The sequence below is a fragment of the Papaver somniferum genome, chromosome 5, assembly GCF_003573695.1.
Source record: "Papaver somniferum cultivar HN1 chromosome 5, ASM357369v1, whole genome shotgun sequence".
Lineage (NCBI taxonomy): Eukaryota > Viridiplantae > Streptophyta > Magnoliopsida > Ranunculales > Papaveraceae > Papaver > Papaver somniferum.
In genome coordinates, this window is record NC_039362.1 from 83,637,191 (window position 1) to 83,781,369 (window position 144,179).

Below are 144,179 nucleotides of genomic sequence, written 5' to 3' on the forward strand. Positions count from 1 at the left end.
CAGCAGGCACCAGCAGCAGCACAACAGCACGAGGCCAAGAAGAAGGAAAAACAGTGCAGCAGTGCAGTACTGCAGGTGAAGCAACAGCAGCAGTGCTGGAGAAAGAGATGGCAGCAGCACAAGAAGTGGCAGCAGCAACAGAAGAAGTGGCTTGGATGCAGGAGGCAGCAGCAGGGGAAAGCAAAGCAGCACAAGTGCTGCAGCAGAAGAGAAAGGCAGCAATGCAGCAAGGGGAAGCAAATAACAAGGCAAAAACAATGCAAAACAAGAAAACAAAGCTAATGAAAACTAAACAGTGAACACAACACAAAGGAGCAAAGTAAAAATGACACAAAGGCAGGGGAAATGGTTAAGCTAACATGGAGCTAAACTAAGGCACTCTTTTAGAGTGGGAAGAGAGCTAGCTTGCTCATTGTCACTAGTGAGCACTAGTTTCTCCCCACTACTCAAATAACACAATGCAATAGAGTTAAGCAATTACATGGAGTGGGAAGAAAATTAGCTTGCTATGAGCACTAATTTCTCCCCACTGCTCAATCAAAACAGTGCTTTAAAGGCTTCTAGCCTAGCATTCCATCAAACTAATCATCACAAGACAGTGAATTGGAACAACAAATGAACATTTAACTAACAGTGACAACAACAGTGAGCTAACATGACAAATTAACAGTGCAAGAATTGACAGTGAGCATAACAGTGAGTAACAGTGAGTAACATTGAGTAACATGGCAAACTAACATAACATGGCAAACTAACATGACAACAAATGCAATTAAGAGTGAAAATGCAACTAACAGGAGCAATGAAAGTTAACAGGAGCATCACATTAAAAACTAACAGTGCAATTTAACATTGGAATTAACCTAACCCAAATTGGGTGGAAACTTGGCTAGTCCAAGAACAAGTTTTTCATTCTCTACAGATTCCCTTTTATAGCTTACACAAAAAATCCTAATTTCACAAAACCCTAAATTTGCAGACCCTAACTTTTGGGGAAAATCGAATTCGACATACCCATGTGTAAATTGGCTTCGACCCATGCTTTGGGTATGTCCCCTCTGCTCTTCTGAAGCTTTTCCAGCCCTCAATTGTGTCTTCTCCTCGCTGTTGGTGAAACCCTAGCTTCTCACTGTTCTAGCTTGTAGCACCTAGTTAGATGCTAGAAACGAGACAAGGGAGAGACTTGGGATGGAGTGGTGATGTACGGTGTGGTGTGGTGGTGGTGTAAGCGACAGCGGCAGAGAGTGGAGGTGGTGGAGTTGCAGGCTCTGCAACTGTCGGGTGTTTGTGGTGAACTGGTTTTGGGAAGATGAGAAGGAAGAGCTCGATGGGATTAGGATTAGGGGTTGTTTGGTTGGGAATAGGGTATGTGTTGCTATGGTGTGAGGCAGAGACTTCAAGTTCGATATTTGCGAAGCTTAGATGTTGGATCATTGGATCTGAGTGGAATCGAACGGATAGATGGAAGGATGTGTGAAGCGACCGTCGGATTCTGAGGTGCAACGAAGTTAACGGCACCAGATGGAGTTAGGTGCTGTAGTGTAAGTCGGAGATATCAAACTTTGATGCACAGCAAGGGAGCGACCGTTGGATTCAACTACCATCTAATCTGAAGGCTTGGAATTTCAGCGCTGTGGTGCTTGGCAGAGACTTCCGATTTTGATGCTCTATGAAGAAGCGACCGTCGGATGCTCCCGAGAACTGATCTGATGGCTGAGAACGGAGGCGCTTTTGTGTGTAGAAAATGAGGTTGTGCGCACCATTCTTCGCGGCTTCCTTGCGTAATTTCTCCCAGCTTTTCACTACTTTTCTGCTCTTTTCGCTCCACGACTCATCCGAACTTTATTTATTACCTAAAAATGCAAAATTAATTAATAAAAATATTTATTCTTGAAAACAATGAAAATACAGAATATGGGATAAAATGTAGAATTAATGCGCAAAAGATGAGTTAAAATGCCAACAAAAAAGGATAAATATATACAATATTTGGCACTCATCACGTACCTAAACGCGTGTATAAAAAGTTGGCTCAATAACAGTTAACCGAAGTTATCCATATGAACACTTTTAGCTTAGCTATATTTATCTAACACTTCTAGACTCAATATGATAATCAACCAATCATGATAGATAATCAAATGTATTTTAAGAGAGTTGTTCAAATGTTCACTATCTCATAGAAATATCCATGAAGCATTTGAAACATATTCGTCTTGGTTTGTAAGTGTAAAAAGTACTTATACAAGAACCAACTCATGAACATAATGCCACGGTTTGCAAACCGAGTTCGCATACCTTAAATAATTAAGAATCCAGGGTCTTTAGTTCGCAAACAAACCTGAGTTCATGAGTATAGACAATAGTTAGCATACAGAGTATGTGAAAAAGTTGCCATACTTACCGGTTTTAGAACCTAACCACCGAGTTAGAGAACTACCGTCCCAGACCTGTCTAGTTTTTTCGTTCGAAAACATTGTTCACAAACCACAATTTCGGACCCATCATAGATAAAATCGTTCGCAAACAAGAGCTCTGTACCTGAACTAACACTACATAGTTCACATACTGGGTACGCATACTTTGTTGTATCCAGACATTGGTAGTAGTTCTAAAACTCTCGTCAATCGATTTGAAACATCCTTAGAATACGACAATGGTAATCTTCAAGTAATTTTCAAATGATTATTTGATCAATACGAAACATCCCGAGTTAATATCAAATGATTGTCTCACACAAACCATGTAAGATGTTCAAGGTAATTTTCACATGATCAACCTGACTTAATATTTAGTTTCCATGAAATCAATTGTTTACAACTAAAGTTGTCAAGTAGATGATGAAGCATTCTAATCTTTATAATCGTATTTCGAGAATTATAAAACGAGATAAACTCGATTCGAAATTTCGAATATGTATAATACAAAGTCTATATAGCTATACGACTTAGTCTCATTAGAAGATAGACTTCTGAGTGATAGATAATTAGTCTCCACATACCTTTTGTCATCGAAATTCCTTCAAGATCTTTAGTAGATCTTCTTATTCAATTGGTGAACGTCGTGAAGTCTAATGCTCAACTACACACTTCTATCCAAATCCGGATATAATTTTTTATTTTTTTTGACAAATCAAAGGGAAAATTTTATAAAATAAGTTGCAGTCACCAAAAGAGTGACAGAACTATCAAAAATACAAAGAAATTCACAACATTAGCAACTGCCAACAACAGCAGTCCAATTGCTAATAAGTGTACTAAAAAAAACTTCAAAGATCCTATGAGGCATACCCCAGTTAAACAAAGTACACTTAATAGATATGATCAACTGTTTCTAATTTCTGCTTCTCTTGCCGCCATACAATCAATCGTTTCTTTCTTTCCGTATTGTCCACCAAATTGAAAAATGGACTTCTTTTCATGTTAGTGCTCTTTTTGTATGGCCATTCCCATAGAGTAAGCTTAACATTCTCAATGAAATCCCATTGCAGTTCAAAACTATTGAAAAAGTAATTCTACAGCCTTGCAGTTTCTTTACAGTGCAGGAACAGGTGCTCATTAGTCTCCAATTTTTCATTACAAAGAATGTAATTACATGTATTGGACCTACCGGTTTTCCAAAAAATCATTAGTCGGAGCGCCCTTAAAACAAAGAGTCCAAACCAAGAATGAAACTTCTAGAAGAAATTTTGGATTCCAAAGTTGCTTATGCGGGAAGGATAAGAACCCATATACATATAGTGAATCATAACAATTAGCAACACTGAAATCATCCCCTAGCTCCCAACTCCTCGGATCATCTTCATCAGCTGTACCCAGAACCATAGAAGGGTCTCCCAATAATTGTAATAGGAAAATAAATCACCAAGCTCAGTTTCCTTTAAGTTTCTTGAGAAATCAAAGTCCCAAGCCAAACTAAAGGATATGCAGTCTTTCACAGTGGCATTTTTATTTCTTGAAATCTTGTATATATCCTTGAAAGAACATTTTAAAGGAAGACTACCAATCCACTTATCTTCCCAAAACAAAATCATATTACCACTGTTAACTTGGAGGAAAATATTTTGCATTATATGATCTTTGGGCTTAAGAATACCAGACCACGGGCTATGTCCAACATATTTTGTACTTGAGTTTGGTAAGAAAGACTTAACATTACCTCCAATCTTTTGTTGAATGATTCTTCTCCATAGAGCTTTCTTTTCTGCACCATAACGCCAGATCCACTTGCAATGAACAACTTTATTAACCAGCTTTAGTTTCTTTATGCCGATACCTCCTCTGTGTTTAGATAAAATTCTTCTTGTCCAAGACATCCAACTTCTCTTTTTATCATTTGAAGTAGAACCCCGGAGAAAACCTCTCATAATCTTCTTAATGGTCTTCATTACTGAATAGGGCATCTGAAATATGGCTAAATAGTATATTGGAAGACTAGACAATAAACTATTTATCATTATCAATCTTTGGCCTTTTGATAGATATTTTTTCTTCCAAGTAGCTAACTTTTGTTGAATTTTCTGAACTATGGCATCCCAAATGGGCTTGTACTTTGGTTTGCTCCCTGATGGAATACCAAGATAATTAATTGGCAATTGAACCAGATCACAACCAAAAATTTTAGCACAAATATAACTATTATTATTATAGCCAATTCCAGCAACTGCACTTTCCTGAAGTCAACTTCACCAGCTTTCTTGAGCATTAAAGAAAGAATTTCTTCCACCATAATGAAGTGAAAAGGTGATATTGGATCTCGCTGCCTAATTCCTTTTTGAGATTTGAACATAGAAGAGGCTTTAGCATATATTAAGATAGAAAATCTTGCATATGAGGTACACCATCTAATTACTTTTCGAGACATAGCTATAAGTAGACTAGAAATCAAGATATAGTTTTGATCAACTAAATTTGACAAAAAAGCTTGAGATAACAACGTTGCGAGTTCGACCGAGCAGTGCTCTAACAGTGTGAGAGTGGTTGTCTAATCCTAATAGTTAAGAAAATCAAATGTGTTTTAATGTAGAGAGTAATTGCTATAATTAAATTAAGAATTATATGTGTTAGTGGGTTAATTAGTAGTTAGTGGTTTAAACGTATATAAAGCCTATTTAAAGCCATTTTATGTTAATGAAAAAATTACACAAAAGTTTGGAAATGTATTTTTGATTTTATTTTTATTTATTTTTGTTCAATTTCTCTTTCACTCCTTTCTGTGCTATGTTGGGAAATCCCACTTGGTATCAGATCTGGGCCAGAGAGTTGAGTTGAGGTAGAGATACAAAATATTTGTTTTAAAAAAAAGTGATTTGATTTGTTTAGTGCTAAAAAATATGATGATGAGAGAAAAATTGTTATGATGACGAAATATTTTGGTGATTAAAAAAAAGACGATATTGATGATGAAAAAATTATTTTGAAAAAATTGATGGCAGATTTTTTTTTCAAAGGGATTCTCAGAATTTTGTTCAAAAAATGGGCTCAATTTTCTGTCTTGCATGTGTTTGATTTTGAAAGGAAAAAATATGAAGATGCAAATATTTAATCTGCATAATATGTTAGGTTAGTCGAAATTATATGGGATGTTGATCGGGTAACAATGTTGATAATGATGATCGTGATGAAGATTGATGATCCTTATGATGATGATGATGATTAATAGCGACAAATAATTGTTGCTGTAATTTATGATGATGATGAAGATCGTGAAGACAGTGAGTTTATGATGATGTATGATGATAACGATGGTGCAAATTAAGTATGTTGTTGATATACATGGTGATGGCGTTTTGCAAATTATGAAGCTAATGGACGATGCAATGGTGAAAACAATGATGAGTTGAGCATGTTTGAATTAGGGGAAGATGTTGGAAATATAATCTAAACACGTTTGGTATGTTAAGAATTTAAATTAGTCAAGTTTATTAAATCTGTTTAATTGATTTGGTTGGTCTTAGAAAAATTAGGAATTATTGGGGACGTGTGAGGGTAGTTGTCTAATCCTAATATTTAGGAAAATCAAATTTGTTTTAATGGAGAGAGTAATTGCTATAAATTTGGAATTATATGGTGTTAGTGGGGTTAATTAATAGTTAGTGGTTTAAACGTATGTAAAGCCTATTTAAGGCTATTTTATGTTAATGAAAAAATTACACAGAAATTTAGCAATGTAGTTCTAATTATTTTTGTGTGTTTAATCTCTCTCACTCCTGTCTGTGATATGTTAAGAAATCCCACAGTTTTGTAATATGTATTCCTTTTTTGTTTTGGGTCCCTTTTTAACCCCAGCTGTCGGAAAAAAAAACTTTAACTAGTTTTTTAAATTATTTTGTAGCTATAACCTGAGGTCGATTTCTAATTCTACCAAGGCAATAATAGAGGTAATTTTTTGTTTTTCCTTATCGTTTCATGTTATCAATCCTTAACACTATTTCGGTACCATTGGATTTGTTTCGTGAGTTTGGGTGCAGATTTACTGCTTAAGTCGGCTCAAGCTATGACCATTTAGATTTTAACCGAGCTTAGAAATTACGTTTGACTAGTTTTTCCTATAATTTATACACATTAATTTAGTTATATTCCCTTTTCAGATGCTGCTTGGTGGTGATCCTACTGGAGACTGTAACCTGGAACCATCTGTCGCGGGCTTGGAAACAATCAAAGAAGTCCAAGACATCCAAAAAGAGATATTGGAAGTTGGATTGTAGTGTCTTTGCAGAGAAGGCAAAGGTAGGCAGAAAGTCTACAGGGGGGTAAAAAGAAATGAAATCCAGCTATCACCTCCCAGAGTAAGACCGCGGTAAGAAATAGTAAGTAACTTCGCAATTGTAAATAAAGGAAAATGGTTGGAAGAGAAGGAGGAGTTTATAGATAGCCGGAGAAAAAGGAGAGATAATTTAGAAAGAAAAAGTAGAGAATTCAACTTCGCAGGAGGTCTCTAACATTTGCCCATTTTTCCTTTATTTTGGTTGGAGAATTCACAAAAAAAAAAAAAAAAAAAAAAAAAAAGAAGAAGAAGAAGAAGAAGAAGAAGAAGAAAGAAATAGTGTGTTTCGAAGGAAAATGAGTTTTTGTGAAAGAAAACAATGTGTGAGCATCATTTTTTTTCTATAAGGGCTTTTGAGAAAGAATGAAGTGTATCAGTATCACTTTCCTCATCGTGCAAGAGTGATTGTGTAAAAGATTGAACTCGGTTTTTTGGTCCTGGGGACAATGGGACAACGTTCAATCTTTGGAAGAGCCATGAAACGTGTCAAAGAGAACGACCTAGTCCACGACTCACCCATAACATTATTTTGTTTTATTTATAATTTGTTGTGAAGACATAATTCGGCAATTGTTCGAACAATTTTAAGACGTTTTATTATGCCATAGAAATCAAAAGAAAAATGATTGTTGAAGCGCGATAAGCACAACTGTTTACGATTAAATATGATGTTTGAAATAATTGAAGGATTATCCTCCCCAATATGTATGAGGAATTTAAAAATTGAACCAACTTGGATCTGTCAGAAATTAAATGGCTTGACAAACATCTGAAACTCCACCTCAACTTCAATCTTCCACAGAGGGTTATTTCTTGTCAGACCAAAGAAAACATTTGAAAGATTAGTTGTCATGTGTTGTAAAGAACGTAGTATGAAAACCTGCAAAGGTTAGATGAGCCATCTCTGCAATTAAATGACTTGTATACGTAAATGAACTTAAATGTAGCAATACATGTGTTCTTGTATTCATAATGGTATATATTTCCTTTCTTTTCGATATATTAGCATTTCTTGTACGTATTTCCAATTTTGTTTACTCCATAACCTTCAATTTTACAAATTTTTGAATAGAGTAAGACTAAAATTTGATTAAATTGCAGCCAGTCAATTCTCACCAGATTGATTATTGTATCGGCAGACTTCAATGCTGCAAGGCGAGATCCTATGGTCCCGTGTGACGTCACTCCTGTTTGTTATGGCCAGATGGCACATATGCTAGCCTCCATATCCAGTGGAAAGTTGCTAGTAATTCTTGAAGGCTAGGGGGTGAGTACACTTTCTTTTGTTTCTTGGTAGTTAGTTTGTAGATACAACCTGAGGCCAATATCTACTTCTGCCAAAGCAGTAATAGAAATAATCTCTTTTTCTTATCACAACATTCCAAGTAGAAGAGGCTTTAGTATGTTTTTTGCATAATGATCAACAAATACATCTTAACAAGCACAACCCTCATCCATTTTCCCCCAGACTATTCCTAATCCATAGTTGTGTAATTTCTGAGTTATGTATGATTTCATTTTATCAATCCTTAGTACTTATGAATCATGGTAACAATCCTGTATTCAGCACTGATCTGGTTTTTTCTAGCCTAACCCGTAGTTATGTTATTCCGGGTTATGTATGGTTTCATGTTGTCAATCCTTAACACTATTTCGATGCCATTGGGTTTTAAAGTTTCATGAATTTGGGTGTGGATTTACTTCTTAAGCCAGCTCAAACTAGTATCATTTAAGTTTGAACTGATAAGTTTTAGAAATTATGTTTGACTACTTATTCCAATAATTAATACACATTGATTTAGTTATTTTCCCTCTTTAGGTGTTTCTCGGTAGTGATCCTGGTAGGTTTTACCATGTTTTGATGGGAGATTATAAGTTATTTCTTCGTTGTCATTGTAATCGTTCGTTTTAATTATTACATTCACTAGTTTTCCTTCTTTTTTCCAACTCTTATTCTTCTTTTCCTTCTAACCTAACACATTTTTCTCTCTTTAAAAATCTATAACTCTCATTCTCTAACTAAACTAGCTATAATTTATAATTTGATCCAACTCCATTAATCTAAACTAGTTAATTCAATTATTTTACTATAACTCTAGTTCTTTAACCATTAATTAATCAAGAGTGGTTTAGCCATTAATTAAAAATGATGTTTGAAATTTTAGGTTACTTGATACATGATATATTTTGTGTGATCTTGATGGACTAGGATCGTCACATGGTTAATATTTTTCTTCATGAACAATTAGCATTAAAAATGTTATAATGAAAAACAAATATTTTTAACATGCTATAGAGTTTTCAGTAAATCTCTTACGAAATTGGATTTGGTTTGAAATTATTACTGGAGATATTAGACATTATAAAGTTAATACATATTGAATTTTATAATTTTTGGACACGGAAAAGTATTTTTGAGGTAATTTACAAAACTGCATAATGTTGCTGGAAATTTCTGACGAGCAGAAATTTAGTCCTAATTGAATTTGTTTGTCCTAATGTTTGTCTGGATATTTTTGAATTTGTGTAACATGAAACTTGTAGATCAGGAACTTATCTTCAAAGCCCATTTTGAAATTTTCCATTTGTATTTTTGGTTTGACAGATGTGGTGATTTCAAAATTGTTGTTTATGTATGCCCAAAATATGAGACATGATACTTGAGATTAGAGATTAGAGGTGTAAGAAATTATATTAAAAATAATGTTTTGATTCTACAACTTAATATTCTTGTTATGCTAATGAAAAAGAATATCATTCATAGCAACCAAACTAGTGCACCACATATAGCTGACAAAATGCTTAGTAAAAAGATATAAATATACGATTTTATAACTATAGAACTTTGAATCTCTATTTGGAACTTAAGAGTAACTTGGAGTACTAATTTTTAATTGATTTTTAAGTAATTATATAAGTGCATACCTTACTTATTTTTGGTTTCAAATGCTCATATGTAAATGATTGTGACAGGTGAGAATTCACTTACTTGAGCGAGTTTTTAATTTCCAATGAAATAAAATTATGGGAGATAAATCGATTTGTAGAGAAATGATTTTGCTAATTTCTTTGCTGGTGTGGAAAGAGTGGAAAATGTTTTATGACCAACTAATATTTCAAAACAAATAACGCATGTTTGGTGAACTATTTGTAGTTGTTGTAATGATCAAATAATTGGATTGTAGATTGAAAATATATTGATTGTTCAATCTTAGAATGAATTGTAGGGAAACAAGATAATGAGAATAGATACTTGTTGTTTATGATAATTGGCACATATAAGTTTGAAACTTATGAGATACAATTTGATACAAACCAAAACCGAAAGAATTAGAGACCTAGTCAAATCAAATGAGAATACCAACTCTCACCAACAAAGGACCATAATCTTGATTATGAAGTTATTTTATATGCTTGCACGAAACCAAGTGTTATGACTCGGCATTGCAAGGATATCAAATGCTATTAACAATGCTTTTCAAGCTAAGTCAATGTGATTTGTGAATACGGTGACATATAGGTATATATTGGTGTTTTACACCATGCTTGTTTTAATAGGTTAATGTTCAAAAATTTGAATCGAATCGTCTAAAAGAAAATGGTGTCGAGATATGCTCACATTTATGTGATTCTTTGTTATGGTCTCAATAGTTTACTTCTGGTAAAACTATCTTGTTAAAGATATTCTCCAACCAAAATAAAGGCAGAATGAGTGTCAAGGAAAAATATACAAGTTGTTTACATCTTACGAAGTATAATGCTTATCTTTTGAACTTCGTGATACATGAGTTTAAGGAAGTATACTTACGAACTTGTTTCGTAGTTGAAAGAAATCAATAGGATTGGTGGTCCGGTTTCATTTAAGATCTAAGGAATGACCGATCTTTACTTATATTGGGAACCATGGTAGAACTGATCCTTAACTATGGTAGGAGTCAAGGTGGTACCGATCCTTACCTATGTTGGGAGTCAAGGTAGTACCAATTCTAACCTATATGGGAATCAAGGTGGAACCGATCCCTACCTACATTGGGAGTCATGGTAGAACCGATCCCCATATGCAAAACCGATCACGTACACTTTAGGGTTTGTGTGATTTTGGAAATTGGGTTTGAAAATAGAAAAGTTCAAGATGTCGACATAATGAGTAATTTGAACATGTGCATGAATATTATATTTTATTGTTTAAATATATTCCTCGATACTCAAGGTGAGATCCCAAACCAAAATGTTTAAGAATCTTTTTGTTAAGATTTTCGAATGTATATTTTTTTTTCCAGCAAGCAAAACATATCTTTGGAAGATATATTAGTTAAGTATCGTGTATGCTAGCTAATATTGAGTTGGTCAAGAAGGATTTCGGTTATACAGTTGGATATTGGTTGGAACTATACAAAACTGAATCTATGTGCTTTTTTGCATATCTTGAGAATATTTTCGGTTATGAAAATTCCTTGGTGTCCAAACTACCTTGGTATACAAATAGTGAAGTTTTTTCTTCTTACAAAGTTACTGAGACATGCACTTCATTTTGTAGTCACTGTTGTAGCCGACTAATAGTATTACTTGTAATACTATCTTGGAGAGGGAAATAACCAAATTAGGCGAAATATGTATCTTGGAGAGGAGAATAACCTAATTAGGCGAAATCCCTTACGTACGCTAGTTTAAAGACTTCTTTGGGATCAAGAAGCATTTACTAGTATAATTGGTGGGAAATTAGAATTGCATTTTTATCTTAGTTTTTTATTATTGATTTGATTGACTAACGGTTCTTAACTCTTGATTGCACCTAGTTTGATTATTCTTGAGAGCCTTCTCTTCTGACATAACGTCACTCAAACTAGATCAAGATATTAACGGTAGTTTAGATGTGTCTTTTAGATCTAACATTGACTAGTGATCATCCATTATTAATAGACTCTGTTCTGTGCATGATCGATCATAAGTTGGAATCAAGTTTGGTTGCGCAGGTACAGAAGAAGACACTGAAGATTTGAAGACAAGAAGATTTCTTATTAGTTTCGTATATTTGTGATTTGCTTCGTACATAAACCTGATAGGCCGGTATCCGATTAAATCTCCTTTATCTTTGATAGACGATTAATTAAATAGTCGTAGTAGATCCACAAGCTATCATTTGAATCTGATAGCTTGTAAATCTTGATCCAATTATTTCGGTAATCTAGATATCGATTGATATAAACCGGATAATGGAGTTTATTAGTTTAAACAGAAGATCCTTTGTCGTACTCAACAAAATGTCTGATTTACTTTTTAACATTGAAGAGCGGTTACCAAACAGATCAGTCCTTTCATGTTCGGAAGACGATCCAAAGGATTTGATGCTTGAAGTCCACACAACGGCTGAAGTAACTTAAGATAGTGGACTTTATCTTAGGATTCATGTGCACTGGACAAATTGGTTGTAAGAGCAGGGATACTAAGAAAACTAGGTATATAGGGGTAGTTTACTAGATCTCAACTATATGAAGTTGGTAGCGTTCTTTGTATAGAGGCTCAATTCCGAGAGTATTTAAAACTGGACTAGGTCCCATGGTTTTTCTGCATAAGCGGTTTCCTCGTTAACAAAATCTTGTTGTGTGCTTTTACCTTACTTTCTGTATTATAATTTTTTAAGTTATAATTAAAGTAATTTCACTTGTACGTAATCCAAACACTTAGGTTGATCCATATAGTTTAAGGTTCGGTTTCGGACTTGTATTATATACCAAGCGTGTACCTTGTGGTTTGGTATCTTATTGAGAGTCTTTATCTATATTAGATCACGTAAAGTATCTAACTTAATATCGAAAAGATTGTGGTGTGTACTTGGTTCCCTCTATATTTCAGTTTGAATTTAGATCATTGGTTCATTAGTTTTTCATAAATTTTTGGATCTTTGGATACCGTTTTGAAATTCTTGATATTGAGTCAAAGAATAGTGGGGGTTCCATATCCTATGTTTTACCAACTTTGATTTAAATTAGAGGAACTAGAAAAATGAAGGTGACAAATAATTCACTTAGAATAAACCTAGAAAAGCATATATAGTGATACTAAAATTTAGTCATGATTATTACATTGCCTAAAATTTGGAAGATAAATTCTCATTGAGAGTAACCTAGATCCATAGGTTGGGGTTCATTTTCAGGAAGAACTCCATCTGAACTGTTTGTTGAAGGAAACAATCGAGCTTCTTCATGAATCAACTTTTGCAGCCTATTCTCTGAACCACTGACATCCATTTCTTCAAAAATATTCTGAACATTCAACATTGGGAAATTGATCTCAAGCCCACAAGCACCTTCATTATAATTGAGATTCATAGCTTCTTCATCATTACTAGGTACAATAATATCTTCTTCCAACTCTAATCCACCATTATCACCTTGATTTTCAGCATTCACTTGATTTTGAGATTCAATTCCATCATTGACACCTTCAACATTCACTTCAGCATTTAGTTGATCTCTAATTTTATGAGCTAACAACTCACATTGGTACTCACTTTGGAAAGAGTGTTGTAAGAATTCCATTGTCAAATTTGTCATGTACACACACTTGTGAGTCCTTTTTTTTTTGCACAATAGCATCAACTTCAGCTGTCTTTGATCTCAAGTGTTCAGCAAGAATGTCAATCTTTCTTTGAAAAGACATCTTTTCAGTTGTCATTTCTGCTATTCGTTCTTCTAGGTCTTGTTGTTTAACTTCCAGATCGGCTATCTCTCATTTATAGTTTAGACTAATTTTTTTAATCTCTGTAGCATATTTAGATTTCGATTCTTCCAACTCTTCAGCATGTTTAGCTTTCATAGTTTCTATCTGAATAGTCATATTATCATATTCTTCTTCGATCAACTCAACTTTTGTCTTCGACCTTACTTGGTTCAGTATTCCTTGTTCAATTAAAGTGCGAGTCTTCCAGAAATTTTGTGAGAGCTACACATAAGAAAATGGAATCTTAATAAGCATGAAATCCTAAAAGAAAACAAGGAAGCCAAGAGTTCACCAAACAAGAACTGGTATAACAAAAAAAACACATGAAAGTCAAGATTTCACCAAACAAGATGAACTCTATCTACATATGAATGACAAACACCTGAGAGTTCATCAGACAAGATGATCTCATATAAGAAAAACAACTACAAAATTTACAGTTCATTAAATATCTTGGAGTTCTGCAAGAATGAACTTTACCTTTCCAAATTGAGAAACATTTATTTCCAATGATTTACAGATGTCTCTAATTTTCCACCTTGCGAACCTGAGACGGTAAGCGTTCTCGTCATCCTTTTCTTGCACTTTCCACTTGAATATCAACACTTTTGAATGCTCAGCAAGCCAACTCTGTAAACAAAAGAATTCTTATTAATTAGTTGACATCACCAACACTAGTTACACAAGTTAGTTATATATAATATGCAGTTCATTATATATTTTCATGCAGCATCCTTCAGTAGACTCTCTTGTTATATTTTCCATGATATGCTTGTGAATTAGATGAGGCCAGAACACTCTACCAGACTCGAAACCTATGTACTTACAAAGGATGGAACCTCCATCACCAGTAGTAAGAAAAAGTGTTGACAACAAGAAACAAGAGCTTCGTTATGTGTTTTAGATTTAACCTACTCAAGAGTTTTCAATTCTGCATTTCTTATGTCATACTCTCTTTTGTCAGGTGGAATGAATCCATATGTTTTACACAACCTTTTGTGTCTGTAATCACTTATAGTTTTGGACTCTAGCAATGTATTTTTTATTCCTCATACTTCATGGATACACATAATGCCATACATTATTGAGGACTTTTCAGGAGAAGATCTTAGGATGTATGTTGATTCCCCAATTGTGGATTCAAATACACACTCTTGACCAGGAATTCTTTTGTATGCTTTTCATAGGAGTTGACAAGATTTCATTGTCTTATTCCACTCAGAGCTAACAATATTGTCTACTAGATATACATGCATGACATTCCAAAATGGACTCTTTTTCAACAGTGTTATCTTTTGTCTCTAATACTCTTAGCAACCGCAATGAAAGCATCAAAGCTACCCTTGAACTTTATACTTGACTTACTAGCTTTATTCCCATCTTCATTTACATAGAGAAAAGAAAAAAAATAATTATAAATGAACTCCGGACAAGAACCGTCTATGATAATAGTATACATAATGAACTCATATTTTGTAAGAACATGGAAGGGGCAATACCGTGTTGGGAGACAAATATATTGCGATTGACAAAATAAGGGGTGGAAATATTAAAATTCCGAACTAAGGGACTTCGGTCATTACGCTCCCGGACAAATTTTTAAATACCACGCGTGTCCTAAATTTCCTTCGCTTTTCGTCGTTGGACTCGTTGTCCCGAATTTTGAAGGACAACGTGACAGTACGCTGTATGACAATGTTTACGATAGGTATTGTCCTGGACAATAAGCTGTATGACAACGTTTACAATACTTACTAGTATTGGGCAATGCGGTTTACACCATGTATAGGACGGATGAACAACCAGGGCAACATTGTCACAACCAAGTATACAACTATTTAGTCTATATTCTGGAATTGTATGTTCCGGTTGGCACGACCCGTCCTCATGTTCTTAGGTCCACGTGATCTCTCTTACACTTGCACAACAAAGTTTACAACAGTCTGTACACCAAACATATATTATTATTTTAATGGTTTTACATTAGGATAACTCGTATTGCGATTCACTTTACACCACAGACCTTAAGTATAAGAAAATAGAAAATGACACTACACCAACGTTTCTTATCTAGATGTTTTCCGGAGCTGAGCCATTACCGTTCGAAATCTTCTGTACCACTAACCCCCCTCCTTCAATCCACTCCTGCATTTCGAGGATCCTTACACAATAACATTTTTAGATTATGTCAAGATCCTTTACCGGATTTACATAGGTTATACCTCTCAATTAAGAACAGGAGTGGATAACGCAAGGAATTCCAATCTCTTGATGCTTGCTCCAGCTGTTTACAAGATAACTAGTGTTGTTATTCTTCTACTTCCAAACAGACTTTTTGATCAATGACAATAGACATCTCTTGTTCTTATAGAGGTTAGGGGTACATGAATTCTTTCACAGCTTGATGTAGGAGGGGGTTCCATCAAGCTTTGGAACAAGGTTTTCCCTTGTTGACACTTATGGACGTTGGTTGTATGAAGAAGCTGAGGATTTTTAGGATTAGGATAGGGAGGATGGAGAAGAAGTTTTGTGAGAATGATAATTAAGACGAGATAGTTTATGATGGTGATTCGGATGACCCCCTCAGAACAATGGACACGGGCATATCCTTCAGAACCCCCAGCGATCTCTATATGAACTCTCTGCGCAAATTTATCATCGGTCATACGATCGATAATAACCGATATGAGCGATAATTCATGGCGGTAGTATGAGCGACAAGTCATACGGGAGGAGCAATTGATTTCCGATGATCCAATCATATTGCCTGTATGACTTATCGTTGATATTCCCGCCATGAGTCTATGACTAACGGTTGATATTCTCGTTGTTGTCTTGTACACCAAAAGGACTTACGAGTCATTACGAAGTTTCTTTTAACCCCTAATGGTACAGAGTTCCTTAGTTCGGCAATATGAAATGGCACGTCCATACGGAAGCAATATTAAAAAAGCCCGTCCCCGTCTGAACCATTTCAACATGGAAACACTTGACATTTTTTTGATAATGACCAACAACTGATAATTCATAAAACATGATGAACTCCTACAAGAAAACAACTATAAAGTACAGAGTTCACTAAAAGGAAAGAACTAGAGATCCCCATAAGCAAGACTAGCACCTGATTACTTCACTAAACATGATGAACTTCTACTAGAAAACAAACAGAAAGCACAAATAGAGTTCACCAAAGAGGATAAACTCCATCTCCATAGGCACGATTAGCACATGATAGATCACTTAACAGACGAACTCTTACTAGGAAATAAACAGAAATTACATAGTTCATCAAAGAGGATGAACTCAATCCCATAGGCCCGATTAACACATGATAGTTCACGAAACAGGATGAACTATTACTAGGAAACAAACAGAAAGCACACAGTTCACCAAGAGGATGAACTACATCCCCATAGGCACAACTAGTACATGATAGTTCACGAAACAAGATGAACTCCTACTATGAAGCAAACAGAAAGTACAGAGTTCACCAAATAGGATGAACTCCATCCCCATAGGCACGATTAGCACATGATAGTTCACGAAACAGGATGAACTCCTACTATGAAACAAACAGAAAGCACAGAGTTGAACAAAGAGGATGAACAACATCCCCATAGACACCATTAGCACATGATAGTTCACGAAATAGGATGAACTCCTACTAGGAAAAAAACAGAAAGTACGGAGTTCAACAAAGAGGATGAACTCCATCTCCATATGCACGATTAGCACACGATAGTTCACAAAACAGGATGAACTCCTACTCGGAAACAAACAAAAAGCACAGATTTCACCAAAGAGGATGACTCCATCTCCATAGTCAATCGGCTAGCACATGATAGTTTACGAAACAGGATGAACTCCGACTAGGAAACAAACAGAAAAACACCGAGTTCACCAAAGAGGATGAACTCCATCTCCATAGAATGAACAACATAGATGAAAAACACAGACGAAAAGAAGATGAACATGCATTTGAAGATCAAAAATCAACTTTCCAATACTAGATCTGAAATTAGGTTATAGTTATTTTTGCATCGTACCTTCAATTGCTTCAATATCTTACTCCGATTCTTCTTGAACAGTCGATTGTCGTTGAACTACAACCATTTGCTTGTTTTTCTCTACTTTTGATTGTGATTTATTCTTTGATTTATTTATTTAGGGTTTTTTATGGTGTTTTTCTGGTTAATTTTTTTGATGAAATTGATTATATTAGTCAATTAGGTCTGTTTTCTGAAAAAATATTAAAGGTTTCGATTAGTTGATTTGAATATGTTAAGGTTTCCCTCTGAATCTGAAAACGGAAATTAAAATGTTTCTGGAAAAGAAGATAGGAAATAGAGAGGATAAGATTAAATGAGGGAAGTTATATGGTTTCTCATATTTCAGGCGATAACAGATATGGAAGGATATTTTGGTCATTTGCGATATTTTTAAACAATTATGGACCAAATAGCAGACGTGTTTTGCCATAGGACCAAATGGATATGGGCGCGCACATATAAATGGACCAAACAATTAGGTCCTGTTTGGTATAGTTTTCAAAAACAGTTTTCTGTTTTTAAAAAAAGAGAAAACAGAAAACAGGAGAAAACGCGTTTGGTAAGGACATTTTCAGAAAATGTTTTTTATCTGTTTTCTGTTTTTAAAAACAAAAAAATGAAAACAACAAATTATTGTTTTATGTGTTTTCTCTTTTTTTCTTTTCTTTATTCTTTTCTTCTTTTCAGAACAAAGTAAGAGATGGGGAATGACTGCAAGTGAGTCATGGCTAATATCACTATCTCTTAGACGAATCTTTACATTTGATCCGATGTAGTTGGTTTTCCTTGTTTTCAAAAACAGTTTACCAAACAATTTTTAGAAAATGAAAACAAGGAAAAAAGGGTATGTTTTTAAAACAGTGGAAAACTATTTTTGAAAACTATTTTTCAAAACTGTACCAAACAGGCTATTTTCCCAATAATCCAATGCTCCCCATTTTATATTATAAGCTAAAAGGATTTTGTGAACTGTGAATCATCTCTTCGCAGAAATGTCCCAGGAATTAGTCGTCACTAATGGTTATCATCAACATTTTACAACACGATGAGCTCGTCTGGTCAACTAAAAAAAGTACATCGGACACAAAAGATGAACGTGTATTTCCATAAATAAGACTAATAGAAATACTCTCTCCATTTCGGGTAAAGTGATACTTTCACCTTTAAAGTTTGGCCTATTTTAAGGCAAAAATGGAAAATGGAAAGTATCAATTTTCCTCGTATGGAGGCAATATTATATAAAAAGCAAGGAAAATTACCTCTTCCTCATGTTCTCGTAAGGATTCATAAACCCGTCAACCTTTTCTTTGCAGCATCTCTAACCCTGGCCTACTTTGATGGTATTCAGTAGTCCTGTTCAAGCCATTTCTCAAATTAAGTCCTTTCTTGTCTCTTTTCTTCATGTGTTTCTTTTGTCCATCCACATCAAGCAACCAAAGGTATGGAAGAACATCAAATGCCACTGGAGCCCATGATAGTTTGAAGAACTCTATGATGGTCTTGTGAAGCTTTCGATTATCCAATTCCTTTTTATGATGGTCATACATTGGTGTAGTCTTCATTGTTGTCTTTCTCGATAAAAACAGGGTTGATAGCACTGCTTTTGTACTCTTTAACAATAACCAGATCACAGCAGATGTCCAGAAAGATAAACTTTCCCTGCAATAATAAAGTTTAAACACTAAAGATTAGGGATCCTAGTCCAGTAAATATTACAAAACACTAAAGATTTGGTTTTCTACTATCAGTTTTTGAGCTCATCTTTTTACGCTCCGCTTCTACTTGCATTTCCACAGCGGCTTTCACTCCCTTACAGAGAGCTATATCTCTTATTACCAATACAAATCAAGTAACATATCATGCAAACACTAACTTACTAAAAAACTTGAGGTATCATAAAATAACTTAAGAGTCACTGGTGATTAGTATGATAGAGTGGACTATACACCAATCTTGTTGTTCTTATTTGTGATTTGAATGTACGTGGAATACTGAAAATACTGCACATACTCAGGGATTGGACTATTGCCTCTTGAACTGGAGGACTACTACAGGACCAAAGAATGAATGTCAGACGAAATCAATAATCAAAGCTTCTCCTCTTCAACATCGCCCACTGCATACTGAAAACGCCGGGAAAGATATATTTCAAAACTACTTTTTCCTGTTAATTACCAAAAGATACATCTACTTTGATTATTTATATGATAAAGCAAAACAGGATCGTTCAAGTTAGGATAATAGTTCAACTGATTTACCTTTCTGTATATAGCTCTTCGTGAAGGAATAAGAGCCAGCCAGGATTTTAACGATAACAATATATAGAGGACTGTACATTGCACAGAGAAAAGAGACCCCTAAATGAAATGCACCATGTTTGAACCTATAACACCATGCACATGTAAACATACATATGGTGAGCCATATGTAAATGCAGCTTTGGAGACTCGTAACCAACAATAAATCAATAAAAGAGTGATACAGGTTTGTTCGTTATATTATATGTCTCCAACTCACCTGTTCTCAAATGGATAGGATAGATACTTGGACTTGAGCATTTCTATGACTTCTGAGAAGTTAGCCACATAAATCAAACATATTGGTCGGCCACATAACTCGAATATGATGGAAAAGCACAGCAAATACCATGAATCTATCAAAGTTATTGCCTTGAATTTATCACATTCATGGTGACTCTAATGGATCAATTTTAAGAAGTTATTATACAGACCAAAACATTGTTACCCTTCCTCTGCAAGATGTTTCTTCCTTTGAGATTGGTCCTTCCACGCTACTCCCACCCTGCACCATAAAAAAACATGTTATCAGGGTAAAGAAAGTGAGTACAACTGGTCCAAATAGAAGAAACATAGAATGTTCCAAAGTAAATATGCTGACATCACAAAGCTGATATTTAAGAACCTACAAAGGTGATATTTAAGAAGACAAAATCTGGAGCTTCAAACAGACAAAGTTCCTATATCTACCACCATTGGGGGAATAAACCAAAATGGATAAGACAGATAAGTCTACACAGCAATGGAAGGGCAGGAACATACTCATATTCCCAATGCATGTTTTTATTTATCTCTTTGTATGTCATTCCTTCACAAACTCCAACATTAATGTCATTAAGCGCACGCCATTGTATCTGCAATGGATATAAAAGTAGCAATAGATTATTACTAATCCACTAAACTGGTAGCAAATGAGAAAAACAGATGGACGATGCTAATGATGTTACTCGCTATCCTTTGAAATCTACATTGGAAAATCGAGATTTCTGAATACTTCTTCTTACTAAATTTCGGCATGCTCTCTTTTCCCCATTAATGCAACTTCTTACCAATCAGCAGTAGCTAAAGCCTAATATAGGTTTAAGAGTTCTGCAATCTAAGCTGGCAACAAAGACGGTGAAGACGGAAGAAGATTAGTCTTTCCTTTCCTTAATCTACTTTTTTGCTTTTTAACTCAAAAATAGGATTAGTGAATATTTGGCTTAATCAACTGCATAACATAAAATATTGGTGGTCGCAAACTTGCAACTTGTTGCTAAAAAAATATCTACTTAGAAATTACTGTCCTAACAACAATTTAGAGACATCACAAGATATTCTTGTAGAGACATTCACCTTACTCAACTAGATTAGATAAAATATTGGTAGTTGCTAAAAAAAATCCACCCAAAATTTCTTCCCCTTGACAACAATTTAGAGAAATCACGTAGACATCACTATATTGACCTCAAAATGCCAAGAACTTTATAGTAATGAAGAACAATGAGTTAATAACAACCTGAAAATCTCAATGATAATGCCGTACAGTCAGCCATCAAGTTTGGTAGCACCTAGTATAAAGAAACCTTTTAGCAACCTTCAAAGGGGCCTAAAAAGAAGAAAAATTACTATGCAAATTTTTTTTCCATAGCTTAGCAACTTCCAATTTCCGAATGACTGCTTAAAGTTAAACATTTTTGCGACAGCCGAAAATTCAACAAAGCAACGCAAATTATTACAAAACGTTAAAGACTATGGACATTTGTGCTCATGAGGGCATTAAATGTAATTTTCTAATAGCTAGACAACAGGCTATCTATAATGCGAAGCTAGAAAACAGAGAAACGCGATACAAACAAAAGCTTGGTTAAGTATCCATTTAATGATTTCCGTCCAAGTACAACATTGTGGATATACTCATAGTAATTATAAATCATGGTTCGGGAGCAGGACACATAATATGTGAAATTAAGAACCTGTGTTACCCTAACCATGTCCTATTCAATTTTAGGAATCACATTTATCAAGGAAGCCATGCACGTCGTTTATAATAATGAAGTTTCAAGTAAATGACATATAGCTATCATACATTTGCTAAAAAGAAATCTAATGATACATACCTGATTATGCCAGTGGTAAGTATGGTCGAGCCCAAACTGCAATGGAAAAATGACAAGTTCTTGTTTACTGATTAGCACAGATTACTCTGAAATTAACTCTTATGAATAATCTCAAACAGACCAATACAATGCCTGATAACAATGATGAAGTCTGAAAAACAAAACTTCAAGTGTATGGTCGAACCCAAACTGCAATAGCAAAACGGAAAGTTCTTGCCATTAGTATAGAATACCTTGATCGTGTTTGGGCGGAAGCTATTGTTTCCATAATGAAGATAATACTGAAAAGGACCCACTTTCTCTGTGGTGTACCTGCTATTTTAATACTTAATTTTTTTTATTAAATTTAAGTGGACACCGATATGAACGACTACCACATAAAAAAACATAACTATTTACCTTTACTTGATGCTGAAGCTATCCGAGCAGAATTATCAACTGGAATATTTTTAGTTTTCCTAGCTTGAAGTGGGTTAGCATTATTGCATCTAACAGGATATGCTTTTCAATGCAACGAACCTTAGATGTACAAATGCTAACCAAGTTCAGCAAGCAGCAGTAGTTTCTCCCTCTATAGCACTGAGAGTTGAGCACATACGAATGCAAAAATGTCAACATCAGTCAGCAAAATCAAATATCCAATAAAATGGTTTTTCACTTTTGGTCCAATAAATGGATTTTGACTTTTAGTACTACATACTGTTTTTGCTAAATTTGAAGACACCCACTAGCACAATGCTAAGTTCATAGTTCATGCATGAATGAACCACAGTTCCCAATTAAGAACACTCACCCACCTCGTACACGCCAATCACTAGTGCAGCATTCTGCCTCAGCTTCAGATGAAGCCTGTATAAGAAAATAGAAACTGAGTGAAGCATATGCTGTTGCAAGATTAGCACTTAACATTTTGTCATCCATATGGATGACACTCTTAATCTTGACATCATCATAGAAACATAACTAATACCAACCAACACAAAGTGTGTCCCTTTTGCTGCCATGTGCATGCATCTGTAACACAGATTGAATCCTAGAGAATAAAAGGACGGCAAAATATAGTGGACTATATTCTTTTAAGCAAAAGAAACAAATTTAATACACCAAGCTTCTTAGTGATAGCTTCTAATCTGCGTAAACACAAACATTCTAAAGATGCAAATACCTCATTAATAGTGTTAGCATCATATCCCTTCTCCATTCAAACATTTATGCCCACGTGTACATTATATCATCAAGAAGAGCACTTTACAGTGCTATTCTCTTTAAGTATTTATGATGTTCGAACTAAAATTAGCACAAGCAAGTTGAGTTTAACAAATGCCTCAATCTTTTCGGGGAATTGATCCTAGATAGTGATCTGCAATTCAAAATATCTAAAATCAGAACAAACATCATCAATCAGTAAATTGTCCATAATTTTCAATTACACACACACACAAAAATAAGGGGTTTAGGGTTTAATACTTGCAAATATCAAACAGCTCTCGTGCAAAACTGGGACCAGCAGTCTTCAATAGATTCAAGTCAGCTCGAGGTTAACATTAACAGTGACAACATCTCCCTCCCCTAGTAAAGATTGATTAAAGTAACCTTTACTTTTCAACTTATCAAGAAAAAGAACCCATTCTGGCCATGGATGAGAATCTGAATCAACTGTTTCACTTCCATTCAGTAAATTCATCAATGGAATAAGCAGTTGAAGCAGCAGTACTATAACAAAGTTTGAAATTTTGGAGAGGATAAGGTTTTTGGTAGCAGTTGAGAGAGGTAATTTTTGTTGGAGTATAAGAAGAAAGAGTGTTGGAAATGGAAAGAGAAGATTTTCAGAGATTGTTTTGTGAATGTATTATGAAATATAGTAGCAGCAGAAAGTAAAGTGTCTTGAAGGAGCCATGTTCATGGTTTGATTACAACTGATTATGAAGTACAGACTCAGAGGAGGTGTGCCGTGTGTGTCCATGGATGAAAGTAAAAGTGTGTCGCGTTGTGCTAATACGGCACATGAAGAAGCGTCCCTAGCCGGTTCTGTGCCATGCCGTGATGTGCCAGAAACTTAAGATTATTGGAGCTGCAAATGAAAATTTTTGAGGGCTTCGTAGAAATCAAATGTCCAAAATCTAGTAGTCCGACACGGGCTATCAGCAACAAAAGTTATTTTTCAAACCAAAAAAAAACGTCCAAAATAAAGATATCCGATATGGGAATCTAGCGGATATCAAATGTCCATAACCTCCTTCTTTCATAAAACTGTTATGCGTAAGGTTGTGAAAATGTGAAGCCCAATGTGATTTGTTTTCATTTTTTAAGAATCGAATCGTATGGTGAATCGAGTTGATTCATGGCCACCTCTATTTGTACCTTGAAAATTAATAAATATTGACATATTTTGCTAATTCAATAAATATTGACATATTTTGCTAATAACATTGATGTCTAGGGGAGATTTCCTGAACTCCCACAAAACAAGACTAAAATGGGATGTACATGCATTAAAATGGGATATACATGCATTTAAAAACAAAAAATGTGGTATAGCTTGGTGGTCTAGTACTCAAGTCAATGGTGCACAGATCTATTTAGGGGTGCCAACGGATTATCGGGTTCGGAACCATACCCGGTTCTCAGTTATATAGACCCGCGAGTGTACTCAATAAAAAACGACGAGTAATTATCGGGTCAGGTAGTTATGGGTTATTTTATCAAGTGTTTTATATAATATAAAGGGACCGGATCCCCTAACTTAAGAAATTAACTTAATTTTTAACTTAATTTTCTGGACATCGATTAACTCATATCCCATTATTGGATATTCAAGTCATATTATGCTTAGGATATAATTTAGCTTGGCTTAAGCCAAGCCGGCTGTTGATTGTTACCTTGTATATCTCTTCTTTTTAGTGATTTTAGTACAAAATGTTTTCGTCTTCGTAATACACATTGATTTCATCGAACCCTAGTTTAAAAAAATCCAGTAGCATGGAAGACAGCATAAAAGAAGATGATCATGTTGTTCCAACAAATATGGATGCTAATAAGCAGTCCCATATTAGAAACGCAGAGGTGATTTGATATTTGAGTTTGAATAACAAGAAAGGAAAACACATATTTCACGTACGGTTGCCAATTCAATTGGAGATTTTCCACCTTTGCAAGTCATCTCTGTAGGCAATTGATTTAAGAACGTAATATTTCTGATAGGATTTATGATAAATATTTCTAGTCTTATCTTAATTTGGTGATTCTATATAAAACTGAACAAATCTAACTATTTCTAAGAATTTTGTTTTCATTTGTTAGTTCATGTTTCGTTTTACAGTAGAATTACTTGTTGATAGGAGTGTTAGGTTGCTTTGGTAGATTGCTATCTCATGTAGTTTAATTGGTAAGTTCTTTTGCATATAGAGTTTTTAGCCTTTTTGAGTCAAATTTTCAGTTTTTTTTGTATATATTTGAATAAAACCTCCAACTTGTAGATATTTTAGAGTCACTAGCATACTTCTACGTATGTTTACATAGAGAATTCTGAACGACATAACTGAACTTGGAAGTGTTAGGGAACTACGTTCGGATTTCTTGCTTGTTGGAGTGTTAAATAATGGATTTAATCATGTCAGTAATATAAATTAGGAGCAGGGAGAAATGCATTACTAGAGTTGATGATCAATTATTAGTGAAGAATACCTATTTTCAAATCAACAGAGGCACCAGACTAAATTTCTTTGTAGTTGACTAAAGAGCTTTCTTTTGAGTGTGTGTCACCGTACGTTAATTCCGGGTAGAATGGTGAGCTGCCCAACCTCCCACCAATAGAAGCACTATTTTTGATCTCTTGAGTGTTAATTTTGTCAATCATGAGGTGACGTCTATAGATGAAAACCACCTTCTTGTAGTTTGATTTGCAGTTAGCACAATTCTCTCTCTCGCCAACAACAGATCCATAGAAACACACATCATCATTAACAAGTGGAGCGACATCAAAATCTACAAGGAAAGTTGAAGACGTTTGAGGTTTACAAGCAACAGTACGAGGAAGAGCAAATTTTATATCGAAGTAAAGCAACATATAATGAGCATATTTTTACATATATGTTGAAGACTTACAATATAATGAGGAATTCGATATCCAAGTATGAAGACTTATTTACAAGAGCGAGGAAAATCAAAAGATGAGATTATTGAAGTTTATGATACGAAGACAGTACAAGTTGTGAAGATCAAAGTGATAAAGTACTTCTTTCATGGTCATGTTAATTTTGGTTTCATTTTTTGTAGTTGCAATCTTTTTATGAAAAAGAAAAACTGAAAAAGAGCAAAAAAAAAAAAAAATACAAAAAAAAAATACAAAAAAAAAAAATACAGAAAGATTTGCATTTAGGTTGTTATTTGTTCAATAAGGCCATAGAGAAGAAAAATATATAAAGAAGTTTCTAGCGACAAGGAAATAAAGGAAAATAGTTACAAATTGTCGAAGTTCAAGAGTTTATTATCAACAGTTGAAGACCAAAGACGAAGACCGAGAAGATGAAGAAGACGAGTTGAAGACTACGTTTCTATTGGACGCTGTGAGAGTTGTGCTTTCGTCACTGCCGATCGGATGTGAAGATGGTAAGTACTCCCATCCTTGCATATGGTTGATTTCCTTTCTTAGAGATCATCAGAAAAAGTCTTTTATTTCCCACGATATTGTGGGGTCTCCAGAAATATTTCGGAAGGTTTCCTTCCCACCATCCAATGTGTGTAGGATTTCTCTTTTCATTCCTACCTGCACACATGTGAGACCCATAAAAAAAGCCGTCTTATTGAGTGCTATTATCATAAAATCCTTTTAAGTGAGGCAAAAGTCGAGGTGAAATGCTTATTGATCGCTCTCAAACACGCGTTCTCTCATTATGGTGTGGTTATTTCTCACTCAACATTTAAGAATGAGAATATGTTCTTTGGTATTTCTAACTTCTTATTACTAGCCTGCAGAAACTCTATGTCCTCATAACTCTTTGGATGCTTGGGAAGCTGGAATGCTTTGAAGTTGGAGCAGGTTTTGTGGGTATATCTCTGGTAAACCCTCACGAGACTATAACTCGTCCACGAGGGACACCTAGGGGTTTAAAGGCATGTTGCACATGCTAAGTGCAACCGTATCCTCAACGAAATGGAGTTGTTGTATTTTAGATAGTTTGCTCGAGGATTGGCAAAAGCCAAGTGTGGGGGAATTATTGAAAACCATATTGATTACCACTATAATATGATGATTGGTCTTGTGCCAAATTCCCCCACACTTGGCTTTTGTTAGTCCTCGAGCAAACTATCTAAATACAAAAACTCCATGTCGTCGAGGATACGGTTGCACTTAGCATGTGAAACAGGCATTTAAACCCCTAGGTATCCCTAGTGGACGAGTTATAGTCTCGTGATGGTTAACCAGAGATATACCCACAAAACCTGCTCCAACTTCAAAGTGTTCCAGCTTCCCAAGCATCCAAAGAGCTATGAGGACATAGAGTTTCTGCATGCTAGTAATAAGAAGTTAGAAATACCAAAGAACATATTCTCATTCTTAAATGTTAAGTGAGGAATAACCACACCATAATGAGAGAACGCTTGTTTGAGAGCGATCAATAAGCGTTTCGCCTCGACTTCTGCCTCACTTAAAAGGATTTTATGATAATTGCACTCAATAAGACGACTTTTTTATGGGTCTCACATGTGTGCAGGTAGGAATAAAGTGAGAAATCCTACACACGTTGAATGGTGGGAAGGAAATCTTCCGAATTATTTATGGAGACTCCACAAAATCGTGGAAAACAAAAATATTTTTCTGATGATCTCTAAGAAAGAAAATCAACCACTATTATCGAGGATGAGAGTACTTACCACCTTCACATCCGATAGCAATGATGATAACACCACTCTCACAGCATCCAATAGAAACGTAGTCTTCAGCTCGTTTTCTTCGTCTTCTTGGTCTTTGTCTTCGGTCTTCAACTGTTAATGATAAACTCTTGAACTTTGTAAAACTCTGATAATTTGTAACTCTTTTCCTCAAGTTCCTTGTTGCTTGAAACTTCTTTATATATTTTTCTTCCCCATGGCCTTATTGATTAAGTAACAACCTAAATGCAAATCTTTTTGTATTTTCTCTTTTCTTTTTCTTTTCTTTTCTTTTTTTTTCTTTCTATTTTTCTATTTTTTATTTATTTGTTTTTTTTGTGTGTTTTTTTTTAACAAAAATTGCAACTACAAAAATAATAACGAAGTTAAAATTAACATGACCATGAAAGAAGTACTTTACCACTTTGTTCTTCACAACTTGTATTGTCTTCGTATCATAAACTTCAATAACTCTCATCTTTTGATTTTCTTCGCCCTTGTAAATAAGTCTTCATACTTTGATATAGAATTCCGCTCCTTATGTGTAAGTCTCCAACATGTATATAAAAATATGCTCATTGTATGTTGCTTACTTGGATATGAAATTTTCTCTTCCTTGTATTGTTGCTTGTAAACCTCAAACGTCTTCAACTTTCCTTGTAGATTTTGATGTCGCTCCACTTGTTGATGATGATTGTGTTTATATGGACCTGTTGTTGGCGAGAGAGAGAATGGTGCTAAATGCAAATCAAACTACAATAAGGTGGTTTTCATCTATAAACGTCACCCTCATGATTGACAAAATTAGCACTCAAGAGATCAAAAATAGTGCTTCTATTGGTGGGAGGTTGGTAGCTCACCATTCTACCCGGAATTAATGTACGGTGTCGTACACTCAAAAGAAAGTTCTTTAGTCAGCTACAAAGAAATTTAGTTTGTGCCTCTATTGATTTGAAAATAGGTAGTTTCCACTAATGATTGATCAGCAACTCTAATAATGCATTTCTCCCTGCTCCTAATTTGCATCACTGGCATGATTAAATCCATTATTTAACACTCTAACAAGCAAGAAATCCGAACGTAGTTCCCTAACACTTCCAAGTTCAGTTATGTCGGTCATAATTCTTTATGTAAACATACTTAGAAGTATGATAGTGACTCTAAAATCTATACAAGTTGGAGGTTTTATTCAAATATATACAAAAAAAAATTGAAAATTTGACTCAAAAAGGCTAAAAACTCTATATGCAAAAGACTCCCCCACACTTAAACTTTACATTGTCCTCAATGTAATTGACTCGTCCTAAGTAAAGTCAATATGGGAAATCCTAATATGATATGCAAATCTAAAAACAAAAGGGACGGAAAATACAAAACCTATGGGTTGCCTCCCATTCAGCGCTTAGTTTAACGTCCTCAGCCTGACCCTCTGGTTATCGTCCATACACCAACAATCTGAAAATCTGGTAGTCCTCCCAGACGACAATTTGCAATACTAGTAACAGCTTCATGAAAACATTATCACAAGATATAAATATTAAATATATCACTTTATTGAAGTTTCCCCCACACTTAGTCCTTTCTACACTCGGAAGTGGATGGAGAACATAAAATTCGGGAACTTCAAAAGGTTCCTCAGCTTGGTGAACCTACAAAATTCTAGAATCAAACACATCAAGTGGTGGATACTTAGAAGAAAAATAATCCGTTAAAACTTTAGAAGCACATAACTCCAATCCTAAGTGAGGCATTTTTCCTAAAAGCTGGGTTAACAACTCTTTGAGAAGCTACTTCAATTGGATGGAAAGGATCAATATATATATAATTATGTATAGGATTAGACAAACCTTGTTCGAGATCCTCATCTTTTGTCTCTAGTGAATTATTTACCTCAAGTATATCGTGGTCCTCTATCGAACTCTTTATTTCTGCTTCAACCGAAATCTTAGCATCAATATATTCCAAGACAAGCTCAATTGGGTCTTCCACAACTTTAATAAATTTGGTTTCATTCTCAATCTCAGTCTTTCCAGCAACCTCGTTATCGGAATCAGAATCCTTTCCCAAAAAGTCTAGTTCATTGGTGCAAATCCTAAAATCTTCAAGTGTGTACGTTACACCATTGATAACAACATTTATGTCATATCCATTCTCCTCCTTTTCAATAGGAGAGTGATCGTTATTATGATCTGGAGTAGGAATAATCGTATCATTGTTGCAAGGACTTTCGAGAGGTGGTTCATCTGCATCAGAATCACTGTCAACCTCAGAATCATCAACACCAAAACGACGTTCGAATTCCATGTCTATTGCCTTGTTAATTCTGTCAAGAATCTCTTGTGATGCACCGGATTTTTCTAGCTGCTCGTGTTGCTTAAAAAGTTTTCTGACATTAACACACTTTCCACCGTTGCGCACAATCTCCTCTTTTGGAAAGAGTGAAGGAAAAACACGATGAAGAGGAGTAGGTCTTGATTCAGTATGATCACTCTTTAGCTCCAAACTCTCTGTTATATGTACACTACTAGAAAACAATTGATCAAAAGCATAACTATCCTTCCATCCTCGTGATTGTTCACTTACATGCCCGTCATAAGGTTGTTGACATGTATGAGAATATCCGTAAGGTTCCTGGGATATTGATCATAACCAAAAGATTGGTTTTGATTATACCCATATGATGGTTGGTAGTTGTCATAAGAATGAGATTGAAAACCATAATTATTACCACTGTTGTATGTGTAATCTTGTGCTCCGCACATGTTATTTCTGTAAGGAAACATGACAACTCACAAGAGCAAAATAAATAAAAAATCTAAAAACAAAATTAAAAACAAGCTAAACAAATAACAAATCAATTAGCAACCACTCCCCGGCAGCGGCGCCAAAATTTGATGTGTGTCGTAACCACAACAAATTAATCAAGATATTTCCCACCAATTAAATAATAATATATCGGTAGTAAGGATCGTTCCCACAGAGAGCTGTGTAATTGATATGTTATTTGATTCAGCAAAATAATAAAAGGCAAGGGGGATTGATTTAAAGTGAAATAAAAAGAATAACAAATAAAAGAAAGATGATCAAGGAATCTTTCGCCGTTACCAAGCAATAACTGGATTAGTATACTTATCTATCTTCGTTATAAACTTTCATCACCAACCGTAGAATAGCAGCTAGCTCAATGCTATCCCCAAAACTCCTTCTATCACGGATACGGAAGCTCTCCAATATCAGATTCTATCCAACTGAACTACCAAGTAGTAGCTCACTCAAGGTGTAATCCAATAGAACGTTTTAGGCTTTGTGAATTAGGTTGATCCCAGTAGTTAAACTCTTAGCTCAAGGTTCACTTGCTGGTGTTATCTTCACTCGCAATTGCTCCACGGAATCCCTTTGCAAGGTCTCGCGTTTTCTACTTGTGTATGAATTATTCGACGATTACTTATCTCCTAACTCAATACTAGCAATAAAACAATCAATAGACTAATCTAGTATGCATCCCAAATCAATCTAAGAATCACTCATAATATTAGATGTAGTGAAAACAAACGATAAGATGATTAAAACTCATAACAAACTTGTATAATAATAGAGTTTCACTCTAGAACATTGAATTCATCCTTAACCAATAAAGTTTAGCCTCTCATGTTTACACTGTTTCCCGGTTCCCCCTAAAGGGGTAAACCCTAAAATATTGATGAAGAACAAAGTATAATATGAGATGTAGAGATTTGATATATCTGTAACTTAGGTTAAGAAGCTCTTTTATAGCTTTCCAAGTAGTAGAAGTACCCGTGCTCGATCTCCGTGCAAAGTAGTTGCCAAAACTCGGCAAAATATACCAAAAGCATGTCACGGCCAAAGTGTGGTCGTGAGAAAGAATTCTGTAATCAGATGATGGCATATAAGGCTAAGAAGCCCAGCCCATTTACCTATTTCATCTAGCATTGGCTTGTCAGTTCCAAGGAACTGACAGCTTCTATTATTCACGGACAGGTAATTCCCGCCGCAACTTCTCCTGTAAAATTCTTCTTTTCAATTACGTCTGGGACTTTCAAGACGCAACTTCTCCTGGATTCCATTCACTTACTCCGTAACTCACGACCACATTTCCATCACCTTTTATCGCAGGCAGAAACCCAATGACTTGAGCTCGATCCCCTTTATGTTCATCGACACCATCTTTCCTTCCCTTTCATTAATCTCCGTTCTCTGTTGTACTGAGCAGCAACTTTTGCATCTCCATCAGCTCTATTCCATGACCAAAAGACAATCACCAGCAGCAATATTGACCAACGTATATCTTCTTATCCTAATGGCGACGATAATTTCCCGTACAGTAACACCACCATTGCTTTCGATAATCCTCACTTCCAAGTCGAGTTGTACCTTCCTTCATCAGCATAAAAAATGGCAGCAGGGAGATTTTCTTTCGACTTCCATCAAAACCAATCTCTCCGTTTAACTAATCTCGCAGTACATATATTCTCCATCTCCATTACGACTTGTTGTCATCGTCTGCAGCTCCATCAACTTCCCTGTATTGATCGAACTGCCAGAAAACACCTTCTATTCCTCGACTTATTTTGTGAATATCTTGTTGGAGTCTTGCAACAATAGAAGGAACATTAGATGTATCAAATAATAAATATAAAGAACCGTATCAAACAACTCTACCACGAACAAATTGATGAGGGCAGAATCACAGGTTCAACAAGCTGTCCTTAACACATTAGTTCGCGGGTATACTCTAAAGTAATGCTAAACCCCAATGTGCGAAGATGTGTCCAGGATAAGACTGCGCGATATAACTTCTATTAGCACAATACAAGTTACCCACTCTTAAACTCAGCAACGGGGATGGAAGTAAAACGCCGCACGAAAATAAAAGCAAGAAGATGAAGAAAAGAAGACCTAGAGATGGTCGCTGCTTGTGTGTTTTGAAAAAATATTTTCGAGTTGTATTTATAGGAAAATTAACTTGCAAATCAAGTTAGGTTTAGGTTTTTTCTTATAAAACGAGTTTTGTTTCTTGTAAAACAATTAAACACACACAAAAAAATCCATAAATAAAACTCTTAAATAAATTATTTATCAAGTTAAAAAACTTGCAAAAAATAATTTCAAGTAGACACGGACTTGGTGCTTGGTACACGCGCATGGGCATGGGTCGAAACATGTATTTTTCGCCCCACCCGCTCCACCCACATTGTTTTACAACATATCCATGAGAACATGGTAATATAGTGGAGCACCTCTTTAGTTTTCCACAATGTGGGACTAAAGGTTCCATTTCATTCACTCAAAAATGAGTGAGTATCCTTAGACCCTTAGGTCATGAGATCAAACCACACCAACACCAAAAAATCATTTATTAAATAACTCATTTTCTCCAACATATCTCAGTCGAGCTCTCTCTCCAACCTTCAGTCCATAAACCTAATGATCTTCCCGAGCTCCATTATCATTCGTTGCATTCTTCGACAATCCATCATCACCATTCCCTGTTGTCTAACTCGAGCTCCATCAGTTCATCAACATCAACTTCATTCTCGAGCTCCAGCAGACTTCAATTCTTATCCATCTTTCATTTGCGTCTCGATCTGAGTTGAACCCGTTCTCTCTTCTCTATCGTCTCTGTCATGCTCCATGATCAACAACATCTCCCTGTATTCATTGTAACACCATCAACCACTCCATCAAAGCCATCTCGAACAACACTTCTGTTTCCTCTCGTCACTGCCAAAACTAGATCTCTTCATTTTACGTCACAACTACCTTACTCCATCTTCCTGGAAACTTGAACGAGCCACTTTCATCACTTCCAGCAAACATCGTCATCACTTCCGTTGCCCTCTCAATCACTGATCAACACTGCCAATAATGACTATCGACCATGGCAGCAAATCTCCATCCAGACTCGATCTTCTTAGACTCCTCCTTATCATCTTTGATCAACAAACAGCCACCACCAATGGCAATGGTAGCAGCAACTGCCTCGAACTGTTTCTTCTTTGCATCCTTCTCATAATGGCAGTAACATTATCCAGTTTAGCAACAGTCCATCATCTCCAGAGATAACCTTCATCAAAACAGCCAACAGTAATGGTGTTTAAATTGCAGGTTTCCCCTTAGTAAATTACCTGACTGCCTTTAGCAGTTGCTTTGAAACATTCCACCCCTTTAGCTTTCGAAGTTCTTCTTTTGCTCGTAACTTCTTCATACGAACTCACAATGACTCCGTTCTTTCGTCGTTGACTTCTTTTTTTTGTCCTCTTCAAGGTGATATCAAGAACTCCTAAGTTCGAACGAGTTCCATTTGGTCTTTGGCCCTTCTCCACTTGTAGCTCACTTCTATTATTGCACAATTACGTGCAAATTCGTTTCTTTTGGACGATTCACCTAACAAAACATAAATAAGAGAAAACAAGAGTAATATACAATAATTCAGAAGAATATATAGCAATTACTAGCATGGATTCGACACTAAATATATGCAAAATATGCACTTAACATAAGTGGATGCTCAAGGATATCATACACCTTAACCCCATAGAAGATCAGTGATAGTGTCACTCTTAAATTTGCTTGAATGCCTTTGAAATAGATGATGTTGGACTGTGCTGAAAGACCAACTAATAGCCACCCACATTTTGTAGTAGAATAAGAGACCAAACTCTACAAGCCAAGAGGCATAGTAATATAATATGCTCTATTGTTTCACCGGGACATAGTGAAAAATACAGTAACAAGCTAAATGTTTACTTCCTTTAGATGAAGAAGACTAAGATATTTTGTACTAACACGGTGTTCAAAATATAATAAGAGACATTTAAGGTAACAAGCAACATATGGCTAGGCTTAAGCCAAGCTAAATTATACCATAAGCATAATATGAAATGAATATCCAATGGTGGGATATGAATTAATCGATGGCCATGAAGTTAAGTTAATTTCTTAAGTTAGGGGATCCAGTCCATAATTTAAAATAAATTTGGAGTCTAGAAATCAAGACTCGAGACCCACACCCGTAATGTTATACATCACATTCACCGAAATAATGAAGATCAGTTGTTGGGATTTCTTAAAGACAAATACTTCAAGAACGAAGACTTTTTGCACATCAGCACTGGGAAATCAGTTGTTGTAATTCTTCTTAGGTATGGAAGGGTATTTAACAAGGTCTTATAATACTTCAACAACATCACTGCATTAAAGTTAATAATGTGAAGAAAACTAAAATTTGGAAGGATAAGTAGATCCTAAGTCTAAATGACAGAGTTGATCCAAGAGATCCAACTCATTTATAATATACTTTTGTTAGTGAACTCATTATCACTGACACTAATAGTTGGAACATCCAATTGCTGAACACTCTCTTCATTCCAGATATTGTTGAGAAATTCAAACTTATGCAGATTTCTCAGGCAGAAGAGGGATATTATTAGATGGACTCTTTCTAGAGATGGTAACTTAACTGTTAATAGTACCTATAATAAGCTTACTGAGAGTAAAGTTCAAAATCATATTGCAATTAGTAATGTGCCCAAAGCAGTTTGGAAAGCCTTGTGGAAGATGAAGTTATTTCACAGGGTCAAGCTTTTCACTTGGAAATGTCTCAAGGATGTTGTTCTCACCAGAGAAAGACTATCTCAATTCAATAACTCAATAGAGCATCACTACAATATATGTCAGTATGAAAATGAGTCCTTGTTTCATTTGTTGCTAACCTGCAATCATACAAAAACTATTTGGAGGTTTTGAATATAAATATTGATCAAGTTATCAACAACTGTCAAAATATCTGAGACTGGATAATCTCATGGTTCTTACACGTCAGTAACACAGGCAAAGAGGACTTAGAGATATGGAGGAGAACCCTCATGGTGGCACGCTGGATAATCTGGAAAGAAAGAAGCAAATGCATCTTTCAAGATAAATCCCTAACCCTATCAATACTGTTACAAGAATTAATTATCAGCTGCTAAGTTTTAGTTGTACCTTGCATCCTAACTAAGATTTAAATAGGAATGTTAGATTACATTTTAGAGCTCCATACAATAATAAGCATGTTGATAATAATATGATTTCAGTTTATGTGGATGCTTCTTTTGATCACTTTACTAATGACTGCGGCACCGCATGGTGCTGTTTTCATGTGCAGGTACGTGAACCCTCAAGAATCAAAGGAACCTATGCAGCTAGAGTGATGGACCCAGAAGATGGGGAATGCATGGCTATATTGGAAGCTTTGAGTTGGATCAGAGCTTTGGGAATTACCAATATCAACATAATAGCTGATGCGTAGTAAACTCCTATTGCATCTGAAAGTTTATTTGTTCGTTGGGGAATGTAGGATCAGAATCTCGCAGCAATAATGTCTCAGCGAAATTATCAACAACACAACACAACAACGTCGCAGAAAAATTTCAGAAATGATATAATAAACGACGTCATCTCAAATCATGAGAAAGATGTGATGGTCTTGCGAAAATTAGAGAGTTTGCGAGATTAACATTTGTAAGGTTGCGATAATGTCGCAAGCCATATCCGAAAATAAAGGACAGATTAACTGTCATCCACTATGTATTTCCCTATAAATAGTCGTCCAGTTGTAAAGGGGAGGAGAGATCTTTTTTGAGTAAGAAACAAGTAAATAGGAGAGAGAAAGTCTAGAGCAGAGGTGATTCTTGATTCCTTTATCTTTTCTTGTAAGATTATTCAAAGATTCATCAATAAAATTAAGATTGTAAATATAAAAATGAGTTGAGTATTAATGAAATCATATGAGGGGTGTAGTGTAGGATTTCCTGCAACTACATAATGGCGCTAGAAACAGGGAACATTGAAGATTATTCTAGAAAGAATTGAACATTAATATCGAGATTTGTGAAGATTTGGAGTAATTAATTAAGAATTTTACATAATTTCTTGCAATTCGTTAACATTGAAGAAATGGCTAGAAGAAGAAATACATCAGAACAACCAACTAATGTTAGAAGAAGCAAGAGAATTGCTCGAAGAGAAAGAAGTGAGATGGGAGAATCTACTAGAATGAGAAATAATGGAGAAAATCAAATTCAACCACCAGTTCAACAAACATTAGTACAAGGAAGGAATATGGATTATGATAGGGTGAGCATACACACTTGGCAATCAAATTCCGCAGAAGAAGTAGAAGAAGAGCAGCAAACCATAAACCATAGACAGGTAGAGAGAAATCAAGAAGCAGATGAAGGAATAATTCATGGAGATGAGGAAATTGGAGCGTTAGAAACGTTGAGACGAAGAATACATGAAGAAAGAAGAGTTGAGGCAGAAGAACGTGCAAATCTAACAAGGCAAAATCACGAATTGAGGATGGAAAATATGAGACTACAAAGTAGAAGATCGAGAAGTATTACAAAATCATATTCAAGATCGACTAGAAGAGAGATGAGGCGAAACTCACCCACAATTATTGCTGGAAACAATATTCAAGAAGAAATATCAAATCCTAATGAAGAATATCGCGAAAATAGAGAAAGATCTGATGATCGTTATGTTCCACAAAACGAAACTTTTGATGATAGGCAAAATGGTAGAAATCAAGAGAATGGACAACGTTAGGGACAAAATGATCAAGATGGCGAAGGAAATCGAGAGGAAGGAAAGAGAATTTTATATGAGAGAGAAACTCAAATAAATCAACAAACAATTGAAGAAGAAATTGGAAGACATTATGCTGAACAAGCACGTTTAATTTGCGAACGTGAAAGATTGAGAGCAGAAATGGAAGAACAAGAGCTTCAGGAGACAATTCGCCAGAACAATCACGACAATCGAGAAAGAAGGCGTACGCAAAACCGGAATAACGGTAATATCAATGAAGAGTACGATAGAATATAGAGGATGGATGAAAGACAACGAATGGAATTAATAAGAAATGAACAAAATCATGAAGGGGGAAATGAGAGACATAATCATATGCGAATTCAAGATAGAGATGAAGAAGAAACTCGCAGAAGAAGACGAGATGAGGATAATGAAGAAGAAATGCAAAATTTCGCGAGATAAGAAAGACATGAACGCAGAAGAAGGTAGGCGAAATTAAAAAGACCAATGGATCAAAATTCAGGTGTAAATAAACAAATCTTGAAAGAGTTAGAAGAAATGAGAGGAATGCTAAATAATAGAGGAGAAGTAGGTAGAAGACAATTGGATGAAGCTATAGAAGAAGCTGCGAAAACTCCATTTACAAGGGAAGTACAATTAGGAGGAATACCACCGAAATGCAATTTTACCCGCATTAACCAGCATTTTTGATGGAACAACTTGTGCAATTCAACACATTAAAGCCTATGTGAGGTGCATGTTGCAATGGGAAAATCATGATGCTGTATTATGCAAGTATTTCGCATCCATCTTAACAGGGGAGGCGTTAAAATGGTTCGAAGGTCTACCAAAGAATACAATAACATCCTTCAATCATTTTCATACTACATTCCTAGGGGCATATATAAGTAATAATTCTTCGCGACCTGGTATAGAAGATGTGTTTGGATTAAAACAAAGGATTGACGAAAGTTTGAAGCACTTGACAAAAAGATGGAGAACTATGTGTAGAGAAATGGTTGGCCGTGTAGATGAGAGATATCTTATATTATCATTTATCAATGCTATGTTTGCAACCAACCTATTGTATGTCCAAATTTTCAGAGTCAAGAATACGATCACAATGACTGAATTGCGAGAACTTCAAGAAGAATATATTGCTCTAGAGGAAAGGCAAAATGAAATGGAATCATACCCAGTTGCGAACACCAGCTCACAAACAGCGAATGCAAGCTTATTACCCAAGCTAATAAACACAAGAGAAGGTGACGGGTAACAATCAACAGAAACTGGTGGCTATGGGAAGCCAAGATCAAGAGGAGTATGAAGGAGAAAGAAATTTCTACAATCGTGGTGGAAATAAAAAGATTCAAAGACTCGATCAACCACAAGAAACTTATGGAGGTCAAAGACAAAACTATAATAGAGGACAAGGAGGTCACAAGGTAGTATGAGAAGAAATCAAGATGCCACCTCTAAATGCAAGTGTGGACAAAATATGGGAAGAACAATTTTAATGGAGAATATACCAACACCATGGAACATGGGAACGGAACCACCTCCAAACCACAGAAGCCATGAGTTTTTTTCTTATCATCTTTTTCATGGACATACAACAAACAATTGCAGAAATGTAAAAAGAATTATTCTGAGAATGATTGATCAAGGAAAGCTAAACCACTTTTTGGTTGGGCACCCACAATCTCAACCATTGCCACCACCACCATAACATCACAAAGTAAACACGATGAAAAAGAAGGAAACATTCTTCATAGAAGTTGGTGCAAAACCAAAAAAATCTATTTTGTCACTCAATTGTACATTCATACAAGACAATGGAAGATTTTCATGACAATGTTTTAAGTAGAGTGTTCGCAAGAGATAATGATGGAAGAGAAGTTATGAATATTGCGAAAATCTCGCCACTAGAGGAATGGCAGAAACAGATCATTTCTTTTACCGCAGAAGAAACCCCGAAGGTGAAGAGGTGCATGATAATCCATTTGTAGTAAAATTCGAAATTAATCCAAAACCGAAAGAAGATGAGGATGATGAAGCTGAAGATTTATGGGAAATTAATAGGATTCTAATCGATACTGGAAGCTCTGTGAACATCTTATTTTATCATACTTCTAAAACTATGGGAGGAAGAGATGATGATCTTACACCGTCAACATATAAGATATATGGTTTTAATGGTACTGATAACAAGCCTAAAGGGGAGGTTACTATGCGAATTCCATTGAAGGGAATATCTTCTGAAATCCTATTCTGTGTTGTTGATGTAGAATCACCCTACAATGCATTAATTGGTCGACCTTGGCTACATGGAATTCTAGGTGTAGCTTCAACTTTCCACCAGTGCATCAAATTCCCTCACCCCAGCGGTGTAGGAATCATAAAGGGAGATTGGGTTGAAGGAAAGAGGTGTTACGAAACTGAGATAGAATCTTGCGAAGGAAGAGCAAACAAGAAGGAAAATTGGCGACACAAAATCAAAGAGACACAAAGAAATGAGAGGTTGATGGTGTATGCAATCGAAAGAAAAGAAGAAGAGACGTTGCGAAACTAATGCTAGCTCGGAATAAAAATGATGAACATACCACTACCAAGGAAGCAGTAGCAGAAAATAATAAAGAAGAAGAGGATGGCAAAGGTAACAAAAACAAGAAATGTCTGAATGATTAATTTGTTGCGATACTCTCGCAATAAATAAAATTCTCAAAAATATATTTTATTGAATGAAAAAATTAAGATTGCGAAACGCAAATACAATATGATGATGTGCGAGACTCTCGCAGAGATAATGAATTTTACAGAAGACAATCAGAGAAAAATGACAAAAGAGAAAGGGGAAAACCTTTATGGCGTACACCCTAGTTCGCGAATACAATTTCGCAAGAGGCAAATGTAAGACCTAAAGTACGTCATATAAGGGGGTACCTGTTGCATGTCAGGGAAAGGCTACACCGCCCCGGAACCTGAGTCATGGAGATTTGGGGTCAATAAAGCCCATCCGGGAGAGGCACCTTGGATTCTCAGCTTAAGCATATGACTTAGGTTGGGCGACTAAGGTAATAAGGACTCTCCCAAGGAGTGCAGATCTGATCAAGGCGCCGAGGTACACGGTTGAGTCAAGAGTGCCAGGGGCGTTTGAAGCGTACCTTGCCATTCTTGACAAGTCTTGGCTTATACTGCACTCGGCCTGAAGAAAACCCCACTTAGGGTGCAGTCTCGTAACCATAAGCCCTATAGGTAAAAGGGATAAGAGGCTGCGAAAACAACTGGTTGTTGTTAAGACTGGATGGGAGGAGCTAACCTTGTATGGTAGAAGTACGCCTCCTTGAAGGGGCAACCAGGGGGAGATAAGGGCGGCACCCTCCATTAGGGAGCTGATAAGTGTCTTAAGACGCAAATGTCATGAGGCTTTTTATTCGCAAGGGTATTAAGGCTTGTCATATTTGTGCAACAATCCTGAAGAGGCAATAATACAAAAGAAAAAGATAAGACGAGATCAATGGGTTTTCGCATGAAAGTGCGAAGACGTCCTGCGATTTCGTCGCAAGACGGCAATGTCATGGGGCTTTATTTTCGCAAGAATATTTAGGCCTGTCATATTGTCGCAACATTCCTGAAGAGGCCACAATACAAAAGAAAAAGTTAAGGCAAGATCAATGGGTTTTTGCATGAAAGTGCAAGGACGTCCTGCGATTTTGTCGCAATGACAAGAGGTGGCATAATAAGACCTTTAATTAGGAAGGAAAATAAGACCACAAGGAATGAGATTTTGAAAAGAATCAAAATTCACTTCGCATAAGATTGCGAAATTATACATAATTAAATGCGAAATTGAGGCACAAAATAAGAAAATTTATAAAATCTCTCATTTGGATACAAATAACAGAGGCAAGTATGGGAATGAATGAAATTAGAAAATGTTATTTGTCTCCATATGATAGATTTACACAAAATTCAAAAAAATGATTATATTGATTAACTGTATTGCAAGGAAGAATTGTTTTAATGAATGCAGGTCAAAATGAAAGAAACACAAATATACAGAAAGAAGGAATAAATGTACAAGTATTACAGAGAATCAAAGAAAGAAACAAAGACTACTTCTTAGTTGATCCTTCATCATCTTCATCAGACTTGTTCCCTTATTCGTCTGCGTCAGAATCTTCATCACCATCAGAACTTTCATCACCATCAGATTCTTCATCATCAGCTTCTCTATCAGAAATAATCAGACTGGGAGTATTCTGTGGGATCTCTTCCAAGAGACAAGGATAATCAGAATGAGGGATATTATGATCGTCACAAACCATTTGGATAGTTTGATTGCGAAAATGCATGACATCATTCTTAAAATTCGCAACAGTGATCTTGATTTGATTCTTTAATCTAGAATACTTGTCATTGCGAGAAGAAAGATTCTTTACGAGTTCCTCCTTTTCAGCTTCGAGTTCCTCAATCTTTTCACAATATCTACTTTCAGAATCTGCGAGCAAAAGACAATCAATTATTAACTTGATGAAAATTCATAAGAAACAAAAGATTAGTAAAGAATAACAGTTAATAACCTTCTCTGTCGAAAATCATATCTCTAATCAAGGCTGTATGCTCAATTTAGAGACTAACACTTACACCTAAATCTTTTCTGGCATCATCTAAGATTTTCGCAGCCCAAACAAATTCATCCTCATTACTTATAAGAAGACGAGAACGAATTTGGTTTTCCCTTTCGCAGAGCTCGATGTTCTTGCGATTAGCTTCATCTTGTTCAAGTTGAACTTCAAGAAGAGTCTCTTGGAATTTCTCCAAAGCCTTAGCACCTTGATCAGAGATGCGATCCTTATCATCTATGAGACCGCTAATTTTGGTTCTTAACTCATTGGTTTTCTTTTTAGAATCAAGAAAGAGACGCTTAAATCGGTTGACTAAGCCTAAACTAGATCTATGATCAATTTGTAAGAGGCGAAATTTAGATCTAAGCTCATTCAGAGAAAGAGATGAAATTCTATCATTTGAGAAACTATTTAAGAATTATTAAGACGCTCAAGAAGGGTATCATTATCCAAGGCATTAGGAAATGAACGAAGAAGGTAGCTTCATCAAAAGACCATAAATGTCTGCAAAAAGGATCATTAAATAAGATAAAACAACAGGATGAATGAATGAAGGGAAAGGAAAAGTAACATACCATAAGCTGATTATTAGCTTGCTGAAGACTAGAGATTTTGTTCTTATATGAAGAAGAATCAATTTCTAGTTGTCTGTTTTTTCTCGCGAAGACATTTGACTTCAGCTTCCAATTCTTCATTTTTTGCGAAATTGAAGATTCTTCTTTTCAAGATTTTCGCGTCTCCTCTCTAGATCTGAGGCAACAGCGAAAGAAGCTTTTCCAGCCTGCGAGAAAATATAAAAAGTATTAATAGAAAGAGATTTTGAGTTATGACAATGAAGAAGTAAAAGGATGAAAGTATACCAGACTATTAAGAGAATGCAAAATCGGGAGTCACTGATCTAGAAACTCCACGAAGAGAATATCACCATCCAAAAGGACATCGCAAATGTAGCGAGAGCTTTGCAGGTGTTAGCGAATTGACTATCTCCTTCCTTGCAAAGAATCAGAAAAGAGGCCAGAGAGCTTAGCCATAGAAGATTCAGGTGGAGAATCTTCATTGCAGAAGGTCATCATTATCCTCATCATCCTCACTTTCTCGGAATTTTCATGAGAAGGAATATTTGAAGGAGAAGAAGAACGGACTTTTCTTTTCTTTGAAGGAGGAGCAGTTGATTTTTCCCTGCGAAGAGCACCTTTGCCTTTATCACCAGTCTTCGCAACATGGCAGGTTCTTCTATTTCAGCAATAATCTTCACACACAGATAGAAATAAGAAATGGAAGCAACAGTATACTGTTTAAAATCATAAGAGAATGTTTCTTACCTCATTTTTGTATGAGCGAAGAGCTAACAAGGTACTAGTCTTCCCAGTCCTGTTATAACTATCTTTCAGCTTTTGGATCTGTAGAATGTCGCAAGGGTCAGCGAACAAAAGAATAAAGACAAATAGAGAAATATAAAGTGAACGAAACTGGAAGAAACATACCTCTTTCTCCTTCTCGGGCCAAGAAAATACCCAAGGTTGATAGATAGCGAGATTCTCAGGAAGAACATTTGACCTAGCAATATAAGGTCCTTTTAGCATCAAGGGAAATACACACCATTTATCATATTTGGATTGGCGAGGAGTTGTGTTCTTACCAGAATGCCAATCAATGTCTTGCATGAGTATTTTAGCTTCATAAATGTTATCTTTCCTTTTCAGACGAATATCCCAACGAGTATTCTCTTTTTTCATGGAGATCAGTTCATAATTTTCAAAGAAACTCGCTACTGTATATTTCTCAGCAATTATCTCCAAGTCTGCGAATTTAAGATCTCTAAGTTCTTTGGAGTACAGAGATCCTTTACCAGCACCACGTTTAGCGAACTCTAACATCAGACGGATGCAATCCCCACTTAATTGGAAAATAGCTCGCGAAAATCCCGAGTGAGCGAGAATTTCATAGAACAGAGGAATATCTGGATCGTAAAGAGGAATGGGAGACCTATGAGAATTTGACCTAGCGAAATTATGATTGATTGATCATCACAATATTGATCAGAGAAAAGTTTGATAGAAAGAATTGATTTGGCACTTTCACCAGGAATGGTAGAAAGTGTGAAACCTTTCTCTGCAAGATCTTTTTGGACGTCTTTTAAGTTTTTCTCATGTTTATGGCCACTTGGAGGCATATTTGAATATAGAGTATGGGAATGAATAAAAAGTAAGAAGATTGAAGAAGGAAGGATTACAGTAGCGGAACTTACGGAAGAACAATAGAGTTGCAGAGATGAGAGAATAAAAAGAGAAGAGAAAGTAAAAAGAAAGTGGAAAGAAGAGTAAGAAGAATATATAAAGAAGATTTTTTTACTCGAAGAAATAAACACCATTAAGACGAAAAGACATGAGCGGTTGAAAAGCAGCGGTTACAGAAGACGTGTCAAGAAACAGATGGAAGAAAGAATACGTGTGATAAATACAGAATATGAAGAGATGAACAGCTGCGTCATTTCTCACATCATTCTCTACTTTGCAGAGAAGATATGAGAAGAGGCAAGATGTAGGATCAGAATCTCGCAGCAATAATGTCTCAGCGAAATTATCAACAACACAACAACGTCGCAGAACAATATGTCAGATAAAATCATGAGAAAGATGTGATGGTCTTGCGAAAATTAGAGAGTTTGCGAGATTAACATTTGTAAGGTTGCGATAATGTCGCAAGCCATATCCGAAAATAAAGGACATATTAGCTGTCATCCACTATGTATTTCCCTATAAATAGTCGTCTAGTTGTAAAGGGGAGAAGAGATCTTTTTTGAGTAAGAAACAAGTAAATAGGAGAGAGAAAGTCTAGAGCAGAGGTGATTCTTGATTCCTTTATCTTTTCTTGTAAGATTATTCAAAGATTCATCAATAAATTAAGATTGTAAATCTAAAAATGAGTTGAGTATTAATGAAATCATATGAGGGGTGTAGTGTAGGATTTCCTGCAACTACGGGGAAATAGGAAGTTAATTAGAGATATTAAACTTCTTGCAAATTTTTTTAATAATTGGAGTATTTAATCATATAAAGAGGGATGCTAACAACTTAGCAGATATTATTGTTAAAAAGGTGAGAAGAGAGAAATTGTGTATCGAGGAACTTCATAATGTTCCTGAATGTTTAGATACTATCATAGGTAGGTATATTGCGCCTACCATTAATTAATAAAATTCCCTTTGTTATCTAAAAAAAAATCACTGAAATAAAACCAAGATGGGAGAAAGTTTATAGCATGTAGCTTACATACTAAGTAGGGAAATAAAAGTACAAACTACATAAAAATAAATAATTAACAAATTAATAGAATTGTGTTCCATCACATTGGATAGAGAACATAAATATGACAAGATTCAAACATGAGTTTAGCACTAGTTGGAGAACACAAATATGACAAGATTCAAACATGAGATCGGCACTAACAACAGATGGAGCTTTTGATTAGTTTTAAGTTTCTGACAAAAGCTCATGTATAAACTCTATCACTTTAAAAGTTCTTTTCATGAGACGAATATCTTAATTAGTTTTTGAATTTTAAAACAATAAACTAACATCCATTAATCACTTGAAGAAAACTTTCGAAACACCGGCAACAGTCAGCTCGAGGATTAACATTGACAGCGGCAATATCTCCCTCCCCTAGTAAGGACTGATTAAAGTAACCTTTACTTTTCAACATATCAAGAAAAAGAACCCATTCTGGCCACGGATGAGAATCTGAATCAACTGTTTCATTTCCGTTTTCAGTAAATTCTTCATGAAAAACTTTGAGAAATTTTCATCCCATTATGAACCCATTGAAGCAGCAGTACTATAACAAAGTTTGAAAATTTGGAAAGACAAGGTTTTTGGTAGCGGCAGTATAAGCAGTTGAGAGAGGTAATTTCATGGGTACATAAAAGAATATCTCGACACCTAGCTAGAGGGTTAAGAATGATATTAAGTGTTTCTCCGGTGAAGTATTTCGGGTGCAAAATTCAGTGAGGAAGAACTAAAATCTCTGATTTCACTGATTTGCTTCTTAAGACGACAAAACGGGAAAATGGAAAAATAAAGATCTTAATTTTTCAGGTAGAGATGTTTTAGTGAAAGAAATTCTTGATCCTTCGCTCAATCACTTAATGTTGACATTAAGAGTCCCCCACAGGCGTTATTAAGAGCATAGACGGACTTAGAAGAGATTTTATATGCAAGTCTGAGGCAAGAACTCGCAAATTGCATGACATTAAGTGGGATACTATCTGCAAACAAATTTGGAAGGAAGGTTTGGTAGTTAGAGATGTAGAACTACATAATTTGGCGTTTCTCACTAAAACTGCTTGGCGAGTTTTTATGCATCCGGACAGTTTAATGTCTCAGTTGTTTTTTGCCAAGTATGTTGGTTCTCAGTCTACCAAAAAATACAATAACATCTTTCAATCATTTGCAAACCACATTCTTGGGGGCATATATACGTAACAATTCTTCGCGACCTGGTATTGAAGATGTGTTTGGATTAAAACAAAGGATTGGCGAAAGTTTGAAGCATCTAACCAAAAGGTGGAGGACTATGTGTAGTGAGATGGTTGGCCGTGTGGATAAGAGATATCTTATCTTGTCATTTATCAATGCTATGTTCGCAACCAATCTATTGTATGTCCAAATTTTCAGAGTCAAGAACACAATCACAATGACCGAACTGCGAGAACTTCAGGAAGAGTATATTGCTCTAGAGGAAAGGCAAAATGAGATGGAATCATACCCAGTTGCGAATACCAGTTCACATGCAGCGAATGCAAGCTTATTACCCAAACTAATAAACACAGTGGCGAGCACTTCGAAAGGACAACAAGAAAAGGTGACGGGCAACAATCAACAGAAACTGGTGGCTATGGGAAGCCGACATCAAGAGGAGTATGAAAGAGAAAGAAATTTCTACAATCGTGGTGGAAATAACAAGATTCAAAGACTTGATCAGCCGCAAGAAACTTATGGAGGTCAGAGGCAAAACTATCATAGAGGACAGGGAAGCCACAAGATAGTGTGGGAGGAGATCAAGATGCCACCTCTAAATGCAAGCGTGGAGAAAATATGGGAAGCTATAATTTTGATGGAGAATATACCAACACCATGGAACATGGGAACTGAACCACCTCCAAGCAACAGAAGTCATGAAATCTGTTCTTATCATCATTTCCATGGACATACTACAAATGATTGCAGAAATATAAAGAGAATTATTCTGAGAATGATAGATCAAGGAAAGCTAAGCCACTTTTTGGTAGGGAATCCACAATCTCAACCATTTCCGCCTCCACCACTAGAGCATCACAGAGTAAACACAATAAAAGAAAAGGAAACATTCTTCGTAGAAGTTGGTGCAAAAGCAAAGAATCTATTATGTCACTCTATTGTACATTCATACAAGACAATTGAAGATTTTCATGACAATATTTTGAGTAGAGTGTTCGCAAGAGACAATGATGGAAGAGAAATTATGAATATTGCGAAAATCTCGCTGCTAGAGGAATGGCAGAAACAAACTATTTCTTTTACCGCAGAAGAAGTCCCTGAAGGTGGAGAAGTACATGATAATCCATTAGTGGTAAAATTATAAATTAATCCAAAACCTAAAGAAGATGAAGATGTAGAAGCTGAAGATTCATGGGCAATTAATAAAATTCTGATCGATACTGGAAGCTCCATGAATATCCTATTTTATCATACTTATAAAACCATGGGAGGGAGAGATGATGACCTTATACCATCAACATATAAGATATATGGTTTTAATGGTACTGCCAACAAGCCTAAAGGGGAAGTTACTATGCGAAGCCCATTGAAGGGGATATCTTCTGAAATCCCGTTATGTGTCGTTGACATAGGATCACCCTACAATGCATTGATTGGACGGCCTTGGCTACATGGGATTCTAGGTGTAGCTTCAACTTTCCACCAATGCATCAAGTTCCCTCACCCCAGCGGTGTAGGAATCATAAAGGGAGATTGGGTTGAAGGAAAGAAATGTTACGAAACTGAGGTAGAATCCTGCGAAGGAAGAGCAACCAAGAAGGAAAGTTGGCGACACAAAATCAGAGAGACACAAAGAAGTGAGAGGTTGATGGTGGATGCCATCGAACAAAAAGAAGAAGAAACGTTGTGAGGCTGATGCTAGTTCATAGTAAGAAATTGTGAACAATTTACCATCAACGAAGCAATAGCAGAGAATAACAAAGAGGCAAAGAATGGTGAAAGTAATAAAAATAAGAAGTGTATGAATGATTGATTTGTTGCGACACTCTCGTAACAAATAAAATTCTCAAAAATACATTTTATTGAATGAAAAAATTGAGATTGCGAAATGCAAATACAATATGATGATATACGAGAACTTCGCAGAGATAATAAATTCTACAAAAGACAATCAGAGAACAATGACAAAAGAGAAAGGGGCGAACCTTTATGGCGTACACCCTAGTTCGTGAATAAAATTTCGCAAGAGGCAAAAGTAAGACCTAAAGTACGTCATATAAGGGGGTACATGTTGCATGGTTCAGGGAAAGGCTACACCGCCACCGGAACCTGAGTAATGAAGATTTGGGGTCAATAAAGCCCATCCGGGAGAGGCACCTTGGATTTTCAGCTTAAGCATATGACTTAGGTTGGGCGACTAAGGTAATAAGGACTCTCCCAAGGAGTGCAGAATCTGACCAAGGCGTCGAGGTACACGGTTGAGTCAAGAGTGCCAGGGGCGTCTGGAGCGTACCTTGCCATTCTTGACAAGTCTTGGCTTATACTGCACTCGGCCCGAAGAAAACTCCACTTAGGGTGCAGTCTCGTAACTATAAACCCTATAGGTAAAAGGGATAAAAGGCTGCGAAAACAACTGGTTGTTGTTAATACCGGATGGGAGGATCCAACCTTGTATGGTAGAGGTACGCCTCCTTGAAGGGGCAACCAGGGGGGAGATAAGGGCGACACCCTCCATTAGGGAGCTGATAAGTGTCTTAAGACGCAAGTGTCATGAGGCTTTTTACTCGCAAGGGTATTAAGGCTTGTCATATTTGTGCGACAATCCTGAAGAGGCAATAATACTAAAGAGAAAGATAAGACGAGATCAATGGGTTTTCGCATGAAAGTGCGAAGACGTCCTGCGATTTCATCGCTCGACGACAATGTCATGGGGATTTATTTTCGCAAGAATATTTAGGCCTGTCATATTGTCGTAACAATCTTGAAGACGCAATAATACAAAAGAAAAATTGAAGACAAGATCAATGGGTTTTTGCATGAAAATGCAAGGACGTCCTGCGATTTTTTCGCAATGACAAGAGGTGGCATAATAAGACCTTTAACTAGGAAGGCAAAATAAGACCACACAAGAATAAAATTTTGAAAAGAATCAAAATTCACTTCGCATATGATTGCAAAATTATACAAAAACAACTGCGAAGCTGAGGCACAAAATAAGAGAAATCTGCAAAATTTCTCATTTGAATACAAATAACAGAGGAAAGTACGGGAATGAATGAAATCAAAAAATGTTATTTGTCTCCACATGATAAATTTACGCAGAAAGTTAAAAATTGATGATTATATTGATTAACTATATTGCAAGGAATAATTGTTTTAATGAATGCAGGTCAAAATAAAATAAACTTATATATTAAGGAATATGGGGAACCAAGAGAATTCGCAAGTATACGAAAAGAATGAATAAATGTACAAGTGTTACAGAAGATCAAAGAAAGAAACAAAGACTACATCTTAGTTGATTCTTCATCATCTTCATCAAATTTGCTTTCTTCTTCATCCTCATCAGAACCTTTACCTCCATCAGAATCTTCATCACCATCAAATTCTTCATCATCAGCTTCACTATCAGAGATGATCAGACTAGGGGTGTTCTTTGGAATCTCCTCTGAGAGACAAGGATAATCAGAGTGAGGAATACTATAGTCATTGCAAACCATTTGAATAGTTTGATTGCGAAAATGCAGAGAGTCATTCTTAAAGTTCGCAACAATGATCTTGAATTGATTCTTCAATCTAGAATATTTATCGTTGCGAGAAGAAAGACTCTTTGCGAGTTCCCCTTTCTCAGCTTCAAGTTCTTCAATTCTGTGGCGATATCTACTCTCAGAACCGGCGAACAAAAGACAATCCATTAATAATTTAGTGAGAACTCAAAAGAGACAAAAGATTAGTAAAAAAGAACAGTTGGTGACCTTCTCTGTCAGAAATCATATCTCTAATCAAGGCTGTATGCTCAGCTTGGAGACTAATATTTACGCCTAAATCCTTTCTGGCATCATCTAAGATTTTTGCAGCCCAAGCGAACTCATCATCATTATTTATGAGAAGACGAGAACGAACTTGGTTTTCTCTCTCGCTAAGCACAACATTTTGACGATTGGATTCATCTCGTTCAAGTTGAACCTCAAGAAGGATCTCTTGGAATTTCGCCAAAGCCTTAACACCTTGATCAGAGATACGATCTTTATCATCATAAGTTTGCTAATATTGGTTCTTAATTTATTGATCTTCTCTTTAGAATTGAGATAAAAACGTTTAAATTGGTTGGCTAAACCTAAACTAGATCTATGATCAATCTCTAAGAGGCGAAATTTGGATTTAACCTCATTCAAAGACAGAGATGAAATTTTATCATTAGAGAAACTATTAAAAGATTTATTAAGATGTTCAAGAAGAGTGTCATTATCTAGGGCATCGGGAAATGAACGAAGAAGAGTGGCTTCATCAGAAAGACCATAAATGTCTGAAAAAAGGATTAATCAAATAAGATAAGACAATAGGATGAATGAATGAAAGGAAAGGAGAAAAATTGCATACCATAGAGCTGATCATTAGTTTTTTTGAAGAGTAGAAATTTTGTTCCTTTGCGAAGAAGTGTCGGTTTCCAGTTGTTTGTTCTTCTCGCGAAGACCTTTAACTTCAGCTTCTAATTGTTCGTTCTTCTCACGAAGACCCTTAGCTTCAGTTTCCAGTTCTTCATTCTTCGTACGAAATCGAAGATTCTTCTTTTCAAGAATTTCGCGTCTCCTCTCCAAATCTGAGGCAACAGCGAAAGAAGCTTTTCTAGCATGCGAAGAAAATACAAAAAATAATTAAAATAAAAATAAATGTTGAGTCACAATAATGAAGAAGTAAAAAGACGAAGGCATACCAAACTATTGAGAGAAATTAGGAAGCTAGGAGTCACTGATCTGGAGACCCCACGAAGAGAACTATCACCATCCAACAAGGGAGTATCACAAATAGTTGCGAGAGCTTTGCATGTACTGGCGAGGCAATTATCTTCCATCCCCTTCCAAGAATCAGAGAAGATACCATATAACCGTGTCATAGAGGATTCAGGTGGAGAATCTTTATTCGCAGCAGAGTCGTCATCATCATCTTTGTTGTCTTCATCATCTTCAGAACCATCAGGGAAATGAATCTGAAGGAGGAGGATAATTCCCTCTCTTTCTTTTCTTTGAAGAGGATGCAGATGATTTTCCTTTGCGAAGAATATCTTTACCCTTATCACCAGCCGTCGCAGCTTTGGTGGGTTCTTCTGCTTCAACAATAACCTTCACACACAAATGAAGATAGGAAATAGAGGCAACAATATATTGTTTAAAATCATAAAAGAATATTTCTTACCTCATCTGTGTATGAGCGAAGATCTAGCAAGGAATTGGCTTTCCCAGTCCTGCGGTAGCTATCTTTCAGTTTCTGGATCTGTAGAATGTCGCAAGAATCAGCGAACAAAAGAGTAAAGATAAATAAAGAAACATAAAGTGGGCGAAATTGGAAGAAATATACCTCTTTCACTTTATCAGGCCAAGAGAATACCCAGGGTCGATAAGCGGTGAGATTCACAGGAATGACATTAGAACCAGCAATATAGGGTCCTTTCAGCATCAAGGGGAAGACGCACCATTATCATCTTTGGATTGGCGAGGGGTTTTATTTATTCCAGAATGCCAATCAATGTCATGCATGAGCATTTTATCTTCAGCAATAACATCCCTCCTTTTCAAGCGAACACCCCAGCGAGTATTCTCCTTCTTCATAGATATTAGTTCATAATTTTCGAATAAATTCGCTACTGTGTACTTCTCAATGACTATCTCCAAGTCTGCGAATTTAGGATCCCTAAGCTCTTTAGGATAAAGAGATCCTTTACCAGCACCGCGATTAGAAAACTCCAATATCAGACGGATGCAATCCCCACTTAATTGGAAGATAGCTCGCGAAAAATTCGAATGAGCAAGAATTTCATAAAATAGAGGAATGTCAGAGTTATAAAGAGGAATAGGGAGACCTGCGAGAATTTGACCCAGCGAGACTATGATTGTCTGATCATCAAAGTGATCATCAGAGAAAAGTTTAATGGAAAGAATTGATTTGGCACTTTCACCAGGAATGGTAGAAAGTGCGAAACCTCTCTCGGCAAGATCTTTTTGAACTTACTTCAAGGTTTTCTCATGCTTTTGACCGCTTTGAGGCATATTTGAATACAGAGTATGGGAATGAATGAAGAATTAAGAAGATTGAAGAAAGAAGATAGAAGAAAAATTATAGTAGAGGAATTTACGGAGAAAATGATGAAGTTGCAGAAAAAATAAAAAGAGAGTAGAAAGAGAGAAAACGAGAGTAAGAAAGAGTATATATAGAGGAAATTTTTCCGAGAAGATAAACACAATTAAGGCGAAAAGACGTGAACGGTTGAGAAGCAGCTGTTACAGAAGAGTGTCAAGAAACAAATGGAAGAAAAGATACGTGTAATAAATGCAGGATACGAAGAGATGGATAACTGCGGAATTTCTCATATCATTCTCTTCTTCGCAGAGACGACATGAGAAGAGGAAAGATGTAGGATCAGAATCTCGCAGCTGCAACACTTCAACGAAATTATTAACAACATAACACAACAATGTCGCAAAGCAATTTCAGAAACGACATAATAAACGACATCAGCTAAATCATGAGAAAAATATGATGGACTTGCGAAAATTAGGAAGTGTGCGAGATTAATATTTGTAAGGTTGCGAGAATATCGCAAGCCATATCCGAAAATAAAAGACAGATTAGCTGTCATCCACTATGTAGTTCCCTATAAATAGCCATTCAGTTGTAAAGGAAGAGGGGAGAGATCTTTTTAGAGAGAGGAATAAAAAACAATTAGGAGATAGAAAATCAAGAGTGGTTGTTTTTCTTAATCCCTTTATCTTTTCTTGTAAGATTGTTCAAAGATTCATCAATAAAATTAAGATTGTTAATCCAAAAATGAGTTGAATGTTAATGAAATCTTGTGAGGGGTGTAGTGTAGGATTTCCTGCAACTACAATTACAACTAACTTCCCGATGTAGCTTGTGACCGGTTATACCTTGCTTAACAAAGTAGCTTGTGACCGATTACAACATATTACACATTATACGTTACGACCGGTTATATCTCAATTCTTAACATAAGTTAAGATAGGTTCTACCTTGTCATCTTGTATTGGTCATCCAAAATATATTCAACAAAGAACCGTACCAATCATGATTTCCCTTTCGAATATGAATCAAGTTCATACATCTACTTCCTTAAACTAAGTAATAATACATAGTTTTCTAAGATGAAATCGCACTTATATCTTACACATAATCAAGTAACTAAATACATAGATTATGTTGATGTCGTATTTACGAAGGTCAAAAGATAACTGTTATACTTTGTAATTCAATAAATTCCTAGACACTTTGATCATAATGATATGACCAAGTCTAATCACTAGAGTATTACATATATACAGCTTCGCACGTTATGTTTTCAATATAATACGACTTGAAAGATACGTTAGGAATGGAAACATGTCAAGTAAGTATTACTAACCTCAAGAGGAAGGATGATGTCTTCGTTGCGGTAGTTAGTTCTTCCCATTCTTCAGGTCTTCGGAGTAATATTTGTATGTATCAACATTCCTATACTTTCTAATCTAATCTAAACGAAGTTGACTCTAATATTTAATCAAGCGACTCTATATGAGTTTTAATACTAAAATATGACAACCAAACTTGACATACCAACGCCTGGTGGGTTCAACCGAGCTATGCTCTAGCAGTAGGAGATACTTGTAAATTGTACCTATATATCTCCTTGATGAAATCGCTGAGTTTCTTGGTGAAATCATTTAAACTAAAAGTTGATATGTGTTCTCTAGTCTTGATACTCTTTTGTTTAATTCATTATGATCCCTGTTTTTCTTCTTTGTCAATTTTGTTGACAAAAGGGGAAAATTATTAAGTAGTATCTTACTACAACATATGACTTCTCGAAGCATTATATAAGGGGAGTGGATTATGATCTATAGGTTTTACCTATTTTTCAAAAGATGTAAGTATTGACTAAGGGGGAGAACATATCACTGTAGTATTTCTTCAAATTTGTGGTGTAATTGAACTTTGGAAAAGGTAACAATACTATGTTTCTGTATAACAACCATTGAGTAGAGTTGTTTTTCATTCTAACAAAGTTATTTTCGAGTACTCTCTTAAGTTGTTATCGTTATGGATCTTCAACAGCAAAGGTGGTGAACTAACACGTGCAGAACCATATAAGAACTTAAAGTACGAAGAATTCAAGACGTTTGTTGAAGAACCAAGGAAATCAAGCATAGTGGACTTTAATCTAAAAGATTATTTTATGTTAAATCTATATGTATTGGATCTTTTTGTCCCTAAAATTGACAAAGGGGGATATTGCTAGAGCAATGTCGGTTGAACCCACAAGTATTATTATCTCAAGCTTGTTGTCAATGTTAGATGAACACAACTATATCTGATTACTAGTCTACTAAGTCAAGTCTCAGAGTATATTAAAATTTGGTAGTTGATTATCAGTTATCACCCTCGAAGACTGAAGATCGACGAAGACATTTGGAAAACTTCACCAATCAGGTATGTGAAGACTAAGCTATTCTATTTTACTCAATATCTTATCATTCTATTTATTGAGACTATCCCATATTACTTATAGTAGATTTATTGCAAAGAAAAAAAATTGAGTCAAGCTTGTCTTCTTAAACATGTCGAAATATGATTCAAGCGTGGATGTTCAAAGGTCCTTAACAATATTAGTCTGAAATAATTTATTGTTCAATTGGATCAATTGAAAATTCCCCAAGCAAATGATTTTATCATTTGGGAATGTTTCAAATATGAAAAGAGAGAAATACAAAACTTATGTTATTTCATATCAAGGTAAGTTAGCGAACCACTTTGCAAACCATATATATCTGAGTTTCACAAATACAAGCAAGGTTAGTGAACCCGGTTCGCAAACTGTAAGTTCAGTCAGGACAATTCACAAACCCGGTTTATGAACCGTGGTGAACTGAATTTTTCATGTTAGTGTAAAAGGCCTAAAGTTTGCAAACCCAGTTCACGAACTGTGTCCATCTAATCTCTCGAGATGAGTAGGGTCGGCGAACCCGGTTCACGAACCGTAGCACCCTAACTCGCAAATTTTCCTTATGGTTCACGAACCATTTCACTAACGGTCCCAATAGAATTTAGCAGATGCTCAAAGACTTTTTTTTAGAATATGTTTAACACTGCTATGACTCTCATAAAACCTCTAAGACATCATCGATCACTAAAACACTTATATATGTGTATCATGATTAGATTCTTAAGTGTTTAAATGAACGTCAAATTTGAAAAGGTGAGGGTACCCAAATATACCTCAAGCTAAAATGTTTCCTTCCTATAAGTCCTTTCTCCGAAAGTGATTGTCTATGGACTGAGTCGAGACAATACAACAAATCGGTTCACACTTCGTGTGATCGTTTATGGATATGAAATCGAGACAATACAACAACGAAGTATGTTTACTTGATACAAAGGTTCGGAATTAACCAAACACAATAGGATTGCTTATCAAGTAAATAGGAATTAACGTTTGTGTAGTTTACTTTAATTATAATAAAACAATTATAATGCGGAAATATAAAGTAAATGATACAGCAAGATTTTGTTAACGAGGAAAACCGCAAATGCAGAAAAACCCCGGGACCTTGTCCAGAATTGAATCTCAGGATTAAGCCGCTATACAAAATAAACCAACTTCGCATAGTTGAGACCAAACAACTAAACCTATAGTTCACCTAGTTCCGTATGTATTCCCACGCCTCCGACCTGTAAACAAGTCACGTACTTGGACCAATTCCTTTGGTTCGTATTCTAAACAGTAAAGGAACAAAAAATCTGTTTGGTATCAATTCTCTTTAACCAAGTGATATGAGTTGGACAAAGGCTCTTCTGTTTGTCTTAACATAAACTACTTTGCCAGGTTCCAAGATCTATCTTATGTTCAATTACCGAAAGGTAATCGTTAATATTTTGCAATCAATACCTTTAATCCCAAGGAAACATATTGATGCCGATCTACACAACTATTCTATAAAAATACCACAAGGATAGATCGATTATAGTTGGATCCTCTTTTACCGAAACAAGTATTGTGCACACCAAAGATTTATATAACCAAGTCTGAAATCTTTTATCTCTTCTTTGTCTTCAAATCTTCTTAGATCTTCAATAAACACCTGCACACAACTACTTGAATCTCTTGTGATCAATCACACACAGAACGGAGTCTGTTAACAATGGATTATCACAAGATCGTCTTTAACACTAACAACAGTCTAAAGATCCCTGTCGAAACCTTGAAGAGTGAATCTTATATCAGAAGAGAAGATTATCAAGCATAAACAGACTAGGTGCAATCAAAGTTCAACCACCGTTAGTCAATCAAATCAGTATGAAAACAAAAGATAAACCGCAATTATCTAGTTTCCCACCAATGGTACGCGCTAGAGCTTCTCAATCCCAAAGAAGACTTTAAACTGAGCGGTCGTAAGATATTTCGCCTAATTATGTTACTCTCCTCTCCGAATAGGCGGCTTCACCAGTAACAGTACAACATAAGAAGTTTATTGTCACGAAGGATTAGTTTGCTAGAAAGGCAAACTTCAAGTATTTATAGACAAGGAAGTTTGGACACCAAGGAATTTCCAAAACCGAAAATATTCTCAAGATATTCTATAATAATTTCCATATTCGGTTTTCATAATTCCTGAGAATGCTCTGTCCAAAATAATGATCGAAAATCTCCTTGGAAAATCTTTAACTAGCAAATGCACATTACTAATTTTTATTTTCCATATATAATTAAAAATCTTAATTAAAAGATTCTTAACTTATTTAATTTCGATCATGGGATTTACTTCCTTCTTAGCCGTTAAGGAATATCTTTGAACAATAAAAAAATATATGCATTACTGCATGTGTTCAAAGTGTGTCGACACCCTTTCTTTGTAAGTCCTCTTTCATACTTACTCACTTGAAACCGATTTACCACACTTCCAAACAAGTTTAGAATTGGTTCATCTGACTTTCAAGAGCTATGCGATTGATTAAGAACTTCTCAATCACAAATCATGGGTTTAACGGTTCTACCAAAACAAGTTTCGGTTCTACCTCCGTGTGAGTATTGTGCATAGTCACACTAGCTTCCCAAAATTTGGTTGACTAGGTACTAGGATCGGTTCCCCACATATATATGGTATCTAACTCATATGTGTTGCACATGTCCATAGGATCGGTTCCCCTTTTCCTAAAAACGTGTTGCACATGTCCATAGGATCGGTTCTCCTGTCTGCTATAAACCTTGTTGCACTCTATACAAGGATAGATTCCCCTTTGTGACGTTTTGCACCTCTTACTAGGATCGGCTCCCCTTTACCCAGTGTTAGGCCTTACAAACTACACAAACTCGATCATACCAACAAGTGATTACTTAAGATAGGTTTCACTAATAAAAGTCATACCAATACAAAAGTCAGGCCTCATGTGAATATTTTTACCAAGAACACAAACAAGTCATGAGCGGTTATACTAATCACACATATTGGTCGTTCATAAGATATGCAATGAAGAACAGCCCCAATAACGCCTGGTGATTTCCTTTTCGGTTCACAAACAAAGTTCATGAACTTACTTCCTTAAAACACATGTAACAACATTGTTTCCTAGGATAGAATCCTCACCTCATACGCCATACATAATCACAATAGCATTCATACGATTATGTTGATGTCCTATCAACAAAGTTTAATGGTTAAGCAATAAACCTCGTATTGAATTCCTTAATACTATGTCTATCTAGAGTGTTCATGCTTCGCAGTTTTGTTTTCAATATGCACGACTTGAAAGATACGTTAGGGAATGAAACAGTTCAAGTCAAATATCACTAACCTCAAGTGGAAGGATGATGTTGTGGTTGTATCTGTTAGAGCATTGCTGGTCAAACTCGCATGCGTTGCTATCTCAAGCATGTTTGTCAATGTTAGTGATCAAAACAATAAGTCTTGATTTCTAGTCTCTTATATCTAAGTATCGGACTAGGATAGTAGGTGTAGTTGAGCTCAAGGACTTCATGGCGATTCATCATACAAGTAGAAGATCTACTCAAGGAACCGGTGGAACTTCTCGACAAAAAGGTATGTGGAGACTTGAACTTATCTGTCACTCAAAAGTCTATCTATTTTATCTCCTACTCTTTGAGAGAAAAATCGTATGCTATATATATATAGATTAGATCATACACATTCGATCCAAGTATACCTCGCCTATCTATATCTCGAAATATATATTGGTAAGCTTTTCGCTTCGACCAAGTTTATCTTTACCTAGTGACGAAATTCATGAATATTTCAATCACTTTGAAAATTTCTTTGACGAGAAATAGTGTAACAACTATATAACGTCCTCTAAGAATGTTTCAATGATTGGAATGAGAGTTTAGATTACATAACCAATGGATTCCTTGAACCGAAGTTTTCGAACTTTGTTGATCAAGAGAACCGGAAGTATGGCAAGTGCCAAGTCCGCGAACTGCCGAAGTTCTGAAACCCGAGAATTTCTGCTGGAGTTGACAAACTACTTGCGTGAGCCAAGTCTGCGAACCGGCGTAGTTCTCGAACCCGAGAATTTCTGCTGAAGTTTGTAAACTCTATCTAGTGTCTTAAGTCCGCGAACCTAGTCTACGAACTTGAGAAGGTTATATATCTAAAGATGATTTCTGAACTTAATCTTAAAAGACTAAGGAATGCATTTGCAAACCGTGGCTATTAAAGTTCATGAGCCGATTCGAGTGAATCAAATCATCTTTGATTCAATTCTGTCTTGTGTAGTTACATAAGATTTCCTTGCAATTGAACAACTCTCTTAACTAGTTCATTGAGTCAATTGAACTAATTATGGTGAAGAATAACATGGTTGGTATGAAATGCTCATATGGTTAACCTCTTTGAGTAGACTATTGTTGAACCAACAATGTACACGTTTGGGTGCGGTTAACAAACCTAGAAGCGTACAGTCATTTGTGTATGACAAGCTAAGTTTTCGATCTAACGGTTGAGAAATATTAGCTTGAATCTAAATCAGGTTTTCATCTAACGGTGAATATTGATTGCTTTGTCACTAAGGAAAAACCCTGATTTCAAAGTCTATATAAATGAGACATCTAGTATTGTGCAAAACTAATCCCCACACCTTACTTGTGATACTAGTTTGTGTGCTAGAGTCGTTTCTCCTTTAACCTTGGGTTTTCTTCTTCTAAAACCGGGTTTAACGACTTAAAGACTTCATTGGGATTGTGAAGCCAGACCGATACTACTTTTATCGTAGTTGTGTGATCTGATCTTGCATCTTCTATCGTAAGAGTATAATCATATTGATTGGCTTGAGATCGTGAGAGTTCTCCGACCGGCAAGATATAAAAAGTAATCACAAACACCTTCGTCTCATCGTTTGTGACTCCACGACATCTTGTTTCACTACTATACGATTAAGATTGTTGTGAGGTGATTGATTAATCTAGGCTGTTCTTCGGGAATATAAGACCGGATTATCAATTGGTTCTTGTTCACCTTGATTATTATCAAACGACGGAACAAAAACTTTTAGGGTTTTTCTGTGGGAGACAGATTGATCCTTTGATAGACTTGTCTGTGTGAGACAGATTTGTTTATTATTAAAGCCTGCGATTTTGGGTCGTAGCAACTCTTAGTCGTGGGTGAGATCATCTAAGGGAATCAAGTGCGCAGTATCCTGCTGGGATCAGAGGCGTAGGGAGTACAACTGTACCTTGGATCAGGGGGAGACTGATTGGGGTTCAACTATAGTCCAGTCCGAAGTTAGCTTGGAGTAGGCTAGTGTCTGTAGCGGCTTAATACAGTGTGTATTCAATCTGGACTATGTCCCGGGGGTTTTCTGCATATGCGGTTTCCTTGTTAACAAAATTCTGGTGTCTGTGTTATTTCTATTTCCTCATTATATTTATTATAAAATTGAAAAAATACAGGATGTGTGTTTGAATCAATCAATTGGAAATCCGACCTTTGGTTGTTGATTGATATTGATTGATCCTTGGACATTGATATTTGGTACCGTCCAAGTTATTCCTTGTGTTTGATTATAGACTCGCTGATTTATATTAGCTTGAGTGAATCAAAACAAGAGAGAGATATTAACTCCTTGAGATACTTTTATCTAGATTGAGTCTGACTGTCTAGTTGATTCTCTAGTAAGTGTTTTCAGAGTTAGTCCATACAGATTGCTAATCGAAATATTGGGTGGTGTTGTTAGACCCCCGCTTTTTCAGTAGCTCCGTACTTCTTCACTTCTTCAAGTCTTCGCAATACTTGTAATGTCTCATATCCTAATACTTTCAAGCTAACCTATACGAAGTTGACTCTAGTACATTTAATCAAGCGACTCTTAAATGATTTTTGATTCACTAAAATATGACAACCAAACTTGACATACCAACGCTTGGTGGGTTCAACCGAGCTATGCTCTAACAATCTCCCCCTTTGTCAATTTTAGTGACAAAACTCTTACAATCATATGGATAAACAAATTACAAGAATTTATTACACATACGCTTGATTCCCGAATTCAACAACACATAACCTGCATACATTCAATCCTTAAAAATGCAACAGTTCTTGACATTATATAACAAAGCTCATACTCCCCCTAAAGGTGAGATAGGTAGATTTGAAATCCTCACGTCTTTGTTATACCAAATCATATGATATGTTACTCCCCCTTAGTATGTGCATTTCCTCATTTGTTAGATAAACGTTCAAGAACCATTGTCCTCTTCCCTAGTGACACCAATTAATATAAATTGACACCAACATCACTTGTTTACTCCATATGTTTCTCCCACTTTTTGTCACAAAATGATAAAGAAACGAAAAAATAAAGGACAACACGAAAAGGATCTTAAAAATCTCAAAATAGACTTGCAACCTGTTGAGTCAAGCACGAGGGTTCCACACACCTTTTTTGATAACCAATATCAAAACCGAAACTACAAAGTAATTATGTTTTGATATGTTATCATGGAAACAATTTCACAAGCAATTTTCCCTACTAGTTTAGCAAATCAACTAATCACATTAGTTCCTTTGCTAAACCGATTGTATAAATACAACCGCTTCATTCGATAAGACCAAAACAGAGATAAACTCCATTTTTCTCATCAGGTTCTAATTATCCATATAACTTAGACCTTTAAATTTTAAACAAGCCAAATACTAGGTTAGTTAACTAGTATTTTCTTGTTTAGTCATTCGATTAGACTTGACTAACCAAAACCTCCACTTTGATAAGTCTAACTAAGATCAGAATTAACTTAGTTTATCTTATCCGGAATCGAATTGGACTAAACAACTCGTCCCGTCAACATATTCTTTTGTCAAGCCATAAATAATTCATACAAACCAAAAAAAAATCAACTTGCATAATTATTCACCTCAACCGAAAGCAATTGAAACAACATGAACATTAAAGCGCTGCAATTGCACCGTACAATTTTTAATCCTAAACGATTGATACCACACAACAAAGTAAGATAACAATAGTTTTTCTTAACCGGAACCAAATGAATCACACACACATCCATACACTCATAATGGAAAAAAAAAAGCATCAATTTTACCGAAATTTTGTTAAGAAAAAGCAAAAAGATATAAGCAATAACATTAGGCTTTTCTTAAACAGGAAAACAATTAACTAACAAGATTGCTACCTCAATTTCGCATCCAACTTCTCCAATATGATCGCATCTTCTTCTTCCAGGGAGAATTGATATCGAAATACCATTATGTTGTCATCCTTATGCAAAAACAAAAGAATAACAACAACCAAACTTTACCAGAGAAAGTCGGTTTTTAACTATTGCAAGCAAAAATTGAAAACCTGCGAAACACATATGCTTTTATGCTAAACCAAAACCGATTCAACATATTGTGACTTTTTCACATATTGTCTCTATCAGAACCCCTCATGATCCTTTGATAAATCCTACCAACATGGGCTAGAACTTAATCCTGCTAAATCAAAAAGTCACCCAAACCATAAGGGTTCACACCATATTATGAGATCGAATATCAAGGTAATGAAACCGAAATGAAACATCCCATAAACATTCGTAGCAGTGAGATAAAAGCATTTAAGCACAGGCTATGTAAATCGAAAACTATCACAAGAAAAATTACCAATCAAATAATTTTATTTATAATAGTTTTATTCATAATAGACTTACTACAATCAATGAAAGAAATAAAAATTGATGTCTATTCTTCTAACTTTTTAAACTCTAATATCAATCTTTTAGAGTCTTCTCAGAGGTTGAATCCGGATCAGACGACTTTATCGGATTCCAATCATCTTCTATAATTACTAGTCTTGATTCAAGACTAACAACATTGTCATTCACTTCCTTAATTTCCTTTCGCAAGTCCTTTTCCATGTTCCTTACGTCACATAAAATTAGATCTAATTTTAGTGAAAGATTCTTGAGAAGATTATCATTAAGAGAGGAGATCTCTTCATTAGGAACATCTTGTTGAAGTTCTGGAGAGGAATCAGAATCGCCTTCAGAGGATTCAACACGAAGTTTCTTGTTAGGAAACAATATGGTCCAAACTTTTTCAGTTTTGCGAGAGTTGCAACTGGAGGTAGACATACTTGTCAAAACTCTATGAAAATGAGGTAAGAGGTTATTTTTCTTATAAGCTCTTAGAATTTTTACTCAAAATCTTTGAGAATATTATTTCAATTAAAAACTTAACCGAAAAATAATTTTAGAAATATTTTTACCCAAATATTTACATCAGTATTCTTACTGTATATATATATATATATATAAATAACAAGCAAGGATCTATGACAACCAGTCAGGTAGTCACCATTTTGCTGTTGAATTTTCTTCCTTTGGAGATTTCAACATTTACTCTGGACGCGGGATCTTGACATTTTAGAAAATTATTTCTCCTGTTAGAAGAGATCTTTGATTTGTACTTAGATCTTGAATTTTCGGTTTTATATAGTCTCTCTCTCTGTTTAGTATCATAACATTCCTTCTGATAATGCCCTCTTTGTTTGCACAAGAAGCAAACACTAGAATTATTACGTTTTCTGGTTCTAGATTTCATAAGTTTACTTAGTCTTACCTCCTTGTCACTTGATACATTCACGTCGGGTGATGATTTTTTAATGCAATCGAGTCTATCTCCCAGTTTCTGATTTTCTGCTTTTAGCTTCCTTATCTCATCTTGACAACACTTAATATCAAGAATGAGTTTAGATACTTCTATATTTTCGGAGTATTGAGTAACCTCGATTTTCTTCGCTCTTTTGTTAAACTTCTCTTTAACATTCAGAAAACTCTGTTTGAGTTGAGCAAGCGATGATTTTGTTGGGGTAAACTCCTCTTGAGTATCTAGACTTGGAAGACTTTCAGATTCATAGACTTATGCAATGGTTGCAACATGATCTATCTCATCACATTGATCATTCTCATTTGGACAATAATCAAGTGTACCAGTGTAAGTGTTTCTTTTCCACTGTGTATCCTTAGTTGGACAATCTGGAGAGATATGACCAAACCTTCTACATTTGTAGCACTGAGGAATATTATCATCATCATCCCAGGTGTCTTCACTTTTTTGTGAAGGAACATTTTCCCTTTTTGACGCTGGTAATTCTCTTTTTGGATGTCTCAACAGTTTCTTGAATCGTTGAGTAAGAAGAGACAAATGATGATTTATTTCAGCTTTATCTTCAGTCGTTTGATCTTCCCGATCTTCGGAGACTTCCGAATATTGGGTTGAAACCCCTTTTATGGATTTGTAGGCCAAACTGTGTCTTTGTTTAGACATGTTCTCTTGATCAAATATCTTTAGTTTTCCCACTAGAGAACTTCTAGAAATAGAGGAAAGACCATTAGCTTCTATGATTGCATGCTTCTTAGAATCGTATCTTGATGGCAATGATCTGAGAATTTTGTACACTATTTCCTTTTCAGAGATAGTCTTTCCAAGATAGAAAGAGGCATTGATTATCTCAGAGATTTTAATAAAAAACTCTTCAAAAGTTTCGTTGTCATCCATTCGAAGGTTTTCCCAATCGGACGTAAGAGTTTGAAGTCTAGCTTCTTTCTCTGAAGTGTTTCCTTCAAATACGATCTGAAGATTATCCCAAGATTCTTCGAAATTTGACATGTTGATACATGATGTTGTAGATCACGGCTTACAACATGTATTATAGCATTCAAACCATCTGAATTATGCTTAACAAGTGCCTTTTCTTCGTTTGAAAAATCTACTAGGCGTTTAAGCTCAGTATCTGAATTTTCTATCTTTGGAAGAATATAACCATTGAAGAAAAGATCGCATAGCAGATTTCCACCACAGATAATTTGTCCCGTCAAATCTTGGAAGTACGTTAATTGAAGTCGATTCGTGAGAACTCGAGTTCATTCTTATAGGATGGATCGCACCAAACACAGATTGTTAGATTTTTTCGTGTTTGCCTGCTCTGATACCAATTGAAAAGGCGAGGGTATCCAAAAATACCTCAAGCTAAAACTTTTCCTTTCTATAAGTCCTTTCTCCAAAAGTGATTGTCTATGGACTGAGTCGAGACAGTACAACAAATCGGTTCACACTTCGTGTGATCGTCTATGGATACGAGATCGAGACAATACAATAACGAAGTATGTTTACTTGATACAAAGGTTCGGACTTAACCAAACACAATAGGATTGCTTATCAAGTAAATATGAATTAACGTTTGTGTAATTTACTTTAGTTATAATAAAACAATTATAATGCGGAAATATAAAGTAAATGACACAGCAAGATTTTGTTAACGAGGAAAACTGCAATTGCAGAAAAACCCCGGGACCTTGTCCAGAACTGAATACTCTCAGGATTAAGCCGTTATACAAAATAAACCAACTTCGTATAGTTGAGACCAAACAACTAAACCTATAGTTCACCTAGTTCCGTCTGTATTCTCACGCCTCCGACCTGTAAACAAGTCACATACTTGGACTAATTCCTTTGGTTCGTATTCCAAACAGTAAAGGAACAACAAATCTGTTTGGTATCAACTCTCTTCAACCAAGTGATATGAGTTGGACAAAGGCTCTTCTGTTTATCTTAACATAAACTCCTTTGCCAGGTTCCAAGATCTATCTTATGTTCAATTACCAAAAGGTAATCGTTAAGATTTTTGCAATCAATACCTTTAATCCCAAGGAAACGTATTGATGCCGATCGACACAACTATTCAATCAAAATACCACAAGGATAGATCGATTATAGTTGGATCCTCTTTTACCGAAACAAGTATTGTGCACACCAAAGATTTATATAACCAAGTCAGAAATCTTCTATCTCTTCTTTGTCTTCAAATCTTCTTAGATCTTCAATAAACACCTGCATACAACTACTTGAATCTCTTGTGATCAATCACACACAGAACGAAGTCTGTTAACAATGGATTATCACAAGATCGTCTTTAGTACTAGCAACAGTCTAAAGATCCCTGTCGAAACCTTGAACTAGTATGAGTGAATCTTATATCAGAAGAGAAGATTCTCAAGCATAAACAAACTAGGTGCAATCAAAGTTCAACCACCGTTAGTCAACCAAATCAATATGAAAACAAAAGATAAACCGCAATTATCTAGTTTCCCACCAAAGGTACGTGCTAGAGCTTCTCAATCCCAAAGAAGACTTTAAACTGAACATTCGTAAGAGATTTCGCCTAATTAGGTTACTCTCCTCTCCGAATAGGCGGCTTCACCAGTAACAGTACAACAGAGGAAGTTTACTGTCACGAAGGATTAGTTTGCTAGAAAGGGAAACTTCAAGTATTTATAGACAAGGAAGTTTGGACACCAAGGAATTTCCAAAATCGAAAATATTCTCAAGATATTCTATAATAATTTCCACATTCGGTTTTCATAATTCCTGAGAATGCTCTGTCCAAAATAATGATCGAAAATCTCCTTGGAAAATCTTTAACTAGCAAATGCACATTACTAATTCTTATTTTCCATATATAATTAAAAACCTTAATTAAAAGATTCTTAACTTATTTAATTTCGATCCTGGGATTTACTTCCTTCTTATCCGTTAAGGAATATCTTTGAACAATAAAAAAATATACGCATTACTGCATGTGTTCAAAGTGTGTCGACATCCTTTCTTTGTAAGTCCTCTTTCATAATTACTCACTTGAAACTGATTTACCACACTTCCAAACAAGTTTAGAATTGGTTCATCTGACTTTCAAGAGCTATGCGATTGATTAAGAACTTCTCAATCACAAATCATGGGTTTAACGGTTCTACCAAAACAAGTTTCGGTTCTACCTCCATGTGAGTACTGTGCATAGTCACACTAGCTTCCCAAAATTCGGTTGACTAGGTACTAGGATCGGTTCCCCACATATATATGGTATCTAACTCATATGTGTTGTACATGTCCATATGATCAATTCCCCGTTGCCTAAAAACGTGTTGCGTATTCCATAGGATCGGTTCCCGTTTCTGCTATAAACCTTGCTGCACCTCATACAAGGATCAATTCCCCTTTGTGATGTGTTGCACCTCTTACTAGGATTGGTTCCCCTTTACCCAGTGTTAGGCCTTATAAACTACACAAACTCGATCATACCAACAGGAGATTACTTAAGATCAGTTTCACTAATAAAAGTCATACCAATACAAAAGTTAGGCATCATGTGAATAGTTTTACCAAGAACACAAACAAGTCATGATCGGTTATGCTAATCACACATATTGGTCGTTCATAATATATGCAATGAAGAACATCCCCAATAACGCCTGGCGATTTCCTTTTCGGTTCACAAATAAAGTTCATGAACTTACTTCCTTAAAACACATGTAACAACATTGTTTCCTAGGATTAAATCCTCACCTCATACCCATACATAATCACAATAGCATTCATACGATTATGTTGATGTCTTATCTGCAAAGTTTAATGGTTAAGCAATAAATCTCGTATTGAATTCCTTAACACTATGTCTATCTAGAGTGTTCATGCTTCGCAGTTTTGTTTTCAATATACACGACTTGAAAGATACGTTAGGGAATGAAACAGTTCAAGTCAAATATCACTAACCTCAAGTGGAAGGATTATGTTGTGGTTGTAGATCCGTACTTCTTCACTTTTTCAAGTCTTCGCAATATTTGTAATGTCTCATATCCTAATACTTTCAAGCTAACCTATACGAAGTTGACTCTAGTACATTTAATCAAGCGACTCTTAAATGAGTTTTGGTTCACTAAAATATGGCAACCAAACTTGACGTACCAACACTTGGTGGGTTCAACCGAGCTATGCTCTAACAAAATTGCTTATAGTTCATGAGGAATATTTCCAAAGAACGATCATTATACACGATTCCGTAACCGGACCACTGTGTATATTCTTCTAATATGATTTCAAGATAATTTCTCACGTGTTTACTTGAAACCCTAGTTAGAGTTTCATTTAAATTTTAATCTTACTCTCTTCAAAAGGTTACAGGAAAAAAGGGTATAGAGTTAACAAGATTATAAATACAAAAAATGCTAATAGATCGAAAAGAAAGGGAATATAAACCATTATGAATAAAACAACACCGATACTGCTACATTTAAGTTCATTAACATATACAAGTCATTTAACTATAGAGACTTCCAAGTGATTGTTTTCTTTTACTGGTACATGGATGGCCTGATCTACTTAACCTTTGCAAGTTTTTGTACTATATTTTTTACAACACAAAGCATATAATGCTTTCTTTAATCTTACAAGAAATAACACCACGTGGAAGATTAAAGTTGAGGTGGTGTTTCAGTTGTTTATCAAGCCATTTAATTTCTGACAGAGCCAAGTTGGTTCAATTTGTACATTTTTCATACATATTAGGGGAAATACTTCCCCTTAATATTGGAATTGTTGTGTTACGTGGGACTAGCTTTCAGCAAAACACTTAGAAAATTCTAGTCTTCCAGATTTAAAACTTTGATTCACATGGGTCAATGGGTCAAAACACTTGGAAAATCATGACTTCAATGATTATTTATTACTGAAATATCCAAAAAAAAATGACAAGACAGATCCATAAACCAAAAAGATCACCTCAATGAAGAATAAACAAGATTGAAAAAAACTTTGTTTAAGCAATAATAGTATAGTTTGGTGGTAATGATGGTGGATCTTTGTACAAACCGTACGTTTAAGGTTAGGATTGAGAAAGAAATGAAGTTGATGAATTAATGGTTATACATGGTGACGATTCATTAGAGAGTATCACCTAAAAGTATTACCCTAATGTGATGATTTATTTAGCAAACATGATTTATTGTTTTAAGGATTTAGGGTTTTAGAAACATAAGAAGAAAAAAATTCATAATATTTCAGGAGTCCCAAATTGATTTCAATTACAATTTAATGGATTTAAAATGTGTTTTTGTGGCAGTTGTGTTTTTACCATAGATGTGAATACAACAAAAAGATTTACTTCTTATATATTGGGAACACATTATGCTTGAAAGCAGACAAGTAATCATAATCGCCAACCCGATCATAATTCCAGGGGATACTCACCGAATATCCTTCTGCCACTTCAACACTAACCTACACAAGACCGTCCAAAGTATATATAATCATATATATAAATTGCATCTAGCCAATTCTTCCCGAATTGACTATTGTATCAGCGGGCTTTGATGCTGCGAGGAGAGATCCCCTTGTGTGATGTAACTCACATTTGTTACGCCCAGATGACATACATGCTATCCTTCGTATCTAGTGGAAAGTTGCTTGTCGTTCTTGAAGGGGGTGAGGCACCTTCTTTTGTTTATTAGTAGTAAATTATTTTATAGATACAACCTTAGGTTGATATGTACTTCTGCCAAGGCAATAATAGAGATGATCTATTTTTTTTTGTTAGGATTTTCATCATGCTAACAACACCCAAGAAATCTTCAATGCCGAAAAATTGGTAAGTGCATTGGTTACCAAATCTTATTGTTGAACTCATGTTTTTGGTTTTGAACATTTTGTTAGGAATATATAGTTTAAAATATAAATTTATTCACAACCAATATGTTTTTAATTATAATTAAATTTTTCTTAAAAATAAATTAATTTTGGTTATATTTAACTTGACTGTTTCATATTTCTGGTTTAAATGGTGTTAACCACGTTGTTTCATATTGTTGGAGTTAATAATGTTAACCACACCATAATAATATTTGATTAAATATGTGTTGAAACTTTTTAATATAGATTTTTTGTTGGAAAATTATATATATATACTTTGTTGTGCGGGCATATTTACAATTGTTCCAACACATTTCAATCATTGAATGTTGTTATAAGTTTTGTAGGTTTTATATATTTCACTGCACAGATATGATAAAGGAAAGTTTTATCACTATACTGGAGCAGTTGATGAGGTAATTATGAGCTCGGTTATTCTTTATAGTGTATCCATCTAAGAGGACAGATAAAACTCAATAGTATACATGTATAGAATTATGGTCCCTTCGAAATCTTCCTAATACAATGGTGTAAACTTTAAAGATGGTTCTTATGTTATAACGGTAGCTTACTTAGTCGCTCGCAACGCATAATATTTGGTCTAAAATCTGATTCATCTTGGTAATATAGGAGAATAATATGAATTCTTACTCCTTGCAATTATTTGTATACATGAAAATACCTAGAAAAGTTTATAAAACCGATGTAACTAACTAAGAATTGAATCTCGCTGGAAAGACAAGAGCAACAATGGCGGCCCACTTATCGTGTTCAGTCATATTGTTTCATTAATTGTATTATAGGTGGATTATAATCATTCCCATTTGAAATTATAGTCTGTGAACTGGTTCGCCAACCCTCCTGTATTTCTGAAACTCAAATATTTATGGTTTGTGAACTGGTTCGCCAACCTACCCTGACCAGAAATATAAGATAGTTCAATATTTCTCTCTTATGTTGTTTGAAACATTCTGACGTGATATAATCATTTGCATAGGAAATTTTCAATTGATCCACAAATTAATTCACACAACAAATTGTTTAGAACTCATGTTGTTAAAGATCTTTAAACATCTTTGCTAGAATCATATTTCGATATTTTTAACAAGACAAGCTTGACTCGAAACTTCTTCTTTGCAAATCTAGTAGAAGCAATGCGATATCATCTCAAAAAGGTAGAATGGTAAGATAGTGAGTAAAATAAAATGGTTCAGTGTTCATATACCTGATATAGAAGTTCTCCAGACATATTCATTGATCTTCAGTCTTCGAGGATGATGTCCGATACTCAACTACCAAATTCTAACCTAGTCTGAGACTTGACTTAGTAGACTCAAAATTAAGATATAGTTTTGATCATCTAACATTGAAAATAAGCTTGAGATATCAAAACTTGTGGTTTCAACCGAGCATTTCTCTAACAACATTGCGTAGATGTTTGTGTGGAAGCGTTGATAGAGGAGAGTAATTTAATTAAGTGAAATCTTTTGTGTTGCCTTCGTATAAAGTCTTATTTATGATCAATAAGCTTTTATAAGTACCATTGGTAGGAAACTAAATCGTAGTGTAATTTTAGTTTTCAATGAATTGACTTGACTAACGGTATAGTTATTCTTGATAGATCAAACTTGTTTATTATAAGGTCCCCTTTTTCTGATATAAGACCACTCAAATTTGTTCGAGAAATGACCATTACAGATGCAATGGTTCAAGATCATAGATAGAAATTTTGATCAATCAATGTTAACAGACTCCATGTTGTGTGTACTGATTTTTATTAGGAATCAAGTTGTTTGTATGATGGTTGCTTTGAATATTTGAAGATTTAAGACTTGAATACTTTTCTTTTTCTGTTTATAATCTTTGTGATTCTTCTTGCGCACTTGATTCTCTAGATACCAAACATGCAGTTTATCTTGATAGACCTAATACTTGTTATAAATATCGAACAAAATGTCTAGTTGCTTCTCCTTGTAGAGTTTCTTAGATAGAGCTTACTCACTAAGATATATTATTTCAATTATCTTTGTCTTTGTTTGATTTTTTACCAAAGGAGTTTATATATTATAAGTAAAATATCTTTTACACTATTTAATCTCTAATCATTGCCGGATTTGAGAATTGATAAGTGAGTTGGTTACCGAAACAAATTTAGTCATTTTTTGTTTCGGGTTACGATCCAAAGAAGTTGAGAGAGGAAATCCTCTTGGCAGGTGAAGCGACTCAAGATAGTGGACTCTGTGTTGGGATTCATGTGCTTAGGCCAGATTGGTTATAACCGCGGGAATACTTAAAGAACTGAGTAAATAAGCGTAGTTACTTGGTTTTGGCTATACGAAGTTGCGGTAGCCAATGTATTGAGGCTTAATGTTGAAAGTAACCAAAACTGGACCGGGTCTCCGGGGTATTTCGGCAAGCAGTTTTCCTCGTTAACAAAATCTTCTGTGTCGTGCCATTACTTTACTTTCCGCATTATAATTATTATTATAGTTATAAATAAGTAATAGCAATTGTATGTTAATTCTCTTGGTACGATCTCATAGTTAGTTCCGTCACAAACTCAGACTATATACCAAGTTACACCTTTTTGAAATAATCTTTTGGCGGTTATTGTTTCTGTAAGATTATACAAGGTGTGTCTATCATAGGTTGATACGAAAAGATTGTTGTGTACTCGGTACCCTTGTCATTTCAATTGGTATCAGCGGAGGCAAACACAAAAAGATAATTATGCTATGATTTAGCTCAGTACAGAAACTATACTAGTACTCGTTTCTTTATTTTTTTCTGCTTTGACTTTGTCAAAATATTAAGCAGATAATAATATTGTTAGAGCACTGCTCGGTCGAACTCGCAAGCATTGTTATCTCAAGCTTGTTTGTCAAGTTTAGTTTCCAAAACTATAAGTCTTGATTTCTAGTCTACTTATAACTAAGTATCGGATTAGGATAGAAAGTGTGGTTGAGCATTATACTTCACGGCGTTCATCGATTGAAGACGAAGAACTACTAAGGGGAGCTTGTGGAACTTCATCAACAAAAGGTATGCGAAGAATTGAACTCATATATCATTCAAAAGTCTATCTACTCCATCTCCTATTTGAGACAAAAGTCGTATAAATATATAGACTTCAATTATAAACATTTGATATTTCGAGCTGAGTTTAACTCGCTTACGTATTTCTCGAAATATGTGTCGGTAAGCTTTCGCTTTAACCAAGTTCATCTTATATTCTTGACGAAAGTCAAAAGATGATCATGTGAAAATATCCTGGTAACATCTTACATGATTTGTGTGAGAAGTCATTTGATGTGGACTCGAAATGTTTCGTATTGATCATTCGATCACTTGAAAATTGCTTTGAAGCTAATAGTTTGTGTGAGACAGCAATTCCCGTATTCCGAGAATGTTTCAATGATTGAAATGGAGTTTAGAACACTTAAACATGATTGGATAAAGCATAGTATGTGCACTTGCATATATGTAATCCAAGTCCGGAAACCACAGTATGCATACTCGTATGTGTACTGGTTGGTTTAGTGAAAGTCTGGGAACCTTGTATGTATATCGGTACGTGTGCTGGCATGTGGTTCAGGTTCGGGAATTTATGTTGAGTTTGGAAGGTATGCGTACCCGTTCACATACTGGCGAACCCAAACTAATTCCGGCTACTTGGGTATGCATACCCGTTTGCATACTTGAGTAGGTTATGTTCTAAAATCTGCTTGTTCATGAACTAATACATTTATATAATAAGGAATGCAATCTTTGGAAAACCGTGGCTATAATGTTCATGAATTGATTCATGTGAATCAAAATCGATATTTCTTCAATTGTATCTTGTATACTTCTATGAGAATATAAAAAATTGACCAACTCTAGAACTAGTTTCATTTGAGTCATTTGAACTAGTTATGGTTAAGATGAATATGGTTGATATGAAAGTGTTCATATGGATAACTTCGGTTAACTATTATTGAGCCAAGGTGCACACGTTTAGGTACGGTTACTCATATCTAAATGAAGTCACTTTTCATTTGTGTGTAACAAGCTAAGTTCGATCTAACGGTTGAAAGATATTAGCTTGAATCTAATAAGGTTTTCATCTAACGGTGAATATTGAATGCTTTGTTACTAAGGTAACACTGATTGCAAACCCTGGTTTGAAGACTATATAAAGGAGAACTCTAAAAACTGGGAAACCTAATCCTCACACCTCATGTGTGATACTAGTTGCGACTAGAGACGATTCTCCTTTAACCTTAGGTTTTTCACGAAACCCCTGTAGGTTAACGACTTGAAGACTTCATTGGGATATTGTGAATCCAGACCCCAACTATTTTCTCTGTAGTTGCTTGTTCTGATCTTGCTGTTTTCTATCGTGATTGAGTAATATCTTCTCTAAGATTTGCTCGATATTTAATCTCCGGTAGGCAAGATAAAAAGTAATGACAAACATCTTCGTCTCATCGTTTGTGATTCCACAATATCTTGTTTCGCTACCATACGATTTAGATTATTGTGAGGTGATTGATATTTCTAGGATGTTCTTCGAGAATATAAGTCTGGTATATCAATTGGTTCCTGTTCACCTTGATTTATCAAAAGACGGAACAAAACTCATAGGTTTATCTGTGGGAGACAGATTTATCTATTTAATAAACTTTTCTATGTGAGACAAATTAGTTTATCAAGTCTTCGACTTTGGGTCGTAGCAACTCTTAGTTGTGGGTGAGATCATCTAAGGGAATCAAGTGCGCAGAATTCGGCATGGTTCTAGAGGCGTAAGGAATGCGACTATACCTTGATCAGTGTGAGATTGGTTAGGGCTCAACTACATTCCAGTCCGAAGTTAACTTGGAGTAGGCTAGTGTCTGTAGCGGCTTAATATATTGTGGTGTTCAAATCTAGACTAGGTCTCGGGGGTTTCTGCATTTGTGGTTTCCTCGTTAACAAAATTTCTGGTGTCTGTGTTATTTCTTTTCCGCATTATATTTTGTTATATAATAAAAATATCACAGGTTTTGCGTTAAGTTCAATCAGTTCTTGAATCCAGCCTTTGGGTTGTTGGTTGAATTGATTGACACTTGGATATTGGTTTGTGATACCGTCTAAGTTATTTCTCTTATTCAATCGGGCTCGCAAACTCCTATTTGTTTGATTGCGGATTGAATTGAGAAATTGAGATATAACTCTTTGATTTACTTTTCTTAAGATTGAGTCTGACTGTCTAGTTGATTCCCTTGAAAGTATATTGGAGTTAGTCCATACAGATTGCTAAGAGAAATATTGAGTATGGTTGTTAGATCCCCGCTTTTTCAATTGGTATCAGAGCAGGAAAACACGCTAAGACCTCATAAGTTTGTGTTTGAAGCAATCTGACTTTTATGGACAAGTTTATCTCTAATAACGTACCAGTTCATAAATTGCTAGATGATTTTCAAAGCTTGGATTCAACTGAGAGAACTGTCACATCTAGGTCAGTATCTAAACATTCTCTTAATGTAGAACCTGTTGAAGTCTGGGAAATTCACCTAGAAGAACAGTTGGATGAACTTTCTGATGAAGGTGATTCAGATATTGATAGAGATGTTGATGAGGAAGTATCAGAGTATGTTAAGGTTTTGAATTCATTGGAAAATAAGAAGATGACAACTTCTCATGTCACACCTCTTCTGACTCCTCTCAGTCGAGAAAACAAGAATTGAGAAGATGTTACGCAGGTGTTTATGTTTCAAATCGTTCTAACGAACCGATCCTCAAAGATTCTGAGGAAAACCTACGTACAAAGTCACTTGAATAATATAATCTTTATAAAAAGTATTTTTTGTTGGAAGAGAAACTTGCAGAATCTGAAGCAAGGATTAACTCCCAGCAAACAAGTTTTGATGACAGAGAAAGCGCTTATCTCGCTCGAGAAAAACGTCTTGAGGATGATTTAGCTGCTGCTCTTGATAAAATCAAGATGTTGGAAGATGAATTGAAAAAGTTCAATACTACTTCAAGCAAATTAATCACTATTCTAGGAGCAAGTAAATATCATCGTGATACACGAGGATTGGGCTATAAGGGAATAGATGCTCCAAGTATTAGCAAAGAGGTAAAATTTGTCAAGGCTAGTGATTCTTCTCAACAAAAAGGTTTCCATTGATGGAAAAAGTGAAATACCTGCACCGGAAATAAAGTTTCGAAAGAGCAAAGTATATCAACCTCCAAAGTCAACACACATGGATCGAGGTAAGAACATTCTTTATATTTGCCACTATTGCGGAAATAAAGGTCACCTGGAAAGGAGATGTTGTTTCCGTATAAGGAATGAGAAACTTCATGATGCTCTTGTTTGGGAATCACAAGAAGTTGTGAAGCCAAGATCATATATTAAGACTAATCCCCTTAACGTTACAGGTTGTAACTATCCAAACTTTAAGCAAAGGAATCAGTGCTATGATAAACCTAGATTTTCCTATAAACGTCATACGAATCCTTTTCACAATCGTAATGGTTATCCAAAGGATAACTTCATAAAGACGAAGACAAAATCGGATGCTCCCAATTGGAGAAAGACTAACGTGCAAAAGAATAGTCAATCCAATTCTCTTCCGATAATTCCAGAAGAGAGTAATGAGAAGAAGGGTCAGGTTGTTTCTAAACACACTCAGAAGTGGATACCAAAGAAAGTTAATGATGCTTTGAGTGTGAAGAGGAATGATCTCCCAGAAAATTCCATGACTATGGAGAAGGCAGTATCCATGATGTTGGAACTTAAAAAGTTCTTTGGAAAGATGGATTTGGATGTGAAAGGTTCTAAAAGCGATCTCTTTCATGATAATCCAAAAGTGAAACGGAATAATCCAAAAACTATTGATGGTGAAAAGTTCATAGTTGCGAAAAGTCTGTTTCAGTCACTTTTGGTGAGCAAGACATTGTTCACGTCAACACAACTTGATTGTGTTGTATGTGCATCCTCACCAAGGAATTCCATGCTATGTATACGGTGAGGGAATCATGAGAACTGGGGCGCACATATTGTGTTAGGTATGATATTGAATATTTGGTAATCTCGTAGGATTCATGATAGGATCCTTCTAAAAGGTATGTCTATAAACTTGAGCAAGATTTGTTTTTTTATCTTTTGCTTAGAGTACTTATAATGATCCGTATACCTTCCTTATCGTTCATTTCTACCTAACTTGATTTGTGTTTAAGGTTCTTAAATGTTTAGGTTTGAAAATAGTAGTTCGGGATGTTTGGACTTCATGGTAAACATACCAGGTATACATACCATCATTTAAAATCAAAATCCAGGGATTTTAGTACGCAAACCAGTTTGCATACTGCTCTGGGTCACGAAAATTCGTTTGCAAACCCGTATGCATATTGGCCTGCAGATGTTGATTTTCGGTAAACTTGTTTTGGTGTATCTTCTTCGTCCGAACTTGGAATGACCTCATTCATTTTGCATTCTCTTCCTCTTTAAATTATCTTCAAAATGAAGATGAGAATTCCTGAATTTGGATGAGTTAAGATTGGTCTTTGTCCTGTCTCTTGTTTTTGAGTGTTTTGCTCCGTTTCGTCGCACTTGTTCCACTTCTCTTGGACTTGGGCATTTGGATTCTTGGAGTACTACTCATTTAAGCTTATTTGTAGCTTTTACAAGAATGTTGTTGGTGAATCACAAAGAAGGAAGTTCAAGGATGGGCAGTAGTACGCATTGCTATGGGGTTCTTGAATGTTCACAATCATCTTATGTGAACTATGGTGCATGGTCGTTAATGACTTTGTATGTTCTTCTTTGTTAAGAAAATATTTTTATACGCCTTTGGTAGCTATTCTTGGTGTAAATCCGAGCGAAAAAGATTGATTCTACCTTCTAAGGGCAAAGACTTTTTTTGCAATATTAATCTTTATTGATTTTATATATTGCAGAAATAATGTTATGGGATATGTGCGTTTACGTCCGTGAAATATGATTGGTGTCCCATATATGTCAAAAGTTAAGTCTATCATATGTCTTTATGCAAATATTGATGGAAAATAGAATAAAATTTTGATAACAAAGATTAAGTCTATGATGTCTTTATGCAAATATCGATGAAAAATAGAATGAATCTTTGTATATTCCGCAGTATTGGTCTTTCCCTGATCCACATCTTTGTGAATGTACTGTGTTGCTCCGTAAGTTTTCTTATGTTGAGCATGGCCAATTGAATTGATCATTTCCTTTGTGGTTAATTCAACTGAGATTTTGAATACAAATTCATGTTTCAAGTGATTTGCTTATGTCCAAAGAAATCTTTCTTTTCTTGTAAAAGTAAGGTCGCTCTTGTTGTTCTTTCGGGAATGACATTTTATGGGGGAGAGTTCTTAATTGAACTTCTGCTTAATTGCCAAATCTTTGTGGGGAGTGCGGCTGTGGAATATTATAGGGGTTATCTTATATCCTTATAAACTCCTTGATGAATACACTAGCTTCGGCTATGTGAAATCAACGAAACAAAGTTGATATGTTGTTATCTTTTGGTCATGAAGTATCTCTATGGAAATTTCATTAGGATCCCACTAGTTTCATACCTTTGCCAATTTTATTGACAAAAAGGGGGAGAGTTAATGTGTAGTTCACACTACAAATACATATGGTTTACGGATCATTATGTAAGGGGGGTGGTTTTCATGTGAGATGAAGTATTGACTAAGGGGGGGTGATACATATCACCATAGTATGGTTGTCAAAGTTGTGATACAATTGGACTTTGACGTTGTGTAATGATACTATGACACTGTATAACAATGATTGAGAGCAACTGTTTTCTCATTGTTATAGCTACGGATCTTCAACAACTATGATGCTGAGTTGAATACATTCAGAATCACTGGAGTACTTGGAAGTGACGAATATTTTAAGTAATGTTGAAGAACCAAGGAAATCAAGCATTTGGATTGAGAGCTACAAAGATTATTTATTTTGTATTCCATATGTATTGATAATTTTGTCACTAAAATTGACAAAGGGGAAGATTGTTAGAGCACTGCTCGGTCGAAATCGCAAGCATTACTATCTCAAGCTTGTTTGTCAAGTTTAGTTGCCAAACTAAAGTCTTGATTTATAGTCTACTTATAGCTAAGTCTCGGATTAGGATAAAAAGTCTGGTTGAGCATTAGACTTCACGGCGTTCTTCGATTGAAGACGAAGAACTACCAAGGGGAGATTGTGGAACTTCATCAACAAAAGGTATGTGGAGACTTGAACTCATCTATCACACAAAAGATTATCTACTCTATCTCCTATTTGAGACAAAAGTCATATAGCTATATAGACTTCAATTATACATATTTGATATTTCGAGCTGAGTTTAACTCGCTTACATGTTTCTCGAAATATGTGTTGGCAAGCTTTCGTTGTAACCAAGTTCATGTTATATTCTTGATGAAAGTCAAAAGATGATCATGTGAAAATCTCCCGGTAACATCTTACATGATTTATGTGAGACAGTCATTTGATGTAGACTCGGAATATTTCGTATTGATTATTCGATCACTTAAAAATTGCTTTGAAGCTAATAGTTTGTGTGAGGCAGCTATTCCCGTCTACCGAGAATGTTTCAATGATTGAAATAGAGTTTAGAACACTTAACCATGATTGAATAAAGCAAAATGCATACTTTCATATATGTAATCCAAGTCCGGGAACCATAGTATGCATATCCATATGCGTACTGGTTAGTTGAGTGAAAGTCCGGGAACTTTGTACGCATACCGGTATACGTACTGGCGTGAGGTTCGGGTCCGGGAATTTCTGCTGAGTTTGGAAGGTATGCGTACCCGTTCGCATACTGGCGAACCCAAACTAAGTCCGGCGATTTAGGTATGCGTACCCGTTTGCATACTTGAGTAGGTTATGTTCTAAAATCGGTTTGTTCATGAACTAATACATTTATATAATAAGGAGTGCAATCTTTTGCAAACCGTGGCTATAAAATTCATGGATAGATTCATGTGAATCAAAATCGATTTTTCTTCAATTGTATCTTGTATACTTCTATGAGAATATAAACAATTGACCAACTCTAGAACTAGTTTCATTTGAGTCATTTGAACTAGTTATGGTTAAGATGAATATGGTTGATATGAAAGTGTTCATATGGATAACTTCGGTTAACTATTATTGATCCAAGGTGCACACGTTTAGGTACGGTTACTCATATCTAAATGAAGTCACTTTTCATTTGTGTGTAACAAGCTAAGTTCGATCTAACGGTTGAAAGACATTAGCTTGAGTCTAATAAGGTTTTCATCCAATGGTGAATATTGAACGCTTTGTTACCAAGGTAACATTGATTGCAAACCCTAATTTGAAGACTATATAAAGGAGAACTCTAGCAACTGGGAAACCTAATACCCACACCTCCTGTGTGATACTAGTTGTTAGAGCATTGCTCGGCCGAACTCGCATGCGTTGCTATCTCAAGCATGTTTGTCAATATTAGTGGTCAAAACTATAAGTCTTGATTTCTAGCCTATATAGCTAAAGGTCTCGGACTAGGATAGAAAGTGTAGTTGAGCTCAAGACTCCATGGAAATCATCATACAAGATGAAGGACTACTCAAGGAACTGGTGGATCTTCATCGACTAAAAGGTATGTGGAGACTTGAACTTATTTGTCACTCAAAAGTCTATCTACTCTATCTTCTATTCTTGAGACAAAAGTCGTTTTGATATATAGACTTTCATTATACACATTTGTTATTTCGAGCCGAGTGTAACCCGCCTATCTATTTCTCGAAATATGTGTTGGTAAGCTTTCTCTTTTGCCAAATTCATCTTTACCTAGTGACGAATGTCATGTTATGTTTCAATCACTTTGGAAATTGCTCTGACGAAAAATTGTCTGTGAATAACGGCTATATAACGTCCTCTGATAATGTTTCAATGATTGAAATGAGAGTTTAGATTACATAACCATTGGTAGGATATAAGCATTGTTGTGGAAACACATATATGTATAAGTCCTTATTCCTTGGACCAAAGTTTGCGAACTTTGTTGATCAAGAGAAACGGAATGTGGCGTGATCCAAGTCCGCGAACTCAGTCCGCGAACTGGCGGAAGTTCTCGACCCGAGAATTTCTGCTGGAGTTTGTGAACTCCCTCCGTGATCTTAAGTTCGCGAACCCAGTCCGCGAACTTGAGCAGGTTATATCTAAATCATTTGTTCTTGAACTCATGTTTATATAAACTAAGGAATGCTTTTGCAAACCGTGGCTATAAAGTTCATGAACCGATTCGAGTGAATCAAATTGCTTCGATTGTGCCTTGTGTAGTTACATAAGATCTAAGCAATTGAACAACTCTCTAACTAGTTAATTTGAGTCATTTGAACTAGTTATGGTGAAGAAGAATATGGTGGATATGAAAGTGATCATATGACTAACCATTTGGTTAACTATTGTTGAACCAAGAAATGTTAATGTTTGGGAACGGTTGCATAAACCCAAAATTGGACATTTCATTTGTGTGTAACAAGATAAATTTTCGATCCAACGGTTGACAAATATTAGCTTGAATCTAATCAGTTTTTCATCTAACGGTGAATATTGAATGCTTTGTTACCAAGTTAACATTGATTGCAAACCCTGATTTGAAAGACTATATAAAGGAGAACTCTAGCAACTGGGAAACCTAATCCCCACACCTTATGTGTGATACTAGTTGCATAGCTAGAGTCGATTCTCCTTTAACCTTTGGTTTCTTCTTCTAAAACCAGGATACCGACTTAAAGACTTCATTGGGATTGTGAAGCCAGACCGATGCTACTTTTCTTGTAGTTGTGTGATCTGATCTTGCATCTTCTATCGTTTCGGGTACAATTGTAATAATTGGCTCGATATTTATATCTCCGATAGGCAAGATAGAAAAGTAATCACAAACACTTCGTCTCATCGTTTGTGATTCCACAATATCTTTTTTCGTTGCGTCGATTAGGATTATTGTGAGGTGAATGATAATATTAGGTTGTTCTTCGGGAATATAAGTCTGGTTTATCAATTGGTTCATGTTCACCTTGATTTATTAAAAGACGGAGCAAAACTCGTAGGTATATTCGTGGGAGACGGATTTATCTATTACCGTAGACTTTTCTGTGTGGTACAGATTTGTTTATTAAATTCTTCGACTTTGGGTCGTATCAACTCTTAGTTGTGGGTGAGATCAGCTAAGGGAATCAAGTACGTAGCATCTTACTGGGATCAGAGACGTATGAGCATAATTGTATCTTGGATCAGTGTGAGATTGATTGGGGTTCAACTACAGTCCAGACCGAGGTTAGTTTGGAGTAGGCTAGTGTCTGTAGCGGCTTAATACAGTGTGTGTTCAATCTGGACTAGGTCCCGGGGTTTTTTCTGCATTTGCGCTTTCCTCGTCAACAAAATTCTGGTGTTTGTGTTATTTCTATTTCTTCATTATATTGTTTATCTTTATAATTGAAATATCACAGGTTGTGCGTTAGGTTCAATCAATTAGAATATCCAACCTTTGGTTGTTGATTTAAATTGATTGACACTTGGATATTGGTCTTTGGTACCATCCAAGTTATCTCTCTTTGATAAAGACTCGCATAATTCTATTTGCTTGAGTATAGATCAAATCGAGAGATTGAGATATTAACTTTTTGATATACTTTTATCTAGATTGAGTCTGACTGTCTAGTTGATTCTCTAAAAAGTATATTGGAGTTTTTCCATACAGATTGCTAAGCAAAATATTGGGTGTGGTTATTAGACCCCCGCTTTTTCAATTGGTATCAGAGCAGGCAAACACGTTCAAGATCTTATAAATATGTGTTTGTAGCGATCTGACTCTATGGAAAATAATGTTATCCCAATAAATGCACCACCAGATCCAGGGATTTCAGAATTCTCTTCCATGACTGATTTGATAAAATCTGTAGAAGAAATTCTATCTAAACCTCCACCAGGTTTAAAATCCCTTGAAGTATTTTCAGGGATTGAAAAGAAGCTTGATAGCTTATCTCTTGATGTTGAGTTATACCTCCAGAAAGAGAAAGAATCTCTTGACAGGCTAAATCAAGTTATGATGAATAATAATCATGTTGAGGTTGATATTGATTTACTAATCATTGAGAGCAATGCTCCTCCTCTGCCTAATCCAATTAGTTTTGATAAACTAAACGAATTACAAGAGGAATTTAAATCTCAGTCATCTGAGTGTATCACCTCAAAGCATGAATTGATTTGTTGATCAATTCCTGATACTTCCTATCAAGATAGTGGTATTGTCTTCTTTTTATGAAGAATATAGGACGTCTATTTTTATCAAAAGAGTTTCCCTTCGCAGTACTAAAAACTATCTGCAGAAACTATTTTTTATAAGTTGGAAAACAAGAAATCAGAAACACAAATCTTTTTGAGTTCTCTTGAAGTTCTTTGATAGACTTATAAAAAAAGTTCCTTGGGTGTTTCTCAACACTACAAGATTTAAGAGTTGTTGGAAAGAACTCTTTCTTGGTGCCATGGTGAGCAAGACATTGTTCACCTCAACACAACTTGTTTGTGTTGAAAGTGCATCCTCACCAAGAAATGTCTTGCTATATATACGGTGAGTGAAGCACAACAACTGGGGCGCGCAGATTATATTCGGTAAAGATGTAGAATTCAATTGGACTTTTCTAAAAAGGTATGTGTATAAACTTGATAAATTTTTATGTTTTTATTACTTGTTTGAGTACTTATAATTATCCATGTACCTTTCTTATCATTCATTTCTACCTAACTTGATCTGTGTTTAAGGTTTTTAAATGTTTAGGTTTGAAAACATTAGTTCGGGATGTTTGGAATTCATGGTACACATACCAAGTATGCATAACACCATTTAAAACCAAAATCCATGGGTTTAAGTTCGCAAACCCCGTCTGCATACTGCTCCAGGATACGAAAATTCGTTTGCAAACCCGTATGCATACTTGACGTCGATATTCGGTAAACTTGTTTTGGCCGTAAATTCTTCGTCCGAACTCGGATTGACCTAATTCTTTTTGAAGTCTCTTACTCTTTGGATTCTCTTAAAAATGGAGATGAGAAACCTTGAATTTGGATGAGTTAAGATTGGTATTTGTCCTGTCTCTTGTTTTTGAGTATTTTGCTCCGTTTCGTTGCACTTGTTCCATTTCTCTTGAACTTGGGCACTTGGATTCTTGAAATACTACTCATCTAAGATAATTTGTAGCTTTTACAAGAATGTTTTTGGTGAATCACAAATAAGGAAGTTCAAGAATGGAAAGTAGTACGCAGTGCTATGGAATTCTTGAATGTTCACAATCATATTTTGTGAACTATGGTGCATAGTTGTTATTGACTTTGTATGTTCTTCTTTGTTAAGAAAATATTTTTATATGTATTTGGTAGCTATTATTGGTGTAAATCCATGCGAAAAAGATTGATTCTACCCTATAAGGACAAATCATCTTGTATGTGCATTACGAGTTTGTCTTGTTGCCTAGGAAACTTCTTATGAGAATTTATTATTATTTTTGAGAAGGACTACTAGAGTTTGGAATATCCATTATTGTGATTACACATTGCTATGTCCAACGGTTTCATCTTCATGTTTTTAGATTTATTGGTTTAAATTCTAAATTTGTTTGGAAGATGATTTTTGCACTATTAATCTTTATGGTTTATATATTACAATATTGTTATGGGATATGTGTGTTTGCGTCTGTGAACTATGATTGTCCCATACCTTGTCAAAAGTAAAGTCTTTCGTATGTCGATATGCATGTATTTGATAAAAGAATGAATAGACTTTCGACAAATACACAAGTTAAGCCTATTATGTCAATTATTGACGGAAGATAGGTTAAAATATTTTGTTTGCAAGGATTATGTCTATTGAATGTCATTATGCGAATAGTGATGGAAAATAGAATGAATCCTTGTGTATTCCGCAGTATTGATCTTCCCTGATCCATATTTTATGTATTACTGTGAGGCTCCGTAAAGTGTCTTATGTTGAGCATTAAACGGCCAAGTTGATTATTTTTATGATTAGCTTAGTTGTTGTTCCGTGAGGTACTTTATGTCGAGCATATTCAACTAAATTAATCATCTTGTTTGGTTATTTAGTTGTTGCTCCGTAAGTTTTCTTATGATGAGCATGACCAATTAAATTGATTACTTTTGTAATTAGTTTGGTTGTGTATTTCAATTAGATTAATTATGGGTTCTCTTGTAATTTATCTAATTGTATATTTGTGAGTCTCCATAAGTTCACTTATGTTGAGCATTTTCAATTAAATTAATCATGGGTTCTCTTGTGGTTAATTTAATTAAGTATTTTGGATTCAAATTCATACTTGTATGAGATTTGTTATGTCCAAAGAAATCCTTCTTTTTTTTCGAAATTAAGGTCGTCCTTGTTGTTCCTTTGGGAATGACATTATATGGGTAGAGTTCTTTTGAACTTGTGCTTAATTGCCAAATCTTTGCGCGGAGTGCGGCTGTGGCATATTATAGGGTTTATCTTGTATCTTTACAAACTCCTTGATGAATGCATTTAGCTTCGGCTTTATGATTGCATCTAAATAAGATGATATACTTTTGCTTTCTTTTGGTCAAGAAATGTCTCTTTCGGAAATTTCATTAGGATCCCGTTCTTGTACCTTTGCCAATTTTATTGACAAAAAGGGGGAGAATTAATATGTAGTTCACACTACAAATACATATGGTTTTCGGGTCATTATGTAAGGGGGAGTGGTTTCCATGTGAGATGGAGTATTGACTAAGGGGGAGTGATACATATCACCATAGTATTGTTGTTGAAGTTGTGATACAATTGGACTTTGACGTTGTGTAATGATACTATGACACTGTATAACAATGATTGAGGACTATTGTTTTCTTGTTGTTATAGCTACGGGTTTTCAACAACGATGATACTAAACTTACAACCTTTGGGATCATTGGAGTACTTGGAAGTGACGAAGATTTCGAGTAATGTTAAATATTAGGCATGTGGAATAGGAGCTACAAAAGTTAATTTATTTATTTTTTGTATTCCATATGTATTAATAGTTTTGTCACTAAAATTCACAAACGGGGAGATTGTTAGAGCATTGCTCGGTCGAACTCGCATGCGTTGCTATCTCAAGCATGTTTGTCATTGTTAGTGATCAAAACTATAAGTCTTGATTTCTAGCCTATATAGCTAAAGGTATCGGACTAGGATAGAAAGTGTAGTTGAGCTCAAGACTCCATGGCAATCATCATACAAGACGAAGGACTACTCAAGGAACTGGTGGATCTTCATCGACTAAAAGGTATGTGGAGACTTGAACTTATCTTCCACTCAAAAGTCTATCCACTATATCTCCTATTCTTGAGACAAAAGTCGTTTTGATATATAGATTTTCATTATACATATTTGCTTTTTCGAGCCGAATGTAACTCGCTTATCTATTTCTCGAAATATGTGTTGGTAAGCTTTCGCTTTTGCCAAATTCATCTTTACCTAGTGACGAATGTCATTTTATATTTCAATCACTTTGGAAATTGCTATGATGAATAATGGTCTGTGAATAACGGCTATATAACGTCCTCTTAGAATGTTTCAATGATTGAAATGAGAGTTTAGATTACATAACCATTGGTAGGATATAAGCATTGTTGTGGAAACACATATATGTATAAGTCCTTATTCCTTGAACCAAAGTTTGCGAATTTTGTTGATCAAGAGAAACGAAATGTGGCGTGAACCAAGTCCGCGAACTCAGTCCGCGAACTGGCGGAAGTTCTCGACCCGAGAATTTCTGCTGGAGTTTGTGAACTCCTTTCGTGAGCTTAAGTTCGCGAACCCAGTCCGCGAACTTGAGCAGGTTATATCTAAATCGGTTGTTCTTGAACTCATGTAAATATAAACTAAGGAATGCTTTTGCAAACCGTGGCTATAAAGTTCATGAACCGATTCGAGTGAATCAAACCGTTTTTGCTTCGATTATGTCTTGTGTAGTTACATAAGATCTAAGCAATTGAACAACTCTCTAACTAGTTCATTTGAGTCATTTGAACTAGTTATGGTGAAGAAGAATATGGTGGATATGAAAGTGATCATATGACTAACCATTTGGTTAACTATTGTTGAACCAACAAATGTTAATGTTTGGGAACGGTTACATAAACCCAAAATTGGACATTTCATTTGTGTGTAACAAGCTAAGTTTTCGATCCAACGGTTGAGAAATATTAGCTTGAATCTAATCAGGTTTTCATCTAACGGTGAATATTGAATGCTTTGTTACCAAGCTAACATTGATTGCAAACCCTGATTTGAAAGACTATATAAAGGAGAACTCTAGCAACTGGGAAACCTAATCCCCACACCTTATGTGTGATACTAGTTGCATAGCTAGAGTCGATTCTCCTTTAACCTTTGGTTTCTTTTTCTAAAACCAGGTTAAAGACTTCATTGGGATTGTGAAGCCAGACCGATACTACTTTTCTTGTAGTTGTGTGATCTGATCTTGCATCTTCTATCGTTACGAGTATAATTATAATAATTGGCTCGAGATTTATATCTCTGATAGGCAAGATAGAAAAGTAATCACAAACAGTTCGTCTCATCGTTTGTGATTCCACAATATCTTTTTTCGCTGCGTCGATTAGGATTATTGTGAGGTGATTGATAATACTAGGTTGTTCTTCGGGAATATAAGTCTGGTTTATCAATTGGTTCCTGTTCACCTTGATTTATAAAAAGACGGAACAAAACTCGTAGGTATATTCGTGGGAGACGGATTTATCTATTACCGTAGACTTTTCTGTGTGATACAGATTTGTTTATTAAAGTCTTCGACTTTGGGTCGTAACAACTCTTAGTTGTGGGTGAGATCAACTAAGGGAATCAAGTACGTAGTATCCTGCTTGGATCAGAGACGTGGGAGCATAAATATACCTTGGATCAGTGTGAGATTGATTGGGGTTCAACTACAGTTAGTTTGGAATAGGCTAGTGTCTGTAGAGGCTTAATACAGTGTGTGCTCAATCTGGACTAGGTCCCGGGGTTTTTATGCATTTGCGGTTTCCTCGTTAACAAAATTCTGGCATCTGTGTTATTTCTATTTCCGCATTATATTGTTTATCTTTATAATTGGAATATCACAGGTTGTGTGTTAGGTTCAATCAATTAGAATATCCAACCTTTGGTTGTTGATTTAAATTGATTAACACTTGGATATTGGTCTTTGGTACCATCCAAGTTATCTCTCTTTAATAAAGACTCACATATTTTTATTTGCTTGAGTATAGATCAAATCGAGAGATTGAGATATTAACTCGTTGATATACTTTTATCTAGATTGAGTCTAACTGTCTAGTTGATTCTCTAGAAAATATATTGGAGTTTGTCCATACAGATTGCTAAGAGAAATATTGGGTGTGGTTGTTAGACCCCCGCTTTTTCACTAATTGCGACTAGATTCGATTCTCCTTTAACCTTAGGTTTTTCACGAAACCCTGTAGGTTAACGACTTGAATACTTTATTGGGATTGTGAAGCCGCACCCAACTATTTTCTCTGTAGTTGCGTGTTCTAATCTTGTTGTTTTCTATCGTGATTGAGTACTATCTTCTCTAAGATTTGCTCGATATTTAATCTCCGATAGGCAAGATAAAAAGTAATGACAAACATCTTCGTCTCATCGTTTGTGATTCCACAATATCTTGTTTCGCTACCATACGATTTAGATTATTGTGAGTTGATTGATATTTCTAGGCTGTTCTTCGGGAATATATAAGTCTGATATATCAATTGGTTCCTGTTCACCTTGATTTATCAAAAGACAAAACAAAACTCATAGGTTTATCTGTGGGAGTCAGATTTATCTATTAAATAGACTTTTCTGTGTGAGACAGATTGGTTTATCAAGTCTTCGACTTTGGGTCAGAGCAACTCTTAGTGGTGGGTGAGATCATCTAAGGGAATCAAGTGCGTAGAATCTGGCGTGGTTCTAGAGGCGTAAGGAATGCGACTGTACCTTGATCAGTGTGAGATTGGTTAGGGCTCAAGTACATTCCAGTCTGAAGTTAACTTGGAGTAGGATAGTTTCTGTAGAGGCTTAATACAGTGTGGTGTTCAAATCTGGACTAGGCCCCGGGGTTGTTCTGCATTTGTGGTTTCCTCGTTAACAAAATTTCTGGTGTCTGTGTTATTTCTTTTCCGCATTATATTTTGTTATATAATACAAATATCACAGGTTGTGCGTTAAGTTCAATCAGTTCTTGAATCCGGCTTTTGAGTTGTTGATTGAATTTATTGACACTTGGATATTGGTTTGTGATACCGTCCAAGTTATTTCTCTTATTCAGTCGGACTCGCAAATTCCTATTTGTTTGATTGCGGATTGAATTGGAAAATTGAGATATAACTCTTTCATATACTTTTCTTAAGATTGAATCTGACTGTCTAGTTGATTCTCTTGAAAGTATATTGGAGTTAGTCCATATAGATTGCTAAGCGAAATATTGGGTGTGGTTATTAGACTCCCATTTTTTCAAATATTTTATTAGATTACCCTTACTTATTTACCTATTTTGTTTTGAAAAAATGTTAGTATTAAAAGCTACTTAAAAATATCTTGAGAATTGTAAACTGGAAATAATAAAAGAATCCTTAAGATATCGATAGTTTGGAAACTTAATCAATCAAATAAGAGAAAAAGTCTTCTAAAAATAGAAATGAAAAGATTATATACATACTGTATATATAATTTGAGTCCAATTTAGAGAGTTTTGGTTGAAAGCTGAACAAAGATCCAATTCTAGAGCTTCTGGTCCCACTTGAGAGAATATATACCAATAGGATCCATGGGTTTTGAGATCTTTTCGGTGTTTTTTGCTGCACACGAAATGGGGTAGGTGATCGATACTCATACTTATCAAACATGCTCACTAAACAAAACCCTTACCCTAATTCTATTCTCCACGCTTTCCTGTTCTCTCCTCTTTTTCTCTGCCTTCACCCTGATTCTATTCTGAACAGATACTAGAGAAGATGATCTAACAAGTTACACATTTGCTAGGGAAGATCATCTAACAAATATTATGGTAGCGGTACTACAACAGCAGTGAGGTATACGATATTGATAACGAAAATGGAGGTACGATGGTGTCATACCAGAACTTAGATACAATAATTACCTTTTTCTACATCGACTCTGCCGATACCAGTTGGCTGGCGTATTAACTCTACATCCTAAACCCTAAATATTGTTTTATGTTAATCGCCTCATATATTCTCCCTCGCTCTTTCTTTTACTCGGCTTTTCTCCTTCAATCTCTTTTTATTTTTTCTGCAGTCATGTTGACTTTTTTCTTTTAATGTCGAAGGTGCATCATAGACGTTGCAGTCTTCTTATCTTGCTTTGTTGAAAATGTTTTGTTTGCTTTGTCTAATTTTCAGTAAATCATAATCATGATTCAGAAATTGGCTCATTAAGTTTGTTGGGTATGTTTCGATTTGGCAGGTGAGGGCTTGAATATGTGAATCTGTGACTCATAATCGTGGTCCGTCGAAAGACTGAAGATTTGCATACTAGAAGAGAAAAAGATCAGTCCTAACTGAATTGTGTTATTGTTTCTTTATCTAATTTGTGATGTTCTAGGTGGCACATATGATTAGAGATGTCAATACTAACCCAGCTTCAATTGTCAATTAGGAAGAGTGAAACAAATATGTGTACCCGTTGCATCCGCATGTAATATAATTCACTTCTATATTTTTACTACATTTTGAGAATATATTGTTTACTTTTAAACCCATAGTTTGAGGTTTTCCCTGTAGTATATGTACTTTGTTCTGAATGAAATTTAAAAGTCGTAAACTGAAGTTCATCTTGAGATAAATAATTAAAGCAATTAGATACCCGATTGACGTTGGTTTTGCTGATTACGTTTGGTTATACTCTTTGTGCCAGCTATTTTCCTTATTTATTTTCTTTTTAAAGCCATATACCTTCTCGGCTTCTCCTGAGTTACTCTCACAAACAGGGACTATATAATAAGAAGCATACTTTGTGCTCTATATAAAGAAATGTGAAAAATCTTAGGACTCCAAAGCTGCAGGGTGTTATAGAAATACTTGGCTTGCTCTTACTTTTTCACAAAGATATACATGAAGGTAAATCAATGAATTGTTATCCCAAGTGAGGCAATTGCATGATTCCATTTTATACTATATGTGAACACACAAATCACGAAGGCATCCGAATGCTCACAACTAATCATCGTAATCTAGAGTGATTTGTGATGATGATATCCTAGTGTTGATTCCTTGGCTCAAAACCTTCGGGTTTATCACAGCCTCATCTAACAACTCCATGCGGGGAGTTTGCGCACGGGATATAGGTAAAAACAAAGAAAGAAAAACGTACAAGTAAAGATCCATGGGGTTAGACAGATATAAAGTGCTGAAATGTAAACAAGACCGAGGTTTACGTGGTTCAGCACTAAGGCCTACATCCACGGGGTTTGTTGTTTCACTATGTTCTTCACGGTTACAAGAGTAGTCGAATGACTTTTGGGTTTACATGTATTTTCTCTTCTAAAGGATTAACTTACACTCGTAATCTCTCTCCTTCCCTTCCTGATTTTTCCGATCCCCCTTCCTCTTGGTGGAGAGGGGGTATTTATAGGGTTAGAGTGTGGGACCCATCTCTGAAGGCCGTTGGAACCTTATCTTCTAGTGTCTTGTGTCCATCACGCAGAGGTCTGCGTTTGCCACTTGATCACGCAGAGACATCCTCGCTCGTCCCACGGGTTGATCGACACGTATACTGCTCAGAGTGTTTAATGAGGGTGGTTGAGATGCCTGCTCGTGTCAGACAAGTGTCTTCTGCCCCTGTCACGTCCGTGTCAGCTAACTTTCTCTCCACCGTTGATCTTAGCTTCTTTTGGGATGAGATAAAGTAACTCCTTGGGGTTTATTGGGTGTTCCGTAGTGCATCGTATTTTGATGTCTTGGCCTGCATGCTTTCCACGTATTTTTCTATATACACGTGTCTGATGGTGAGATATATGTATACACAATTTTCCCCTTTTCTTCGGGCTTGAATGTTTAATGGGTGCATTGAAGAAAACAGTCGTTGCATATTCTTCTATCTCTCCTAATAACTTTTCCTAGATACTTGGGAACGTCTTTTATTTGTGCATTAACTGCTCATGTAACAGGCATGTTTCCCATTCCTCCATTAATTTCCTTCTCTTTCTTTCGGGTATATTAAGGAGAAAATTAATTTCATTCTTCCTAAACATTCTCTCGATTTTAATTCTTCGTTCTTCAGCCCTTAAATTCTCTGTCAGTCTTCATTCTTCAGCCCTTAAATTCTCTGGCAGTCTTCATTCTTCAGCCCTTAAATTCTCTGTCAGTCTTCATTCTTCATCCCTTAAATTCTTTCCACTGAGCATTAATCACGCTTGCCTCCTCTTTATTTCTGATTTGTTCTTTCTGCTGCTGTTTTTGCTGGTAAGTTTTTCTTTTCTTTGTTTCCATGGTTTTACGCTATGTTGATTTGTAAATTTTCTGCTACTGTTGTTCCTTGTTTGTGATGAAGAACTTCTTTCAATGCTTGCATGCTGGTTTGCCCCTGTTCTTCGTCTTAAATCAAGGAGGCCATTGTTAGGGTAGGGATTTTATGGAATTTCCATCATGTATGCTAATTTTAGGGTTTCTGCGTTATCGTGTGTGGATTTCTATTTATGTGGTTTTTTGATCGTTGGTAATGTCCTTGAGTTTGTTTTTGACTTGTTTATGATTAATCTTTTCGCATCCATGTCTGACCGTCCGCGGCTTCCTTATCAGACTCCTGGTTCTGGTCTATCGAGATCTCCTCCGCGTAGAGAGTCTCAAGATGATGTTCGTAGAAGTCGAGTTTCTTCTGGGGCGAAGGCCTCATCTTCTAGGGAAGAGGTTCCTTTGACAAATCTTTCTGGGGCTCGAAAAGTCTTTGATCGCGCGGTGTCTCGTCCTCGTGATGATGTTAGGAGTACGCAGACACCGACTCGTGATGTCGCTTTTGATGTTCCTCCTCTACGTTCTGTAGTGCCCGAGCATCATCTGCCGCCCCCTCCTACAACTTCTTTTAAAGGGAAGAGTACAAAAGGTGGTGTTCCGAGGGCTGAATCTTCAAAAAATCCTTCTTTGAAGAGAAAGGCTTCCGAGGCGTTCATTGGTTCATCCGGTTCCGCCGAGGAGGATGAGGCTGCCCCATTGATACGCAGTGTTTCGGTCAGCAAGAAAAAAGTAACGTTCAAGCATATTGATCTCGAGATTTTCAAGGAAAAGCATGAGCTTCAAGCCTTCGAGGTTCGTTTCTATGCCCCTGAGGATGATATTACTTATGAGCTTATCTCAAAGTATGAGTTCGATGAATTTCATTTGTTGACCACGGTTGGTGCGTTCGAAGCTGGTCTTATGCTGCCGTTGTACAAGTCAGGTGATTCCTTCTACTATGATGTGCTTTCTAGTCGTGAAGGCTCTTCCACCAATACTCACAGCCGTTCTGTATCGCAACTATCGGGGAATTATATCCGCGCCCTGAAGGAATGCTATCTGCGGAGTAAGAGGGAGACGACAATGACTTGTTACGTTCCCAATCCCGCGGAAAAGGAATGGTATACTCCTGAGAATTTCAATAACTCCTTCGGTGATTACGTCAACAGTAGGAACCGTAAGCCGTGGAGTGTCAGCCTCCGGAATCTCGCTGCTCCTCGGGGCGAAATTCGTTTGTTAAATGAGGTCAGCGATGCCAAGCTGAAGTATGTTCCCGGCACGGAGGGGTCTAGTCAGCGGAAACTTTTCCCGGCCCGCGAGAGGATCAAGCGCGACCATGACTACGAGTGGCACGCTACCGTTATCGAAGTGGTTGGTCCATGGGCGTACGGTTGGATCCCTGGTCCCCGCGGTTGGCGTCCTACTGAGAGTAGCAAGCCGCGTGAATCTCCTCCTGCTCGTTATGGATATTTCTGCCCCTGGCGTTCAAACTTCGCAGGTATGAATTTTCCTTATGCCCTTGACGTTGTTGAGGGAGACGAGAAGGAAGGTTCTGGTGCTATACTTCCACCGAGGAGTGCCTCGACTGCTCAGGTACGCGGATTCTAGCTGCGCTTCTCCTTCTTTAGAAATTCAACTGTTCGGGAAAAATAATTCTTTTTGTGGTGTTGGTTTTCAGGTGTCGAAGAAGAAAAAGATTAAGCCGAAGCAGTCTTCTACCATTGTGATGGGTGAGGCTGAGGCCCATGAAGAAGTTACAAGTCCGGTGAACGAAGAGTTTGCTGAGGATGAGGAGATTACAGATGGGGAGGAACGTACTGGTACTTCCCCTATCAATGTCGAAGAAGAGGTCTGTGTGGGTCAAGATGGTGATGAAGGGAGAAACAACGCCGTGGTAGCTGATGACGGTGTTATTGGTGATATTTCTGTCCCCGTTGGGGATGCCACGGATACTCTCCCCACCTTTTCTCAAGAGTTTTCTTTTGATCGGATGTATTCTACAGGGGAGTTTATGGATGATGCCCTCGATTTTCCTGAGGACTTCTCTCTACTGTCCCCCAATGATGATTGGGATGTCCTCGGGGGTGCTAGTAACGGAGACGCTGCTGTTCAAGATGGTGGCGCGGAGGAGCATGGTGCGCATGTGGGTGCCGACATTTGTGCTGATGGGGCCGTGTCAAAAAAGGGGAAGTCGGTGATTGATTCGCCTGCTGCGGATCTCCCTCATTCGCCGACATCTGAGGGTGAGGACGCCATAATGGATTGGCTCAAGGAAAAGAATCTGCTATTTGTCCCTCATCCCGCCCCTGTTGTTGCTGGTGAAAAGGATTCTGATGCGTATACCCGTCGTATGATGGAAATGTCTTCCAAGGCGCGGGTGTCTGAGGCCTGGGGAAGAAATTTGAGTGTTCCCGAAGCTACCCTTGTGTCGGAGCCTCCTACTTCCGTTGCAGATATGATGGCCATAGCCGACGGGTATCAATATGGCTTTCCTCAGCAGCGTGTCTTGGAGGTAAATTTTCGTACGTACTTTTACGTGACGATCCAATTCTTCGGTGAAATAATGTTTTTCATCTTGATGTGTAGATGATGAGGAGTGAGCATTGTAACCACGTGTTGTATCAGTTCTTCAAAGCGAAATCTCTGAAGCTCGAGGCTAAGCTTCGTCACAGAGAAAAGGAATTATCTGCGGCTGAGGTGGAAATAGAAGAGCTGAAGAAAAGCCTCAAGGAGAAAGAAAAGCTGGGTGAAGCGGAGGCCAGTCTTCGTTCAGAGCTTGTTGCTGTTCGCGCTGAGTTAGAGCAAACTCGCGGCCAAGTTTCAGCTTTCACAGGTTTGGTTCTTTTTTTCTCTTTTTACCTCGCAGTGTGTCGTCATTCCTCTATTTCTTAGTTTTTATGTCTGAGTCTCCCCACCCTATCTCCAGTGGGTGGTGTCCCCGAGCTGATATGGCTTCGAAACGAAAGGGCACGACAGAAATCTCGTATTAAAGAACTTGTTCAGAAAATTAAAAGTGAAGCCAAGAAATGGGATGCTCGGGCTGAGGTATGGCGCGCAAGGCATGTTAAGATGGTCGACATGCAAAATCTGTATAACCATGACCGTGCTTTATTTAATGGTACGCTGTTGTGGACACGTGATAGTCTGCGGGAATCCCGTGAGCGTACTTCTTTGTTGGAGTCTAGGATACAACTTCTGGAAGAGGAATTACAAAAGGCTCGATCCCTCCCTTTTCCAGGAGTTGAGGATAGTGCGCGGTGTCTTATCAGAGAAAGGGACAATGCCCGTGTCGAAGCCGATGCTCTAAGCAAGGCCCTTGCCGCGTCCCGCGTTGAAGTAGCTCGTCAGGCTGAGTCTGAGAGGAATCTTGAAGTGTGTATGTACAGATTGAGCAAGGGGGTATCAGAGATAAACAAAGAAGTCGACCACCTTCGTCACATGGATTCGATGAAGCAGGTAGAATCAGATGCCAGTCAATTTACTCTCACCAACCTTCAACTAGATTATAAGAAATTATCCGCAGAATATGATCATCTTGATGAAGCGCGAGATGCGGTTGTTAATGAGTATGAAGAAGCTTCGGCTTGTGTCGAAGGTATAACCCTATTCCATCGAGTGTGATTGTGTCTTTTCTGTGCTAACTCCCTGGTGTTGTCTTTTTCAGAACTCGAGGGACAACTTCGCGTTGCAAATGAAAAACTTGAAAAGGCTCAATCTTCCTTAGCGCAGCAGGAAGAACAGACTAAACATTTTAAGAGTTTGGCGGCATCCCGCGAAGAGGCCGTCGGTGCTGCTTCTAAAGAAGTGAGTCGTCTGTCTTCATTGTTATCCCAAGCCCAACAGCGGACGACAGTTATTAAGCACAAGGCTCGGTGTCAATTGGCTGAGGAGACGAACAAGATGCTAGAGAAGATAGAACTTGGCCTAAAGAACGAGCATGGTCTTGTGAAGAATTATCCGCGTCGTCCAGTTCCTGCTGCCTTGCCTGGCTCCTCGGGACCCTCATCTGGTGGGAGCGTCCCTTCAAGTCTTCGGAACGATCCTGCTGATGGGGCGGCATCATCTAGGTAGAGACCGCTGCATTTTGTAGAGGCCGCAGCGTCATTATCCTTCCACTTTTTGTAATCATGTAAAAAGAATATTTTTTGCTAGTATCATGTAAAAGGAATGTTTTTTGATGTGTACTCTTCCTTGAATTGGCCTTCCACTTTTTGTAATCGTCCTTTATGAAATGGATCCTTTTCTTGATATACCTGCAATGTTGGTTTGTTTTTATTTTAAGCATTATGATGAAAGACTCTAAAAATAAAAAAGGATTTTAAGTGTTTGGGTGCGATCCCGAAGGGAGGTACCTTCGTGATCGGCTTGAGACCTGTCTCCCCGCTGGCGAACCCTTGGCCAGAGGATTCCCAGACGGTGGGGGCCGAGGCAACGTTCTAGGATATGGGGTTAAAAAATTTACATACACCCATTCCGTCGACCCGTTGCCTTAAGATTGGTTGGGTATCTCTTTCTGCTGGGTGCCTTCCCCCTGGTCTTACACTTATGGACACTGACGGGGGAGCCCTGAGAGATTGTAGATTAACTACTTTCCCCAATATTGTTGATAGGTTTAGTGGATACATAGAAAGATTGTTTGATTGATAGGTTGAGGCCTGCAATTCCTCGTCCAGAGATAGAAACATGTAGAGTGGTCACACTCCCTTCTTCTACTGATACCCTTCACGCAGTTGCAAGGCTGCGTTGCCCCTATGGGAAGTATGGTTTGAGCCACTTAGCATTCCAAGGATGTCATAGGACTTCTCCTTTCAGATTACGAAGGTATTAGGAACCGCTTCCCGCAATATCATGTATTATAAAAGGTCCTCCCCACGTAGGTGCTAACTTTCCCTATCTCTTCTCTCGTTGATACTGTGGGATTGTTCTTAACACATACTTCCCTTCTACAAAATTCCGGAGCTTTACCTTTTTTTTGTACTCCCTTGCAAGTCTTCGTTGGTAATTTTCCATCTTCTGCAATGTTGCTTCCCTTCTTTCTTCTAGGTCGTCCAATCTCTCTAACATCATGTCTGTTGTGAGATTTTTCTCCCACGCTTCGGTCTTTGTGGTTGGCATGAGTATCTCTGTAGGGATGACTGCTTCAGCTCCATAAGTGAGAAGAAACGGTGATTCCCCAGTGGCGGATCTTCTCGTTGTCATGTATGCCCATAACACATTGTGCAGCTGTTCACACCATCTCCCTTTATGCTCGTCTAATTGTTTTTTGAGTATAAGGGCGAGGGTATTGTTGGTAGCTTCCGTTTTCCCGTTGCTTTGAGGGTATATGGGGGTGGACTTGTTCTTTCTTATCTTGAAAGTATCGAAGAGCATGTCTATATTTTTCCCCTGTAATTGTTTACCATTATCAGATACAATTTCAGCGGGTATACCGAATCTGCAAATGATGTTCTGGAATATGAAAGTAAACACATCCACGTCTCTGATCCTGGCCAAGGCCTTAGCCTCCACCCATTTACTGAAGTAGTCCGTGGCTACTATCAAAAATCGTCTTTTCCCTGATCCTTCGATGAAAGGCCCGACGATGTCTACGCCCCATTTTGCAAATGGCCACGGGCTATCGACGGAGTTTAACATTGTTGCCGGCGCGTGGATATTTTTGGCGAAGCGCTGACATTCTTCACACCGTCGGGACATCCTTGCGGCATCCTGTATCATTGTCGGCCAATAATATCCTTGCGTTTTTGCTTTGTCATCTAGTGATCTCATGCCGCTATGATTCCCCGCGTCACCATAATGGATATCATTTAGAATCCGATGCCCCTCTTTCCGGGACAAGCAACGTAGTAATGGTCCGAGGAAGGATTTCTTGTACAGGACCCCATCCCGAAGATCATATCTTCCTACTTTGGAGAGTATCTTCCTAGCTTGTTTCTGATCTGCAGGTAAGCTTCCCTTTTCGAGAAAGGCATGGATCATCACTCTCCAGTCATCTTCGTTGCTGAAGTCTTCGTCTTGATTTGCTCTTGACAGGACATCTTCTTCGTCAAAGTCGTTATGGATGTCTTCTCCTACCTGGTCTTCGATATTTTCTTCCACTGTATCTTGATTCGTAGCGAAGGAGAATTGAGATGCAATCGAAGGCTCGTATACCCTTGCTATTTTAATAGCTTCGACGTTTTTATCCCTCAGCATGGATGATATATATGCTAGGGCATCCGCGTGCCTGAGGTCCCTTCTGCATAAGTGCCGGAACTTGATGTTCGGGATTTGCGATGCCAATGTTTGGACCAAGGCCATGTAAGCTGAGAGGGTGTCATCGTACACATTATACTCGAGCCCTATTTTCCGTATGACAAGCTGAGAATCACTTGTCAGCCTTACATCGGTTACCCCCATCTCTATTATTATACGGAGGGCATGTACGACAGCTTCGTATTCAACGATGTTGTTGGTATGCTCTTTGAATTCTAACCTAAGTGCCTGTATAATCCTTTCTCCGGTTGGGGTGATGATGACAATGCCTATTCCTGCTCCTTCCTTATTTTTGGATCCGTCGACGAAGACTTCCCAGTGTCTTTGACTCGCAGGTTCGAGGATATCCATTGGATCCTTGTTTTCTTCCTCGGCTTCTGGTATTCCCTTAATCTCTTCGTCGTTGTCAAGGGGGAGGTCTGCTAAGAAATCCGCCAGAACTTGGGACTTCCGAGAATGTTGAATTTCATGAATGATGTTGAATTGGTCCAGATGGGTGTTCCATTTGGCTATTCTGCCCACTTTTCCCGTGCTTTTGAGGACTGCTTCCAATGGTGCTTTGCATGGGACCCTGACGAGGTGAGTTAGGAAGTAGGTTCTCAGCTTTTGAGTAGCCCATACCAATGCGAGGATGAGTTGTTCGATCTTGGTATAGTTCCTTTCCGCAGAATTGAGGGTCTTGCTGACGTAATAGATAGGTTGTTCTATCTTTGTATTGGTTTTGACCAACACTGCGCTGACTGCGTCTTTTGTTGCTGCTATGTACAATGCCAAAACCTCATCAGGATCTGGCTTCTGCAGGATCGGGATTGAGGCTAGGTGTTCTTTGATTTTTTGGAATGCTTCCTCGCATTCAGCGGTCCATTCGAACCTGCTCACTTTTTTGAGAATATTGAAGAAATGTTTGCATTTTTCCGAGGATCGGGCAATAAATATGCCCAAAGCTGCTACGGATCCATTGAGTTTTTGTACTTCCTTTAAATTCTTCGGGGACGGCATCTCTACTATGGCCTGAATCTTTGCTGGGTCTACCTCGATGCCCCTTTTAGTTACCAGATACCCGAGGAATTTCCCCGAGGTGACACCGAAAGTACATTTCCCCGGATTCACTTTCATGTGATGTTTTCTCATTGCTTCGAAGATATTTCTCAGATCCTGGTGGTGATCTTTGCGCAACTTTCTTTTGACGAGCATGTCGTCAACGTAGACTTCTAAGGTTCCTCCAATCCATGGCTTGAAGATAGCATCGACCATTCTTTGGTATGTTTCCCCTACGTTTCGAAGTCCGAAGGGCATTCTAGTATAGAAATAAAGGCCATGTGGGGTGTAGAACGCTGTGTGTGGCTGATCTTCTTCTGCCAGGGCCACTTGGTTGTAGCCAGAATTTCCATCCATGAATGACAGTTCTTCATATCCTTCTACTGCTTCTACCAGATGATCTATGGTCGGCAGGGGATAGCTGTCCTTTGGACATGCCTTGTTGAGATTAGTAAAGTCGATGCATATTCTAACCCCTCCATTTTTCTTACGAACAATGACCATGTTGGAGATCCAGGTATGGTACTTGACTTCCTTGATAAATCCTGCGTCTAGTAGTTTCCGAAGTTCTGTTTCTACTGCCTCATGATACTCTGGAGCTACTTTTCGTATTTTCTGCCTGAACGGGGGCGTGCCCGGTTTGATGCGTAGCTCGTGTTGGATTACTTTTGGGTCAATCCCCGGCATATCTCCTAGCTTCCAGGCGAACACATCCGCGTATTCCTTAAGTAATTTGGTTAAAGAATCTTCTCTTCCTTCGTCCATTATGGTCCCTATTTTGATCATCTTCGGGCTTTCTTCCGTTCCTATGTTGATTTCTTTTACGGGCTCCACTGGTGTGAACACAGGCTTCGGATTTCCGAGGACTGGGACGTTCTTTAATTGCTATTTAGCGTGTTTTTGTTCTTCGCTGTTTGTTGAAGTACTTGTCTCTGTGCTTAGGACATTATCATCTTTCGTCAAGCCCTTCCCTGTAGTTTCCTTGAGGAACAGGTCTATGGCCTTATCTTTCGCGGTTTCTTTATTCTTTACTCTTCGGATTTTTCGCTGCTCTTCTTGCTCGTTGTTGATATGATCCTGAGTGGCCTGGCACTCTCTCGTAGTGACCCGATCTCCCTTGATTTCTATTACTCCCTCAGGTGTTGGGAATCTGAGATATTGGTGGTACGTTGCCGCAACTCCTTTGAGTTTATGTATCCATTTTCGTCCAATAATGGCGTTGTAGGGGGATGGGGTGTCCACCACACTGAATCGGGTTTCTAGTTTCATGGGCCTTGCGTTAACCTGCAACACGATGTCTCCCAAGGGCTTCGTGGGTGCTCCATTGAATCCGTAGATGGTGTAATAAGAGGTCATTAACTGTTCATCATGGAGCTTCATCCGTTTGAATGCTTCGTAAAATAGGACGTTTACGGAGCTTCCCCCGTCTATGAGGATCTTTTTGAGGTTACATCCAGCTACTGGTAGTGTTAGGACCAAGGGATCGTTATGGTCTTCCATATCTTCTTCGATATCTCGGCATCGAAGATGATAGGAGATTCCATCCACTCTTCGTGCTCGTCCACCTCTATCCCATCGACCTTATACAATTCGCAGTGGTCTTCGAATCGCTTCCGTAACCTCTTTCCTATCTGCGCTGTAAGTGAGGGCCTTGTGGCTTCGGAACACGAGATGGTGTTGATTGTGCGGTTTCCTTCCGGAAGTTGGACTGGTTTGGTTCGCTTGGATCTATCCTCGGTAATATCCTTTCGTACGTAATGTTTGAGCTCTCCCACATCAATTAATTTCTGGATCATTATTTTAAGGTTCTTGCACTTTTCGGTCTGGTGTCCGTTGAAACAATGATATTCACAGTAATCTTTAGACTTCTCGGATCTCGGGGGCTGCTTTCCCTTAGACCATGGCCACTCCAGGTTTTCCCTCCCTTTGATCTCTCGTAGGATACGAGCATAGCTAGCGTTGAGTTTCGTGTAAACTTGATCTTCGAATTTTCGGTCACCTGTTCTTCGTTCATCCCTTCGTTCCTTCCTATCTTCGTGAGGTCTCTCCACTGAGCAACTTCTTTTGGCCCCATTGGTTTGTTCTGCTGAATTGGTGCGGTGAGATCTCTGCGGATATGCCCTCGGGTTTTCCCGTTGAATTTATTCAAGTCGAGCGTGATTTTCAATAATTATTCGAAGATCTCCCTCTGTCTTAGGCACGCTTCCACGAATCTCAACAAATAGGGGACTCATTCGGTCTAATCCCCATTTGTAGCAATTGATGCTTACCACTGGGTCCATGCTCCCTATGGCTTGGCAGATCTTGTGCCATCTGTTAGTGTATTCCCTCGTGGTTTCCTTGTAGCCAATCGCTAGTGAAAAGAGCTTATCCATTCCGGTGTTTACAGTCTTGTTGTACATGTATGTTCTTAAGAGTTTCTCTGCGAGTTGGTCGTATGAGTGGATGGAGTCTGGTGGCAGATTATCAAACCATGATAATGCCGATCTCTTCAGGCTTGACGGGAAGTATCTGCAGAGTACAGCGTCGTTCTGACCCCATCTAGCTAAGACACGGTTGTAATACCGAATATGTGCAGCAGGGTCGCTGGATCCATCATACCATTCGAACGTTGGGACAGGGAATTTCAGCGGAATAGGGGTGTTGGACAAGAGATGAGTTAAGGGCGTAGAGTTAGCTTCTCTCATGACCTCTTCTAACCTCCCCCCGCCTTGTCTATTTTTTAATTGCCTGATCTCGGCCATCATCTCATCTCGTAGCTCTTCCATCGCGCGGTGGTGCCCTAAGTTCTTCTGCTCGTTACCGTCTGATTCTCCGTCGTCATAATCCGGGTCGGATACGTTATTTCCCCTAGTCGTGTCTCCATTAGCCGCTATGACGACTCTACGGTCTCGGTTTGGCTCTGGTGCTTTGGAATTTGCTTCATCAAGTTGTTGGCTGGTCTTCGTGCTTAGAGCAATCCGCTCCTTTAAATCTTGATTTTCTCTGGCCAACAGGGCTACAGCATTTGCGTAAACCTGCTGGCTCTTCTTCAATTCTTCAAGCTCAGCCATCAGTCGATGTGATTGGTTGGACCCCTGATTGGGAGTCCCAGCTCGTGCCACTACGGCCATGGTGCCGCCTTCCTCTACGGTCTGCACTAAAGGTGGCAGAGGTTCATCTTAGGTTGCTGGCATTTCCAAATCGGGGTGAGTGCCCCTCTGCGGTGCTAGAGCCGCCGGTATGGTTTGATTTTGATCATTTGTTGGTGGCATTCCGAAAGTTGGAAGGTGCACGGGTTGGAATGTTCTGGATTCATCCACCCTTTCTCTTGGTTGATGAAGTTGATTCATAGCGCAAGTTTTGCTAGCCTCTGCAGCCTTCGGGACTACCGCAGCCGCACCGTACTTTGTCGCCGCTGCTTTGAGAGCCGCGGCTGCAACTGAATTAGCATTCATAGGTGAAGTGATTTCCGCAGTATCTTGCCTTTGACTGGTCATTTTAGCTTTGTCTCCTTTCTGCTTGCTTCGGGTGATGACCGGGGTTGTCCTGGGTGTTTCCTTTGACAAAGCTTTGGATTTTCCTGCTTCCTGCGTCTTTTCCATCACGGGTCCTTTTGTCGACAATGAGATCTCGCAGAAACTCACAATCCGTTCTTTCTGCACAAGGGAATTTCAAATAGCGAAAAACAGGAATATCCGCGTGAATCGGGTTAGTTTGCGAAATATCTTCTTCCAGGAGAGGATTAATACAGACGAGTTACAATACACGGGTTAAAGTTTTATTTAAAAGAGATCCTTTTTTTTTAAAAAAAAATGCAAGTAGATCCTTTAAAAAAAACTACGAAACCCCCCCTGAGGGACAGGTTCGCACGAGATCTAAAGAAAGACGTAAATCCATGGATCAAAACAATAAATCTTATCGAAGATAATGGGTGCTTTTTTGAATATAATGATGTTAACAAATGATCTATACGGTCCGAGCTAATAAATCAGAGCAATCATATGCCAGTTTAAGACGAAATCACAGGACAAGATAAATCTTTTACCGGGACGAAGTCCCTGTTTCTAGCGCCAAATTGTGAACACACAAATCACGAAGGCATCCGAATGCTCACAACCAATCATCGTAATCTAGAGTGATTTGTGATGATGATATCCTAGTGTTGATTCCTTGGCTCAAAACCTTCGGGTTTATCACAGCCTCATCTAACAACTCCATGCGGGGCGTTTGCGCACGGGATATAGGTAAAAACAAAGAAAGCAAAACGTACAAGTAAAGATCCATGGGGTTAGACAGATATAAAGTACTGAAATGTAAACAAGACCGAGGTTTACGTGGTTCAGCACTAAGGCCTACATCCACGGGGTTTGTTGTTTCACTATGTTCTTCACGGTTACAAGAGTAGTCGAATGACTTTTGGGTTTACATGTATTTTCTCTTCTAAAGGATTAACTTACACTCGTAATCTCTCTCTCCTTCCCTTCCTGATTTTTCCGATCCCCCTTCCTCTTGGTGGAGAGGGGGTATTTATAGGGTTAGAGTGTGGGACCCATCTCTGAAGGCCGTTGGAACCTTATCTTCTAGTATCTTGTATCCATCACACAGAGGTCTGCGTTTTCCACTTGATCACGCAGAGACATCCTCGCTCGTCCCACGGGTTGATCGACACGTATACTACTCGGAGTGTTTAATGAGGGTGGTTGAGATGTCTGATCGTGTCAGACAAGTGTCTTCTGCCCCTGTCACGTCCGTGTCAGCTAACTTTCTCTCCACCGTTGATCTTAGCTTCTTTTGGGATGAGATAAAGTAACTCCTTGGGGTTTATTGGGTGTTCCGTAGTGCATCGTATTTTGATGTCTTGGCCTGCATGCTTTCCACGTATTTTTCTATATACACGTGTCTGATGGTGAGATATATGTATACACACTATATGGATAGTGTTTTTTTTTGTAGGCCGTTATTGTCTAGCTATGATGCACTTGAATAGAAAGAAGGTTTAGAAAGGATGATGTTTTCATTTACGGTCTTCTTCATCAGCGCCACTGCCATCAAAAGCTAAAATTCATGTTCATCATCTCACTGTATAATGCTTCCTCTCTCTAAATATTTATTTTAATTTATCTTTGTTTTCAAGAGTGATTTTTTAAGGGATTGAGTTATTAATTAAGGTGTGATTGGTTGATTCGACTTCGGTTTGCCTATTTGTTGAGATTATTAGTCCCATATTGTTTGGGCAATTAAGATCATGCGGTTTATAATCTCTTAGGGCCGCTCTACTCATTGCCAATTGGTTTTGAGTTGGATGCCCATATTCTAACATGGTATCAGAGCAGACTATTTGTGTCGAGTCATTGGCCGCACCTATACTCCGCGTCACCCGATTTATTGTCCACGTGTTAGACCCTACGAGGCTACACGTGAGGGGGCGTGTTGAGATTATTAGTCCCATGTTGTTTGGCCAATTAAGATCCTGCGATTTATAATCTCTTAGGGCCGCTCCACTCATTGCCAATTGGTTTTGAGTTGGATGCCCATATTCTAACACTATTCATATTAATTGGTGTCACTTTCTTAGTGTTCGGAGGTTCAGAACTACTTCATCATTGTCACATGAAGTTCAAAGTTTCTGTAGTATAAAATTTGATCATCGCGAAACAGATAGCAATTTAGTCGACAAGAAAATTGTGGGAATACGTAAGAAACTTTGGACTCAAAAACTGAAGGGCCGTCTCTGGAGGATCTATGGTCTGTAGACAAATTACTAAAAACAGAAGTTCAGACTCTTGGTGGCATTAGGCATGCGAACATGGTAAAGTTATTGTTGACAAGTTGACAGCACGACACAAAATTTCTCTTGGAGTTGCGGAAGGCTTGCTTATCTAACCATGATCATTGCTCTGTTAAGTAAAAGAGAGGAAAATTTCTCTTGGACGTAAAAGTATTGTAAACAAATGGAATTGAACTCTACAAAGACATTTACAGCAGGATTTATGGATTAACTCCATTTTATTATATCATTACTATTTTTTTGTTATTAACACAATACTCTTATACATCGAGGGCAACAACAATGTATGATGTGTACTGAGTAGTACTAATAAATCTCATTACCAGAAAAAACTGTTAGAGACACAATTCGGCGGAACCAAGGAAGGTGCAGTATGAACGATGTTGTTCAGCTGTTGATGGAAGCGGACCGATGTGATGTAACTGGAGTCATGATATTTATGTATTAGGAGATGTACAAGGAAGATAAATGTATGGGGTGAATTGACATCACTAAAGGATGGCAATTTTCAAAAATAAATAAATGAAGGATGGCATACTAGAGAATGATCAAGCTTTACCAGTCGTGGTACTAGATACTGGGACATCTGCTAAGATCACTTTGGATAATAAATTGCGAATGCTGTCTATATATACGTTTTTATGCAATAGTATGTCTTAATGCGGGCTCCGTTAGACTTTCTAATATATGAGCATCTGTCAATTTTAACGTCCAAGTCAAATGAGTCTAAGCAAAAACACGAGTTAGTTTTACATGCACGATTCGCACACTTCCAATTGAGTTGGTTCTAAATTAGACTTTAAGTGTCCTATAAAATTTGACTTCTGCGAGAACATCCTATAGCGTAACCTTGTCTGTGATAAACTTAAGCCCGTACAAAGCACGGGCGAGACACTAGTAGAGTATAAACTTGAGCAAACCTCACGGAAATAAGTTGTTTCCAGAAAAGGTACGAATTTGGTTGTACTCGTCCAAAACATATCAACCATGTGTTGGTTGAAACTCAGTATGACCAAACACATATTTTTCCAACTCTGCCCTCTTAGTCGAGTTAGGTAAGTCATTTTCCAAGTTCCAACTGCTAGTCCATTACAGCTCAACGGACATCGGCAAACTTCAACAGATCCATTAACTGGAATTGCTGAAGAAGATGATGATGAATCAAACTCTCCTGATTATGAATGGGTTATCTCCATCAAAGACAAACTACAACAAGCTCGTCAAGATGAAGATTCTGGGTCATGGGAAAAACTCAATATCTAATGAATTTCGAAATGTTTACGCAATGACGACGATAACAAAGCGTATGTTCCTCAGACTGTTTCATTAGGTCCTATCATCATGATCACAAGAAACTTAAAGATATGAATATACACAAATGGAGATCTCTTCATCAAGTTCTTAAACGTACATGGCATGATATAAAGCTTTATTTGAATGCAATTAAGGAGCTCGAAGAAAAAACAAGGTCTTGCTAAGAAGGGCCTATAATATCAGCAGCAATGATTTTGTTGAAACGATGGTTTTTGATGGAATTTTCGCAATTGAGTTATTTAGAGGAGTTGCAGGTGGATTTCATCATCTCGGGTATGCTAAAAACGATCATGTTTTCGCTATGCGTAGTTTTATGCATTCGATTCAACGCGATATGATAATGCTTGAGAATCAATTGTCGTTGTTCATTTTAGACAAACTTTGGGGTCTTCAAGCTGGTGAGCCTGATCAGAAAGGATTTATTGCTAGACTTGTTATTAGATTTTTTTGATCCATTGACACCTACTGATGAGCCTCTGCGGAAAGTCGATATGACCAAGTTGGAATCGTCTCTTGGTATAAATCACAAGACTACTTTTGATCCATTAACTAAACACGGTGGTCTTCATTGTCTCGATGTTTTTCGGCAACATCTTTTACGGACAGGTGTTGTCGAAGGTACTATATATTATGACGGGTAACTTAATTTGAGGGTAGTATAAATTTAACTAGGTACATGTACTAGTCTGTAGATAAAAACAATTGGGTACATTGTTTTAAGTTGACTAGGAGGCCAGAGAAGGAAAAATCGGTGTTTGGAACTCGCCGAGTCACAATGATTTTCAACCGGCACATGGTTGATGTGTTTTGGACGAGTACAATTAGATTCGTACCTTTTCTGGAAATAGCTTATTTCCATGAGGTTTACTCTATAAATTTTATAAGAAATCTAATTTTTTGAGTCAAATATAATTTTTTTTAAAAATAATGAAGGATTAAGAAGAAAAATATTTAAACATTTGTGACTAGACTCCCATCCAATTTTTTATAAACTCTACATTTAATTCTTTTATAATTTCTTTTTTTAATACTCCCTACCTACAGAATTTTCATTATCCGAGCGTGACTTGTTCTTATGGCACAGTAACCGGCTTCCTTATGCCATGGACTTCCTCAAAGTTATTCCTATTAGTGGGCTTGGCCAAGCCGTTGGGCTTCAGCAATTTCGAGTTGTCCTCCAATATCGTCTCGGAATACCGTTCTTCGATGACGATAGTCTCTGTTCCAGCTGCAACAAACCCATGGATGCTTTCGGCGATCACGCTCTACACTGTGCCAAGGATATAGGGATTAAATATCGACATGATATTGCGAGAGATGTCGTGTTTGATATATGCCACAAAGCCAATGTACCTGCCAGAAAAGAAGCCTCCTTAGGACTTCGATCTGACTCCGGCAAAGACTTAAAGCCAGCGGATATCCTTGTGCTCAATTGGGAAGGAGGGAATGACGTTTGCTTCGATGTCACAGTAGTTTCTCCCTTTACCAGTGCTGGAACTCGACGCTTCACTCCTGGACACGCTATTTCCATGGCCATCAACCGCAAATGCAACAAATACCTCGAGAAGTTCTCCACACATGGTTACGGCTTCGGTGTGCTCGCATTTACTACTCTAGAGGAATTAGGTGAAGATACAATTTCCTTTCTGAAAAGATTAGGGAACTGCCTCACCAGTCACAATGCGAATTACAAAATTGGCGGTGCCCTTTTCCATAGATTAGGAATTATAATTCAAAAGGGAGTTGGCGCTCAGCTTGTAGTCAGGCTTCCTTCCACTGACTTGTAACTGTTTGTTATATGATACGATCAAAATTAATACTAATATTATATTATATTATATTATATTATACATATATTTCTTAATATTTTAAATTGGATCCCGCTTGGAAATAAATTTACGAGTATAATAGGTTTAGCGTTATATTCAGAAGTTTATTCAAAAAAGAATATTAACATATTCTCTCTCTCCTCTTTGCTCCCATTCTCTCTAAAAAGACAAAAAACCTTACCCTCCATTAACATCTTGCTCATATTTGGTCCTTTTGGACCAGATCTAAACAAGATTTATTCTCTTTTCAAGTATTATTAGTAGTTTATTGAATAAAATTAATTTTTATATTGTTTTTTCATTTGACATATTCCTTCGCTATTTGGAGCGAATTTTCTTCGCCATTTAGGGCGATTTTTTCTTGGCTTTGAGAGCGATTTATTCAAACCTTGATTTCTGATTCGTGGCTTGCTATTCTTGACTCAAGAACATCGACGATTCAACACGGTGTTGCTTTGAATCCATATTCGATCGAAGGGATTCAGGGCATCCGGGTATGTGTGGATCTACAAGATTATGGGCAAATTACTTCTTTATTTCGGAGCATTTCTTATTAAAGAAGAAGAAAGTCAGGTTAAATGGTCGAAATAGATTCCGGATAATACCATCATTCTTCTCTATTACATATACAGAAATTGGATATCGTTACGATTTATGGCTCTTTCTATTTGCGATTTGCTTGTAATTGATATCTTTATTTGTATTAGGATTTTGATTTTGATTATCTTGTTTTTGTTGTTTTTTTTATTCTTGTAAACGATCATGTAATCACGATTTTGATATGAATGAATTGAAATTTGTTGATTTACCAAAACAAAAGACTATAAACAGAAGCTGGACACAATTTTGAAACTGACGAAAATAGAATATAGAGGATAGAAATAATGAAACGGATGAAGAATATCAAATTATACTATGATTTATCCTCATTATTTGATAATCGAACTATCACTAACAAAAGCTTATAATGAAATAACCTACACGTATCACAACACTAATGATAATATATGGTTACTTTTGGTTTTAAGGGGTATTGGTACTCCTTAAAGAATAATATATTGGCGTCTATATTCTCGATTCTTGAACTTCATCCCCGTGGTGTGACAAGATTTAATAGTGACTAGTTGTACAAATTATTTGAGGCCTACACATATTTTGTTCCCTACTAGAATAAGGATAAAGAATGTCTAAATTGGACGAAACAACCGATTAACCTTCCTTTAAATATTAGTACTACCAATTTACTCTCATTAAATATTAGTACTAAAACCTTAATCTCTCAGTCCACTCCATTTCCTTCGACTCTAACAACCTATTTTTTTCTCTTTTCTCCCTTTTTTTTTCTTTCATTTTCAAATGAAAACATCGTCGATTATCGACGATCCAAAAAAATGATTAATTCTGCTATATAATGTCGAAACCGAAACCAACAAGATTCAAACATGCCACTTGAGTTACTTATCCTAGTGAGACTGATCCGGGAATTGGTAAATCGATTCGAAAGAAATAATCGAAGAAGAAAACGGTTGTGGAAGACGAACCAACTCTGAGCGCAAAACAAGCAGAGGAAATGGCTCGAACCAGGTAAGTTTCTATCAACCCAATCCTCAAAATTAGGTTTTAACAACATGCAATTACTCAAAATTTGAAACTTTTAAATAAAATCAAAGTTTTCTAGGTTTCCCATAATCGGTCTACGCTAATGTATTCATAAACCGGTTTCTTTAGGAATCGGTCCTTGTTCATGCCCACAAAGACCGATTGTCGTAAATGTGTTTTATGGTCGAAGAAAATTTAACCAGAATCGATCCATGTTCATCCCCACATATCCAAATTATGGTATAAAAGAGATAACCGTTTTCTGTATGTTTTCTTTTTGTTAGAACCGGATTACATGAATGTCCACGTAAACCGATTATTTAGCCTTTGATTTTTTAACTGGTAAGTCGATAATCAGTTTATGTAAGTGTCGACATAAACCGATTCTTTGTGGAAAAAATGCCCATTTCTTATATATTTTTAGCCTAGAATCGGGTTACATACACTTATAGAACTGGTTCATTTTGTGCAATGTTAGAAATTGGTGTTTATGAGTTTCGTCAAACTGATTTTATATTTGGAATTCATAAATATACTTTAATATGATAGTTGTTTATCATTTATCCCCATACTCTCTAGAGAGAACAAAAGAAAACAAAAGCAAAAGAAGAAACATGATCTTGATTCTCCTCAGAGTCTGGAACCTCGTCGAAAAGGCGGTAAAAAATTGGATGATAAACATCATATGGCTAGGCGAGTAAAGCCAAAGAGATCCACATTAATGAACCACCACCTCAAGTGGGGCTTCCACCATAAGATAAATCTGATTCTGATACACCTATTAAAGAAGAAAGTAACGAAAGACAAACTAGCGACAAGGAAGTTGATGAAAAAGAAAGTGGCAAGGAAGTTGATGAAGAAGGAGGAGGAGGAGGAGTTCAAAAACAAGGTAAAAAATATGGTCTAGGGGATCACATGCCCGACCTGAAGAAGATGTTCCCTCACGGCTCTACTAATCATATTTATGGGTTACCTGGTAATAAATGATAGTTTTTATGTGGGTACAAAGAGAATTAGGATGATGTCGTCTGTCATACAATAGTAACTATCCCAACCTTATGTTATTTAAGATATAACTTATTATCCGTTTAGTGTTTTGATTATTGTTTATCGATTTTTTTATTTAGCACCACATTGGTGTCGTGCATCCTCTTAAGCCAGGAACATCAACGAGTATGATGACTTTATGGCCAATGCAAAGACTAGAAGCAATGGTAGGAGAAGTAAAGGAAGTAATCGAACTAGTCAATGTTGCGGCATTGTTGGTTGCGGTCAACAATTCTGTTGTTGGATACAACAAACCTCTTGTTTCCGCCTTTGCCGAGAGATTTTGCGGAGAAATGGATACTTATCATCTTCAGTTGATTACTGACCTAAGCATAACAGGTAAACCTATGAGGGGGTGCGACTACGTCAATGAGCTTGAATGGTACATTTCATTAAGAATGTGTTTGGTTGGGATGAGGATAATACCAAGTCAGAGATGCTAGTAGGTCAAGTAAAGCAGAGAATCTTCCATGGCGTGAACTTGAGGGAACAATTCATGGGAACAAAAATCTTCGTGCAGTGGGAAAAGAGGTGATTAAGGAACGTACAGAAGCTACATCCCACGCATATGTCCTCTATATCTTGGGAGTTGTTATCTTCCCCGACGTTTCAGTTTTTGTGCGAATGGAAACTATATTCAGTTGTTAAAATCATTTCATAAAGTTCATGACTACTCTTGGAGATCTTCCATTCTTTCACACTCGTTGAACGAGTTGAGAAAGGCTTCTAGGGATCGAAGGAACCAAACTGGAGGGAATATGGCTCTTCTGTAGGTGTAGATATATCTGCACTTCCCAGGGTTTGCTAAAAGGGAACTTAACAAGGACTGGGATGAATCTTGTTATGGATATTGGTACATATTCAATGGTAAGAAGAAGTCCCAAAGGAAGGAATATCTGGAGTTGAGACACCAATTGGACAACTTAACAACGAAAGATGTTTTCTGTCACCCTTGCAAGTCTGATATTGTTGAAGGAAGGTTGGTTGGTGTGTGAAGACCAATGTTATTTTGGCTCTTCGTTTCACCTAAAGGATATGTAATATACTACCCGATGAGAGTCGAGAGACAATACGGCGGTGTATAAAAAATCCCAAATGAGCACAAGAAGTTTGAATTTTATGAGACCAAAAGTAAGTCTGTTGGTAATGATATTGAGGTTGTTCACAAACCTTCAATATCAAATGATTATTGGGAAGATAAAAGGTACAAAATTCATGGGGTGGCTGAAAAACCTAAACCAGATGATGATGCAACTCCGGATTACAAGCCATTGTACCTCAACGTTTCGCATAATCGTGTTATACAAGTAGATGAGAGGTCCCCTCATCTACGACCGAGATAGATCTCTCGAATTCATGGTGCGTATTGTTACTCAATTATGGTTTTGTTAATGGTTTAGCATGATTTTTTATTTAAAATGAAAACAGATAAGAATGATCGGGTATTTGATAAACAAAGCAAGGTTATGTATAGGGAAAGAAGTAAAGGTTGAGTAGAATAAAGAAAAGATTGCAGAATTGAATAGTCTGGAAGATAAATGTGGGTGATAAGTTTAGTGAAGTGGTGGACAAGAAAAAGAACAAGAGGAAGAAAGTCGTTGCAAAAAGAAACTCTCAAGGTGAATCGAGCACCGCCCAACATGATGTCGGCGAAGAAAAACCTCCTCAACGAGGGAGAGGTGGTCATGGTCGTGAACGTGGATGTGGTGGTTCTGGTGGGGATGTTGATGGTGATGAAGATGATGATGAATGAATGGATTCTTTGTTTTCCAAACTTATATCTTCAATTATGGATGATTACGAGGTCAAAACTTATATCTTGAGCTTATGGTTGAATTGTGTTAGGCTATGTTCGTTAGTTTATGAATGAATGAATCTAGTTGGTTTTAAAATTGTGTTGTTTGCCTAAGACGCGACAAAAGAACTACAATTTGGGTGAAAACTGTAGGATTCTAGAAGTTTATTTAATCATATATTGTTTACGTTTACCTTTCCAAAACTCGATTATGGCTTTTTGTCTAGGGTTATAATTTCATAATCACTCTTTACTGTTTACCGCATATACCGATCTTGGAAATTTCATTTCCTTGTTTTGTCAGGATTCAGAATCGGTTTATATAGACACAGTTAAAGACCGATCCTGGGAAACAAAACAATTCATAATTTTGACAACCTACTAGAATTTGTTTATGTGTTAACACATATAATTCGTTTCTTGTGAGAAAAACTACCAATTTTCATTATGTTTTTTGAAAAGAATCGGATTACATAGGCTTCCTTATGAACCGATTGTGGCAAGGAAGATTTTATATATTTTTGGAAGGCCAAAATTGTTCTACATGGACATATTTACAAGCATATTATCTGAATTGATTTCAAAATAACTAGTCGTTAAGTCTCCATATATGTAAGGACAACCTCTTTCTCAAGTACATTTTAACCCAAACTTGCAAGTTTGAGCAGCTCCTACTTCATCCACTACTCCAACAGAGGTTAGAAAATGAAATGGTATCTGGAATAAGATATGCATCTCGTGAAATTGTTCATCCCCGTCTTCCACAAACGTCTGAATGAACTATATTCGATGTTTTGGAAGAAAGTTACAGAGTACTGTTATGAGCGCATCACGAATCCAAAAAATCGTAGATGGAAAGACTTAGAGTTTCGATTCGCATCCATAAAAAGAACAATGCGAAAGTATGTTAAAATTAGAAAAATGGTGTGTGACCATCATCCACAAGCTCCTCTTAGTGAAAAAGTGAGTAATCCGATATTTTTATACTTGTGTCACTGTTTAATGTTTGCATACTAACATGTAATAATTCATTGAGTTTCAGCTGGAACAATCAATGGCCTATGGCGAATAGGGAAATAAAGTTCATTAACCACAAGGAATATATGGTGAGGTACCGTCGTGCTCGGAGGTTCATTGACGATGTATTGATTGTGGGATTCAAGAGTTCACATACTAAATTGTCTTATGTAATGTGCCAATTTCGTAAACAATGTAATGTGCCTATGAATGAATAGTTTGTTTATGAAATTATCATATAATTGGTCTATGTGTACATTTACAACCTCCGTTTCTACTAATCGGTTTATTTGGTCATATTAATAAGAACCGATTCAGGGTATTTAAAACATCAACCCAGAATCGGTCTACGGGATTTTGGGTATTGAAAAGATGAACATTCATCGATTATGGGTTGATTTTTTTCAAAAACTTCAAAGAAATTTCATATTTTGATAATAAATTAAGATTAACTGATTTCTAGGTTAACAAGATTAAACATCTTTTAGTCAACCAAATTAACATTTAGTCATTAAGTAAAGAGGGAGGATCCATGGACACTCTTAGATGGACAAGGTCAGACATGATTTGCGTCATTTTCTCCGCTAAACCCAAACAACAATGAGTTGAAGTCTAATATTTTGACAATGATTTGAAGTCTAATTTTACATCAAAATATTAGACTTTAACTCATTGTGGTTTGGGTTTAACGGAAAAAATGGCGCAAGTTATGCCCGACCTTGTCCATCTAGTAGTATCCATGGATCCTCCCTCGTAGGTAAAATCTTACTATAATAAAGAAAAGGGTTTTTTTCAACCACGGCACAGAGAATACCAATAACACCCCTCCGTGTTTTTAAAGTTGTTACCCATTTTTTCGTTGATTTGAAAGGGGTAAAGTGTAAACACGTCTTTTCCATTCTATTATCGCCCCCAAATCATCTTCATCTTCGTCTAACCCCAATCCAGTTCGAAAAAAATTTCGACAAGTTTTTTTTTTTTTATTTTCATTGATTTCAGATTCTCATTCTTTCATCGTCCCCAAATCGACACAATCTAAATCCAAAGGAACGAACAGAAGCGGAAGTACAGGTGAGTAAGTTTAGTTACAATTGATTGTCATGGAATGAATTTTGAATGGGTTTTTATTAGGAAATAGTCTATATTTAAGTGATGTGTATTCTAGGGAAGTTTGAATAGGTGCAGTTCACGTATTGTGTCTTGATGACCTAGACAATGAATGTATAAATATCCAAACAATTAATGAGAAAACTAAGACTTGTCGAGAACTTGACATGGTCTCGAGAGCCTGGTTCAAACCCTAAACCTAATTTTGTTTTCAAGTTCTCTTTATACAATGGTAGAGGATGAAACAGAGTCATCAAAAGGAACAAAGGGAAAAGACATGGTCTACGATTTTCCGAAGAAGAATCTGGTATATCATCTTGGATCAAGTGATGGTATTGGTATTCTAATCACTCCGATTACTTTAAAAGGAATCAACTATGATGAATGGTATAGAGCCATTAGAAGATCTTTGACAGCTAAGTGGAAGTTTGGGTTTTGTTGACAGTACCATTACAGAACCTAAAGACCCTGAACATTTGGAAGAATGGATCGTTGTCCATTCAATGGTGGTTTCCTGGATCAATAACACACTGTATTCTTCAATCCGATCCACGTTGGGAGATTACGATGATGCGAGTATTCTGTGGACTCACTTAAAGAAGAGATTTTGTGTGGTTAGCGGCACAAGAATCTGTCAACTGAAATCGTCCTTTAAGTGAGTGTAAACAAGGGAAGACTGAAATTGTTGCTGTCTATTATGGAAGATTAAACAAAATCTGGGATGATCTGGTAAGTATATGAAGATACCACAATGCAAGTGTGGTCTTTGTACCTATAATATTGCGACTCAGGTGACTAGTCTGCGAGAAGAAGACTATCTGCATTATTTCTTGATTGGTCTGGATGGTATGTATGGCTCACTACGCGAACAACTGTTAGCACGAAATCCTTTACCAACTATCGATGCTACGTACCAAACTGTAGTGAACTCAGAAAGATTAAGAATGGGAGAATTTCTTCTATCTAAAGAAGTGCAGGAGAACGTAATGGCATTTAAAGTGCAATCTGATCAGAGTGCAACCACAAACACTTATGATGCTGCAAAATTTTGTAAACATTGTAACAAAACTGGACACTCTGAAGATGGATGTTTTCAAATATTGGCTATCCTGACTGGTGGGGTGACAGATCTGGTGGTAGAGGATTTGGCAGAGGTGGCAGAACTGGTGGTCGAGGTAGAGGTAGTTATACGTCTGGAATAGGTGGCAGAGGATATGGAAGCACCAATCTGGTCCGGGCAAATAATCTAAATGTACCAGCTGCTCAACAATATAGTGGTGCTACATCTGCAGATGGAGCTGGCTTGGTTGGAGTAACCGCAACTCAGCTTCAACAAGTGCTTGATTATTTGAGTTCAAACAAATCAAAACTTCAATTGCAAGGTAAAAAGAATTCCCCCTCCTGGATTGTGGATACAGGGGCCACGAATCATGTCACATGTAATATTGATGACATGATAGAAGTAAAAAAAATTAACGCATGCTCAGTGGGCTTGCCAGATGGAAAGTATGCGAACTCTGATAAAATAGGAATTGTGATTCTTCCTGGGGGTTCGAAGCTTGAAAATGTTCTTTATGTACCTCAGATAACATGTAACTTGATCTCGGTCACACAGATGATCGATGAGTTAGCTTGTGTTGTTCAATGTACTAACAGTTTATGTCTTATACATGACCGGTTGACGAGGAAGGTGATTGGAGTGGGTGAGAGACAAGGTGGACTATATTTGTTTCGTGGTGTACCTTCAGTTAAAGTGTTTGTTGTTCGTGGAGATTCGTACGAGCTGTGGCATCAAAGAATGGGACATCCAGCGAGAAAGTATTACAAAAGATACCAGTTGTGAGTAGGTTATTTAGGAAGAATAATAATTCTTGTGATATTTGTCCATGAGAAAAACATCGTCGAAGTAGTTTTCCTAATAGTCAGAGTAAAACTAGATGCATATTTGATTTAGTTCATTAGGATTTATGGGGGCCTTACAAGACACCTTCGTCTTGTGGAGCTCATTATTTTTTAGCAATATTTGATGATTTTTCAAGAGGTGTGTGGATTTATTTGATTAAGGATAAAACTGAAGTTGAATTGGTATTTCTTAACTTTGTTGCTCTTATTAAACGTCAGTTTGACAAGGAAATCAAAAATGTTAGAAGTGACAATGGAACAGAATTTAATGCTTTGCATGGCTATTTTAAGACTAATGGAATAATATTTGAGACGTCTTGTGTTGGTACACCCCAACAAAAAGGGAGAGTTGAAAGAAAACATCAGCATGTAATGAATGTTGCAAGAGCTTTGAGATTTCAAGCTAATTTACCAATACAATTCTGGGGGGAGTGTGCATTAACTGCAGCATACTTGATTAATCGAACACCAACACATATACTCAATAACAAGACTCCATATGAAATTATGTTTGGAAAGGTACCTCCATACGATCAGTTGAAGGTGTTTGGATGTTTGTGTTATGTGCACAATCAGAATAGTAAAGGAGATAAGTTTGCAAGTCGAGGAAGAATGTGTGTATTTCTTGGTTATCCATTTGGTAAAAAGGCGTGGAAAGTTTATGACTTAGACACAAAACAATTTTTTGGTGTCAAGAGATGTAGATTTTTATGAACACCAGTTTCCATATATGACAACCAACGTTGAGCAGTCAAATAATATTGTTCCATCAAGTATGGAAACATGTTGGAGTGATGATGAAGAAAGAGAAGAAGTACAATTGCCCAAAGAAGTTATTAAAACTCAGCAGCCTGAGATGCAGCAGCAACAAAGAAGTGATGAAACACAGCTTGGTATTGAAGGCGCAACCGAAGAATTGCAAATAAGTGTTCAAGAACACCATGAGGAGACTGAACTAGAACATCATGAGGAGACTGAACAGGATGCTTCGTCCAATGACACTTCAGCTGAAGTTATGGTAGAGAATAACAGTAGTGAGATGGGTAAAAGAAAACGTCAGAAAATTCCTTCTAGAAGACTCAAGGACTTTGCGACGCATACAGTATGTACAAATAGTCCACCTTCCACTCAACCTACACAATCATCGGCCTCAGGTACACCCTATCCTTTGACATATTATGTTAGTTGTGATCGTTTTTCTGTTGTTCATAGAAAATATCTTGCAGCTATAACGGCTGGAAATGAGCCAAAGAGCTTCAAAGAAGCTATGAAGCATCCAGGATGGCAAAAAGCCATGGTTCAAGAAATAAGAGCTCTTGTGGAACATGGAACATGGGAATTGGAGGAATTACCACATGGTAAGAAGGAATTAGGAAGCAAATGGATTTATATAGAGAAGCGTGATGAAAATGGGAATTTGATATGTCTAAAAGCAAGATTGGTGATATTTGGGAATCATCAAGTTGAAGGATTGGATTATAATGAAACATTTGCACCAGTGGCAAAGATGACAACAGTTCGTACTTTTCTAGCTGTTGCAGTAGTTAAAATTGGGAAGTGCACCAAATGGATGTCCATAATACATTTCTTCATGGAGATTCGGAGGAAGAAGTGTATATGAAGATACCTCCAGAATTTGCCAAAGGAAATTCCAATATGGTTTGTAGAACGAAAAAATCATTATATGGTCTAAAACAGGCGCCTAGGTGTTGGTTAGCGAAGTTATCAACATCCTTGAAGAATTATGGTTTTAAACAATCATATTCAGATTACTCTCTTTTTATTATGATGAAGGGAAAAATGCAGCTTAATGTCTTAGTTTATGTTGATGATCTGATTGTGGCAGGAAATGATCTTGTTGGACTTCATAATTATAAAACTTACTTGGGACAATGTTTCAAGATGAAGGATCTGGGAAAGTTGAAATATTTCTTAGGATTGGAGGTTGCTCGTAGTAAACAAGGTTTCTACATATTCCAGAGGAAATATGCATTGGATATTATAATGGAGACATGATTGTTGGGTGCAAAACCTGCAGAATTTCCAACGGAGACGAATCATCAACTGGCATTGGAAAAAGGAAAAATACTTGAGGATGTGGATAAGTATAGAAGATTGGTCGGTCGTTTGATTTATCTGTCAGTAACAAGACCAAATCTGGCTTACTCAGTGCACATTTTATCACAGTTTATGCAACAACCAAGAATGGAGCATTGGGAAGCAGCACTTCGTGTGGTTAGATACTTGAAAAAGAATCCAGGACAAGGAATTTTGCTGCGCTCTGATAGTGGTCTTAGTTTAAAAGGATGGTGTGATTCAGATTGGGCGAGTTTCCCATTGACTAGATTTTAATTAACAGGATGGTTTGTTCTTCTTGGTTTTTCTCCTGTTTCTTGGAAGACTAAAAAGCTGCACACAGTTTTGCGTTCCTCAGCAGAAGTTGAATACAGGTTTATGGCAGCAGTGACATGTGAATTGAAGTGGTTGAAACAGTTGCTTGGTGATTTAGGAGTTCATCATACACATGGGGTGAATCTCTTTTGCGATAGTCAATCAGCATTATATATTGCTCACAATCCAGTATTTCATGAAAGAACCAAACATATAGAAGTGGATTGTCATCTGGTTAGAGATGCCATCATAAGGTATATCACCTTCCTACACTCCTACAACAGTACAATTGGCTGATATCTTCACCAAAGACTTAGGGAACGCTCAGTTTAAGTTTTTTTTGTCCAAGATGAGCATTTGTGATCTGCATGCTCCATCTTGAGGGAGAGTATTAGGAAATAATCTATATTTAAGTGATGTGTATTCTAGGGAAGTTTGAATATGTGCAGTTCACGTATTGTGTCTTGATGACCAAGAATATGAATGTATAAGAACTCTATTATTGGGGATGTATGGGGTGGGACTGTGGGGCTTAAATGACTAAGTGGAGACCAAAAGGTATAGGGGGAGATCATGTTAGTGTAAAAGTTCAAAAACACCCTTAATCATTTTTATTTATTACCCTTCTACCCTCCCATTAACTACCTAATCTAGTCAAAAAAAAATGAAAAATCTATTAAAAGAAGAAAAAAACGGTCGCCCCTCACCGCTATTTATTCCCATTCTTCTTCTTCTTCTTTTTCTGTTTTCCTTCTTCTTCTTTTTTTCTTCCATTCTTCTTCGTTTATCACTGATCAATCCTCGATTCAAAAAAAAATCATCGTCGATTAAACCCATTCTATAAAACCATGAAAGCAAAGGAAAATCTAGGTCATTCTTCGTCGAATCAACCCCCTCCTGAAGCAGAGAAACCAACTTCATCAAATGAAGTTGAAAGTGAAGATCAAGAAGAAGTGAATGAAGGAGATGCACCAGCAACCGAGAGTCCTGATATGACAGCAATAAGGTATGAATTTCAAAACCCGCTCTTTATTTAAGCGTTTTGTTGATTATTCTGTTGGTTTCGAAAATTTTAGGTTTGAAAAGACAGTTTCTGAAAATGCTTACGGCTGGGAGTCTTGTGTTCCCAGCCGTAAATAATTATCACGGTTGGGATTTATTGTTTTCCCAACCGTTTATATTTTACACGGTTGGGATATCAAAGAACTCCCAGTCGTTTTTAAGTTTTACGGATGGGATATCTAAGAACTCCCAGCCGTAATATAGTCGATGCGTACGAGATGGAGAAATCCTATCCGCAACAAGTTGTATACGGCTAGGTTATTCCAAGCCATATATTCTCCTGTGTTCGAATTTTTTTCAGCAGTAGTTTAGTTTACGTCTCGGTCTTTCTATCCGTAACGTTGTTTCCTGACCGTTATATTTATTTTCCTAGCCGTTTATAAATTACGGCTTGGAATTTCCTAGCCGTATGTTGTATTGTGCTGAATATTATACCAACTTTATTTCCACGTATAGGTTTTCCTATCCGTAATTATTGGTGTGTCTTGGACTATCCAATTTTCCTAGCCGTTTTGACTATCACGGTTCGGTTTTGTCAAAATTTCCCAACCGTTTTTGCTTATCTACTTTTGGTTTTTGGACTTGTTTGTCTTTGAAACAGAAGAAAAGAAAAGAATAAGAAAAGATCACAAGAAGTAACACCTCGTAGTGACCCGACTCCGCAACCTCGTCACGCAAAACCATTGGGTGCAAACGCAAGGAATGCAAGTGGAGTTGTGACTACTGGAGAAAATGAAGGTGGAGGTGCTGTTACTGGAGGAACTGAAGTTGGAGTTGGTGGAGGAAGTGAGATTGGAGTTGTTTTTACTGGAGGAAATGGAGTTGGAGTTGGTGGAGGAAGTGAAATTGGAGTTGCTGTTACTGGAGAAAATGAAGTTGGAGTTGCTGGAAGAAATGAAGGTGTACTTGTTGTTACTGGAGGAACTGAAGTTGGCGCTTCTAGTGGTGCTGTTATTGATAAAGGTAAATTTGTGGTTGAGGAAGACAAGAAGGAGGGAAAGAATAATTATCCACCGAAAAACGGCAAGACAAGTAATTGATGCTATGGTGCCTTTACCTCCCAAGAGGAACTGGAGACCTTGGGATGCGCCAAGAGATCGTTCCGTCTTGATTGGTTACCCGTCTTCATGGGATGCTAGGCTTTTGGCACAAAGGTAATAAATCAAATTACATATATGTTTCATTTTATTATGGATTATTAATTATAACAACCAATTTTTTTGTTTTTGTAGTTCCCGAATAAAGCGGTCCCTAAACTAAAGCACCAACAAGGAAAGTTTTGGTCATTGGACAATGAGCATCTAAATGTGGTAGCTTTGGTAAAAACTTCGGGGTTATGGTCTGGAATCGAGGCTTTGCAGAAGACATATGATGTTGTGACAGTTTGTAGTTTTCGAGAAAGATTCTGGCCTGAAACCATGACTTTTCTACTCCCATTCGGCGAGATGATTATGACTCCGGATGATGCAAGGGAAATCACCGGTCTTGCTTTGGAAGGAAAGGCTATGTTTGAGGGTTTCAACAATTCTCTTCCTTTTGATGAGCTTTATGTCTTGGCGAAAGACTGTCTTGGATGGGGCAAAGATGAAGCGGAAGAAGAGTTTGAGATAGGGTATGGAGTCGCGCCTAAAGCTAAAAGGGCATTTAGTCAACCGGGTGAACTTAGTGAAACAGTTAATATGTCAAGGAAGATTAATTTGGTTCATCTGAGGAAGAAGTTTGAGGAATCTGCTCGCAAGACCGATAGTGGAGAGATCATGATGGACGCAGAAAGAGCTAGACATACGTCTATAGCTTATTTGTTGCACGCTCTTGGGACCGTCTTCTTTCCTGATTTCTCAGGAAATAAGGTAAATGCTTGTTATTTGCAGTAGTTGAAGACTCTCAGTATCGATCCGGAAACAAACGAGGTACCCAAGTACTCGTGGGCCACCACCCTACTTTCCAGTGTGATGGAAATTCTTTGTAAAGCTACTAGGTGGAATGAAACACAAATTACGGGATGTGTTGCTCTTATCCAGGTATCGTTTTGTGTTAATATAACAAATGTTTATTTATTTTACTTTTATTTATTGGTTTGTGTGTAATATCTTATTTATAATCGATACTTTTTTCTGTAGTCATAGGTTTACGACCATTTTAAATCCTTGAGGCCTACTCCGGATACTAAATAGCCTCTAGAGAAACCTACAGGAGGAAGATACCCCTTTGAAGGGACCCAACACAAGGCTAAAGAGACGGAAATGGTCGAAATGAGGAAAAAGTTGGATGCTTTGACAATTGATGATGTGGTGTTTGATCCATATTTGAAGCTTTATAAGGATGAAGATGAGGAAGTTGGTGATAGAGAATTTTCTAATGTGGCGACCTATGTGGGACCTTTGTTTCATTCAACTGGGTTCGTCATTTTGGATCCTCGTAGAATGTTCCACCAAATTGGTATTGTCCAGAAAATTGTATCTGAAGACTCTTGTTTTACACTGAGCGTAGCCCACTCCCTGTTTAAGGACAAAGATGTCAAATTGAAGTATGAACCAACACCGTGATCGATCATTGGAATGCTCGTTCCGAAAGAGAAAACTAAATGAGTAGAAGATTGCTTGAAGCTTCTCATGGGACATCCAAAGCGGATGCGAATTACATGGAATGGTATCTGAAAAAGTGGGGGTACAACAACCACACCCAATATTTCTCTTAGTAATCTGTATGGACAAACTCCAATATACTTTCTAGAGAATCAACTACACAGTCAGACTCAATCTAGATAAAAAGTATATCAAAGAGTTTATATCTCAATCTCTCGATTTGATATATACTCAAGCAAATAGAAATCTGCGAGTCTTTATCAAATACTAGAGAGATAACTTGGATGGTACCAAAGACCAATATCAAAGTGTCAATCAATTTAAATCAACAACCAAAAGGTCGGATATTCTAATTGATTGAAAAACGCACAACCTGTGATATTTCAATTATATAACAAAATATAATGCGGAAAAGAAATAACACAGACACCAGAATTTTGTTAACGAGGAAACCGCAAATGTAGAAAAACCCCGGGACCTAGTCCATTTTGAACACACATTGTATTAAGCCTCTACACACACTAGACTACTCCAAATTAACTTCGGTCTGGACTGTAGTTGAACCCCAATCAATCCCACACTGATCCAAGGTACATTTATGCTCCTACGTCTCTGATCCCAGCAGGACGCCACGTACTTGATTCCCTTAGCTGATCTCACTCACAACTAAGAGTTGCTATGACCCAAAGTCGAAGACTTTAATAAACAAATCTGTATCACACAGAAAAGTCTATGGTAATAGATAAATCTGTATCCACGAATATACCTACGAGTTTGTTCCGTCTTTTGATAAATCAAGGTGAACAGGAACCAATTGATAAACCAGACTTATATTCCCGAAGAACAACCTAGTATTATCAATCAGCTCACAATAATCTTAATCGACGCAGCGAAAAAAGATATTGCGGAATCACAAACGATGAGACGAAGTGTTTGTGATTTATTTTATATCTTGCCTATCGGAGATATCAATCTCAAGCCAATTATTACAATTGTACTCGTACGATAGAAACAGCAAGATCAGATCACACAACTACAAGAAAGTAGTATCGGCCTGGCTTCACAATCCCAATGAAGTATTTAAGTCGTTAACCTGGTTTAGAAGAAGAACCCAAAGGTTAATGGAGAATCGACTCTAGCTTAGCACAACTAGTATCACACACAAGGTGTGGGGATTAGGTTTCCCAGTTGCTAGAGTTTTCCCTTATATAGTCTTTCAAATCAGGGTTTGTAACCAATGTTAGCTTGGTAACAAAGCATTCAATATTCACCGTTAGATGAAAACCTGATTATATTCAAGCTAATATCTTTCCACCGTTAGATCGAAAACTAGCTTGTTACACACAAATGAAATGCACGTTTCTAGGCTTGCGTAACCGTACCCAAACTTGTACATTTGTTGGTTTAACAATAGTCAACCAAATGGTTAGCCATATGATCACTTTCATATCAACCATATTCTTCTTCACCATAACTAGTTCAAGTGACTCAAATGAACTAGTTAGAGCGTTGTTCAATTGCAATGAAATCTTATGTAACTACACAAGACACAATGGAACCAAAAACGATTTGATTCACTCGAATCGGTTCATGAACTATATAGACACGGTTTGCAATTTGCATTCCTTAGTTTATATAAGAATAAGTTCACAAACATCGTTTTTAGATATAACCTACTCAAATTCGCGGACTTAAGTTCCCGTACGGAGTTCACAAACTCTAGCATAATTTCTCGGGTCGAGAATTTCCACCAGTTTGCGGACTGAGTTCGCGGACTTGGCTCACGCCACCATTCCGGTTCTCTTGATCAACAAAGTTCGCAAACTTCGGTTCAAGGAATAAGGACTTATACATATATGTGTTTCCACAACAATGCTTATATCCTACAATGGTTATATAATCTAAACTCTCATTTCAATGATTGAAATATTCTTAGAGGACGTTGATATTCTATAGTTGTTATTCACAAACTATTTTGCGTCAAAGTAAGCAATTTTCAAAGTGATTGAAACTTGTCATGACTTTCGTCACTAGGTAAAGATGAACTTGGCTAAAGCGAAAGCTTACCAACACATATTTCGAGAAATAGATAGACGATATAAACTCGGCTCGAAATGAGAGTTTATATAGCAAAACGACTTTTGTCTCAAGATAGGAGATAAATAGACTTTTGAATGATAGATAAGTTCAATTCTACACATACCTTTTAGTCGATGAAGATCCACCGGTTCCTTGAGTAGTCCTTCGTCTTGTATGATGATTTCCATGGAGTTCTTGAGCTCAACTACACTTTCTATCCTAGTACGAGACCTTAGTTATAGTAGACTAGAAATCAAGACTTATAGTTTTGATCACTAACATTGACAAACATGCTTGAGATAGCAACGCATGCGAGTTCGACCGAGCAATGCTCTAACAATCTCCCTCGTTGTCAATTTTAGTGACAAAACTATCAATACATCTGGAATACAAAAAAATAAATAAATAAACTTTTGTAGATCCTATTCCACATGTCTAATCTTCAACATTAATTGAAATCTTCGTCACTTCCAAGTACTCCAATGATCCCAAAGGTTGTAAGTTCAGCATCATCGTTGTTGAAAACCGTAGATATAACAACGAGAAAACAAGAGTTCTCAATCATTGTTATACAGTGTCATAGTATCATTACACAGCGTCAAAGTTCAATTGTATCACAACTTCAACAACAATACTGTGGTGATATGTATCACTCCCCCTTAGTCAATACTCCATCTCACATGGAAACCACTCCCCCTTACATAATGATCCGGAAACCATATGTATTTGTAGTGTGAACCACATATTAATTCTCCCTATTTTTTTCAATAAAATTGGCAAAGGTACAAGAACGGGATCCTAATAAAATTTCCGAAAGAGACATTTCATGACCAAAAGAAGGAAACACATATCATCTTATTTAGATGAAATCATAAAGCCGAAGCTAAATGCATTCATCAAGGAGTTTATAAAGATACAAGATAACCCCTATAATACTCCACAGCCGCACTCCCAACAAAGATTTGGCAATTAAGCACAAGTTCAATTAAGAACTCTCCCCAATAAAATGTCATTCCCGAAAGAACAACAAGAGCGACCTTAATTTCAAAAGAAAAGAAGGATTTCATTTGACACAACACACAAAGAATTCTGACATAAAAACCAATCCTATGGAAAAAAATACAAAATTGAAGTAAACACTACTGGTGTTTCAGACTCAATTGCTCAAAAGATCGAGATAAGCACAGGGGCAAGAGTCATAGAAACACTTAATGAACCAAAACAACACCAATAGACTGTCGTAAGTGTTGAAAAGTAGCAGCGTCTAATGGTTTGGTGAGAATATCAGCCAGTTGTTGTTCGGAAGGCACAAATTCCATACTTATGATACCATTTTCATAGAGATCTCGAATAAAATGGTACCTTATATCAATGTGCTTTATTCTTGAGTGCTTAACGGGATTCTCAGTGATTCGAATCGCACTAGAGTTATCACAAAAGATCTTCATTATTCCAGTATCAATTCCATAATCAGCTAGCATTTGTTTCATCCATAGGAGTTGGGTGCAAACATGAGCCAGCAGCAATATATTCTGCTTCACACGTAGACATGGATTGTGAATTCTGCTTCTTGCTATGCCAAGCCACAAGATTCAGTCCTACATATTAGAAACCCTCTGATGTACTTTTTCTGTCTTCTACACATCCTGCCCAATCATCTTCTGAATAAGCAGAAAGGTCAGTGTTAGTATCAAAAGTATAAGATAGATCATACCCGACAATGTGATTGACATGTCGTATGATCCTTTTTGCAACTGCAAGATGAGATTCCTTTGGATTAGCATGAAATCTAGCACAACAACCAACACTAAAAGAAATATTAGGTCTAGTAGCTGTAAGATATAAAAGGCTACCAATAATAGATTGATACAATTTTTGATCTACTTTTACTCCTTTCTCATCTCTGTGCAGTTTACCAGTAGTGGGCATATATGTCAGTTTTGGAGATGACTTATCCAGACCGAATTTTGACACAAGATCCCTTGCATACTTTTCCTGGGATAAGTAAATTCCATCCTTATGTTGTTGAATTTGTAATCCTAACATTGCTCATTTCAAATTCTTTAGCAAGAGAGACTTGGAAATCCTTTGCAAATCTCTCAGAAGTTGAACCATAGATGATGTCATCTACATAGACTTGAGAAATGACAACATCTTTCCCACTCCATTTGGTAAACAAAGTTTTATCGGCTCCACCTCTTGAAAAACCTTTTCTAATAAGAGAAGTGGTAAGTTTTTCAAACCAGGCTCTAGGTGCTTGTTTTAACCCATATAATTCCTTTTTGAGCTTAAGAACATGATTTGAAAACTAAGGTTTTCAAATCCTTTAAGTTGAGCAACATATACTTCCTCCTTTAGAATTCCGTTTAGGAATGCGGATTTTATATCCATTTGGAAAAGCTTAACCTTGAGAAAACAAGCATGAGCTAATAAAATTCTAATGGAATCAAGTCGTGCCACAGGAGCAAAGGTTTCGTCAAAGTCGATACCTTCAATTTGTGAGTATCCTTGAGCGACAAGTCTGGCTTTACTTCTGATAATTGTGCCAAATTCATCAGACTTGTTCTTGAATATCCATTTTGTTCCAACAATATTAACATTGGAGGGACAAGGTACGAGTTCCCATACGTCTTGTATTTGAAATTGATTTAACTCTTCATGCATTACATTCACCCAAAAGGGATCGTTCAGAGCTTCATCAATATTTATTGGTTCTACTTGTGACAGATAACAACCAAAATTGCACATGTTTTGAAGTTGCCCTCTAGTCTTAGCTGTAGAATCTCTTCCCCCTATAATAGTGTTGGGATCATGATTCCTTTGAACCCAGAGGTGTCGTGGAAGGACACGTTCTCGTTCGTCGGGAGTATCCTGATCAGTGCTCTTCTCCTCGTCACTAGAAATATCAGGATCAACAACAGTTGGGATAACTTCAACTGAATCTGGTATTTCTTTGACTTTCTCAATTGTCTCGATTGGAGGCAATTCAGCAGGAGGATTACCATGATGAAAATCACTAATATCATCAACAATAACGTTAGCAGATTCCATCATGACCTGGATTATGATATTAAATACTCGAAAACCACGGCTATCAGAGGCATAGCCATGAAAGATACCTTCATCACTTTTGGTATCGAATTTCCCTCTATGTTCTCGATCTTTTAGGAAATAGCACTTACTTCCGAACATTCTAAGATAGTGTAGGTTGGGTTTTCTTCCATCCCACAACTCGTAAGGAGAGTTTAGGGTTTTAGACCGTAAGTAAACACGGTTGATCAAATAACATGTTGTAAAGACAGCTTCTCCCCAAAACCTTAGAGGTAAGTTTTTGTTATGGAGCATTACCCTGGACATTTCCTGAATGTTCCTATTCTTTCTTTCTACATCTTCGTTAGCTTGAGGAGTAATGGATGGTGAGTATTGTTGAATAATTCCCAGTTCGTCACAAAATTCAAACACCTTAGTGTCCTTGAATTCAGTTCGACGGTCGCTCCTATTTTTCTTTAGTTTGCGACCTTGTTCGTTCTGGATTCTTTTAACAATAATATTGAATTCATCAAGGGTTTCATTCTTATGAGACAGAAATGCAACCCAAGTGAATCTAGTGTAGTCATCTACCATAACTAAAGCATACTTCTTACCAGCAACCGTGGGTTGTTGAATTGGTCCGAAGAAATGCATATGAATTAAATCAAGTGGAGCTTTAGTGAGAATATCTCGAGATGATTTATGGTGAACTTTCGTTTGTTTACCCTTTTGACAGGCACCACATACACCTTCAATCTTTCCATTGCCTCTAAAAAGTTCTTTGTTAATGATCTTAGTTAGAACACGGTAGTTGATGTGACCAAAACGCTCATGCCAAATATGTGTAGATTCCACCTTAGTCAAATTGCAACAGTTCTTGAACTGAGTATCAAGAAGATAACAGTTGTTTTTACCACGAGTTCCTTGAAAAATTACTTTCCCAGTTTTGTCTACAATGTCACATCCATTTGCATTGAAGACAACTCGATGGCATTTGTCACAAATTTGACTAACAGAAAGAAGATTTGCAGTCATACCTTTTACGTAGACTACATCATGGATTTCAGGTACACCGGGTAAATTGATCGTCCCCTTCTTGCTTATGTAGCAACAACTCCCATCTCCAAAAGTTACAGGTCCGCCTTCATAGTCGTCTGAGGAGACGAACCAAGTGAGATCACCTGTCATATGTCTGCTACATCCACTGTCAAGAAACCATTGAAAGGGTGATGTTGATTTTAAAACAAAAGCTCCCATACTATCAGTACTATTCTTTTTAGTGTTTCCTGATAGTTTTGTATGTCCTTTTAGAGAAGAAAAAAGTTGTTTAGTTCTCTTGTGAAGATTACTTGCAACTTTTAGACTCTTTTGAAAAGACACACAATCACGTTGAAAGTGACTGGAGGAATCCCAAAACAAACATGGGCCAACACCTTTTAGTTTAGCAGAGCAGTTCTGAGTCATATCAGTTTTCTCAACATCTAATCGTTGTTTATCACCTGATCTACGACAGTTCTTCAGAGAGGAACAACTGGAGGTACTCACATCCATCAAAGGATTTATAATGGTTTTCAAATCCTTAAGTATCGCAATTTCAGCAACAAGATCAGAATTGATCCGGATTTTTCCATCCAACCTTTTCTGGAGAGAATAACCAGTTTATAAGAACCATTTCTACGATTGGTTTTTAACCCTGGTAAAGCGTTATAAGAGACTTTATCGTCCATAGAGTCATATCGCTACAAACACAGACTTGTAAGGTCTTGAACGTGTTTGCCTGCTCTGATACCAATTGAAAAAGTGGGGGTACAACAACCACACCCAATATTTCGCTTCGCAATCTGTATGGACAAACTCCAATATACTTTCTAAAGAATCAACTAGACAGTCAGATTCAATCTAGATAAAAAGTATATCAAAGAGTTTATATCTCAATCTCTCGATTTGATATATACTCAAGCAAATAGAAATCTGCGAGTCTTTATCAAATACTAGAGAGATAACTTGGATGGTACCAAAGACCAATATCAAAGTGTCAATCAATTTAAATCAACAACCAAAAGGTCGGATATTCTAATTGATTGAAAAACGCACAACCTGTGATATTTCAATTATATAACAAAATATAATGCGGAAAAGAAATAACACAGACACCAGAATTTTGTTAACGAGGAAACCGCAAATGTAAAAAAAACCCGGGACCTAGTCCAGTTTGAACACACATTGTATTAAGCCGCTACAGACACTAGCCTACTCCAAATTAACTTCGGTCTGGACTGTAGTTGAACCCCAATCAATCCCACACTGATCCAAGGTACAGTTATGCTCATACGTCTCTGATCCCACCAGGATGCTACGTACTTGATTCCCTTAGCTAATCTCACTCACAACTAAGAGTTGCTACGACCCAAAGTCGAAGACTTTAATAAACAAATCTGTATCACATAGAAAAGTCTATGGTAATAGATAAATCCGTCTCCCACGAATATACCTATGAGTTTTGTTCCTTTTTTTGATAAATCAAGGTGAACAGGAACCAATTGATAAACCGGATTTATATTCCCGAAGAACAGCCTAGTATTATCAATCACCTCACAATAATCTTAATCGACGTAGCGAGAAAAAAAATATTACGGAATCACAAACGATGAGACGAAGTGTTTGTGATTTCTTTTATATCTTGCCTATCGGAGATATCAATCTCAATCCAATTATTATAATTGTACTCGTACGATAGAAACAGCAAGATATATCACACAACTACAAGAAAGTAGTATTGGTCTGGCTTCACAATCCCAATGAAGTCTTTAAGTCATTAACCTGGTTTAGAAGAAGAAACCAAAGGTTAAAGGAGAATCTACCCTATCTTAGCACAACTAGTATCACACAGAAGGTGTGGGGATTAGGTTTCCCAGTTGTTAGAGTTCTCCCTTACATAGTCTTTCAAATCAGGGTTTGCAATCAATGTTAGCTTGGTAACAAAGCATTCAATATTCACCATTAGATGAAAACCTGATTAGATTCAAGCTAATATCTTTCAACCGTTAGATCGAAAACTAGATTGTTACACATGAATGAAATACACGTTTCTAGGCTTGTGTAAGTGTACCCAAACTTGTACATTTGCTGGTTCAACAATAGTCAACCAAATGGTTAGCCATATGATCACTTTCATATCAACCATATTCTTCTTCACCATAACTAGTTCAAGTGACTCAAATGAACTAGTTAGAGAGTTGTTCAATTGCAAGGAAATCTTATGTAACTACACAAGACACAATTGAAGCAAAAACGATTTGATTCACTCGAATCGGTTCATGAACTATATAGCCACGGTTTGCAATTTGCATTCCTTAGTTTATATAAGAATAAGTTCACCAACATCGTTTTTAGATATAACCTACTCAAGTTCGCGGACTGGGTTCGTGGACTTAAGTTCCCGGACGGAGTTCACAAACTCTAGCAGAATTTCTTGGGTCGAGAATTTCCGCCAGTTCGCGGACTTGGCTCACGCCAGCATTCTGGTTCTCTTGATCAACAAAGTTCGCAACTTCGGTTCAAGGAATAAGGACTTATACATATATGTGTTTCCACAACAATGATTAGATCCTCCAATGGTTATATAATCTAAACTCTCATTTCAATCATTGAAACATTCTTAGAGGACGTTTATATTCTATAGTTGTTATTCACAAACTATTTTGCGTCAAAGTAAGCAATTTTCAAAGTGATTGAAACTTGTCATGACTTTCGTCACTAGGTAAAGATGAACTTGGCTAAAGCGAAATCTTACCAACATATATTTCGAGAAATAGATAGGCGAGATAAACTCGGCTCGAAATAACAAATGTGTATAATCTAAGTCTATATAGAAAAACTACTTTTGTCTCAAGATAGGAGATAAATAGACTTTTGAGTGATAGATAAGTTCAAGTCTCCACATACCTTTTATTCGATGAAGATCCACCGGTTCCTTGAGTAGTCCTTCGTCTTGTATGATGATTGCCATGGAGTTCTTGAGCTCAACTACACTTTTTATCCTAGTATGAGACCTTAGCTATAGTAGACTAGAAATTAAGACTTATAGTTTTGATCACTAACATTGACAAACATGCTTGAGATAGAAACGCATGCGAGTTCGACCGAGCAATGCTCTAACAATATCAAGAGCGGGCTCATCCTTATGTGGAAAATTTAGATCCGGAGGTGCAGAGATATTTGAAGAAGGCAGAGAAAGAGAGTTCAAAATCAAAGGAATCAATGAATGAAGAAGATGATTGGGAGAAGATGGTGGTACGTATACTACTAATTATGTTTGTATATGTTTGTTTTTGTTATTTATCTATGAATAATTACAGTATATGTATTTGATATGAAAAAATAGGTTGAACGAGTTAATTGGGTGGTCAAGGACATGAGTCGTATGATTAATTTGGGTAAGAAGTTGACGGTCCCTGAACAAAGATTACTCCGAAATTGAGTTAAAGGCATAATAATTCCTGAGAAAGCAGGTCTATATGCTTATGAAGAGGCATGATCAAGGAGAGATAAGAGGGCTAGGTCTCCTTCTTCTAGCGACGACTCGGATACTCCCTCCGGTGAGCAAGCTCAATCAAAGCAAGGAAAAGGCGGTCGAGGCAGTCGATGCGGTCGAGGTGGTCGTGATTGAGGTGAAAAAGAGGCCGAGTTGGAACAAGTGCTCGAGGTGGAACAAGTGCTCGAGGTGGACGTGGTGGAGGTAAAAAGACTTCAACTCAAGTTGGCAGGGGAAAGGGAGGTAAAAAGGCTAGAGCGGTAGAAAAATTTGTTGAACAGGAGAAAGAGGACGACGATTTGGATACTTTTTTGTGCACGTCTTCGGAGGAGGAGGAATCAAGTGAATGAATGTATTTACTCGCTTTTTAGGATTTTACTTCATGGATTTTTTTATTATTTAAGACTTTGGCTATTTACTATTTTCGTTGTTTGGTTATGGATTTGGAGGTTTGCATGTATGGATGAATGTTACTATTTCTACTTGTCTAATATAAGAAAAATGAGGAAAAAATCAACATAATTGAGTTTTTTGTGCACTTTCGGCTTGGTCGATGCTTCACAGAACCTAGCTGAAAATGCATATAATTGTTGTCAGATAAACTTTCTGTAGGATCAGAATCTCGCAACGACAATATTTCAGCGAAATTATCAACAACACAACAGCGTCGCAGAACAATTTCAGAAATGATATAATAAACGACGTCAGCTAAATTCATGAGAAAGATGTGATGCAACTGCGAAAATTAGAGAGTTTGCGAGATTAACATTTGTAAGGTTGCGAGAATGTCGCAATCCATATTCGAAAATAAAGGACAGATTAGCTGTCATCCACTATGTACTTCCCTATAAATAGTCGTTCAGTTGTAAAGAAAGGGGAGAGATCTTTTTGAGTAAGAAACAAGTAAATAGGAGAGAGAAAGTCTAGAGCAGGGGTCATTCTTGATTCCTTATATTTTCTTATAAGAACATTCAAAGATTGATCAATAAAATTAAGAGTGTAAACCTAAAAATGAGTTGAGTAATAATGAAATCATATGAGGGGTGTAGTGTAGGATTTCTTGCAACTACATAATGGCGCTAGAAACAGGGAGGTATTGAAGATTATTCTAGAAAAAATTGAAGATTAATATTGACATTTGTGAAGATTTAGAGTGATTGATTAAGAATTTTACATAATTTCTTACAATATTGTTAACATTGAAGAAATGGCTAGAAGAAGAAATACATCCGAACAACCGACTACTGTTAGAAGAAGAAAGAGAACTGCTGGGAGAGAAAGAAGTGAAATGGGAGAATCTAATAGAATGAGAAGTAATAGAGAAAATAAAATTCAACCACCAACTCAACAAATACTAGTACAAGGGAGGAATACAGATTATGATAGGGTGAGTATACACACTTGGCAATCAAATTCGGCAGAAGAAGTAGAAGAAGAGCAACAAACCAGAAACTATAGATAGGAAGAGAGAAATCAAGAAGCATATTAAGGAGTAACTCATAGAGATGAAGAAATTGGAGCGTTAGAAACATTGAGACGAAGAATACATGAAGAAAGAAGAGCTGAGGCAGAAGAACGTGCAAATCTAACAAGGCAAAATCACGAATTGAGGATGGAAAATATGAGACTACAGAGTAGAGGATCGAGAAGCATTACAAAATCATATTCAAGATCGACTAGAAGAGAAATGAGGCGAAACTCACCCACAATCAATGCTGGAAACAATATTCAAGAAGAAATATCAAATCCTAATGAAGAAAACCGCGAAAATAGAGAAAGAGTTGATGATCGTTACGTTCCACAAAAAGAAACTTTTGATGATGGGAAAAATGGCAGAAATCAAGGGAACGGACAACATCAGGGACGAAATGACCAAGATGACGAAGGAAATCGAGAGGAAGAAAGAAAAATTTTACATGAAAGAGAAACTCAAAGAAATCAACGGACGATTGAAGAAGAAATTGAAAGACATTATGCTGAACAAGCGCATTTAATTTGTGAACGTGAAAGATTGAGAGCGGAAATGGAAGAACAAGAGCTTCAGGAGACAATTCTCCAGAACAATCACGACAATCGAGAAAGAAGACGTACACAAAACCGGAATAACGGTAATATCAATGAAGAGTACGATAGAATAAAGAGAATGGTTGAAAGGCAGCGAATGGAATTAATAAGGAATGAACAAAATCATGAAGGGGAAAATGAGAGACATAATCATTTGCGAATTCAAGATAGACATGAAGAACAAACTCGCAGAAGAAGACGAGATGAGAATAATGAAGAAGAAATGCAAAATTTCGCGAGAGAAGAAAGATATGAACGCAGAAGAAGAGAGGCGAAATTAAAAAGACCAATGGACCAAAATTCAGGTGTAAATAAACAAATCTTGAAAGAATTAGAAGAAATGAGAGGAATGCTAAATAATAGAGGAGAAGTAGGCAGAAGACAATTGGATGAAGCAATAGAAGAAGCTGCGAAAACTCCATTTACAAGGGAAGTACAATTAGGAGGAATACCACCGAAATGCAATTTGCCCGCATTAACCAGCATTTTTGATGGAACAACTTGTGCAATTCAACACATTTTTAAGCCTATGTGAGGTGCATGTTGCAATGTGAAAATCATGATGCCGTGTTGTGCAAATATTTCGCATCCAGCTTAACAGGAGAGGCGTTAAAATGGTTTGAAGGTATACCAAAGAATACAATAACATCCTTCAATCATTTGCAGACTACATTCCTAGGGGCATATATAAGTAATAATTTTTCGCGACCTGGTATAGAAGATGTGTTTGGATTAAAACAGAGAATTGGCGAAAGTTTGAAACACCTGACTAAAAGATGGAGAACAATGTGTAGAGAAATGGGTGGCCGTGTAGATGAGAGATATCTTATATTATCATTTATCAATGCTATGTTTGCAACAAACCTATTGTATGTCCAAATTTTCAGAGTCAAGAATACGATCACAATGACTGAATTGCGAGAACTTCAAGAAGAATACATTGCTCTAGAGGAAAGGCAAAATGAAATGGAATCATATCCAGTTGCGAACACCACTCACAAAACAGCGAATGCAAGCTTATTACCCAAGCTAATAAACACAGTAGCGAATACTTCGCAAGTACAACAGAGAAGACGGGTAACAATCAACAAACTGGTGGCTATGGGAAGCCGAGATCAAGAGGAGTATGAAAGAGAAAAATTTCTACAATCGTGGTGGAAATAACAAGATTCAAAGACTCGATCAACCACAAGAAACTTATGGAGGTCAAAGACAAAACTATAATAGAGGACAAGGAGGTCACAAGGTAGTATGGGAAGAAATCAAGATGCCACCTCTAAATGCAAGTGTGGAGAAAATATGGGAAGCTATAATTTGATGGAGAATATACCAACACCATGGAACATGGGAACGGAACCACCTCCAAACCACAGAAGCCATGAGTTTTGTTCTTATCATCATTTTCATGGACATACAACAAATGATTGCAGAAATGTAAAAAGAATTATTTTGAGAATGATAGATCAAGGAAAACTAAACCACTTTTTGGTAGGGCACCCACAATCTCAACCATTGCCACCACCACCAGAGCATCACAAAGTAAACACGATGAAAAAGAAGGAAACATTCTTCATAGAAGTTGGTGCAAAAGCAAAAATCTATTCTGTCACTCTATCGTACATTCATATAAGACAATTGAAGATTTTCATGACAATGTTTTGAGTAGAGTGTTCGCAAGAGATAACGATGGAAGAGAAATTATGAATATTGCGAAAATCTCGCCACTAGAGGAATGGCAGAAACAGATCATTTCTTTTACCGCAAAGAAATTCCCGAAGGAGAAGAGGTGCATGATAATCCATTGGTAGTAAAATTAGAAATTAATCCAAAACCGAAAGAAGATGAGGATGATGAAGCTGAAGATTCATGGGCAATTAATAGAATTCTAATCGATACTGGAAGCTCTGTGAACATCTTATTTTATCATACTTATAAAACTATGGGAGGAAGAGATGATGATCTTATACCATCAACATATAAGATATATGGTTTTAATGGTACTGCTAACAAGCCTAAAGGGGAGGTTACTATGCGAATTCCATTGAAGGGAATATCTTCGAAATCTTATTCTGTGTCGTTGATGTAGAATCACCCTACAATGCGTTAATTGGTCGACCTTGGCTACATGGGATTCTAGGTGTAGCTTCAACTTTCCACCAGTGCATCAAATTCCCTCACCCCAGTGGTGTAGGAATCATAAAGGGAGATTGGGTTGAAGGAAAGAGGTGTTACGAAACTGAGATAGAATCTTGCGAAGGAAGAGCAAACAAGAAGGAAAACTGGCGACACAAAATCAAAGATACACAGAGAAGTGAGAGGTTGATGGTGGATGCAATCGAAAGAAAAGAAGAAGAGTGTTGCGAAACTAATGCTAGCTCAGAATAAAAATGATGAACATACCACTACCAAGGAAGCAGTAGCAGAAAATAATAAAGAAGCAGAGGATCAAAGGTAAAAAAACAAGAAATGTATGAATGATTAAGTTGTTGCGACACTCTCGCAATAAGTAAAATTCTCAAAATACATTTATTGAATGACAAAATTGAGATTGCGAAATCCAAATACAATATGATGATGTGCGAGACTCTCGCAGAGATAATGAATTTTACAGAAGAATCAGAGAAAAATGACAAAAGAGAAAGGGCGAACCTTTATGGCGTACACCCTAGTTCGCGAATACAATTTCGCAAGAGGCAAATGTAAGACCTAAAGTACGTCATATAAGGGGGTACCTGTTGCATGGCTCAGGGAAAGGCTACACCGCCACCGGAACCTGAGTCATGGAGATTTGGGGTCAATAAAGCCCATCCGGGAGAGGCACCTTGGATTCTCAGCTTAAGCATATGACTTAGGTTGGGCGACTAAGGTAATAAGGACTCTCCCAAGGAGTGCAGATCTGATCAAGGCGCCGAGGTACACGGTTGAGTCAAGAGTGCCAGGGACGTTTGAAGCGTACTTTGCCATTCTTGACAAGTCTTGGCTTATACTGCACTCGGCCTGAAGAAAACCCCACTTAGGGTGCAGTCTCGTAACCATAAGCCCTATAGGTAAAAGGGATAAGAGGCTGCGAAAACAACTGGTTGTTGTTAAGACTGGATGGGAGGAGCTAACCTTGTATGGTAGAAGTACGCCTCCTTGAAGGGGCAACCAGGGGGGAGATAAGGGCGGCACCCTCCATTAGGGAGCTGATAAGTGTCTTAAGACGCAAATGTCATGAGGCTTTTTATTCGCAAGGGTATTAAGGCTTGTCATATTTGTGCAACAATCCTGAAGAGGCAATAATACAAAAGAAAAAGATAAGACGAGATCAATGGGTTTTCGCATGAAAGTGCGAAGACGTCCTGCGATTTCGTCGCAAGACGGCAATGTCATGGGGCTTTATTTTCGCAAGAATATTTAGGCCTGTCATATTGTCGCAACATTCCTGAAGAGGCCAATACAAAAAAAAGTTAAGGCAAGATCAATGGGTTTTTGCATGAAAGTGCAAGGACGTCCTGCGATTTTGTCGCAATGACAAGAGGTGGCATAATAAGACCTTTAATTAGGAAGGCAAAATAAGACCACACAGGAATGAGATTTTGAAAAGAATCAAAATTCACTTCGCATAAGATGCGAATTATACATAATTAACTGCGAAATTGAGGCATAAAATAAGAAAAATTTATAAAATCTCTCATTTGGATACAAATAACAGAGGCAAGTATGGGAATGAATGAAATTAGAAAATGTTATTTGTCTCCATATGATAGATTTACACAAGATTCAAAAATTAATGATTATATTGATTAACTGTGTTGCAAGGAAAAATTGTTTTAATGAATGCAGGTCAAAATGAAAGAAACACAAATATACAGAAAGAAGGAATAAATGTACAAGTATTACAGAGAATCAAAGAAAGAAACAAAGACTACTTCTTAGTTGATCCTTCATTATGTTCATCAGACTTGTTCCCTTCTTCGACTGCGTCAGAATCTTCACCACCATAGAACCTTCATCACCATAAGATTCTTCATCATCAGCTTCGCTATCTGAAATAATCAGACTGGGAGTATTCTGTGCGATCTCTTCCAAGAGACAAGGATAATCAGAATGAGGGATATTATGATCGTCACAAACCATTTGGATAGTTTGATTGCGAAAATGCATATCATCATTCTTAAAATTCGCAACAGTGATCTTGATTTGATTCTTTAATCTATAATACTTGTCGTTGCGAGAAGAAAGATTCTTTGCGAGCTCCTCCTTTTCAGCTTCGAGTTCCTCAATATTTTCACGATATCTACTTTCAGAATCTGCGAGCAAAAGACAATCAATTATTAACTTGATGAAAATTCATAAGAAACAAAATATTAGTAAAGAAGAGCAGTTAGTAACCTTCTCTGTCAGAAATCATATCTCTAATCAAGGATGTATGCTCAACTTGGAGACTAACATTTACACCTAAATCTTTTCTGGCATCATCTAAGATTTTCGCAGCCCAAACAAATTCATCCTCATTACTTATAAGAAGACGAGAACGAATTTGATTTTCCCTTTTGCGGAGTTCGATGTTCTTGCGGCTAGCTTCATCTCGTTCAAGTTAAACTTCAAGAAGAGTCTCTTGGAATTTCGCCAAAGCCTTAGCACCTTGATCAGAGATGCGATCCTTATCATCTATGAGACCGCTAATTTTGGTTCTTAACTCATTGGTTTTCTCTTTAGAATCAAGAAAGAGACGCTTAAATCGGTTGGCTAAGCCTAAACTAGATCTATGGTCAAATTCTAAGAGGCGAAATTTAGATCTAAGATCATTTGAGAAACTATTCAAGGAATTGTTAAGACGCTCAAGAAGGGTATCATTATCCAAGGCATTAGGAAATGAACGAAGAAGGGTAGCTTCATCAGAAAGACCATAAATGTCTGCAAAAATGATCATTTAAATAAGATAAAACAACAGGATGAATGAATGAAGGGAAAGAGAAAAATAACATACCGTAAAGCTGATTATTAGCTTGCTGAAGACTAGAGATTTTGTTCTTATACGAAGAAAAATCAATTTCTAGTTGTCTATTTTTCTCGCGAAGACCTTTAACTTCAGCTTCCAATTCTTCATTCTTTGTGCGAAATTGAAGATTCTTCTTTTCAAGATTTTCGCGTCTCCTCTCTAGATCCGAGGAAACAGCGAAATAAGCTTTTCCAGCCTACGAGAAAATATAAAAAATATTAATATAGAAAGAAATTTTGAGTTATGACAATGAAGAAATAAAAGGATAAAAGTATACCAGACTATTGAGGGAATGCAAGAAGTCGGGAGTCACTGATCTAGAAATTCCACGAAGAGAACTATCACCATCCAGCAAAGGGACATCGCAAATTCTAGCGAGAGCTTTGCAGGTATTAGAGAATTGGTTATCTCCCATTCCTTGCAGAGAATCAGAAAAGAGGCCAGAGAGCTTCGCCATAGAAGATTCAGGTGGAAAATCTTCACTTGCGGCAAGATCATCATTGTCCTCATCATCCTTGTCACTTTCGGAATTTTCATGAGGAGGAATATTTGAAGGAGAAGAAGAACGGACTTTCCTTTTCTTTTAAGAAGGAGCAGTTGATTTTTCTCTGCGAAGAGCACCTTTGCCTTTATCACCAGTCTTCGCAACATCAGCAGGTTCTTCTATTTCAGCAATAATCTTCACACACGGATAGAAATAAGAAATGGAAGCAACAGTATACTGTTTAAAATCATAAGAGAAAATTTCTTACCTCATCTGTGTATGAGGGAAGAGCTAACAAAGTACTAGCTTTCCCAGTCCTGTTATAACTATCTTTCAGTTTTTGGATCTGCAGAATGTCGCAAGAATTAGCGAACAAAATAATAAAGACAAATAAATAAATATAAAGTGAGCTAAACGGGAAGAAACATACCTCTTTCTCCTTCTCGGGCCACGAGAAAACCCAAGGTTGATAAGCAGCGAGATTCGCAGGAAGAACATTTGACCCAGCAATGTAAGGTCCTTTTAGCATTAAAGGAAAAACACACCATTTATCATCTTTGGATTGGCGAGGAGTTGTGTTCTTACCAGAATGTCAGTCAATGTCTTGCATGAGAATTTTAGCTTCATCAATGTTATCTTTCCTTTTTAAGCGAATACCCCAGCGAGTATTCTCTTTCTTCATGGAGATCAGTTCATAGTTCTCAAAGAAACTCGTTATTGTGTATTTCTCAGCAATTATCTCTAGGTCTGCGAATTTAGGATCCCTAAGTTGTTTGGAATATAGAGATCCTTTATCAGCACCACGGTTAGCGAACTCTAGCATCAGACAGATGCAGTCCCCACTCAGTTGGAATATAGCTCGCGAAAATCCCGAGTGAGCGACAATTCCATAGAATAGAGGAATATCTGGATCATAAAGAGGAATGGGGAGATCTGCGAGAATCTGACCTAGCGAAATTATGATTGATTTATCATCACAATACTGATCAGAGAAAAGTTTGACAGAAAGAATTGACTTGGCACTTTCACCAGGAATGGTAGAAAGTGTGAAACCTTTTTTAGCAAGATCTTTTTGGACATCTTTTAAATTCTGCTCATGTCTATGACCACTTGGAGGCATATTTGAATATAGAATATGGGAATAAATGAAGAGTAAGAAGATTGAAGGGGGGAAAATTAGAGTAGCAGAACTTGCAGAAGAATAACAGAGTTGCAGAGATGAGAAAATAAAAAGAGAAGAGAAAGTAAAAAGAAAGTGGAAAGAAGAGTAAAAAGAGTATATAAAGGAGATTTTTTACTCGAAGAAATAAACATCATTAAGACGAAAATACGTGAGCGGTTGAAAAACAGCGGTTACAGAAGACGTGTCAAGAAACGGATGGAAGAAAGAATACGTGTGATAAATGCAGAATATGAAGAGATGAACAGCTTCGGAGTTTCTCACATCATTCTCTACTTTGCAGAGAAGATATGAGAAGAGGCAAGATATAGGATCGGAATCTCTCAACGACAATATTTCAGCGAAATCATCAACAACACAACACAACAGCGTCGCAGAACAATTTCAGAAATGATATAATAAACGACGTCAGCTAAAATCATGAGAAATATGTGATGGTCCTGCGAAAATTATAGAGTTTGCGAGATTAACATTTGTAAGGTTGCGAGAATGTCGCGAGCATTATTCGAAAATAAAGGACAGATTAGCTGTCATCCACTATGTACTTCCCTATAAATAGTCGTTCAGTTGTAAAGAAAGGGGAGAGATATTTTTGAGTAAGAAACAAGTAAATAGGAGAGAGAAAGTCTAGAGCAGAGGTCATTCTTGATTCCTTATCTTTTCTTATAAGAACATTCAAAGATTGATCAATAAAATTAAGAGTGTAAACCTAAAAATGAGTTGAGCAATAATGAAATCATATGAGGGGTGTAGTATAGGATTTCTTGCAACTACACTTTCACAGTCGTAAACAAGAAAACGGTTAGAAATTCACGGCTGTAAATCAGGAAACGGTTGGGAAAAACAGCCGTGGTTGCTTCACGGTTGGGAAAAACCTAGCTGTATTAAGCTCTGGTCACTCAAAATAAAATGAGTCATATTTACGGCTATATATCTTTTCTGTGTTTCCTTCAACGGTTTGGAAAACCGTCTGTAAAATTATTACTCTGTAACCCAAAAAAAAGGCTTCTGGTTACGGCTACATATCCATGCCGTAATCTTTTTTTACTGTTTGGAGTCCCAGCCGTGATTCTGACAGAAAGTAATGAATCTAATTTACGGCCAGGAATCCCAGCCGTAAATATGACAGACCACAAACTCTGCAGGTTATACAAAATTACAACTTGGTCGACCTAGTCGTAACTACCTATAATTTCCTTTTTGTACCACATCAAATCGGCTAGTTTTTTGAATTTTGAAAACTAAATCCGTTTGAAGACTGATCTATAGAAGGTTTTAGCTGTTCAACCACTTATTTAAACTTCAAATAACTCCATCTCCATATAACCACCCATTTCAAATCAAAATCACACCTTCTACACTAATAATCTCTACTAAAACTCCTACAAACTCAATGAAATGTACTCAAAGGATAAACCCTACTTTACTTTGGATGAAGACTTATCTCTTTGCAAAAATTATGTGCTATGCTATCCAAAGAAGGGAGAAGAACGAAGGAACGATGGTGTACCAAGTCAATCTTATTGGAGTAAGATTTTTAAAAAAATTTGTAGTGAAACAGGTAACACTAACAACAGCGATGGGATTGAATTGTATCTTTGATTCTCAAACATACGCAAAAAAGTGGAAGAGTATATGGATTTACTTCGTATGTGCGAGCAACTTCGACTTAGAGGTGAGACTGATGAAGAATTCATAGCTCAAGCTAACAAGGAATGAAGAAAATTGAAAGGTTATAATTTCAACTTCGAAGCTCAAATGACCGTCATCAAAGATTTCTTGATACATCGAAAGAGATGTTATTAAAATCAACTTTGTAATGGGGATATATTAAGCATGTAATGAGTTTTATTGTGGTCTAGTTAATGAAAGTATTGGTAATTTTAAATCGTATTAAGAATTCATGTTGAAACAAAAAATTTCTTAACTTTCAAATTTAATTAGGGACGGGAATGTTATGTAAATCCAACCGTAATATAGACTCAGGTTATTCTGGGAAGCATAACGGCCAGAAGTTCTTAACCTCCCATCCGTTATATATGTTCACGGCTGGGAGTTCCTAATATCCCAACCGTGTAGTCGTATTTACGACTTGGTAGACACATTTACCCAGACGTAACAGCAAAAAATTCCAGATTTTTTTTTCATATTTTTGACGGATTTGAACTGATAAAATTGATGTTGGGAGTTGATTATAAGGTTATCTTGATTTGTGATGCAGGGTTTCATCATTTTTCTTCAAATTTTTTCAAAAAAATTTCACCAAAATCACCATTTTTTCTTCTTCAAAACTTAAAAAAAAAAAACAAGTTTTGATTTGCAAAAGATTAATGATTTGATTATTCAAATCGATTCATTAAAACTGATTAGTTAGCTTAATCAATTTAATTAGCACTAATCAAATTAAGGATAGATCAGACATTACAAAAAAGGACAGATAAGGGGTTCTATGGGTTGTTATTTCATGATCCCATTAAGCGCCAAAAAAACCCACCCTTTTTAAGTCCCAATAATGGAGTTCATGTATAAATATCCAAAAAAATTAATGAGAAAACTGAAACTTGTCGAGAACTTGACAGTTTTCATTAAAATTCACCCTTTAATTTTTGAATAGCTTTGCATGAACTGAAGATTTAGTTGATCAATTTCGATACGAAGCGTCGATAGTGTCAATTTTTCAGCTACACGAATTCTAACAACCCAACCCTAAAATCTACTGCACACAATTTTCTACCAGTAAAATTTGAACTCGATTTCAAGTTTCCTAGAACGAGATTTCAATTTTTTCATATTTTCTCCCATTCTTCCATCGTCCTCAACTGAGTTCACACAATTTCAAAATTTCACTTGACTTCACTTCCATTGTCGAGTTGATTATTTTTCCTACTCCAGTTCACAAAATTGTCGACAAGTTTTTTTTTACTTTTATTGATTTCAATTATTTCAGATTCCCATTCTTCCATCGTCCCCAAATCGACTCTAAACCCCAAGGAAAGAATAGAAGCGAAAGTACAGGTTAGTAAATTTAGTTTCAATGGATTGTCGTGGAAT

General features: G+C 36.8%; 1 protein-coding gene and 3 long non-coding RNA genes across 8 annotated transcripts in view; 1 reads left to right on the top strand and 3 right to left on the bottom strand.

Annotated features, from left to right (window-relative positions):
• Positions 1-12,769: 12,769 nt before the first annotated feature.
• On the bottom strand, positions 12,770-17,836 carry LOC113282059. Its single transcript, XR_003326511.1, has 3 exons — positions 17,532-17,836; positions 13,966-14,115; positions 12,770-13,707 (listed from the first exon to the last, which is right to left on the bottom strand). It is a non-coding gene; the product is annotated as an uncharacterized LOC113282059 (long non-coding RNA).
• A 700-nt stretch (positions 17,837-18,536) lies between these two features.
• LOC113277593 lies at positions 18,537-22,551 on the bottom strand. Of its 4 annotated transcripts, XR_003325010.1 has the most exons (5): positions 21,931-22,551; positions 20,594-20,685; positions 20,052-20,336; positions 19,793-19,917; positions 18,537-19,657 (listed from the first exon to the last, which is right to left on the bottom strand). It is a non-coding gene; the product is annotated as an uncharacterized LOC113277593 (long non-coding RNA). The 4 variants fall into 4 exon arrangements; XR_003325008.1 differs by having other exon boundaries at positions 18,537-19,917; XR_003325009.1 differs by having other exon boundaries at positions 19,793-20,336.
• A 168-nt stretch (positions 22,552-22,719) lies between these two features.
• LOC113279244 lies at positions 22,720-64,323 on the bottom strand. Its single transcript, XM_026527946.1, has 5 exons — positions 63,987-64,323; positions 63,616-63,884; positions 33,693-33,825; positions 29,839-30,308; positions 22,720-22,779 (listed from the first exon to the last, which is right to left on the bottom strand). The coding sequence occupies exons 1-5, from the start codon at positions 64,321-64,323 to the stop codon at positions 22,720-22,722; spliced, it is 1,269 nt and encodes a 422-aa protein (XP_026383731.1).
• Positions 64,324-143,682: 79,359 nt separating this feature from the next.
• LOC113277594 overlaps positions 143,683-144,179 on the top strand; it is a 3,089-nt gene continuing 2,592 nt past the window's right edge. For both annotated transcript variants that reach the window (XR_003325012.1, XR_003325011.1), the window contains exon 1: positions 143,683-144,143. This is a non-coding gene — a long non-coding RNA (uncharacterized LOC113277594). The remainder of the gene's footprint in view (positions 144,144-144,179) is intronic.

Excerpts from the sequence above, each read along its gene's own strand:
- LOC113279244 (XM_026527946.1), bottom strand. The coding sequence starts at position 64,323 with ATGTCTAAACAAAGACACAGTTTGGCCTACAAATCCATAAAAGGGGTT. Across the intron at positions 30,309-33,692 it reads ATTTGCTGCCATGGTCGATA|AGAGTTTGGAGCTAAAGAGT; the intron begins GTCATTATTGGC and ends TACATATAACAG. Across the intron at positions 22,780-29,838 it reads ATTCTGATTCCGATAACGAG|GCTTCATCTGAAGCTGAGGC; the intron begins GTTGCTGGAAAG and ends TTTCTTATACAG.